The 119884-nt window shown below is 47.4% G+C and overlaps 29 protein-coding genes across 29 annotated transcripts; 14 read left to right on the top strand and 15 right to left on the bottom strand.

Annotated features, from left to right (window-relative positions):
* Positions 1-4312: 4312 nt before the first annotated feature.
* GGS25DRAFT_496813 (uncharacterized protein) lies at positions 4313-5411 on the bottom strand. The gene is made up of 2 exons (XM_049261553.1): positions 5085-5411; positions 4313-5026 (listed from the first exon to the last, which is right to left on the bottom strand). Exons 1-2 carry the CDS (start codon positions 5378-5380, stop codon positions 4858-4860), a joined length of 465 nt encoding a protein of 154 aa, XP_049116017.1. The 5' UTR covers positions 5381-5411; the 3' UTR covers positions 4313-4857.
* A 10900-nt stretch (positions 5412-16311) lies between these two features.
* Positions 16312-19116, bottom strand: GGS25DRAFT_523139 (uncharacterized protein; the record flags this gene model as incomplete). Its single annotated transcript, XM_049264371.1, has 7 exons — positions 16312-17012; positions 17105-17301; positions 17700-17845; positions 17997-18702; positions 18815-18849; positions 18901-18909; positions 18991-19116. 7 exons carry the CDS (start codon positions 19114-19116, stop codon positions 16312-16314), a joined length of 1920 nt encoding a protein of 639 aa, XP_049116016.1.
* A 3367-nt stretch (positions 19117-22483) lies between these two features.
* Positions 22484-23773, bottom strand: GGS25DRAFT_343147 (putative ubiquitin carboxyl-terminal hydrolase). Its single transcript, XM_049257982.1, has 3 exons — positions 23702-23773; positions 23337-23641; positions 22484-23264 (listed from the first exon to the last, which is right to left on the bottom strand). The coding sequence occupies exons 2-3, from the start codon at positions 23362-23364 to the stop codon at positions 22573-22575; spliced, it is 720 nt and encodes a 239-aa protein (XP_049116015.1). The 5' UTR covers positions 23365-23641; positions 23702-23773; the 3' UTR covers positions 22484-22572.
* Positions 23774-24596: 823 nt separating this feature from the next.
* On the top strand, positions 24597-26034 carry GGS25DRAFT_496785 (uncharacterized protein). The gene is made up of 2 exons (XM_049261552.1): positions 24597-25874; positions 25958-26034. Exon 1 carries the CDS (start codon positions 25153-25155, stop codon positions 25561-25563), a length of 411 nt encoding a protein of 136 aa, XP_049116014.1. The 5' UTR covers positions 24597-25152; the 3' UTR covers positions 25564-25874; positions 25958-26034.
* Positions 26035-26989: 955 nt separating this feature from the next.
* On the top strand, positions 26990-28688 carry GGS25DRAFT_342974 (glutathione S-transferase GstA). Its single transcript, XM_049257980.1, has 4 exons — positions 26990-27237; positions 27330-27564; positions 27617-27760; positions 27876-28688. Exons 1-4 carry the CDS (start codon positions 27134-27136, stop codon positions 28278-28280), a joined length of 888 nt encoding a protein of 295 aa, XP_049116013.1. The 5' UTR covers positions 26990-27133; the 3' UTR covers positions 28281-28688.
* A 1-nt stretch (position 28689) lies between these two features.
* Positions 28690-31213, bottom strand: GGS25DRAFT_343101 (general substrate transporter). The gene is made up of 3 exons (XM_049257981.1): positions 30849-31213; positions 29931-30790; positions 28690-29748 (listed from the first exon to the last, which is right to left on the bottom strand). The coding sequence occupies exons 1-3, from the start codon at positions 30973-30975 to the stop codon at positions 29071-29073; spliced, it is 1665 nt and encodes a 554-aa protein (XP_049116012.1). The 5' UTR covers positions 30976-31213; the 3' UTR covers positions 28690-29070.
* A 6242-nt stretch (positions 31214-37455) lies between these two features.
* GGS25DRAFT_342870 (kinesin-domain-containing protein) lies at positions 37456-40416 on the bottom strand. Its single transcript, XM_049257979.1, has 3 exons — positions 40200-40416; positions 37946-40095; positions 37456-37892 (listed from the first exon to the last, which is right to left on the bottom strand). The coding sequence occupies exons 1-3, from the start codon at positions 40314-40316 to the stop codon at positions 37655-37657; spliced, it is 2505 nt and encodes an 834-aa protein (XP_049116011.1). The 5' UTR covers positions 40317-40416; the 3' UTR covers positions 37456-37654.
* A 1112-nt stretch (positions 40417-41528) lies between these two features.
* Positions 41529-43058, bottom strand: GGS25DRAFT_496766 (ubiquitin-conjugating enzyme E2 2). The gene is made up of 4 exons (XM_049261551.1): positions 42672-43058; positions 42536-42600; positions 42243-42467; positions 41529-42178 (listed from the first exon to the last, which is right to left on the bottom strand). The coding sequence occupies exons 1-4, from the start codon at positions 42711-42713 to the stop codon at positions 42055-42057; spliced, it is 456 nt and encodes a 151-aa protein (XP_049116010.1). The 5' UTR covers positions 42714-43058; the 3' UTR covers positions 41529-42054.
* A 662-nt stretch (positions 43059-43720) lies between these two features.
* GGS25DRAFT_496763 (thiolase) lies at positions 43721-45669 on the top strand. Its single transcript, XM_049261550.1, has 3 exons — positions 43721-44122; positions 44199-45143; positions 45198-45669. The coding sequence occupies exons 1-3, from the start codon at positions 43958-43960 to the stop codon at positions 45396-45398; spliced, it is 1311 nt and encodes a 436-aa protein (XP_049116009.1). The 5' UTR covers positions 43721-43957; the 3' UTR covers positions 45399-45669.
* A 31-nt stretch (positions 45670-45700) lies between these two features.
* GGS25DRAFT_496760 (uncharacterized protein) lies at positions 45701-47908 on the top strand. The gene is made up of 3 exons (XM_049261549.1): positions 45701-46335; positions 46392-46701; positions 46761-47908. The coding sequence occupies exons 1-3, from the start codon at positions 46007-46009 to the stop codon at positions 47724-47726; spliced, it is 1605 nt and encodes a 534-aa protein (XP_049116008.1). The 5' UTR covers positions 45701-46006; the 3' UTR covers positions 47727-47908.
* A 1307-nt stretch (positions 47909-49215) lies between these two features.
* On the bottom strand, positions 49216-50770 carry GGS25DRAFT_523130 (uncharacterized protein; the record flags this gene model as incomplete). Its single annotated transcript, XM_049264370.1, has 2 exons — positions 49216-50316; positions 50375-50770. The coding sequence occupies 2 exons, from the start codon at positions 50768-50770 to the stop codon at positions 49216-49218; spliced, it is 1497 nt and encodes a 498-aa protein (XP_049116007.1).
* Positions 50771-54165: 3395 nt separating this feature from the next.
* On the top strand, positions 54166-55445 carry GGS25DRAFT_342765 (RmlC-like cupin domain-containing protein). Its single transcript, XM_049257978.1, has 2 exons — positions 54166-54426; positions 54510-55445. Exons 1-2 carry the CDS (start codon positions 54309-54311, stop codon positions 55169-55171), a joined length of 780 nt encoding a protein of 259 aa, XP_049116006.1. The 5' UTR covers positions 54166-54308; the 3' UTR covers positions 55172-55445.
* A 20-nt stretch (positions 55446-55465) lies between these two features.
* Positions 55466-58044, bottom strand: GGS25DRAFT_496747 (DUF300-domain-containing protein). Its single transcript, XM_049261548.1, has 6 exons — positions 57519-58044; positions 57444-57461; positions 57334-57387; positions 57199-57286; positions 56121-57128; positions 55466-56069 (listed from the first exon to the last, which is right to left on the bottom strand). The coding sequence occupies exons 1-6, from the start codon at positions 57605-57607 to the stop codon at positions 55569-55571; spliced, it is 1758 nt and encodes a 585-aa protein (XP_049116005.1). The 5' UTR covers positions 57608-58044; the 3' UTR covers positions 55466-55568.
* Positions 58045-58109: 65 nt separating this feature from the next.
* GGS25DRAFT_342723 (uncharacterized protein) lies at positions 58110-68519 on the top strand. The gene is made up of 3 exons (XM_049257977.1): positions 58110-58520; positions 58618-58653; positions 58731-68519. The coding sequence occupies exons 1-3, from the start codon at positions 58474-58476 to the stop codon at positions 68320-68322; spliced, it is 9675 nt and encodes a 3224-aa protein (XP_049116004.1). The 5' UTR covers positions 58110-58473; the 3' UTR covers positions 68323-68519.
* A 436-nt stretch (positions 68520-68955) lies between these two features.
* On the bottom strand, positions 68956-72701 carry GGS25DRAFT_496744 (P-loop containing nucleoside triphosphate hydrolase protein). Its single transcript, XM_049261547.1, has 4 exons — positions 72349-72701; positions 71324-72056; positions 69475-71250; positions 68956-69412 (listed from the first exon to the last, which is right to left on the bottom strand). The coding sequence occupies exons 1-4, from the start codon at positions 72354-72356 to the stop codon at positions 69395-69397; spliced, it is 2535 nt and encodes an 844-aa protein (XP_049116003.1). The 5' UTR covers positions 72357-72701; the 3' UTR covers positions 68956-69394.
* An 827-nt stretch (positions 72702-73528) lies between these two features.
* On the top strand, positions 73529-75231 carry GGS25DRAFT_342698 (NUDIX domain-containing protein). Its single transcript, XM_049257976.1, has 2 exons — positions 73529-73674; positions 73732-75231. Exons 1-2 carry the CDS (start codon positions 73628-73630, stop codon positions 74660-74662), a joined length of 978 nt encoding a protein of 325 aa, XP_049116002.1. The 5' UTR covers positions 73529-73627; the 3' UTR covers positions 74663-75231.
* A 343-nt stretch (positions 75232-75574) lies between these two features.
* On the bottom strand, positions 75575-77874 carry GGS25DRAFT_342539 (terpenoid synthase). Its single transcript, XM_049257975.1, has 9 exons — positions 77524-77874; positions 77316-77439; positions 77219-77237; positions 76952-77146; positions 76713-76872; positions 76548-76637; positions 76425-76458; positions 76131-76357; positions 75575-75975 (listed from the first exon to the last, which is right to left on the bottom strand). Exons 1-9 carry the CDS (start codon positions 77685-77687, stop codon positions 75885-75887), a joined length of 1104 nt encoding a protein of 367 aa, XP_049116001.1. The 5' UTR covers positions 77688-77874; the 3' UTR covers positions 75575-75884.
* Positions 77875-80907: 3033 nt separating this feature from the next.
* On the bottom strand, positions 80908-84493 carry GGS25DRAFT_342412 (ARM repeat-containing protein). Its single transcript, XM_049257974.1, has 5 exons — positions 84266-84493; positions 84089-84178; positions 83744-84025; positions 83547-83637; positions 80908-83492 (listed from the first exon to the last, which is right to left on the bottom strand). Exons 1-5 carry the CDS (start codon positions 84395-84397, stop codon positions 81160-81162), a joined length of 2928 nt encoding a protein of 975 aa, XP_049116000.1. The 5' UTR covers positions 84398-84493; the 3' UTR covers positions 80908-81159.
* A 500-nt stretch (positions 84494-84993) lies between these two features.
* On the top strand, positions 84994-85741 carry GGS25DRAFT_342379 (small nuclear ribonucleoprotein E). Its single transcript, XM_049257973.1, has 3 exons — positions 84994-85412; positions 85482-85575; positions 85633-85741. The coding sequence occupies exons 1-3, from the start codon at positions 85272-85274 to the stop codon at positions 85683-85685; spliced, it is 288 nt and encodes a 95-aa protein (XP_049115999.1). The 5' UTR covers positions 84994-85271; the 3' UTR covers positions 85686-85741.
* A 55-nt stretch (positions 85742-85796) lies between these two features.
* GGS25DRAFT_523121 (5-formyltetrahydrofolate cyclo-ligase) lies at positions 85797-86673 on the bottom strand (the record flags this gene model as incomplete). Its single annotated transcript, XM_049264369.1, has 2 exons — positions 85797-86464; positions 86577-86673. 2 exons carry the CDS (start codon positions 86671-86673, stop codon positions 85797-85799), a joined length of 765 nt encoding a protein of 254 aa, XP_049115998.1.
* A 1571-nt stretch (positions 86674-88244) lies between these two features.
* GGS25DRAFT_514845 (OPT-domain-containing protein) lies at positions 88245-91396 on the top strand (the record flags this gene model as incomplete). Its single annotated transcript, XM_049263029.1, has 2 exons — positions 88245-90439; positions 90493-91396. 2 exons carry the CDS (start codon positions 88245-88247, stop codon positions 91394-91396), a joined length of 3099 nt encoding a protein of 1032 aa, XP_049115997.1.
* A 423-nt stretch (positions 91397-91819) lies between these two features.
* On the bottom strand, positions 91820-93574 carry GGS25DRAFT_496729 (uncharacterized protein). Its single transcript, XM_049261546.1, has 3 exons — positions 92585-93574; positions 92172-92495; positions 91820-92122 (listed from the first exon to the last, which is right to left on the bottom strand). Exons 1-2 carry the CDS (start codon positions 93035-93037, stop codon positions 92184-92186), a joined length of 765 nt encoding a protein of 254 aa, XP_049115996.1. The 5' UTR covers positions 93038-93574; the 3' UTR covers positions 91820-92122; positions 92172-92183.
* Positions 93236-96014, top strand: GGS25DRAFT_514844 (dimethylguanosine tRNA methyltransferase; the record flags this gene model as incomplete). Its single annotated transcript, XM_049263028.1, has 2 exons — positions 93236-93292; positions 94002-96014. The coding sequence occupies 2 exons, from the start codon at positions 93236-93238 to the stop codon at positions 96012-96014; spliced, it is 2070 nt and encodes a 689-aa protein (XP_049115995.1).
* Positions 96015-96283: 269 nt separating this feature from the next.
* On the top strand, positions 96284-98504 carry GGS25DRAFT_342231 (ATP-NAD kinase-like domain-containing protein). The gene is made up of 2 exons (XM_049257972.1): positions 96284-98275; positions 98413-98504. The coding sequence occupies exon 1, from the start codon at positions 96552-96554 to the stop codon at positions 98139-98141; it is 1590 nt and encodes a 529-aa protein (XP_049115994.1). The 5' UTR covers positions 96284-96551; the 3' UTR covers positions 98142-98275; positions 98413-98504.
* A 1278-nt stretch (positions 98505-99782) lies between these two features.
* Positions 99783-102014, top strand: GGS25DRAFT_496712 (P-loop containing nucleoside triphosphate hydrolase protein). Its single transcript, XM_049261545.1, has 2 exons — positions 99783-99977; positions 100077-102014. The coding sequence occupies exons 1-2, from the start codon at positions 99919-99921 to the stop codon at positions 101644-101646; spliced, it is 1629 nt and encodes a 542-aa protein (XP_049115993.1). The 5' UTR covers positions 99783-99918; the 3' UTR covers positions 101647-102014.
* Positions 102015-102752: 738 nt separating this feature from the next.
* Positions 102753-105740, bottom strand: GGS25DRAFT_342152 (glycoside hydrolase family 92 protein). Its single transcript, XM_049257970.1, has 6 exons — positions 105710-105740; positions 105446-105650; positions 104868-105380; positions 104328-104804; positions 103894-104273; positions 102753-103826 (listed from the first exon to the last, which is right to left on the bottom strand). The coding sequence occupies exons 2-6, from the start codon at positions 105536-105538 to the stop codon at positions 102974-102976; spliced, it is 2316 nt and encodes a 771-aa protein (XP_049115992.1). The 5' UTR covers positions 105539-105650; positions 105710-105740; the 3' UTR covers positions 102753-102973.
* A 1134-nt stretch (positions 105741-106874) lies between these two features.
* On the top strand, positions 106875-109739 carry GGS25DRAFT_342121 (uncharacterized protein). Its single transcript, XM_049257969.1, has 2 exons — positions 106875-107718; positions 107788-109739. The coding sequence occupies exons 1-2, from the start codon at positions 107097-107099 to the stop codon at positions 109458-109460; spliced, it is 2295 nt and encodes a 764-aa protein (XP_049115991.1). The 5' UTR covers positions 106875-107096; the 3' UTR covers positions 109461-109739.
* An 833-nt stretch (positions 109740-110572) lies between these two features.
* GGS25DRAFT_496694 (exocyst complex component Sec5-domain-containing protein) lies at positions 110573-114576 on the bottom strand. Its single transcript, XM_049261544.1, has 3 exons — positions 113978-114576; positions 111824-113913; positions 110573-111772 (listed from the first exon to the last, which is right to left on the bottom strand). The coding sequence occupies exons 1-3, from the start codon at positions 114309-114311 to the stop codon at positions 111077-111079; spliced, it is 3120 nt and encodes a 1039-aa protein (XP_049115990.1). The 5' UTR covers positions 114312-114576; the 3' UTR covers positions 110573-111076.
* Positions 114577-115007: 431 nt separating this feature from the next.
* Positions 115008-116489, top strand: GGS25DRAFT_523112 (uncharacterized protein; the record flags this gene model as incomplete). The annotated part of the gene is made up of 5 exons (XM_049264368.1): positions 115008-115094; positions 115161-115217; positions 115370-115456; positions 115509-115631; positions 115698-116489. The coding sequence occupies 5 exons, from the start codon at positions 115008-115010 to the stop codon at positions 116487-116489; spliced, it is 1146 nt and encodes a 381-aa protein (XP_049115989.1).
* Positions 116490-119884: the final 3395 nt, after the last annotated feature.

The following is a 119884-nucleotide window of genomic DNA, read 5'->3' as shown; positions in this document are numbered from 1 at the left end:
TCTTCCTTATTTTTATTATTTATCCAAACCTTGAAGCTATTCACAAAGCCATTACCCATTTATTTAAGCTTCGTCGAAAAAAAAAGCGCCTGGCCCTATTTCTTTCAAATTTTGAAGCTATCACCAACCCCACGACATTATCTTTATGCACCTACCTACCTGGTACGTAACACTTACATATCAACCATCCAATAAATGATACCACCAAAAACATTTTTATTTTCAATTGAACTCCTGGTATACTGCTACATGCCATATTTACAGCTAGTACAGCTCGCATCAACATTTGATGCTGATCCTAAGACACACCGCATGTTACTCTCTGAGGCTTTTGGGGGTGTCAAAGCTGTGATGGGGAAAAGGGGCACGCACTTCTGCGTACAGATACACACCAATTCAATTCCCCTCTCCTAATATCAACACCACAACAATATTAAAACAGGTATAGTTGCAAGTATGCTATATAGCCAAGATTACTTGTTCGTCGGCCTAAGTTCGAAATGGGGCAAATGGGAGTGAAAATTGAACTTCTCCCACCAAGCGCCCAGCGATCGGATAGGATGGATGTCTAAACATGGAACAACTGATACTGAGTAGTAGTAGATGCCGGTGTAAAAGGCGCCTTCATGTATCTGCATCCGCTTATACCTACTTAACTTCGTATCCAGCCTTCGAAGCTGGCTGAGACCCTCACTGTCAGATATGTATCTTAGGTACCTACCTACCTAGGTACTCCCCACTCCTTTCTCACAATAAGCCTGCTTTGTAGGATTTGACTAGCGTTTGCGCTTTACCAATGGCTTAGACCTTGATCTGATGACAGGGAAATATAAATCTCAGCCGGAAACTTGCGAGGGATCGGCAACCTACCCTAGTGTTCAGTCGAAAAGGGGGGGGGGGGGGGGGTAGTCGCCTACATCACAATCTATTCGCTGGTTAGGGAGGCTACCTAGGTTTCCACGTAGAAGTCAGGCTAGATTTCTAGTCAAAGCCAGGTGATCTATTACCGTCCAGACCCGTGTCTTGATGTTGATCAGCTCGCCCTGTCACCTACCTCCTATCTCTCACCAGCAAGCAACAAGGGAGATGCTGTACCAGACCATCCTTCGACCCGATGGCTAAGGTAACATGATATTAACGTTGACTATGTGCAATGGCTCGTATTCGGGCGATCGATCGCAGAGGGTTTATCATAGGCACCTGATCTAGGTATTCAATTCCATAGGCCTGACTAGTACGTACTCGGGACTCGTGAACACCATCGCAAGCCACGTCTCGCGATCCAGGTAGTCAGTCACAAAGCTTCAGCGACTTGCAATCCCCGAGTATCCAGGCTCATGCCTAAGGTATCCCTTTCCATTGCAATGCATAGGCACCCAATATCCAGGTCATCCGGGGAAAGGGATCCCCGTTAGCTTTGGGAAAAGCTCGACAATACTGGCTGGTTGCTGGGTGACGATTCGCATCGATATTGTCCCCCTTGCTGTTGATGATGATGTGTACCCGTAATACATCGGCGCCGCTATACCTACGGCAACCCGCGGAAGCCGTTGCGAATTTTCGAGGGATCGGGTATTGTAGAGCAACGACATGTGTCGGTGCTGTGTCAACGCCCATCTGCCTTCTTCAGCCGAGTCCAATCGAGTCGATTGGCTAGTTCCGATTCGTCGTCTGCCTCTGCGCGTGCCCTGTTATGTGGTTAGACCACCGAAACCTAGTAGCTGTACCCCCAACAAGTAACATCAATAAATCGAGCAAGGTAACACGCTAGCTGGGTATTGTGAGGTGAAGTTGCGGTTTTGGTGGCGAGTACTTCCGCCCGTACATCCGTGTAAAGTTCCAACCAGCAGTGCCTTGTGCCAAAGGTCGTTATAACTCCGCTCCTAACTCTACCGCGGCCATGGCGGAGGGGTTTTTTTTTAATACGGTCCTAGCCAGACTATGCATGCCGCATCTTCCTTCCTGCCGCTTGATAATCGGTTGGGGGTTGTTGTTGGCTTGGTGAGTTGCTGATATCGGTTTCTTTTCGTAAGGAGAGTACCAGTTTACGCCATGTAGAATGTTGATCTTTAGGTACTTATGAATATTGTCTAGGGAAGCAACTTTCCTTGCTTGTGTGCCTGGTCTCGTGATTTATGTTCATTTCCATTTTTGTTGCCGTCGTCACGTCGGTGTGGCCTTTTTCGATGGCAAAGCATCACCTACCTAGATATCCCAGACAACAACTTTTTTTTTTTTCACGGCCACGGTTACTTTTGTACTCCGAACTCCCTTATCGAATATCGATATTAGTTTCCAATGCCAGTGATGCTACGCTGGCTTATGATGTTCCTGGATCGGCTGATACGTCGGTTTAGAATTTAACGTGAGGCCTCTCCATCGATGATCCCTTTCGAACCTAAATATATCTGGTCTTATATTTACAAAGCGTCGGTTACGTAATGAGTAGTGGTGCGGCAAGGAAACAAACTAAAGGGTTAGTGTTCGAGTCTTATTCTTTGCGATGTTTACATGTTCGAGAAACAGGCAGTGAAATATTTAGGACCGGGTGCTTCTTATATTGCTGAACTTCGTGTGGACCGAATCTTATTGTATCGTCGGCGTTGTATTTTCGGCGACCTCCCTCACCAAATACGTTGTCGTATAGTAGGTCAGGGGATTCTAGAATGTCGGGTATAGCGATCTCGCCATCTCGTTTGTATAGGTTTTCCCATGTCCTCGGTGTTCCGTTCTCAGTATAGGTAGTTAGACCTGATTATCGTCGATTCGACTTGGGTCTTCTTTCTATGAATGTATTCGTTACGTATTCCCATTCCACGAGAAGCTGGTTTGCAAAAACTGAGAAAGGCATCTGGAGAGATAATCAATAATTCAGTTACACCCTCTCACCCCCTGAGACAAAAAAGGGGGCAATTGAGATCCACTACTAGGTAGGTACATAATCAAGAAAAGATAAAAATAAAAAATTCAGGAGGCTAGGTGTCCATTTTGTCTGTGTGGTGCATGAAAATGCCAGCCAGCCAGCCGACTTGTCACAATGATTGCCTAACTACATATTTGTATGTACGAACGAGGTGGCTTTTCAGCTGATAAGTAGGCAACAATAGAATGTCTTTACTATAGGCATGTTTACATACCTTTCCTACCTACTTACCTAGGTTAGTGACCGTTAGTCGGCATCAACCAAGGTCTCTGCACTTATATTTCCACAGCAGGGAACAACCCGGAAGTAACTAAGCTGATACCAAGAAGATCCAAGAGGCCGGTCTACTTGCAACTCGGCACCTGGTTTTGTTTTGCACATCTTCGGTAGTTCTCGCCGAACAATTGGAGACACTAGGTAGGTATGCAAATGAGAAAGAATGTATCCGATACTTCGGGACGGGAACCCCCCCCCTGTTGTACATACATATGTAAGAGCCTTACAAAGATCTTGGGTCTGGATCCCAGCAGTGTCAACCGATCCATGTGCAGATGATAGTTAGGATGTAACTAGCGGCGTATTGAAATTCGCAATTGCGCGATATCTGCAAGACATTCGGTAGGTCGGAAGGCTGGCTGGGTAGATAGGTGTGTATGTACCCAGGTACGCAGCCTGTCATGCTGCTTACTCACATACCTACCTAGTACCTAATAACCCGGGTAACAAAAGATCTGTCGGGTTGTTTCTTCTTTTGCAGGCTTCTCCACGGAACATCGTGCCGGGCTTGAAATCGACTCCGTAAATGGCGAGTAAGCCCATTCGATACCAGAAGATGGTAAGGCTCCGTTTATCTACATAAGTACCTTACCTAGCTATGTATTTGTACATTTTGTCTCTGAGATGGGCATAATTAGGGGATCCTCATGTTAACAAAGCAGGTACACATCGTAAACAAGAAGGTAATGACCAAGAACTTTTCGGTGAGCCATCTGGTGACTTATTGGACTTCAGTATCGGAAGAGGGTGTTGGGGTGAGCACGATGTATCGTACATATATGTTGGAGGGTACTTCCCCCCCTGATATGTATGCAACGGAAAGGCAAAGCTCTTACATGTTTCGCGAATTCTCAAGCAGGTTAGTTGGCCTTGGTTTTCGTTAGTAGGCTATGCTAACAATAGATCCTTAGCAGTCAGTATATTCGAATCGATATCTCTTCCGACCTAGATAGGTAGGTTAGGCCATGACGTAGAATTGGTGTGTTTTTTGTACAAGAGAGCTATTCGTATTTATTATAATACACCGTAGACTCGACTGGGTAGATGTCGTAAGAATGTTGTGTATAAGTATAACCTGAGTTGGTCTTGGTAGGAATATAGGGATATGCAAGTGAGGAGTCAGTGCGGGCTCGATGCATATGTAGGAGTACATGTCTACATATATATATTCTCAAGTACTTTCGTACCTGATCCTCACTTGCCTTGGCTTAGATAACGACATCCATATCACGTACATACATCTATCAATAGTACATACACTAGATATTCGACATCAGCTTACGCACGGCCTTTCATAACCTGAATAGGGAAAGGACAAGTTCAATAAAATATTATATCCGGAAATGTATTATTCCGCCATGATTTCTTGGATCAATATTCAGTGGCTGGGGGGGAGGACAAGACGGCTTAGTATGTACCTATTCGTAGGTACCTCCTTTTTTTTTCTCTTCTAGCGTTATGGGACTCCCCATTCAGGGGTATGGGATGAGGCAATAGCGGCAAGCAACAACGTCCGTCCGCAGTCTAGAACTAATAGAACAAGAGAAGAAGAAGAAGACACATTTCGCCATCCTGTCTTGCGTGCTTACCCACATTTGTGGAAGGGACATGTGGTGATCCCCCTTTTCGGATTTGCTAGCATTAGGTAGGTAAGGTACCTATGGTAGCCTCTTCTCGGCACCTAGAGGAGGGAAGTATTCGCGAAAAGATGGGGGAGCCATTCCATATATGTGTTGATCCATCACGTAGATACCTACAATAATAGATAGAAGGAAAGGATATGAGGATAGGATACGGCAAAGCTGTTTATCTAGGTACCTATCTGACCTAAGTGTGCTGTTATTATACCTTACCTACCTAGTAGGCAATGGAACAGAAGACTTGCAGTGTCTTTATGCCGAGCCCATATCGTTCCTCGCTATTTCGTTCGTTTGTGCGACCGCTCTTCTCGATTTTCGGAGTGCAACGCCTTCGTGCGCGTGAGGTTGTACTGGGGCCCGTCCGTACCGACTCGCTACCAAAGCGCGACAGGAAAAGAGAGGTGAGGGAGAAACACAGACAGAGAAAGAGAGGAAAAGAGATAGAAGATTGCCATGGCGTTATGTAAGGACGGGACGGGATGGGACGTGTTAAGGGCTGGGATGTCATTAGCTCCCCCCAACTCTTTCGTAAGTATGGCATCGTGCGTGCGTGCGTGCGTGCGTGCGTGCGTATGTATCGGGGATCCAGTATCTTGACAGATGCGGTTCAAGGCCCATGGGGGGTAGGTAGGTGTCTTGGCCGGTAGCGTGCTTAGACCAAACATCATCGGCCTAGGCGTTGCGTAGGTAGGTACTATGTAGTTATGCTGTGAGGAGTATGGTTGCCGTTTAAGCTATGACCGATAGTGAATGATCGGTGTCAGGGAATCTTCCTCGACGTGCAGACAATATTGCTGACGTTCCCCGCATATTTCCCTTCTTGCCCAGAGATTTTCCTAAGAAACCAGAGGAACAAAAACCGACGCTAAGGTTAACTAGATGGAGGTCTTTCGGGCTGGGCGGTGATTTGGTACCTGTACCCGTTGTGTGTTACGGCTCTTCCTCTGCCCTCTCCGCTTGTTGGTTGGTTGGTTGGTAGCTTGAGCATCTAGATCCTTACCTTGCTGGCTTATCTTGCATTTTGCTGGTCTATGGACCGCTGACGACCATGATCAACCGTCCATCTCATGCAAGTCATACGCCATTCCCGGGAGTTCCTAAGATGCCTTGGCGACTCGTACGAGAGAGTCCTCTACTACCCCTGTTGCACCGAGCCGTGTCATGTGTAGTCGACTTTTGTTTGTCGATCTATCTGGTATCAATGGCCAATGCCATCGCACATCCCGACTAAGGTATCTCGGTAGGTTGGTAGGTAAGTGTGTTACCAATAATATATGTTCTGGGGAATTAGTTCCAGGAAGTATCGGCTTTTAGGGGGCATCTATCTAGTGTAGGTGTGGTGTAGTAGACCTAAGCGAAGGGTCCGGCCCCGTTATGTTTATAGCGGTTAGAGCGCTGCGAGCTCCACATCCCGTCTAGGCTACACTACTAACAACGGGAAGATGATAGCCTCATAGTCTAGCTACCTAGACTTGTGGAACCCAATACTAAGGTACCCTGTTAAAGCTGGGTCGTAACGCAAGGTCTCAGTCCGTGGCCTACCAGGCCGATATGGACCTTTTCTACCACACAGGTGTCTGTGCCACTGTTCCTCTTGGGTGGAAAGGGTGGGGAGCTATTATCTAGCAGATTTACATATGAACGTGCAGTTTACAAAGAAATAACTCGTCTCGTACGTTTCCAGTCCTTCTTTGAGCTTCCCCATGCGCTCCACGCCCGGAGCTTTACTGCCGAGCATGATAGTAGTGATAGTTGAGATAGAGAGAGAGCAATTGATCTTAGTACCTACTCGTCCTTCTCTCCATCCCCTACTTTTCTGAACCAAGATGGATCTGAACTTCTCGGACCTCCTCGCTAAGCTAGGACTTGGCTCTAGAGCAAGGGAATGGAGGGTGGAGGGGGATAAGGCTATGACAGGCATTTCGGCTATTTTAAATGTGGTTGGGTCATCAGCTGAGACTGATGGAAGGGATGGCTTACACGCTGCTGATATACCTGGCCGCAGCTAAAGCGGGCTGCTATATAAGAGACGCCTTATAGCCCACCTGCGAGATCTACCATCCCCATGTCTCAAGAGCCATTATTGGGTAACAGATGATGTACTTCACCGGCCAACCCGTTATCAGGGTTATATTTGTGCTCACGTATGCGCACGATCGCACGCCATCGACCCCTTCACCCCTTCCGGTCAATGACTTCGGTCGTGTGAACCAATCTGGACGACTACACTCCACCTTCTTTTCGATATTAGGTAGGCATCGTCTGCAGGAGTAGACGAGGGCTACGGTCGGCAATAAGTTGCCCTTCAGAAACAGCCCAGATGCTCAGAAGGTAGACGGAAACGGCATTCTGCGTCGTAGTCGTTGGCACTCCCATCTGTAATTTTCCTTGCTTACTCTACGCCTAGGTTGGCGTGCGTCTAGAGACAGACATGCTAGTGTTACTAGTGTCACGGGATACAGATCAGGACGACGATGAAACATATATACATATCAAGATTTGTGTTATATACCCTATAAGATCTGTGATATTGAGACCGTCACTAGCGAAGCAAGCCATAAGATGGGACTAACCTAGTCCTTTCCGAACTCCTCTGGGTAGAATTGTGGATGATGTATCCATAAGCTGCAATCCTGCAGAATGCCTTTATCCCGTTTTTCATGATACCTCTAAGGTCTTCTTCGTGTGAGCATCATCCAACTTCAATGAAAATCCCCCCATGACCCTTTACGCCGCGTGGCACTTCTTGCGAAGCTCGTGGTGACCCCGTTCCAATGAGCAGCCTGCCACTTATAGAATTTCTCGCCGAGCCCTCTTCGTCCGGGGACGTGTCTAGTCCTGCTATTCCTACGTTCCGGGTCTGTCCCCTCCTTCTAAGTTGGCTGCATTTGCTCTTGCTGGTCCCTTTGAAGGCTACCATGTTACGGTATGCGGCGTCAACGCTACCATGGAGGGATACACCGAAAGTTCTCATATCCATGTAACTGAGCGCGGCCCACCAAGATTTGTGGAATCTCCTCGGAATTAAGGTCGCCACCCTTTTCCTTAACACCGTGCCGTTGACTACTAAGTCGAGTCGAAAAAATAAAGATAGAAAAAGATAGGGTATCGAATGGCGAGGGACGAATGATTACGTATTATGATGCCCAGGATAACCACTGAGAACGTGCGTATCCGTCCCAAAAAAAAGGCCGTTGGCCAAGGCAAGTTGGGGACTGTGAGTATGGTTCGCCCCCCCAAGTTCAGCATCGTTAGAAAGATTTAACGAACGCTGCGTTAGAGTCGTCATCCACACAATGGGCATTGACCTGGCTGGACAATGTAGCGTTCATGCGGCCCCTTAGGACAGGCGTGTTTCCGGCTGCCGTCTAAGGATGTGCGGAAGAAGTGTGCGCCTGGATCTAGGCAGGACGTATAGATGTAGAAGTTCTTGGTGAAGTCACACATGTTTATGGTAGGTGTGGATGTATGATAAGCTATGCGGGTTTGTGTTGGCGTGACGAGGCCTGGGTGAAGCTTCACTCACTACCAGTTAGTGAGAAAGCTCGTATGAAGTTGAACAAGCTGTACATACCTCTCTAAGTACTTCTCTTTTATTCCAATGAGATGGCACGTTGTGAGGAAGGTTTTGAGAAGATGTATCGTCAAACTATAATGAACCCAAAGTTGGTAGCACTTAAGATTTGAGGCAGTAGAATTTGAGGACAGCCCCGGGACAAGATCGTGACAGCATGCCTAGCTTATGTACTTATAAATGGGGGTGGGGATGGATGTACAAGGCCGAGCTGGTGTCCAAGAGTATCAAGTCGCACGAGCTACCTTGTAGGCATGTCATGTTCAGAAATCAATACATACTATGTAGGTATATAACAGATGTTATTAAGGTGTGGTCAGCCTGGTCCCTGTGTGTGTGTGTATATGTGTGCGTGCACACGCGGTTGTGAGAGGGGATATTATGTATCTCATGTATATCATGTATACTACTACTAGGTAGGTAAGTATGTAGGTATACTATGTATACATAGCTACTAACTAACTACCTACATGTAGTTAGGTACGGTACGGTACGAGAGAAAAAGAAACACACAGAGAATGTGGGTGTGGGTGAATGTGGATGTGGATATAAGTGATAAATTAGTAGAACATACTGGTGAAGTAGATTCAACACCATGCTCAGCAGTGGGACGCCACAAGGACGAAGGTTAGTACTACCAAAATTGTACAGAAATGGCACATAAATCTGGAGCTAGGGAGGGCCACGCGAGAAGACAGCATGGATTAATAGAGACAAGAGACAGAAAGAGATTACCCATGCCTGAGAGCACTGACAATCGGCGCTTGCACCATACGTCTCAACACCCAGGTCTATTACTTGACGGTCAATGTGAGAATGTGAATGTACTTGAGAAGGTTCGTGTTGTTTGTGCGACGAACGGGGTCTAAAGAAATCTGGCTCCATCAGACGATCGATGAGGCATGGTCGGACACTGACCAGGGCCCAAGGAATCAAGGATAGAAAAAAGCTTGGAATGAGATGGGATCCCTGGAACGGAGGGAAAAGGGTGGTCCAAATCTTTGACGAGTCCTAAGACCTATGACCAAGGACCTACCCAGCTATCCAGGAGTGCCAGGACCCAGAAAGGGACAGTAGTGGAGCGGGGAATGGATAGAGACGTGGAGAATTTGGATTATACAACTATGTATGTAGTATGTAGGTCCGTCAATAGTAATGAGCCCGAGGTTTTGAACAATATTGAACAGTATCAATCTAATGTTTCTATAAGCCTGTTTTTTTCTTCAATGTTTCTTGTTGACGTGCGGCGTATTTATTAGTTTGACCTAGTGTTATACGGATATGTAGACGAGAAAGGGAAAGAAAGGAATGAAGATAAAACCAAAGCCACCTACATGTGTGCCTTTAACTTAAACTGCGTCCCTAGTATCTACTTACCTAGCCTACCTAGTAATAGACCAAGTGGTAGGTAAGTTACTAAGAAGAAGAAAAAGATCCACAAGGGTTTCCGATCGAGAAAGTGTTGATAGTCCGTATGGATCATGGAAGTTATGTACCGAGGTATATCATATCGTAAGTGGTGTAGTGCAGCACGAGCGCAGTGCTATGTATGTACTAGGTAACGCGGCGGGCGTGATGCAAGGTAAATCCCATCTCTGCAGCCTTCAATGTTTGGTATCCAGAACTTGATCGGCTTTTAGTGTTGCAGCGCTACTTAGTATACGAAGACGGGGTTCCAAGGTTGTTTTCTTTCATGGTAAGTGCTGAGTGCTAAAAAGGACTCTTTGCAAATCCCCGCTGTATACTAAAGTAGGTGTGTAAGTAGGCAGGTTAGTACTGCGATTAGTAGCCCGTTAGGTATGTCAAATTGCGTTGGTGAGACGACGTTAAAATGCGGACTTTGCGGCGGTTGTCTGTCAAAATCTAATAAGCGAAGTTAAACCTTGGAACTTCCAAGGTTGTATGCAAACTTTACCTATAGGGATTTGTATTGTACCTTCTTGGTAAAGGTCCCCTAGAGTTCGCAGGAAGGAACCTGCTAACCTAGTATGAATTTGTATATACATACATGTACATATGTAACTACTTACATGTAATGTCATGTATGGCCCCGCGCCTGATTGCACATGTGCATACATATGTATGTACCTACCATGTACTGGGTATGCATGTATGTATCCATAATGTGTGTACCTCGCAGCCCTGATAGTTGAGCTGTGACTTTCCAGGCTCCCCTGGCTTTTCGGTACGTATTGGGACCAGCTACTAATCGCTACCGGTAATTGCGGGAAGGAAAGCTAAAAATATCACAGGGGTTCCTAGTCCTATGTAAGGTTTGTACTGCTGAATTACGTACATGTACTTACATACTACCGTTGAGTGTGGTAACTGTGGTTGGCTTATGTGCATATGTAGTATACAACTCGACTTTGAACCTTTCCAATTGACCACTTGACTTCCATGTTTGTATAGAAGCATTCACAGGGTTCATACATAACTTCATATATGATATGCCTACCTACATGTACATGTATTAAAGATGTGATGTGATGAGATTTGGATGCACCTGTTACTTACATCTACTTCATGCGAGTAAGAATACTACCTCATACATGTCAATACCTAGTCCTATGTAGTATCAAATGTGATACGAACGAACATTGAAGGCCAAGAATTAGACTATATTAAACAGCATTCTGTTAGGTACTGTATATAATTTCATGCTGCAACGATTTGATACTACTTACCTACTACCTAATGAGCATTGAGCAGATATTACACATTACATACCAAGATGAATTGCCCATGTGATCAATTGATCAATCGATGCCTTCAATCAATGTTGTTAGTATACAGTCATATGCCTACCTAAGCTTTAAAGCCTCGGCAATTGAAGATGCGGACTGACCTAACTCAATGAGTGGATTTAAACCGAATAGGCATCGCTCGCGTTCTTCGTTCCTCATAAGAAGTAGCAAGAAGTTGCGCTTAAGTAGGTGCCTAAGTAGGTAAATATCTATGACGAGTTTGCAATTTCGTCATCTTAGATTCAACCCTTGACTTCATGCAAACCGGCGGTACTTATCTCGGTATCGTTGGGATTCTCGTGGTGATACAGGATGTGATATCCATTCCCCGGTCAAGATGAAGCATTTCGGACAAAGTTGGCAAGCGAGCTTCTTTTTCCGGTCACGCAATAATTATATAGGTCCACAATGGTTTGGAAAAGCGTCGACATATTACATATTATAGGTAGGTACATGACTGTCTATTTGATCATCTTGATGTTTACTTGGCAAATGCTTGGGTAGGTAAAAAAGTACGAAGAGCAAATACTACATATGTAAGGTTCCATCTTGCTAGTAACTACCTACATAGGTAGGTAGGTAGGTAGTGTATACCGGTATACAAGAGGGCATCACTGCACATAACAGGATCTTTAAGCCTCCGTGCTGCGGCTAAGTCCGAACCCCTAGACATGGGGCAAGCTATGGCTAAAATCCGAAAACTGGGGAATAGCTACTCGACGCCGCTACCTAGTCTCGTTTGAAGATGTTAGCGGCGGCCCGACGGTGTGGTGAGCTTGCATGAATTAATAAGGGTCTGCCCTGCTCCTTTTATATGGGGCTTCCGTGCTGCCAGGTTATACAGAAGATATCGTTGATGTACGTAACGTTAAACTGGTTGCTGGCTGAAGTGTAGGTGCCGAAAAAAACCATGTATTGATAACAGACGCAGAGTTGCTAGGTCATGGTATGGCGATTATATGCGCGCGCGCATATGTGTGTGACATCGTCGAACTTTTAGATCTTGAATTCGTGTGATTGGTCCATCAGCCAAGGACGTCACTCCTCAACCCCTGCTCTAGCGCTACATACCATGAAGATGCTTTGGAGCTTTTCCAGGCACAAAAGGTGACGACCCAAAATGCCTCAGAGCTATTATACTTTAGGTAGGTTAGAAACTACTTAATACTCTCAGTTAAGTAGCTTCGATGTTGTGTATAATTCCCTTTTCTTCGTTGGATGCATATGGATCTGACCCTAACTTGCCAGGTTCATATGTATACCACCCAAGATCCAAATTCAGATTATATAACTCAGCCCCCACGATTTATTCTCGGCAGACAGCGATTGGCGTAGAAACCTTGGAATGGTTAGGAAAGTTAGGTGGCTATACATAGCAGCGTTCCTTTGCAAGTAGCTACTAGCTAGGCAGGGAAAGAAAGGCAAGCTTGGCTGGTTAAACCCGACGACATAACTCAAGTTATTACCGGGCCTTTTTCTTTACTCCAGTCTCCGACGAGGTGGGCAGGCGGGTATGTGTTGTACAATACCGACATATGTAAATACCTGCATGTGGGTAGATACTAATAGACAGGCGGACAAGGAATCATATGCGCCTAGCTCTCGCCGTCCGTAGATCACGTTTCAAGTTGATAGAAACAGTGATCGACTATGATTAATTATGACTTGCAAGGCTGAATATGCAAGCCAGAGAAGGCGTTTTGGGTAGATGATGATAGGGACCCAGCTGAAAGGAAAAACAAAAACCTGTCGAAGAAGAAACAGGAATCCACCAGCTGAAGTCTGAACTGGAGGAAAGCTCGCATAAGTATCCGATATCTGAAGATGCCAAGACGCCTTGTTAGCTCAGATGGTCATTTAAAATGTAACATACACACGTTTGACTGGCATTGGAGGCACATTGAAGGTGGACATTAGGAGGACAGACGGGTACAACTGCAACAATACCAAGACAAAGGTGACATTGATATGATAGGGAAACCCGGTAGTTAGGGAGGTGGTGGGTAGATTCAAGACACATCCATCGGCTAGCCAAAGCCGAGGAGATCAAGGTAGGTTGGCACCAGGTAGCGGTGAATGAAAAAGTGAAATCGGTGAAAGAATTATGATGCTATCGTCAGAGTGACAACTTACAAGTGCATATGTAGATACCTAGCTTAGGCTCTTAGCATTTGAAGTTGGTTTGTGTCAGGGGGCCTGGCTACCTACATAAGCTATCATGTCGGTAGCTACCAGGTAGGTTGGTCGGTAGGTCGGTATACAAGCAATAAGCTAACAACTGCACAATGCACATGTGTGGGGAGGAATCTTCAAAAAATGTTTCAATGTTCTCGAAGCAATCCATCTGCCAAGAAATCTGAAGCAAGCCTTTCGGAATCGCACCACGATGTGCAAACGTACGTTTCCCGAATCTTTTTGGGCTTTTCTTCTTTCTGTTTCTTACATGTATGTTTGTGTTGATACATACATGTAGTAATAATGATGTAGTTACTGTGAAGAAAAGCGTCAACGGTACATAACAAAGGCCGAGAGAGATATCCGAAAGTAGTACAGAGCTCATCAAGTTGAAACAGCTAGGCGGGGCCTTATAAAAGCTACCCTAGCTTGTGCTACCTACACTACATACATAGCACTGATAGCAGTGATAGCACCTTCATACCTAGTATGTATTAGTGTATGCAGTATAAAGTGTAGGTACATACATATACTAATAGTAGTACCTATACATGTTTCATAAAGTTCATATACATTCCCTACATATGTATTCAGGGTATAAACCAATCGAGATCTAAAGTACATCTACCTACCCTAGGTAGTAGGTAGTCAATACCTTCAAATGTTCCTTTCACTTACATGTATCCAACTTACAGTACCATCCATCTCATTTTGATCGAATTCCTTATTTTCCTCCGACGCGCTTAGACCTTATCGATCTGGTTATGGGCACCCCGAAAAAGACCGAGTTTAAGCGTCAAAGCGCAAAAGTTGAGTTTCGTCCAGGTCAAAGCGTTCGTCTGATCCCCTGTTTTTCTTTCTATCTCTTTCTTTTTCTTCAAATCCATTGTGAATTGAATTCCCACTATAATCTTTCTGGCCCTATATCAAAGCTCAACCTTCGATGCGCACATGCTAACTTATTAGACACACGACGTTGGAACCCACATTATAGGTACCGCATCGCATACCCGAAGGTGCGTGCGATGCCCTTCAATAAAACCACCCTAATAAAATTCCGATAGCTGCTGTCTTCAATGCAGTGCAACCCTTCCCTATCCAGCACGGCTCTCTTACGGGTTTTAGTGTTCCTTCAAGGTCCCTCAAGGTAGCAGAGGCGGTCACGGCCAGGCCGATTAGTAAGACTTGACGAACTCCTATTCTTCCTCAACGCCAGTAACCATTCTCGCGTGTTGGCCATGATGATCCCTAGTGACCCCTGAAGCATTCGCGTTTATACGGAGAGAGAAGTTGCTATATTGCTTGCGTAGTACCTATCTACCTAACTAGTCAGGTAGCCAAGGCACCTTACGACTAGCAGTAGGTAGTCACTTCTAGGTTATGCAGTCCGTCGAGCCTACTAGCTTCACTAGAAACATATGTCAAAGAACCACGCGGCTTTTCACGCCGGCAGACGGGCAAAATAAACCGTTATCCACCAACACAGACACAACAGCACACGAAACTCAAAGATGAGACTTGAGATTGATGCTGTTGCCCACGTGGCCATCAACCTTCAATTTTAGGTTAGAATAAGGCAAACCCAGATCGCCAAAGGTTCAGGGTCCATCCGTGCCCGCCAGTAGGGCTGAAGCGGCTACGAAACCGCCAAACCTGGTATCATCAAGGCCGGGGTATAGCTTCAGGAAAGCCACTTTCGTAGCTTCGTTGGCAAGTACGTTGCTTGTTTGTTTGTTTGTTTGTTTGTTTGTTAGTGACGAAAAATGCCATCATCGTCGGGAGTATCGTTCAGCGAAGTTGAGGTGGATGAAAGAAGGTCTACTGGGTAGACTTCTATGTCGAAGCTACCTAGTGCTCGCAGTTAAGGGACAAATAGCCAAAATGTGTTCAATATAAGCCTCTAGGATCATGAGACTCTTTGAAATTCAAACTACCTATCCTAAAAAATCCCTGTGTAGATGTTACCGCTTATGTGAATTTTCTACCAACCGCCGCAAGTACATTAGTTTAAGGGACAAAGTCTTATCCTGCTAATACGATTAGACCTCAAAAACACACAAGACAATCGACAGTATAGGTATACTACAATCAATCTCCTATCGAACAGGATTTGGGGTCAATATGGACCCATGACACCCTCCTGATATCAGGCCGTTGACTGCTCCCATATACCTATAAACCTACGTCCCTGGTACTGTAATCACCCAACTAGAGTTTTCTGCAACTTCAACTCTGTTTACAGCCTGGAATAGGACCATAATCCCGATGTAGCATCTCCATTAACACAAACGAATCCCAACAAGGAGAAATAAGCAAGTCAAAAAAGGGGAATAAGAGGCACTAGTCAATTGAACACACATGCAGGAGGGAGGAGGATATAAGATAGATTGTCAGGGAGGGTAAATTTTGTTTGTCTATTGTAAATGCTTCGAAACCAGAACAGCCAATTGTTCCTTCGCCGGCAATGCAGATAAATCGAATTTCACAACCTCGTGGTTGGGAAAACAAAAACAAAGACAGAAACAACAGCAACAAGAGATTGGAGTATATCTCGCGAGAGAAAAGGAGAAGAAAAGGGAGAAAGGAAGGATGGAAGAATAATCCTAAAAGCTCCTAGCGCCAGTGCCTCCATGATATATGGTGGATATGAACGAAGATGATGATAATGATGATGACGATGATGATATATGTCAATGTGACTCCCTAACAGTAGGCCTCCCTAACCAACCAACCAACCAACCAACCAGCTAGCCAGCCAATCAAACCACCAACCAATCCCCCTTTTCATGAATAAAAAAAATACCTAGCTTGTTTCCAAACTGCATTCCTTGCCTATCCGCATGCCTCGCGGCATATAAATTCCAACCTAAAGAGAAAGAAAAAAGATTCCCACGATGGAAAAGACCGAGGATGAGAAAAGATAGAATTCTAGGTAGATAGATAGATAATATATAGATAGGTAGATTGATAATTAGGTCACGTGTCCTCTAGTGAATAGATGCCTTTCAGTATCTCCCAGCACCAGAGGGCCGTAGCGTCCGTGTCCTTGAGATCGCGTATCCAGTCGATGCAGAGCACGGCCGTCTCATTGGCGTCCTGGTCGAATTTACTCCCCATTATCGACGTGCGTATGCGCACTAGAATGGGCACTTGTTGCGTCAGGTGCAATATGAGGAGGATACCGAGCAGGTTCTGCGACCAAAAGAACAAGCACGGAATCAGCCTTTTGTGGAAGCAGGTGGGCGACATTGTAATGGGCCACTTCAGCATGGCCTTCAGACACTCCGCAATGCCCTCGGCGTCGTCTCGTGTCACGTGTTCCGGGTGGTGGAGGGCTTTGAAAATGAACGGCCGATAGATGATATATTTGACATAATAATACCGCGCCCGGAGGCTCGCGGCTTGTACATCTGCGCTGTATGGGTAACTCATTGGCGTATTATCCAGGTCTGCCGTGAACATGAAGTTGGTATGGAGATCCGGGATGGGGGGCGGATACATCGACTGGTCGTCATATAAATCTTCCGCTGAACCCGAGAACGCGCCCGGGTTCTCTTCCTCCCAGCGCAGATATACAGGTAGTAGTCCTCTCCACTGATCTAGCTGCGCGGCCATTTGTTTCACCGTGGCGGCTGGAGATACTGACGATTCGACTGGAAGATGTGTGGGGCCGAAGGCTTTGTATACCCAGTTAGTTTCTTCTTTTTTATTAAGGCTTGAGGGCAACGGGAAACAACGACAAGTCTGTAGGATGGGGAATACAGCTTACCATTGGTCAGCGTGGTATGAAACTCCACGGAAAGTCTCCGAAGCACGATCTGTGACGCAAAATGCTCTTGGAAATGGGACGCTTGATTCCCAATGTAATCCTCCTCGGAAAATGAGCCACTAAAGTCTGGTAATCCAACTAATACCTCGAGTTTATCGAGCCCAGTTTGAGGGAGATTTAATTCCATGTTTAGAAACCTGCAATAAGTTAGTCACAATCACTCAGAGAGTTATTAGCGGGCTGGTTAAGTACGTCTCCATTATAGAGCAATGCCAGAATGCTCTCCGGACTAAGTCGCCTCGATGACTTGTCAACTCTTCCGGGTTACTAGAGACCATGTTAAAATATAAGCCGAGTCTCAGCCCCCTTCAGTACAAATTACATACCTTGTTAGCAATGCTTGACATGCCAACGACGCCGACGTAGCCATGCGCCAAAATTCCTGCTTCAGTCAGTAACTGATATTTAAGTAAAACCTAAAATGGGGTTTGGTTACCAGATGATGGCAGCACGTTCCGTAGTATATACTACATATCGAATATGGTTAATGACGGTACGGTTTTTGGGCCGGACATACACATGGCATGGTACTCACGCTGCCAATGAAAACATCTGCACATTCTCCAGACTGCACTCGGTAAGATTGAATCCCATTCGTTTCCTGGCTTCGTTGAAAAACTGCAATCCTGGTGGCCTCTCCACGGTTCCTCCCCTGATACCACTGGGGCGGCCTTTGTATGTCTGTGGGCCATAGATTAGCAGCGTGCTAAAATCGTAGATAATTGAACGTGATAGTGATCCGTCCATGTTACAATCATGCGATGCACCCAGAGGACTGTGTGATGCGTGTAAATAAATCGTAAGGTGGTAAGATGTTCAAAACTCAACTTACCCCAATAGGAGCACCCTGAACAGCGGAAATGGCAACATCGCCGAGTGCAAATACCAAACACGCCAACGTCGAAGAGCTACTATCATCAAAACCGTGACTTGCGATAGATGGCAGGTCTTCTGTTTGAAAGACATGCCGGTCCATGATCGGATATAACAAATTGAATGTATCGAAGTACGCTTTGGCGAGTCGCTGCATCGAGTCCCAGCTCATATTGAGTCCACTACCCTGCATCCCGTCGACCTGACTTCTGGAAGATACTTGCAACGGGAGAGTCCCCCTTTCGCTACCAAGGTGGGATGGTTCGTATATATCGGTTGGTAGAGACATCCTCCGGCCTTGTAGGCCCAACAACATTGACGCCCCATCCTTTTCTAAACTTCCTAGGTCGAGATTCGGCACTTTATTCTCGAGAACTTGTTGCATTACAGGCCAGGATAGCATTTTATGAGTGGCGGAAACATATTGAACATCTCGAGGCGATGCTGGAGAGATTGCTGGGCTCTGAATGTGAAGATTTGAGGCAGGCCACGAACCGGGCCGGCTAGCACCTAGTGTCGCGGGAGGATTGGGCTGAATAGGGCCATATATAGATAGAGGAAGAGTACCTCGAACATTGAGGCTATCGACCTTCCCGTCAAGATTTCTTAGCCCTCCCTCAAGGCTTTTTAGTCGCTCTAATATTTCAACAAGGGTCTTGTCTTTCCTGCAACGCGTTAGTTAAATTTTAAACCCATCTATGCATCACCACTCGGCTCGAAAACTTGGTCGAATACATCCGAAAAAAGGCATGAAAATGCTTTCGAACGGATACGTACTTTGTCGGTTGAGGCTCTCGATATTTGCATTCCAGCTAATTTTGGTTAGTAGAAATCATGTATAGACAAGACAAACTCATCCTCACATTCATTCGCTATTTCACGTTGCAGAGTTAGTCATTGGGTTTCTTTGCGGGTTTTGCGGTTTCGACGTGTTATTAAGCATCATCAAGTACATAGACAAGAGGCTGTGAGACCTCTGGAGGCTTTTTCTTCTTATTACTCCCTGGGGTCAACTGCTCTCTAAACATGTTCGAAATAGATATAGAAGACTTCGAGTACTGACCTGGCAAGTAGCGCATTTTGGTCTCTCTTCGCTACATCTTTGCTTACGCGCTCTGCAAGACTCACAAGCCTAGGGGTTCTGTCAAAACTCGTCACGAGAAAGTTTTGGAAGACGATAATACCTGAGCCGCTATAGCACCCCGCTCCTTTCTGTTGTTTGTCGGTGTCGCTGGGCCAGCAGAGCTCGAGTTGTTCGAAGTACTCTCGGGATTCATTCTCTACAATCAATAAGCAAGCCGAAGAGTAGGCGAAAGTCGAAGGAATAGCCTCAAGTTTGAGGTTAGTCGAAAAAGATTTGTAACGACGGGGCACATGACAAACGACACGGAGTTGGTGTTACGGTTGTGCCTAGACACGACCATCCCTAAATAGAGGTACAAATAAATCTAAAAAGCCGAGCCGATGCGGATCAAGCGCGGTATACTTGCCGTCTAAGTGTTGAAAGACAGACGCCGGGCCCGGACCGCAACGCGTGAGACGGCAGGAGTATAAAGTCGATTATACAACAGAAACCCTATGTAGGTATACTGGGATAAGGGCAACTGGCCGGCCTATGTCAAGTATCCCGCTCTACCAACAGGCGGCATGCAGTAGGAGGGTCTTTAGAATGGCACGAGGGCAAAATGATTGAGATTTTGTAAATTTTTGGAGACTTTAGGATTAAGGCAAGCAAAAAGGAATGTTTTGATGACTGTGGAGGGCGGTTCTCACGGAGAAAATGCCCGGCTCCGCTGGCCGCCTCACTAAAGAAAGGGAATACAGGGCCTTTATTTTTATTTCGATTTTTTATTTTATTTTTTAACGGGCGCGCTCGTGGTAGAAAAGGGTTACTCTCTCTGTCCATCTATTTTTCTTATGTCAAGCTTGACACCAATCTATAACAGGACCAGTATAGCAGAGTTGGATTGCTCACACACCAGCGAATACCTATCTTGCCTCTTGAGAGGACTGCGATTTTCTTCGTGGTGGTTGATGCCACGATGCAATGCTGGCTGAGGAGGAGGGAAAAAATAATTAAATGTGGCTGCACTTGCAAAGAAAAAAAATCAAAAAAATCCATTTGAATGAATGGATATGCAAGATAAAGTGGACAGACTTCAGGGTCTGGAGGCTACATATGCTTCAAACGGTCCAGACATGCGAATAGGTAGGTACCTTACCTACCTCAATCCCCTTCTGTCTCGCCCGCCAACCTACCACGTGTGCATGCTAATATGGAAATAAATGTAGGAACCGCACTTTGCGCCGGGGACTTGCTGGGTTCTCCAGTAGCAATCCCACGCCGGCTCCGTGAAGTCTATGGATTCATAATGAGACCGGCCTGGGAAGACGAAAGGGTTTTTTGCGGTGGTGGTCTCCAGGCCCACAGTATTTTGTTGATTCGGACGTCGACACCCACTCAGAAGCCATCGTGAGGCATCGAAAAGGGTTAAGCGTTGATGATGGGACGACAGGCTTGGCTGCCGTAAAAAAGGGCTAAGCTCAACGTCATGCCGCCCCTTGCCGGATTTTATAAGATATCATATATAGAGCGGCATAAACGGAAAAGAACCGAGACCTGTTAATCCTGTGCTCAGGGACAGTCAGCCCCCAGGTAGCTTAGGCAGCTTAGCTGGGTAGATCTGTGACGGAAGCTCTGATTGGGGCCGCGCAAGAGGTCACAAGTTCGAAATAAAACTAATGGCATGCATAATAGAATAACTGTGAAGTGGCAGTATTGATGAAGTGGATACCAGAACTAGAATTAGAAATTATAACAATTGCAATAATAGCAATAGATTAAGATGGATTTGAGAGATAAAAGGAAAAAAAAGGAGGAAAAACAAAAGGGAAAGTCACTGCGAATATGGGAAAAGAATTAACTACTACTATGTAGGTAAGGTGGCAGGGTCGGCACTGGGCAGGATTGACGGGGTAGAACATTGAACCGTAGAAACGTAAAACAGAAAGAAACATTGATCATTGATGGATTGATGGATGATCATCCATAATTCAAAGTTTGTCCCAATTGGTGATGACACACCTGCAGGGCTCCTTTAATTGTACCCATAAACCTTCAGCAAATACCTAAATCAGCATAAGAGACCTGGGTAAAGCAATAAGTTAGCGGAAAGTGTTGGAATATGTAGTTAATTGGGGGTCATGCTTTTGCGCTAACGGCTCCAAGCGCACGTACCTGGTAAAGCATCCATGGGGCCAAGGATACCCGTCCCCAATCATAGGCCTGTGGGGGCAAGGGCAACTTTGGAAGCTTTTAGTTCTGGAGTCTTGCATCCATCAATAGGTACATGTACCTACTATGTACATAGTAGTACCTGTATCAATGGATGTCGGGTTATGGGATTACCATCGAATTGTAAGCAGCTCCTGTGACATCTGGAGTGCTTTACATGTACAAAGGTATCTAATCAGGTACCTTGCTAGGTACTGCTTAGCAAGAAGCTAACACGATGGATCGATCCATTTGTACATACATATCCCTGAACCTGCCAGGTCCTGCCTGGTATTGTTCTGTTGCTTCTTACCAAGAAATGAAAAGGTAAATCTGATTAAACCTTGGAATGCTTCAAAATGTCGACCTTTTCAATACAGAAACCCCCAGGAAATAAATCATCTTCTGCTGCTTAACACTGGCGTCATTTTATCTATCTCTGGAGGCTTACAATTTGAACCCGAAACTACTTAATGTCGCAAACGATGACATAGAAATTACGTAGTTCTGACGAACGCCTGCCAGATGGGTCTAGGCCTATCGAATTATCTATCATAAATATTTGATTATATCTTGCCGGCCTGGCCCGTCTCCAACCAAGCCTACCGCTGAGATCCCCTAGAAACTTCATTGGAGAACGCATATTTCGAGTAACAGAAGATCATCGCCTTTTTCAGTGGCCCTCGCTTGAGCCGCAGCGGAGTCCGGGCGACGACATTGCTACTGCACGTCTGTTCGAATGAAATGCCAGACAGTTCATCTCACGCTAGTTAGGGGGGAACGGTGTGACAATTATAGTTGTTCTTAAGCTATCCGCTTCTACTATTGTTCGGACTATCCTACGTTACAAATGTCCGAGAGACGATCATTGAGAAGAAGAAGAAGAAAAGGGGGGTTCTATCATCACCAATTGCTCATTCCCATTCAATTGGATGGCATTCTTACTGACAGCGATAAGTACCGTCAGTATCTTGTACGTAAATCGCCCACCGCCGAAACTCAGTCTCCTCCATCAGCAATCACGAAACCACTTCAGTTATCTATCAGCACAAGTGTCAGTAGCAACTGGACTATCAATATGTGACACGTTGGTACGTAAAACTAGTGCATAAGGCCGGTTGAGCAAAGCTCCTCTTAGTTGTAGGCAAATGCCGTGTCTATCTAGCACTGGAACATGCCAGCCCACCTACACTTGTGAAACACGCTGGTACCTGGTACTCGTGGGGAATATGAAGCCTCTGGCTTCTAGCTCCGGCGCAAATCATGCCTTGTGGGACAGAGCGATGCAGCTAAATCGTAGATCTTTGCCACCAGCCTCCTGTTCAAGTCGAATAACCCTCTTGAAGCCCAGATCAAGCGCTTTTGGGCTCAACACGTCCTCGTTGTCCTCCAGCGCACCCCGGTCCAACGGGCCTTTCCTTGACCCCTCCAGCTCCCAAAGCCGACCATTCACTTTGACGAATGCAACAAAATGCTGGCCCATATGGTCCTCGTTGCTTGGTGGGGTATCTCCCAATTGTTCGCATGATTTGTGAGCTTCCTCGAAAGGAACGCTGTTGTACAGCATATCAGCTCGCTCCTTCATCTTTAGAGGGATTGCGTCACGGCGAAGCTTGTCCAAATCTGAACCCGACTGAATGAATTGAGCGGTCGGCCCATTGATAGCACAATGTAGGAACCCGATGGACCCGCATGCATTACCGATTGTCTGCTGGAACCATATTATAGGCTCCTCGGGTCCGTAGCCTTCATACTCACCCTTTTCGGCGTCCTCTGTATTGCGGTCCTTTTCCCAAGCTGGGGTGCGAGGCAGGATGACGAGCAGGGCAAGGGCAGGACGAGGAATGTGGGCCAACAGCTCGGGTTCATCGAGAGACCAGACATCGTAGAAGGATAAGTCAGATGACAATCCTAACTTTGCCGCTAAACGATTCATCACTTCAGGGTTGTTCTCTGGCCACTGTTAGCAAACGGAGATATCTCCGATATGAACGGATAGGTAGCCAAGGAAATTTTGTATCTTACCTAGCACCATCCATGATTTTCGCTCCATGATGGCAAATTGGTTCTGAGTACTTCTATGTGGTACCTAAGCAGAGTATATTGGAAGGTTTGGCTTTCGCAGTGAGAAACATATACCTACTATGTAACGGAGATAATTGATATGATTGGGGGGAAGAGTCAAACATGGCAGGCAACCAAGACAACGTCATAAGGTGCCTTGCATACTAGTTGCTTATCCCCAACATTACATTACCACGTGCCTATTACGTGGGGGTCTTGTTTATGTCATTCGTTAATTGATGTCAACGTTGCAACTGGACATCAACCTTAAAAGTCAGATCTGATGAAATAGTAGTAGGTATACGCGACTAGGGTGAGTGTTGAACCTAAGCTGTTTGATATTCAAACTCTTGTAGAATCATATGTAGGTAGGTACCTAGGTAGATAACTCCAATGCTATACACATGAAGTTACTATATGTTTGTTCTCTCCTGCTTTGGTGTTCAATATTCCATGCAAAGTACTACATACCTTCATCTGTGTAGACATTTGACTGTGTATGTAAGTAGTCAGAATATTCATAACAGCCGTTACTATCGCCCACTTATGTACCTAGTACTAGGTAAGTGATACGCCGTAATAACATTGATAACATTGAACCTTGTAAGCTGGTTCAGCCCTACGGGACAGGCCGCCCCACCCTTAACGTGGGGGTCCAACGAGATTTCCGATAGTGCCGGCCGGGCCGCTAGCTCTCACGCAGGCAGCCCAGGGTATATACAAGTACCTACTTACATCTTACATCCTACATGCTTAGATGCTATAGCGACCTACATACTATAGTGCCTACCTACCTAATATGTATATCACACGGTCTCTCATTCGACCCGATTGTCCCAAACCTCTACTAAGAACCCAATCCACCGGGTCGATCCTGCATAAGGCGAGAACAAATGGAAGATGACGGGACTTATTAGGTATCTAGGGAATCTCGATTTAGCTGCCGTGTAACGTCAGCTTCCCGTTCCCATCAACGCTTCGTATGTAGGTACATGCCTAGGTTACTTGCTTAGTACATACATACTTGCCATAACCGTAGCATACGGCCTATGGCTGTCGATACCAGGTATTTATTGTACCAATGAGAAATATCACCCATAAATGACTGGTATGCACGTTGGCGGCGTTGGTGGCGTAAGTTACCTTTTATGTAAAATGGCATTCAGCTTTCAGTCGCTGAAGATCATGTATGGAAACTTTCAAAAAAAAAGAAGAAAAAAGGGGGAAGATCGATGGTGGGGGTGGTACCTAAATACAAAACTGAATGAAACAAAAAGTGGTGGCGCTTATTCATTCGAACCCTCACAGTCACTCAAACAATACTAAATCAATTTGTTAGTTGCCTTTACTAATTCTCTTGCGTTGGTCTTTCCTTTGACCGTCATTAGGTCGCTACGGCCAGCCAGAGGCCTTCAAGTTGGGGGATGTTTCAACTCGCGCCTATTCGATGGCGCTGCTCGATATGGTTGGGTGCTAACTCGGTTTCGACTTCAGTAGCCTGTTCCCAGACCCGGCCATACAAGAACCAAAATAACTTTAGGAAACACTTGGATATACACCTAGGTTACATAGGTAGGTTGAAACACGATTATATTTACTACAAAGAGCTGGTGGCCACCGTAGTATAAAATCCCAAATATGCCCTTGATGGCATGAGTTGCCTGCCTAGGTACTAAGTAGGCGGTCTTCCCACACACCTACGCAAATACATACAATAAAATGTATTCCATACAATCAAAGAACTACCCCTTCTACAAACGCATCGAACAACAACACAATGCGGCATTTAACCCTCATCCTCACCACCGTCCTCCTCTTCCTCATCACCACCACTCCCGCCGCCCCCCTTTCCCCAAACGACATATGCAACCCCCTCCGCAACGCCCTCCTCACCTTCCAGGGCGCAATCACCACAGGCACCTACAGCATCTGCGTGCCCGTCGACGCGCAAGTATACGCCTTGGGAGGCTCCGCGAGCATAGCTCAGATCGTCTCGTACGCCGCAGACGGCGTGTACTGTGCTGCAGCCGGTGTGGATCGCAGCTTCACGGTCGTTAACAGCCGCGAGAAGACCGCCGTGGTGAGGCCGCCGCAGCCGCAGGTTAGGGTAGCTTGTGTTGCGGACAATTCTACGCTGCCGCTGTCGATGCAGGACCGGTATAGGATGAGGCAATTCGTCCTCTCTTGAATGGAGGGGGCTGCGGGGGGGTCTTTGCTCGGGTTTATCTAAGAGAGGCGTTAGGATTGGGGGATACGGGTGCCGACATCGAAATATTGGACTACTTTTCTAGACACCTATGTAGGTACTAGGCCTTTAAGGGCCACGACACGCTGTCTGGGTAGTCGGGTATCTCGGGGACACCCGTACAAATATCTAGGGTGTGAATTATCCCATGATTACAAAATCTAGGCAACATTCAATATAAAGCCTCGAATTCACCTTATACTTGGTTGTAGATCTAGTAAGATCAAACAAAGTGACTTTAGGACAGCTATCTGGTATATATAACACTAGTCCTTCCCTTTAGGAGTATCGAAACTATAACGTTCAAAGATCATAGTAACAATCTGAGTGCCTTTAGTATCGGGATGTAACTGGCAATTGGTCTATCATGGCAATTTCTAGGTACAACTTATTAGCGACACCAGAGCACATAACCACTCGGACATTGACGATAATGATGTTATCCATCTATCACTTTTAATACCTAAATTACAAAACCAGCTTGAAATCTACCGCCCCTCTTTTGTCACGGACCCATACACGAGCAATATCTGGGAAGGTCACATGGCTTACAGAGCTGATGCGGTATATCAGCATTCGGGACATATCAAGAGCATATATCTGACAAAATAGTTATTTCAACCTGACGAGCTCAAATAATGCCGGGTTTGAAGAATTCAAAGTTGAAGTCGTGTAAGTTGTACCGGTTATGTGGAAGCATGTTAGTACGAATCGAAGGGTGTCATGTGACTCCATATCGAAACATCCCCTATATTAGGCAACAGTAGGTATATTTTATACATCTATTATGAATTTAGACACCCATTCAATTCCATTGCCTGATTCACCATATCCAACCACAGAAGCGAGCTATATCTCTTATGTCTTGCCACGAAAAGAAAATCAAAGAAAATTCTCACCAACGACGCCTTCATCTTCGAGCACTATAGGGTAGTGGTGCTAACATGGTTGGGGAGCCTCTTAACCATCCCCTTCCTCATATATGCGAGAGATCATCTGGCGAAGTCTTGTAGTGTATGCGATGCCTAGCCCAACTAGTTACATAGCTGTTAGCGAAGCGGAACGAAAGACGGCCCACTTGAGCGAGACCGGCTTCCGCGCATCCCGGCTCGCTCGGCACACCGCGGACATATGCAGGTTTCAGACACCGGAATGGACGGATGGCCAAGAGACTGGACTCAACCAATCAACATGGGTAACGTTACTGCATACTACTGATTTGTAAGCCTGGGTAGACAGCCCGTAAGGTCAGCGAACAGCTGCATGCTGTAGCCCTGAGTGATGTCCTTCCAACCTCTGAAAAGCACGTACCTACCTAGATAGGTAGGTAGGACTTTTGTAGATGCCTGTGCCGTTTGGGCTGGAAAGGCCTATTGCGTCAGCTCCTATAAAGGAGCCAGCCCTCCAACTTAGGCCCATTCTTTCAACTCCCAACTTGAGCGCACAGAATTAAGTGATTTGATTACCTAAGTAGTAACTACCCCGTTGCCCATTGCCCCGTCGCCCGGATAAAATGACCACATTCCCGCCCGAGAAAGCCCCCAAGCCGGGCCTGAACATCTACGGCTACCCGGCCGTAAACCCGTACAAGCTGACCATCGCGGCCGAAGAGCTGGGGTAAGTAACTTCCTCTCCCACCACAACTTACCTTACCTCCCCTATCGCCAGAAAGCTTATGGCTATCCTACTAATGCCCCGCCCCCTGCTAGCATCCCATACAACTACATCACCGTAAACATCAGAACCGAGCTCGAGTCCGAGTGGTACCTCTCCATCAACCCGAACGGCCGCGTGCCCGCCATCGTGCACGTCAAAGACGACGGGACCTCCGCGACCGTGTTCGAGAGCGGCGCCTGCCTGCTCTACATCGCCGCCGAGTTCGACAAGGAGCACAAGATCTCCCACCCCGTCGGCACGCCGGAGTACTGGGCCCAGCTGTCCTGGGTGAGTGCCTAAGTCGCGGGTCAATTTTGACGGCGTAGTAACAGGGAGCAAGCTCTCGTGGCAGATCTCCGGCCAGGGCCCGATGCTGGGCCAGGCTGCCCACTTCAACCGGTACGCCCCCGAGCCGGTGCCGTACGGCTCGTGGCGGTACACGGCGGAGGCAAGGCGGCTGCATACTGTGCTGGATAAGCAACTGGTAAGCCCCTGTCTCCCCCCCCCTCTCTCCTCCCTTCTACCCCTTTTCACTCGCCCCCTTTACTTTACCACCTACCTACCTACCTACCTACCTCCCCCCTAACCACCCCCGCCAGTCCAAAACCCCCTACCTAACCGGCCCCCACCCCACCATCGCCGACATCGCCACCTTCATCTACGCCCACTCCTCCGCCTGGATCGGCCTGCCTCCCCCCTCACCCTCGGAGTTCCCCCACATAGCCACCTGGCGCGACCGCCTCCTCGCCCGCCCCGGCTTCCGACGAGGGCTAGAGAGTCCCGTCCCGTACCCGTTCAGCGACGACCGAGTTACGCGGGAGGAGGGGGGGGAGGGGCAGGAGTTTTACGTAAATGTGAGGAGGTGGGGGAGCAGGGGGATCAGGAGCGCGACGGAGAGGTGGTGGCGGGAGGGGGGGGGACGGGTGCTGGGGGTTCCGTCTGATGGGGCGAATCTGGGGGGTGTGGAGGGGGGAGAGGGAGGGGAGGGGGAAGGGGGTAAGTGAGGTGTGCGTGTGTGCGTGTGCGTGTGCGTGTTGGATCGCGTTCCTGGTCTGGCGGTTAGACTTATGCGGTAGCCTAGTCTACCTTACCTAGGGGTATAGGTATGCACCTCGGAGTGCCCACGTGACTTTGCCCCCCCTGCCTACGGCTTCTAGTACTTAGGTATCCAGTCGTTACAGCTGCACTCATATAACCGAACTGATCGGAAAGGCTATTCTTGCTTTATTGTTCTTAAGCTCTCGAGTGATAAGTTATACATTTGTCTTGTACCTAATCAGATTTTGCGATCTTATCTCGAAATGTTAGCTTAAGGCACAGCGGGTCACGTGAATCCCGGTGAGACAAGGGGGTTCTGGCACAAGTCTTCTAACCTCCTAGGCTCCTACAATTTTTCCTCGACATTGGTTAGAAATTCAACAATTCAAGGGGTACCTAGTGATGTATATATTATAATGCAAGGATCATCTAAATCCAAGGTATCATATTGTAATTAGTATAGGTAGGTCACATACAAACGAGAACCTAGCAGACGCGATATACATATTGTCCAAAAAAGATTTATGTTAAAAAGATATTTTAACATGTTTTCTTTCATTTCTATAACCTAGTCTAGTCTAGTTTTTTATATTAAAAAAAAAGAGGCCTGACCAACAACAAACCCGCATCTGCATAGCAAACCGATGAAGCTTGCTTGCTAGCTAGGCTCTCACGTACATAGTATGCAGGTAGATTATAGATAGCAATAACTATGCGACGAGACCTGCGGGACTGGTACAGTACAGGGCCATCTTCTTAGACCTTCTCCTCGACCCGCTCGTTGACCAGGGCAGCCTCGTCGTCGACGTGGTGCATCTCGGCGGCGAAAGTGTGGCTGGGCTTCCACTTGGCGGAGTTGCGGGGGCTGACTTCTGCCATGCACATATCGGCCTGCTCGAGGGAGAGACCCTTGAGCTCGGGCACGAAGAAGTAGGCGAAGGTCAGGGAGAGGGTGCACAGGGAGCCCCACAGGAAGAAGACCTTGGAGCCGAGGTTGGCCTCATCGGCGCCGACGAGGTAGGGGGTGATGACGGCAATGATGGTGTTCCAGAACCAGTTGGAGGCGGTGGACATACCGACACCGCGGGATCGGATGGGCAGAGGGAAGATCTCGCCGACAACGACCCAGGCGACGGGGCCCCAGGTGGTGGCGAAGAAGGCGATGTTGATGCAGATGAAGGCAACCATGGCTTGGACGGCCGCGTTGTTGTGGGCCTCAACCTGTCCCTGAGTGACACCGACGGCACCGACGATGAATTGAGCGATGATCATACCGCTGGCACCGGTAAGTAGCAGAGCGCGACGGCCGAACTTCTCAATGGTGTAGAAAGCGATGGGGGTCGACAAGACGTTGACGAGGGTCGTGATGAGGGAGATAAGGAAGGGGTTGGAGATCGTTCCGAGTTGCTTCAAGAAGGGAGGTCCGAAATAGAACTATAGCCACGAGAATTAGTATCTGATAGACTCTTAGAGTAAAGAGACGAGGAGATCAAGCATGTCTCAGGAGTAGAGAACCCCTAAGCCAGCTCGTTTAGGAGAGCCGGCTCCCGAGACAGGGCTAGAAAGGGGAAGAATAGACGATAATCTGGTGCTACTTGCAGGAGGAGGTCACTTACGATGAAATTGATACCCGTCAACTGTTGGAACGCCTGAAGAGCAATGCCGAGAACGGTTCTTCGCAGACTGCTGTTACCAGTCATGATAGAGCCCTTGAAGCAGGCAGACCAAGATCCAAGGTACGACGTCTGGGGGAGGTGCAGCATCTCGAATTCGTTGTTGGCCACGATCTCGGCAAGTTCGTCCTTGACGTACTCGGATTCCAGGGGCTGGCCACGGACGTAGGCGAGAGCCTTGGCAGCGTCTTCGATTCTGCCCTTCTTCACAAAGTAACGGGGAGACTCGGGGAGGATGAAGAGACCGACACCGAGAACGAGAGCCCAGAGGAACTGAACACCAATGGGAATTCTGTACGAGCCTGAGTCGGGGCGGTTTTGGGTGCTGTAGACGACGCAGTTGGCAAGCAGGATACCAATGGTGATGCAGAACTGATATCCTGAGACCATAGCTCCGCGAACCTTCTTGGGTGCAATCTCGGACATGTACAGAATGACGACGGCGGAGATAAAACCGACACCTCCACCAGCAATCAAACGACCGAAGACGAATAGGACCTCCTGGTTGGAGCTGGCAATCTGCATGATGCAACCGGCGCTGAAGAGGAAGCATCCCATGATAATGGTAGGTCGACGGCCGATGAAGTCTGCAATATCACCACCTACAAGAGCGCCGAAGAAAGTACCGCAAGACAAGATAGATGTGAACAGAGATTGCGTCGCCGCAGGGAGCACGAATTCTTCCTTGGTAGCTCCGATGGGGCCACCAATTGTACCATCGCTATTAACGAGGTTGTAATCGTAGGGGATTCCGGTGTATAGAGAGATAAAGTAAGGCATGGCAAGAACGCCACCCATCCAACCTGTGGCGGTCAGCTACCGAAACGAGGTACGCCGCGGGCTTGAATTTTCAGAACTTACCGGTATCATATCCGAAGAAGATACCACCAAAGGCAGCGAAGGCACAGATCAAATAGGCCTTGACGGTGACGGGCGCTTCGACGCGGGACACGTCGGTGGTGCCCGTGATAACAACACCTCCAGCCATCTTGTGTATTCTTATTGTCACTCCTTAGAAGATGGTATTAGGTGAAGCTTTATGGCGGAAGATGGCGCATCTGAAGCGGAGGTAGCAAGAACAAGGGAAGACAGAAACGGTAGCATCAGGGAGATTTTGCCAGATATTATATAGCTGTACCGGTGGGTAGGGTATGCAGTACTATGCACGGGAAGCAACCCTCGAGCTGTAAGCTGTAAGCTAGGACAACATTACCAGGACAACCCCTTCAGGCAACTCGACGGTGGATACCTTAGCCTACTGGGGGGGAACGTGGTGACCCAGGCAGGCCAACGCAGGAGATTTCCAACATGCATGACGAGAGGCTGCTTTCATCGCTATAGTAAACTTGTGACACGCCACCACGATTCTTTGTTCTCCATGTCAGTAGGACACAAAGACTGGCGATGGATACCTAGTACTTTACAGCTGCAGGGGTGGAAGATTAGTCGGGGTCTCCTGCGCAGATGTCGGGTCTAGAATCAGATTATGGGGGCAGGGGGGTTAAAAGGGCCGTCTCGAGGTCGACTCTTGTTCGGGGTTTCGCCGACATGCATTTGGATCTGATCCACATAGATGCAGAGATCCCTAGCTCAAGAGGGATCCCCAAATCTCCAGTTTTGAGAAGATGGAGAGAAGGGAGAGGCGAGGATGGGGAAGATGGAGAAGACGATGTTAGTGTCAAATTAGCCTAGCTAACTTAAGCGACGCCTAAATAACAACAGGCCATAAGACGCCACTTATACATACATATAGTCCTAGGCTTCTAGGAGCTAGATAAGTTATACATATGTAGGTATGTAGTGTATGTGCCAAGTGTAGGTACCTATGTAGGCTGGCTCTTTTTGGACTACATGTGTAGATACAATGTAATATCATGTAGATCATCAATGTATGTACATCAATAATGGTAGAAAGATGATGTTGTGTATACACGTGCAGTGCCTAATACCTATTACATGTAGGTAGGTAAGTAAGTATAAGTATACATCAATGATGTATCTTACATATCATGTACCTATCATAACATTAGCCACTGGGCAACTGTTGAGAGATCATATGGAGATAGCTAATACTATACATACATATGTATGTAGTATCTACATAAGTGCCTAGGGTAGGCAGTAGGTATGCAAGCACGCAGACTCCATGTCGACCCTAGCACCTGGTGTGGGTAGCCGGGACCGCTGTGAGGAGGGAGGTCTTGTACGAGGGTCAGTCGAATGAACGATGCTGGATTTTCCCCACGTACGGCGCAGAAGCCATCAATCTCGTTCATATTGGTGTAATTAGATAGAAGGCGTAAAAACAGGGGCCAGCCGACCAATTACTTGATCGGTACCTTCGTATATCCTAGGACCAAATGGCTCCAGTGGACGCTCAAACGCGCTCGAATATATACCTACCTAATCAAAAAGCAAGCCGGCTGAGGGGGGAGGGTGTGGGACGGACGAAACACACGACACGTTGGAAGGAAACAGGATTAAACCACCTGCCTTCATCGTGTTCTCTATATCCCTCTCTCTCCCATTAATTTCATAAGCGCTTCCAATGGGAGATGGAGGAGCGGTCTGCTCGGCCATAATACATACAAGCGACGTTACATACTTTAACGAAAGTACGAAGTATAGATCAAATCAGTAGTTACTGTGTATGTACATACATACATACCTTGTTGTGCTGCTGGAGATCCAAATGTTATTCCAAGGTTCTAGTTTAGGCACCTATCATAAGGAGGGGAGACCTATACCTAGCGTACCTAGTATTTATTTAGTATAGGTAGATATATCTCTTGTATCATTACCTACCCTAGGTAAGGTAGAGGATTATAAAGTCACACATTGGTGACACATGCAGCGTCCATCCTTTGGCTCTTTAGGCAGGACGAAAGGCGAATGTCGCAGGTTTTACCGTTACCGCGCTAATAGACGGACAGTATTCCAAATCACTAAATCATCCATGCCGAATCGAAGCCAACACGGCTCGGATGACGAGATTGTAAGGATTTGGAGATGTGAAAAGTGAACAGGTACCAGGTGTAGGTACCTATGTAACAAGGCATTATCGCCAATCTTGAGAGATCGGATCACGGAAATAGTACAGATAAAGATCTTAGACACATGTGCAATTGGCAGTTTTTGCATTCAGATGATCTCAGTAGGTTAAAAAAAAGAAGAGAAGAATTCTAGAAAATCCAATAATGCTAAGTACCTGGAATAAAGAACCAAAGCGGGAGAAAGCACCGAAGTTACAAAGATTAGCTGCCCAGATCCTGCAAACTTACTACTACCAATCCGGTAAAGTCTAGTAACCCTAAAGCCCAAAAGCACTTTACCCTACTTTACCCCAACCACTAGAAGCTGGAGCCCCGCGCTGCTAAAATCACTTTAAAGAAAGAAAAAAAGAAATCGCTACTAGGAAGGACCCCGGAGTGAATTAGAAAAAAGCTTCAGTCTAACTGGTCGGCCCGAATACATACTACATAGTATACATCGTGTGCACCTACATACCTAGTAGACTACTAGTACTAGGTAGTTATGTATTTACTAGGGTACCTACCTACATACAAAGGAACAACTTCAACATTCAAACACTCTTTTTCTTCATTCAGCCTACTACATAATTACATACATACATGTAGGCATGTACTACAGCGTACAGGTATGTGTTCAGCATAGGAATTCCACAACATGACTCAATGTTTAACCTTATTAGAACCTAACATATCGGAAAAGGCTTCCAGCCCTACTCAACCCTAGCCGGCTATCTACCTACATTGATGTCTGTAAGGTCACGATGCCTAGTTTCCCTGGTTTCCCTTAGATGCCTAGCTAACCCGCCGTTGATACAAACATTCATCAGTCGTCCAAGCCTGACGGCATCTTTCCCCGGTCTCCAGTCAATAAGGGGGCTGTTTAGTTCAGGTGTTAGCGTCGAGTACACACCTTGGTAACTTGCCTAGTACACCTGTCATACATAGGAATATTGATCACGAGCATTAAACTATCATACATACATAGTATAGTACCTAGGCTTTGTAGCACGAATTCAACTTGTGGGAATAGATCCGGCCGAGCTACATACATCGGCCACGAGTTGATCGCCACCACCCCCAGATTTCCCCAATTTCGAGCTTGCTACATACCATATTTGATGGGGACCATCCCGTTACCGAATCTTTGGAACGAACCAAAAGTGGCACCTACATATTAGTACCTAGTCCTACCTACCTAACCTAGATCGTTCATCCATACTAACCAACCCCGAACCCCCCTTGCCTACTAGGTACGGCCAAAAAAAAAAAAAACAGCAACCCAGACCTCATAGGCTCATACTATGTATGTAGCTATATAATAGGTTAGCGTGTCATAAAGCTTCAGTTTGCTAACTGCTAGGCGCCGATTATTCGGTTTGCTTAAACCCGAATCAGTATCCTCTATATTATCCTACTATGTATGAAACTAGTCTCGACATGCCTTACTTACATATGTGCCTCGGTAGCTGAGGTTTTTATCTCGAACAAAGAAAAAAGAAGTATTGATTAATCATTAGATGGAAAAAGAAGTGAGAAAAAAAAAAGAAACCGTGAAAGCTTAACGAGCCACGGCGTTTGGCTTACGCCAAGCTGTTGTATCACCAAGCACTCACTCATGTGTCTCTTGACCCACGGCGGCTAACGTTTTTTCTTTCCCACGACCATGGAATCTCTAGATACGAGTGGCTCAAGGAAAGAAAACAAGCTTTTTCTTTTCTTTTTCCAAAGCCCCATACCAAAATCCTACAGAACGAAGCTGATATGCGGCCAAGCCAATGATACCCTATGATATCCTTTCCCTTCCCTCTTCCTTTCGTGCCCTACCAACGCGAGTACCTAATCTCGTCACGATGAAGTTGCCTACATACTACTACCTAGCCGATATAGCTTAGGAGCTGAGAGCGCTTCCTTGCTTGCTTGCTGCTACCTATCTCTTACCTACCTAGCTACCACGTGGATCCATCCATATCCGAAAGGAATACATACCTACAGTGCATGTAAATGGCACCACGCAAAGAAAGGAAAAGGGAGTTAGGGATAAATATATCCGACCCTCGGGAAGCATTAACCTGCGGATATTTTCTGGATTCGTGATTCCGCCAAGACGCGCCTAACCTAAGCTTTTGTTGCTCTCTCTCATTTCATTAATCTCCGTTCGCTTTGAGAAAAAGAAAATCCTGCCAATCACTTGACTTCCCTAACATCCCGTCTCCATGTCCATGTCCTACTGTACATAGCTCCCTCGCTCTTTCTCCCTCTCTATCTACTAACCTACATATGTACAAAGAGCTACATATTGCTACCCCGTATGTATGTAGCGTCGAGGCTCACCAGACACACCTTGGACGACCTTAGTTTCCGGACAATCGGGGGCTTGGCACGAGCAAACAATCTTGAAATAATTTTTATATACCTATGCTCATACATATCTGGCGCCGGCTCGCGCACATGACATAACAACAAAAAATAATAATATACGAGCTATCGTAAGCCGCGGTTTGCGTGCGTGCCTTACCTTACCTAAACATTGAATAGAGAGGCTTTAATTGGCGCTGCTGCTGGCGAAAATAGCGGCGGCGGCGGTGGCTTCGGATTATATACGACAGTCCGGAGAGAGAGAGAGAGCTAGACCCTATTTTGCAGCGCACATGACTTTCTGTCTTTCGTGTTCGTCTTTTTCAATGATGGCTTAGGACTTGCCTCCCAGGAAAGAACTCCTCTTCACTTCCACTGCTCATGGGACTATACGTACAAAGTTTTTTTTTTTTTTCATCTCACAATAGTTAATCCTCACATATTTTCCAGAGGGCCCTCTTTGGCCCCCCCAAGCGGACAGAGCCTGACTCACTCAGAGGCAAGCAGCACATCTATGTAACTATCTCCTTCGGACTCCCGTTCGCCCCGGAGATATACGGGCAACATCCACAACACCGGGAAACACACACAATCCATGATAGAGGGCAGTAAGCAGTATCGATCGATTGATGTATTTCCAACGCAACGCATCACCAGCCTCATTCATTCATTGGTACCTACCTAGTCATACGGACCCCGTATATAATGTGCTACCTATAGCTATCTTACAGCCTACATACCTACCCAGCACCCAGGCAAGGCGGCATGGCGTTGGACTGCTACACGAGTGAGTGAGCGAGCGAGTAAGCAAAGGAGGGTAGGTAGCTTAGGCTCTCATAAGCATAGTTGAGACACCCCAGATCGGCGACTATATCCATTAGCATTGTTATCACGACACAGACCCGAGCCGATTTCTCTTTCATATCGTCATCATACAACAGCAGCAGCAGCAGCGCACTCCCGAACTTCTATAATCCCCATCTCCCCAAAGCCCGGAAGTGAATACCTAACTAGTGAATTTCTTTTTTCCCTTTGGTGTATACTAGGTACGTACCTAGCTAGGTAGGTATCTGTACATAGTACAATACCTACACCCCCAACTCAAGCTCCCAACCCGTGAACTTTCAATGTTGTTGTTGAAGCCCGTGAAGAAAGTACATACGACGTATATACATACCTATGTACCTCCCCACCCAATCAGGATATCCATAGGTATTAATCTAGCTACCTAGGGAGGAAGACATTATATACACCTCTCGAACTCTCCAAGGAAAAAAAAAAAAAGGAGCTCATCACGTCCAACGCCTAGATAGAGAAATATCAGTCATTGAAAGAAAGCAAACTCCTTGCGAGAGTAAGTGAGTATCTAGGTGCCTAGGTAGGCAATTAAAACGTCATAAGCACCCAAATCGCGAAATCACATTTTCCGTTAAGTAGGTACCTTGCAAGTTATAGACAAAGTTGAGTGTCTTCATATTGTATGTATGTATGTAATATCTTGCTTACTTTGCCATCTAAGGTTCGTAACTAACTAGCTGGCTGGCTGGCTGGCTTGACTACCTACGAGGATGTACGCATCTAAAAATGACTTGACCATCAATACAGCTAAGTTGTGGAGGCACCTAGGTAGCTACGACCACAACAGCAACAGTAGCAACAACAACAACAACAACCACAGTGTATACTCAAAACTCCGCGCCATCCCGTTCCAAGGCAGGTAGATAGATAGACATATAGGTAGAAGGGCATCTAGGTATTATGCAGATAGGTAATTGGCTTTGCACAAGAACAATGACTAGTAGTAGCAGTAGAGGGGGAGGATCAGAGAAAAATAAAATAAAATAAATAGGGGCTGGGCATATCGCATCGTGTCCTGTTCTCATAAACCCGTGCAAAAAAACACAGTTTCGTCAACAACACCAAGTTCCCATCTCCTCTCTATGGACTTCACCTTGTATACAAGGATGATTTGCCTCCCCCTTGGCATCGGATCAGACACCTGGGAGGTTGGGTCCCACCCATACAAGCCCGTATAAAGAGGTTCAATATTTCATCCTCGAAAACTGTCCATCATAGCTCGAGCAGAGCTGGATAGCGTCGAAATGGAAGAAATTCGGGGACCGGTGCTGGGGTATAATCCTCTATCTGTGCCACAAAATGAAACCGGGCTCCTCGCGTGTCCTCTAGAGTATTGGGGGATATTCCTTTACATTCTAGTTTCATCCGTTTACCGGGTCGTAGTAGTGGTTATCTGTGGTCTTCTCATGCATATCCCTCCATCTACTTCTGGAAGAACCAGCTGCTTCTCTTACCAGCATTGCCTTCGTTTTGTAGGTTGGCGATAGTGGGAACTTGAGCGGGCGCATCACCGGCAGCACCTCCACCACGGAGCGGTTTCGCGATGCGGCTTCCGGCATTAGCGAAGCTGAAACCACCCGACGATGCATTTAGGCCACGAGTCGAGCCAGCCTTGGCTGCCTCAAGACGCTCCTTGACGGCAGTAAGTTGGGACTCGAATCTGTCACCTAGTTAGTAGAGGTTAATTAGATACGTGGGAAGCGCATGACGAACCGGTGATTCGCAGCTGTCAATTTCTCCTGGCTATCCTGCAACAAGCTCTCCAAGCTAGAGATACGCTCATTTCTTGCAATGAGTTTCCTCTCGGCGATAGCCACCTCCTTCTTCAGGCTACTGTTTTGTTCAACAAGTTGACGTTGCACTTGAGTTAACTGCTCAAGGTTGCGTTCAAGGAAAGCCATCTTCTTTTGCTGGGCGCGGTTATTGGACGACCGCAACACATTGTTGTACTGCTCGCGAGTCTCGTCGAGAGAGATCTCGAGTTCCACCACTCTTTCACACCTGTTCTGCAAATCTCGCATCAAACTCTTCTTCATAACGTCGAACTCGGCGATTTGTTGTTGCATTGTCTTGCCATTTGCTAGGCCGGGCACGCCGCTGTGCAAAGACAACTCCGCTTGTCGGACGATGCCTTGTGTCTCTACTAACTTGGCCTTGAGTTCCTGTAGATCATCTGGTGGGATGGGGTCGCCTGATGAGCATTGCTCGAATAGTGCTTCGACCTGCTGGATGGCATTGGCAATCGACTGCTCGTTGGCACTAAATACCTCTCCACCCAAGTCAAATCCTGCCATCATCTTAGCCATCTTCTCGGCCTTCTTCTTCTCCTTATCATCCAGAACGGCACTGGTCTCCTTGGCGCTCATCTTGATATCTAAGAGTTGTTGTTTAACTTCGTCAAGCTCTGTCGTAAGCTCGGAGTTCGCCTCTTTCAATGCATCCATGGTAATCTGGGCTTCCTTGCTTTCGAAGGTTAGGCGTTCGAGCTGCATCTTGGCCTCGTTGACCTCTGTTGTTAATCGTTCATTCTCTTTGCCCATCTTGCTATCGTGGTCCTTCAAGAAAGATAGCTCCTCCCTAGACTCTTGAAGGGACTTCTCAGCTGCAGCAACGGCCGACTCCTTCTCTGCTAACTGATCTTGCAGCTCATTCTCTCTTCGGAGGAATTCCTCTCTCTCATCCTTATCCAGAGGGAGACTTGGGGTCCCAGAACGATCCGTCAGTGCTGGCGTTTCAGCTCGACTTTCGGTCATGAGCCGCGACGGAGTCGAAGGCCGGTGAGACCTCGTATCTTGTCTTGTGCTGGACACGCTATCAGAAAGCATTGACTGAACCCATTTCTCTTTGGGGACAGTTTCGCCGCCACGCCACAGCTGGAGTTCCCCTTCCAAGTTTGAGATATAGCCTTCGAAGGTGGTGATGTTGGACTTGGCTTTAGCAAGCATAGCCTTGAGCTCTGAGGGACTGAGCTCGGCATTGACCTTGGCCTTGTTCTTAATCGATTTCGCTCTCATACCAAATCGTAGCGTGCTTAGCGTTTCAGCATCGTTATAACTACTTGGAGAGCAATTTATAATGAGTGTCGTCCTACTGTTTCCTCCGAGAGACTCTTGTAGAATCCTCGTCAACTTGGAATCTCGATAGGGGACGTGGGAGGATTTGCCGTCAGTGAGAGCGTTAATGACCATACCCAAGGCACTCAAACTCTTGTTGATCTTCTTCGCTTCCTCCAAAGTCTGGCCGCTAGCACCGGTCTTGCCAACTTTCTCACTTCCAGCCAGATCGACCAAGAATAATTGACCGCTCTTCATGGAACCCGTTTCAAGATTTTTCTGAGATATGGTGATGACGAAAATGGAGTGTGAACGTGATGACTCCTGATTCATGTTGGTGGCAGCGACAGCTCTTGCATTTCCACCCCTCTTCATTACTTCAAAAACTTCTTCCACGCTCGAGACGTAGATCTCCAAGAGACCCTTGACATACACACCCCGATTCTTCTCCTCGTGGACAGGCAGGTTATCATTCTGCGGCGCTAAGAGATCGCGGATACGTTCCATGTAGATTTCCATATAGCTGACCCGAACAGTATATTCGATAGTAGGTGGGCTGGACATGATACTGCTGAAGATTTGTTCGACAATACGAGGAGTGATACCTTTGCCTTCGTCGTCCTCTATACTCGTCCCCATCATGGTATAGGACTTTCCTGCACCAGTCTGGCCATATGCAAACACCGTTCCATTGTAACCGTTAAGGATATCGTCGACGGTGGGTTTGATAGAGTAATCGAATATTTCGTGTTGTCTACCTTGCATTCCAAACACACGATCAAAGGTGAAAGTGCCCGTAGCTTCTCCCGACTATTTGAAGATACAGTCTCAGTATCAACAACGGCAGATGCAATGGTGGAAAGAAGAGGGGAAAGAGAGGAAGGAAAAGGGGGAAGTGAAGGGGATAGACGTACGTTGAGGGCACAGGTGTCGAGGCCATCGAAAGTAACGATAGGCTCTCCGCCAGATGCCAACTCGACCTTATTCTGCGGCCGGAAACGGGCAACGACCTTGATACTATTTGCGGCCATGATGAGGTTGACAGGTGGAGACGGCTACGCGCAGGGGAATATGTACGAGGAGAAAAGGCCTATTTCATATTAAGAAAATAGGCCTTGTAGGTAACACAGACACAGCTCGGCCGACAAAACGGCGAACAGGTCAAAGAATAGTCAAATAGGTAACAATAAAAGTCGAATGTGTCTTGTAAAGTCCTTTAATAAGCTTAAATATGAGCTGTATAGTGTCGAGAAGGGTCGCGTCGAGTTGGGGGGGAGGAGTAAGGTGGTTTGTATTGGGAAGAAAAGGTTGCGTTGACGATTGTGTACTAGGTAACGGGATTCGGCTTGTGCCTGAAGTTTGGAGTTTGGAGTTTGGAAAATGCACCTAAAAAGCCAGGGGTGGGGGGGTTAGTAACTGCCAGCTGTGCGGAACCTGCAAGGAAGCGGCAGTCAATTCAGACATTTCAAGACTGACAAGAATTATCCAGCTGCGACTACCTACCTAACCTAGTACCTACCTGTCTAGACTCTAGGGTACTTGGTGGTAACAGTTATTTAGTACAGTTTATGCGAGGGGGTATTTAGAGTTCCAAGGTTTTATTGTTTAATGTTAGTTTTAACTTCTTGACAGCATCGAATTTATTAATGCTACTAGTATGTAGTACTATGTACATATCATGGATGTACATATCATGGATGTATGGATGTTATGTAACATTGAATAATGCACATGCAGCCCTGAGAATATATACTAGTGACCTCAATATATACACATGACTGGGAAGTATGCTATAATTCCTGTATCCTACACGCACGATTTCACCTCAATTGTCCTTTATCTAATACCTAACCTAGTAGCATTGCCTTGCAACTTGAATGCAAGTGTTGGATCAAACCACCCGGGCGATTCATCCCACTTTTCGGAAGGGAACGCGTCACAAGACCTGGTATGAGCGTAGCAATTATTATTTAAGTCCGCATCCATGGATCAATGATATCTACATACAGATCCTGGAGCTTCATGTGTGTGGTACGCCCCATCCGATATATATATAATCATTATGTAGTGTAGTAGGTATCATATTAAAAATAGCTCTGGACCCAAGGACCTGGAAATTGAACATGTCTATCGATTTAAATGATGTCTACTGTGACTTATAGTTATGTAGTTCATGCATCAAATCGAACACAACTTATGTAGTATCCCCTGAAACCCAAGAACGCGGGCTAGCCGCTGGTACAGTGATCGCCATCATTTTATTATCATTTTGTAACCATGGATTTCGTTGCGAATTCAGTAACTACCTAAGCACTAATGCTAACTGCCTAGGCCTACCTAGGCATGCAGCATTCCTAGCTTAGAAAGGGAAACGAAACGCCAGAGCCAATGCGAGGATATTCAGAAATCATCACCATAGAGTACTACGGTAGAGTAGTGGTTCGTAAAGTACTACTTGGAAGATACCTGGTCATCCAGGCATCAAGGAACATGATTCTCCTTAACACCATAACCTATGATACTTCCTCCTATTCGGCGCCTACCGAAACGCCGAGCCATTACTCCCCTTGCGGATGATTCTTGCCTAGAGCCGAAGCGGCGCCATGCTAATATGTTGCTAAAATGCTCGCGCAAAAGTCCTAAGCTCCCATCGTAAACTCTTCCATCTTGCTCTGGCTCTCATAGATCTCTATCGAGCTATGTTCCATACCTTTCGAGCCATAAGTCCGGGTTCGGGTTTATATCGGTTTAATAAAGGATGGAACGAGCTTAGTCCTCCCAGCTCTTCTCTACGGTCTCACGAACCCTCTTAGTGTACTCCTTACGATTGTCCTTGTAGAGATTAGAGGCTTCAACATTCGCGGGGGAGCCGGTATTGGGGTCATTGAGCAGACTAGGACAAAAGGGGTCAGTATCGGAGACATGTGCTAATGGATTCCAACCATTCTTTCTCTCACCTTTGAATGCTCGTCAGGACGGCGGCAACGTCGTATGTGGGGCTCCAGCGATTCTGGAGAATATCAAGGCACAACTCGCCCGTAGCATAGACATTGGGGTGAAACATCTGGCTGATGAATTTGACTGCCGGAGGCTTGTTCGGGTATTGCTCCTCGAAATGCATTACGAGTCGAAACGTGCCATCTTCAAAAGGTGTGTCAGCCGGTCCTATGATAACCGCATTCCTTTTTGCGTAGAAGGTTAGTTGTAAATACCGAAGCGATGAAGCGTGAGTAGCCCTTTGTGATCTTACCAAGTCATAACGTTGTCGGGGACCGGGGATGCAGACACTCCGGCGGGGGGGTCAGTCTGCATGCGCTACGTGGTTGAGTTCTAAAGTTAGCATGCTCCGGATCTGCGGATATGCTGAAGGCGAGGACCTATCTAACCTTGAAGTCTCGCATCAAGCGGCGGCGGGCGGCGGTCGACATGTTGAATTTGGTAAAAGACGGCGGTCTACGAAGTAATAATGGTTCCTGTGATATTCTTCGATACCTACTACCTAATGACTTAGGTAGAGATAAATTGTTTCGAAGAGGGTGATTGATTTGTCAATAATCGAGTCGAAAGTGGATTGGAAGTGATTCGCAAGGTTGTTGATTGTTGAAAGATGAAGATGTTGAAAAAGGATACAAATGAGGTAAGTCGGCGGCGATATAGACAAATGTGTAATGGGCGATAAGATGGTTCTTTCGGGCGGCGATTGTTCCCAACAGAGAAGAAAGTGCTGATGGGAAAGGAATTGACGTGATAGCAAACGGTACCTAGGTACTTCTTGACAGTTAGTTATCCAATTGAAGGTTTGAGCGACCGACTAGCCCTGCAACTGTACATGTACATAAGCAAAAGTGGACTCGACTGTGTTGTCTCACGTGATGAATCTCAACCCAGCAGCACCATTTATTAGAGGAATGTCACTGAAACGGTAGGAGCTAGTGTAGTTTACTGTAGTGTGTAGTTTATCGGCACATATGCATGGCACCCCGCCTGGTCACTACAGGCACGTAGGTTAAGTGGATTGTCGGAGCAATTAGCAGACACTACCTTGCTATATGTATATATATGTATGTAATAGGTATATACATATTCAAGTTAGAGAAAAATATGCAAATACCAATAGTTATACTACACAACAAGCAATGATACTCTCTACGATATCATTGCCCAGTGATGTACAATAGTAGTATATGTAGTGTAGGTTATGTATATATGTACATACCTAGGTTAGTATATTGTTCAAAATTCAAATATCAACTGTTTTCTAGAACTTGAAAGATACACAACTTGAAGGTACATATACTATGGATGTTATGTACGTACTTCCCCAGATTTGCCCAGGATGGGGTGCCTCGGTCTATTCATTTGTATTTATGTATGTACATAGCAGATGGAGGGGCAGAACATCGAATCCCTTTGAAGGGAATAGGAAGGAACTAAACAATAATAATGCATATATAAATGTTCCGCGGTAAGCCGAGGCGTTAGTCAATACAACATATCAAAAAGGAAAAGGTCGGGCCTGTGACCATTTACCTTTCACCCTTGACATTTACAACCTCCATGACGTTAATCTTGTCTTGGTTTCTTTTAATTCCTCTTGTCTTCACTTATTGCCCTATTTAAGTCATACTACCATACCAGTCTTATCATTGGTGATTTATTCAACAGCGTCAACATGGTACTTCGGCTAGGTACAGTTAGATCTGCTGCTAAGATCTCCCCCCTTCACGCGGGCCCTCGAGCTTTCGTGTCGTCTCGATACTTCTCTATACAGTCAGCTCAAAGACAAGAAGTTCGTGATGCATACATATTAAGTGCATCGAGGACCCCGACTGGAAAGGTGGGCAAATGCTTGGAATAAAACTACCCAAGTAGCATTATTGTTACAACGGCATGAGAGCTAATATGCTATTTAGTTTAATGGTGCTTTCTTGACGGTGTCTGCGCCACAGCTCGCCTCCGTTGCTATCAAGTCAGCCCTAGAAAAGTCCAAAGTCCCAGTTAAGAAAATAACCGATGTCTATTTGGGAAATGTTTTACAAGCCTCCGTTGGCCAAGCTCCTGCTAGACAGGCGGTCATTTTCGCCGGCCTTCCCAAGAGCGTCGAGGCCGTTACCATTAACAAGGTCTGTGCCTCGGGCTTAAAGGCTGTAATCTTTGCAGCCCAAAACATTCAGCTTGGCCTAAGTGAGGCACAAATAGCTGGTGGTATGGAGAACATGTCGCAAGTCCCATACTACGTTCGTCGTCCAAGTGCCTTCCCTCCATTCGGCCACGTTAAGATGGAAGATGGCATTCTCAAGGACGGGCTAACAGATGTATATGACCAATTTCATATGGGGATCTGCGCCGAAAAAACCGCCGAGAAGTACGGAATTACTCGGGAGGCACAAGACGAGTATGCTATTCAGTCGTACCAGCGAGCGCAAGCTGCGTGGGATATCAACGCGTTTGCCGATGAAATCGTGCCCGTGGCTGTAAAAGGTCGGCGAGGCGACACTATCGTTGACACTGACGAGGGATACTCAGACGTCAACTTTGAAAAAATTCCCACGCTAAAGCCAGCTTTCATTCGTGATGGCACTGGTACGGTCACAGCAGCGAGTTCCTCTACACTTAACGATGGTGCTAGTGCGCTGGTTCTGGGAAGTAAGGAGATCGCAGAGAATTTTGGAGGTGTTTCTAGGGTCCTCTCGAGGATATGCGGCTATGCCGACGCTGCTGTCGACCCAGTAGACTTTCCCATCGCTCCAGCCCAGGCAGTACCAATAGCATTGAAGCGCGCAGGCATCACAAAAGACCAAGTTGCGGTCTGGGAATTCAATGAGGCTTTTGCTGCAGTCATCAAAGCCAACGAACAGGTGAGCATTCACGAACTTGCATTGAGTATCAAAAATGCTAACAAGGGATGACAGATCCTTGGTCTCGAAGGGGCGAGAGTCAACCCTCTAGGTGGTGCGATTTCTTTAGGGCACGCACTAGGGAGCTCGGGATCCCGAATTCTCACAACATTGCTACATCAGCTCCAGCCAGGGGAGTATGGTGTTGCCGCTATCTGCAACGGGGGCGGTGCGGCTACCGCTATAGTCGTTCAACGAGTCAACTCTGTATCATAAGGATTCAACAATTTGAAAATAGCCATATTACGACCAATAATTCAACATATGATAATGTGACTTTGTGGTTTTCAAAATATGATGATATTTATCTAGTATCCATCTGGAGGATGTTATAGTGCATTTCACATGCAAAAACAACTTTATGTAACAATGAGGGTTATACTACTAGTAGTATTTATAGAATTGAGGGGGGGAATTTAAAATGGGGCCTCTCTTAAATAGATATATTATGAATAAAGTGCCAGGTACCATGCTACCTAGTAGCGAATCTTATCGATATCGCATTGATCAAGTAGGAAGTATACAGTACGTACTGTGGTAATCATTGAACACTTTAGCACATGTGCATTGAACATTTGAACCTCACAACTATTGAACTATACCTTGTGCATATACAGAGTATCACATCACTCATCATGGAGGATCCTCTACCACATATCATGTGATATATTCTGATTCACTCTCGTTTCAATGACCTCTGGAACACATCCAATCGCTATATATTTACTCCCCTAGCTCTATCGACTACATCTTCACAGGCATTGAACGCCATGATCTGAGGGAAACCCAACATCTCCCATCTCAACCCTCACCAATCTCTCACAATGGCCTTGGCAACTAAGTTCCTTTCGAGTATTCGCGGTATATTGAAATCTCTTGATGGAGAATCACTACGTGACTGGCTGAAGGTAGAGCCGCCTCTGCCAAAAGATTATTATGACCTTGCAGCTGAGCTCAAGAGTCGCTACCAAGAGGATGGCGCACTTGAGAAGCTCATGGAGTCATGTCTACCCGAGGAAGATGACGTCCCAGAGGGCCAAGGGACGACATGGCCCGGATTCCTCTCCTTCATGAAGGATTACTTCGAGTACTGGAGAGACGTCGATTTCGAGGACCTCCTAGGAGCCCATCAATTGCTTACTGCCTTGACAAAGTACACCAACCCTTCGCCTATCTCGATCCCACGTCGACCTCCGCTAACAAAGGTAGCTCATGTGCTACGGCGCTTAATAATCCCACATATGGAACCATCATGTTGCAGACGAGCATATCACTTTGCGCCTCACTATCCACCCTGTCCATGACGCTGAATAAACGACCTGATCTCACGATGAAGCTAGCAGCTTTGCACGCCGGCGACGAGGAACGAAAATCGGTAATCGAGGTCACGGCAGAAATTATGCAAAAGTTCTTCACCACATGTCTCACTGACCGGTCGAGCACACGTTTTGCAGAGCCCACGGGGAAGAAAGTGGGAATCTACATCTTCGCTAACAAAACCTTGAAGCTTTTGACTATGGTAATTTGAATCACATGACGACCTTTATCCGATTCCAGGCTGATATTCGCAATTTGTAGAATCACAAGTCTTACTTGGCAGCGCAGCTCTTGACCAATATCATGGCCAAGTCGCCGCCTCTTTCGTTCTATCCAGCTAGTCAAAGGGTGACGTTCTTGTACTTCCTCGGCCGCTTTCACTTCAACCATACGCACTACTGGCGGGCTGCGCAATGTTTCGAAGAAGCTTACTTGCAAACGCCCTCGCACTTCCAGAAGCACCGCCGGCTCATCCTCACATACCTGATCCCATGCAAGCTTGTCCTAGGCCGCCTGCCCTCTCAGGCCTTGCTCCAGCGACCAGAGGCGCAGTCCATGGCCCAGGTGTACTCCCAGATCGCCCAGTCGATCCGCACCGGCAACTACATTCTCTTTCAACATACCATCAAACAGCACGAAGATTGGCTACGCAGCAAAGGCCTGCGTTTACTCACCACGCTCCAATACCGCCTACGGCCACTGCTCTGGCGCTCGCTCTCACGACGCACGTTCGTCCTCACGTACATCCCGCCCGCGGAAGGTGACTCGCGCAAAGCCATCACCCTCGATCTCGCGCACTTCGAAACCGCCATGGCCTTCGTGCAGAAGCGACTCGAAGGCTATCTCCCGGCGCGCCCGACATCCAGGGGCCGGCAGTCTCAGGTCAACTCTATGTTTCTCAAGGCCGTCTCCAACAGCATCGGCCCCGGCAACGAGACCTCGACGCTCGCCCCCCCTCCCGGCGGGCCCAAGCAACTGTCGCCCGAGGAGGGCGTCCTGTACGGCAACCGGCCCGTCACGGCGCACCACGTCGAGTCCGTCGTCGCCTCGCTCATCGCGCAGGACCTGCTGCACGGATACATCGCGCACTCCATGGGTGTCTTCGCCATTATGGGCGCGAAGCAGAAGGGTAGCGCGGTCGCCGCCGGCTGGCCCAACGTCGGCGAGATCATCGACCAGCGCTCCATCGAGCTCGTGGTGCCGGGGTGGGTGAAAGAGGAGGAGTAGGTGAGACTGGACTGGATATAGACCGTTACGGAGCAGGATATGGAGAGTAAAGGATGGATAATTTGAGATAGAAAAGAAAAAGAAAAGAAAAAGTTCCCTAGTATAGTAACCTAGTAAGTATAGTGCAGTGCCTAGGTATATAACGAAATCACGAATGATACCCCTATATGCACTTAGGTACCGGTATGCATGTTTGGTACATAGTTATGTGCTATTAATTATGTAGTTACTGCCTGCTTCTTGGATCAAGAACCTATGACAATAGAACTCCGCTCGGTATTTAGGGTTAATCGAACCCCCTTTTCGATAGGTAAGATTCCGCAACAAATAACATCCATCTAACTAACTAGGTACATCTCAAGTGGTTTTTCTATTGTACCTACCTAATAACTACCTAGATATCAAAATGATCTCACATCTTTAGTTCCAATGTGGTGCGACAGTACATGCAAAGTCACCACACCTGATCAAAAATATCTACCGAGTCAAACTGAACTTATATTCAACACCAGCGAGTGCCCGAGACAATGCAATGTAGCCACCTACTCCTCCCCACAAATGTACCTAGGCACCCAGGTTGGCAGCAAGCAAGCAAATGCCATCTTGATTGTGGCAGAAGGTAAAAAATAGGTACATAGTATCTACAGGAAAGTAAAAAATGGGGCGGGCGGTCCAGATGTCTAGATCTCAACCACATTCGGGCTCCAGCTCCAGCTCCAGTTATTTCCTGCCCCTCCATATCGAAACAGAATAATATATGTATAGTTACATATGTATATATATCCAATATAATCGAAGATAATAGTTTTTCCTATAATCCAGAGAAAACCCTCCCTCCCAAGAAAGACCGCGGCGCCCCCGAGTTTTTCAGATATCTGTGTCCTGTGTCGTGTCGTTTGTTCGAAAAAAAAAAGTGTAAAAATTTCAGATTCGCGTCTCGTCTTGGTCGTGTATCTCTCAGCTAAAGCTTTCAAACCCTCGTTTTTTTTTCTCTTGAAGCAACCTCAGGGCTCAAAGAGAAAAAGTTCCCTCCCTCCGTGTGCTGATATTTTGATTCTGCTTTCCTGACGCAGAGTTCGCGATACCACGAAGAATATAAATTAGCTCCAAACCACCCAGGCGCGGGCCCTCTCCAAAAAGGGGGTATACATAGAATAGAAATGGAGAAAAAATGTGCAGGAGCAAAAATATCCAAAAAAGGTACTCCATAACTGCGGAGGATATATGAGCGGTTATGTATGATGAATGGAAACAATAAACACTATTCAATAGATAATTCGTTATATGCGACTAGCTCGTGATGGAGACATTCAAGGTCTCCCTGAGACTATGAGATATATGGAAATAGGAACCGTGCGTTGCCGTACCAAGATGGCAATATACATATCGACAAGGTCGCCAGAGATTATTCCAAACGTGGCGAATAAAATCATTATCCCCATGGGGATAACATGTCAGAATCCCTGACACGATTCATTATTTGCCTGCTCTATAGCAAATAGCCAGCGGCCACGAAAGCGACTATGAGGCCTGCGATAGCAGCGCCGCCTTGTGGTTGAGCCGCTCCTTCATTCGCGGCTGTGTCACTGGAAGCGGACTCGGCTCCGGATTCGGCTCCAGTGTTGGAAACGGAGACGGAGCCAGGTGTCGCCGACGGCCCGCCCTGAGAAAAGCTGGTACTAGATGTTACATTTTCCTGGAAAATTCCGCCCAAGCTTACTACCAAGCCTTGACTACTGCTTGAAGATGGCGAATTACTAGTGGCAGCAGTGCTGCTCGTCGATGAGCTGGTAGTAGACTCCTCGGAAGAAGTAGACGAAATAGATGATGCCGATGCCGATGTAGATGTAGATACAACGCTGGAGGACGTTGACGTCGACGACGGCGCGGAACTTGTTGTAGTGGCATCAGGTGTAGGAGAGGCCTCGGCGGAAGAAGTAGGCTCGGGCTCGGACCGAGAATACCCTGGCGCACCCGCTGGCACACCCCCTACGGGGCCACCCACGGCCTCCACGACAATGTTGGCTTTGGAACCTTTGGGAACCGTGACAACACAGAAGTCCGATCCACCAGCACCGTTCGCTTTGGTATTGCTCGTGACACCATTACCATCCATTTTGCAAGGTATGCCTTGGCAGTCCCCCCCTGGGCATTCGATTCTTAACCCGAAGCTTGGTTTGTTGTTGAATAATGGCGAAGATTGCCATACCGGATTTAATCCAAGCTTGACGAACGTTCGGCCCTCCGCATCCGTATTTGCTCCAGCGACGTAAGGGGACCAGTTACCTATCGGTTCGTTCTCATTTCCCCAATGGCATCCTCGGTCGCCATTAACACCTGGCGCATTGATGTAATAGTGAGCTGCGGTTGAGTCCCAATAAGACGTATCCGGAACAGCTAGAGTTACACTATCAATGACATCGGTAGGAATAATCATATCTTCGTAGCCCGGCAAGCAAGTCTGGCAGAATGAAACAATATTGCCGGCTTTATTTACTGCCTTCACAGAGCCTGTGCCATCCACACACCAAGGCTTGTTTTTGAAAGGCACATCGATCTCACCATTGTCGTTGCAATAAACGCCACCGTACTGTACTCAAGTTAGTTCTCTATCGCAAAAAGTCCTAGGGATATCGATGATGACTGACGGTCGATTCGGGAAATCGGTAATGAGTATCCGGCTTCCATTGTGTACTGACTTTGCCTGAGGGGCAGGCAATAGGACACCAGGTCCCGGATACACACTCTTGATCAGGGGCCATAGCCCATCCACCATTCATGCCAGTCGGAGTCACGGCCTGTAGGCCTTTATCCAGTGGGAAGGCGCATTTCTTCTTGCCGTCTCGCGACACTAGCGCCGAGGTGTTTCGCGCCATATAGTTAGGATTGTAGCTATCCTGAATCTGACTGTGGACATGACTGTGGGCATGCTTCTTCTCCAGGTGAAGATGGTGATGTCGGTGCTGGGCAGTAGCGGCGCAAGGCTGAGCATTCCAGAGGAGGAGTGCCGACCCGAGGGCGGCTTGTATCGTTGTAATCTTCATAGTTTCGTTTCAAACGAGTGTCTGGATCAAATATGTCAAGCTAAAGGCATATGCCCCTCTGTTAGGGTGTCGAGTGATCAACAACAAGATCAACAACGGAGATGACGATCTATCAATGTTCGAGGTTTAGTCGCAAGATGAGCAAGAAATCAGGTTTATTTTAGCAACTGACGATCTTGAAGAACCTTTGAGAGCGAGAGTGATATTTGATATTTGCTTTAAATGAGTGACTGGAAGATAAATCTTCACGATAATGAGCGAGTGACAGCAGATAAACTGCAAAAGAACGAGGGTGGAAAAAGCAAAAAAGAAGGAGGGATTTTGACCACGATGCCCAAGATGAAAAGGATGGAGAGATAACTCGAACAAAAAAGGGTTAAGGAGGACCAGAGGAGGAGGAGGAGTAGGAGGAGTAGGAGTATGCAGGTACACACTACATACTACATTCTACATACATAGTAACATCCATAGTTGGTACTACTACATAATAGTAGGTACATATGTAGCAGTTACTAAGTAAACGGCGGGGACTGGGGGGAGGCAACTAGCCCTGCCAACTTTGCCTTAGAGTGGAAAAGTGGAAGAGCGGAAGCATTGTATGTACAACACAATACAACTTATTAGGGAAGTGGCTCCAGGAATGGCGCATTAGGCTCCTTCTATTCCCCCGTTGCTCTTCCTACATGAATCTCTTCCAGGGGGCATCTGGAGACGAGGTATACCTATCTGGTGGTTAGCGTAATCGATTAACGACATCATTGGCTGTTTATCCTGAAGCTTATTGAAATTTGTTAAGAACGCTGACCAATGGCCAAGGCGGCTGGAAATGAATTAAAAGCAGGTACCAGCCCATTTGCTAAGATTGGTCAAGTTTACAGGGATTACTAAGTGTATGCTACATAATACCACACAATACCACACAATACTACATACATAAGTAGGCGTGCTTATGATGCCAGACCGCATGCTGCAACTACCGGGACGCCCATTTTTCCATTTTTTTTTTAAACAATTTTACAATTTTCTAATTTCCCAATTTCCCTTTATCGCAATTCCTCCCTACGATCACTTGTCAACACCGGACCGGTCTCAACACTAATGCAAGGAACCGACGCCCACAGACGAAAGCTTCGACACCGCAACCCACGCGGCGATACGATCATGACACACGTCGAAACGTGCCCGATGTGCGGTCCTGATATATCGACATATCATAGTGGTTCCAAAGATCAAAGATGTTAAGGCGGTTTAAGGCGTAAAGATGAAGGACGTCCTTACTTCTTTTCCCCCTTCTTCAACAGATCGATCGCCCACGATAATGTCAACAGGGCAACTGGGGTAAACGTGTTTATTGAAATGCATGTCCACGTTAACTACACGTACATACAACTGTAGACTGCACATCATTGAAGTGTGTGATGACAGATGACAGCACATTCATTGCATACCTCCATCAGTACATGTACCTGACATTAATGTTTATGCAATTTCGACGCGAAAAACGCGATTTGAAGAGAACCTTACATGTGGGTTAGGCACTGAACGAAAAACCGGAATATCTAAGCTATCAAAGCGGGAGAATGTCACCCTTTAACTTATGTATTGTAACGCTGCAAAGTGCTGCAAGGCACATTGGACCATTCTCCAAATTGACTTTGAAGTCACTTACAAGTTACCAGTCTTACCTAAGCTAGGGTTAGGCAAGTACAGCAGGTAACACAACATAAATCTCCAGCTACAGCATGGTCGGCGTCACGCGGATAAATGTGATATCAATCTAACCTTTAGTAGGTATCCAATTAGATGGCCTGGATATCAATATTCATCGAAATCGTCCCGAGGTCTTTTCAAGGTTATCCCTAGTTACAAACAAACACATGTAGTAGAGAAATACCCGACCGTGAATAGTTATCCCTTATTTTTTTTTATTTTTTTTGCCCTTCTACATAACTACATACCTAGGGATAGAATGCCCAAAGCAAAGTTTTATCATGGAAAGCATGAAGTTGAATACATTTGCAATATTCGAACTTTCTAAGTCGGTACAAAATTAGGTAGGGCAAGTGGGACAGCTGATATAAAGGTAGATCTCGAGGCGTTTTGGTCAACTACGGGTAACCAACGAAAAGGATTCCCGAAGTTCTTTGCTTCTGTAAAGAATTTGAGCTGGCCCATGCCTACCAATCACAATGACCAGCTTTTAATAGCAACTCTCTGCTGTCACGAGATCCAACTAATGGCAACTATCATTTCCATGTACCATGGTATCTACATATTTCACTTTAGCATCTACTACGCCGTAACATAGGCATTACGAGATAACTTCAAATCGTGTAAGAATGAACTCACCCAACAAATATAGGTCTACTCCATATAAATAAATTAGCGGTGTATAATTTAACAAAATCATTTAAATATCAGATCAATGTAAGTGCTTGTCATGGCCTGAATACCTGGTGCTAACCCACTTAACCATCAAGGTAGGGTATTGATATATCTTCTCATGCGGCTTCAGACCGCAGACACTACCTAATGTACTCCTTACATAGTAGTCGTTGACTTAAGTCGGTCAGAACATTCCCCAAGTTCCAAGAGTGATGAAGGGCTATTATGGACTATGTGGCGCGGTGTCTATAACGATATCCATCTTATCATAATGAAATCGATTGATAATATGCGCTGTACGTTCTAGCGTTTGTTTAGCTCATCCTCTTGCACGGGAACTTCTACCGCCGAAATCCTGAGGCCAGAAGAGATCCCCGTACTTCAACATTTTTAAAATTCCGACAAAATACTGTTGGTTATGTTGGACGTGATTCGGTATCGAGTTTTGAAAATCCCATGTGAGGGAGAATGATACTATGGACTTAACTTCGTGGCACTGCCAGAATGACGGGACTAAAGAATCTTAGCTGAGCGCCCAACTTTGGCCATCTGACCCTTACCATTGGCTGGGTCGAATCGGTACCCTGGCATGCTCTAGAGTCTAGAGATATGTCATGGTTTATTTTTGGATCTTCTCTTCAACGATCTTTGATCTTGTTCAGCTAGCGAGATCTCATTGTTTGCTCACGATTTTGCGTGCCTCCCCAAAATTGCCTAGGGTCGGGCCCGGATCTAGATATCCCCTCATGCTCAGCCTGGCGGAAACAACAAGTTCCATGAGATGGATGACTGGGTCAATCATCAGCAGGATGCAGAAGATGGCTAGATGCGTTGGCCCCCTTACGTCGGTATCGTCGTCCTCATGAGAGGTTCGTCGCTGAAGAAGATATAAAGACTCGAGTGAATCTTGTAATAAGAGTCTCTTCCCTCCAGTATCACCATCTCATCAACTAAGAAAACATATCAAGTTTTCTTGTTTCCTATCTTCTCTGATTCCTTTTCTGGGTTTCCTTGTTTCCTTCAAGTCTCCTAGTTTTTCCTACTGCCATCATAGTAGTTATTTCCTTGGAACGATTCCGATCTTCAAACTCCTTCTCATCTTAGTCATCTAATACCCAGGTACCTACTTACCTACCTACAAACCACCATCACCATGTTTAAAACCGAGATCCTCGCGGCTGTCCTAGCCATCTGCTCTGTCTCCCTAGCAGCCCCTGCCCCTGCTCCTACGGACGCGATGCCGCCAGCCAGCGTCACCGAGACCGCCGCCGGTACGAGTTTCCCCAGCTATGAACTGACTACCCCCCCCCTAAAATATGTATTTCTCCCCACTAACATATAGACAAAACCTCAGCTACCGCCACCCCTCCCGCCACCCCAACCGGCCTGAGCAAAGTCCAGCAGATCCTGCTCTCGGACACCCGCGCAGACGCCATCAACAACGTGCTAAAAGACGACAAAGACTTCCTCTTCGACTTCAACACCGCGCGGAAGTTCGGCCCCGGCGCCGGCGGCGAGATCGTGCAAGCGACGCGCAAGGCCTTCCCGGCGCTGACCGGGACCGGGATCGGCATGGCGGTCGGGTTCCTGGGCCCCTGCGGCTTCAACACGCCGCACGTGCACAACCGGGCCACCGAGCTGCTCATCGTGACGAAAGGCACCGTGGTGTCCGAGATGGTGGTCGAGAACGGCGTGGAGAACGAGGCGAAGCAGCCGCGCAACGTGATGAACACCCTCACGGAGCTGCAGGCCACGCCGTACTACATGGGCGCGCTGCACACCCAGTTCAACCCCACCTGCGACAACGTCACCTTCGTCGCGCCCCTCTCCAGCGACGACTTCGGCGCCAACACCATCGCCCAGGCCTACTTCGCCCTCGAGGACGACACCATCCGCGCCGCCGCCGGCAACCATGTCAGCGGTGCCGACGTCGATAAGTTCCGCCAGTTCATCAGCACCAATGTTGCGCTTGGTGTTGAGAAGTGCCTTATGGATTGCAAGATTCCTAAGAACTAGGTAGTGTGGCGAGAGAGCGAGGGCATAATTCGAGTTTGAAGGGAAAAAGGGGGGGTAAGGGAGGATTTGGGAGGGTGATTATAGAAAGGGTGAAAGGTCATTCCTTATAAATGTTTGTACTCGGGTACGATCAACGATTATATATGCTTGGACGATGATGAGTTAAGAAGCATGAGCATTTTTCCGGAGTTTTGGGATGTCTTTGGTTATTAGTCGTCATTCAATTTTAATTATCACAATCATTAGGCAGATATAATTTAGTCACTTCATCGCAGTCGTCGTCGAAACTTGGTGCAAGCTTAAAACACGCCACTACGCATTATTTTTGAATGTGGACTAGCCGTATGCGAAACCCAGGGTATCTAATAACGTCACCAAAGACTACAATAATTCCAAATTATAAGCCGTCACCACCCCATACATTCCGGAACTCTTCTTCGTTGTCGGGACTGAAAAGTGGACTCGTTTCACTCTGTCCCACCTCATTGTTATCCCAGGTTCCATCTCCCTGCTGTCCTGGAGTTACCGCGTCCGGCGTCATCTCCCCCACTTGGAATGTCGGGTCTTCCTCTTCGGCTTCTTCCTCTAAGATCTGGGGATCGGATGTCGAGAGAACAGGGGCGCCGAGTGGGCCTTGAGACTGTGATTCTTTACCAGCGACAACTGTGGGTTCAGGGACAGGGCCAGGGACAGGCTTGCTCTGCTTTTGCTTGCCCTTCTTCCGCTTGCTGGTCACGACCTCGGCACTAGGGGTTGTCACAGATGCCGGCCTGTTGCTGATACTTTTAGATGAGTTAGACCGGCTCGCATGCCAAGCCCCCGTATTGGCTTGATATACAGTTGGTTGTCTAGATCTCCAGTGCTCCCTTGAGGGAACATTTGCTGTGATAACGGGATACTAAGAAATCATCAGCGAGAAAGCATTAGTAGAAGGGCCAGTTAACCTCACATTCCAGTCTCCAAACTCTAGATCTCGGGCCTTGACATAAAACCTCTCATCATCGGGGTCTAGTGGGGTCTCATCAGTAGAGCCTTCACTATACTTTGGTGTGTTTCCGCTAGGGCCCCCGTCGGGATTTAGGAGCGGCGTATTAGCGCTCATTTCTCCCCTAACCTCGCCCGGTTTGGGAATCCAATATTTCGCCTCGCCGCCTCGTTTGTATCTCATCCCATCCTTCAATCTAGCAAATCGGGAACTCGAGTCTTCGTGTGCCATAACTTTCCCGCTTGAATCGAATATCCTGTAACTGTATTGGTCGCCCCGGAAGGTCTGCTTGGAATCCTCGATAAGGTCAAGGACGCCGAAGGCATCCCTTACGGCGTACTTGACGGGCAACCTAGCAGACGAAACGGTGTTGTCGGCGTAATCATGCCAAGAGAATGCATACCAATGAGCCACGGCAAATGCTGGCATCTCGCAACAGATAAGGGCATCTTGAATGGCAGCTGCAAGATTGTCCGGAGTATACCCTTGAACATCATCTGGGATAGCCCCAAGCCAAACCAGAATCGAGAGGAAGAAGCCCTGCCAGTAGGAAGCGAAGATGACGAGTTTTATGCACAAGAACTTTGGTACCGGGCGATAGGGTAACAGGTCATTGTGCATACAGACCCAGAATAGACCAAGCGAGTATAAACTGAGCGTAACGCTGATGTTATATATGATGCCACTCCATAGGTAGCCTGACGTAACCCCGATATAACCCTCCTGATAAATACCTGTCGCTTTCATAATAGTTGCCGCGATGGCTAGGATGGGCTTGAGCCAGGCGTACTGAAGTATACCACGTTTTATAGCCAGGAACGTATATGGATCGGAGATATCGACTTTCGGTAGGGCATGATTTAACGGCCACAAATGGTGTACCGGGGCACGGCCGTGGGTCATGATTATGAGGGCTCGTTCGCCATCGAGATAGTTGATTAGAAGTTGGAAGAAAGTGTAGATGGTAAAGGCCTTTTTGCCAAGAGATGTCAGTTAATACGGCGGGAGTTTTTGAACATGAATATCAGGATCGTCGCTGTACCTCGTAGATATCTCGTATAGGATCAAGAAATGCTGCGGCCACGGAAGACACCATGCTGACCCATGAACTGATGGAATAAATTGGAACCCTAGAAGAGTTAGAGGATAGGCAAGACAGGTCTCGGGGTATTCGCACATTAACAATATTCGTACGACATATCGCTGTAAGAGGGGCTTCCGATAATTCTTTCTGTATACATGTTTAACTCGTTGCACGACAGGGCTCGAAGATTTGGGTGGACACACAGTTGAAGCCATATTGAACTATTCCAGTAGGATATCAGTATTGAGCCATGGAATAGATAGAGGGTTGTGTCTTACACAATAGACAATAGGGTGGCTGCCAACGAACCAACACCGGCAACGATGGTTGTGGCCGTAGTAAACTTCTGACCTGTTCCTCCAGCCATATTTTCGGATCTGAAGCTGCAAAGCAACCAGAGCTTAGAAAGGGGGAGGGAGGGGTGCACTTGGGTGTCTGTTCAATCGACGGAAGGATCAAGAAGGCACATGATTGAAAGATGGTGCGGTGCCGCAGCGAAATATATGGAATATGAAGAGAGCGACAGGCAGAGGTGGATGTATGGTATGAGCCTATGAGGTTGTGTGAGGTATGTATCTACCTAATAGTATAGTAGATAGTTTGGTATGTAGATGTAAGTGTGAGTGTAAGTGTAACTACCTACCTAAGCTGCTAAGCATATGTAAGTGTAAGTGGTAGGTATCAAATTATATTGTGGAGTTATATAGGTAGATATATGTAAGCGTTCATGTTAGGAATAAAAAGCGTGGAACCACTAGTGAAAATGCTACTGATAGGTACTGCAACGCTACCCTCGGCTAACTAAATCCCGACATTGTACCCTGGTTCTTCACGCGTCATGCAGCGATCTAGCCTTATTACCTAGTATACCTACATACTATGCAGAATACATACATACTATGTAGTAGCACTTGTATCTTCAATTATTGAACGTTAAACTTTAAACTTAAATATGTACATAGTAGTTGATGCATATCCACTCTCTCAACTCTCCAACCAATCCGATCCTATTCGCAACTCTGTAACTTGTAAGCGTCGTCGAGCTACGAGTACCATTCGACATCTATCCCATCGCGAATTTATTCTCCAATTAGGAGGCACCAACACCTGTCTTGAAGAAATCGCAACACGAGGATCAAATGCCTTGCGTAAATGCAATTCTGAATAGGTCTTAGGAGGAACCACGATCCGTCGGTAGGGGGAGCTTGGGGGGAGGGGAGGCTCAGAGGTGCCATGGCTAGCAACGGCGGCGGCGTGCCGAACTGGCAAAACTTCAACACGTAAGTTGATATCTATATCCGCCAGAAATAAATAATATGCAAAAAAATAAAAATAAAAAAATATCCCGGCGCTCGCTAACAAGTTCGTTCATCAAAGTCACTTCCTAGCTTATATCATAGTCTGTGGTGTCCTGTAAGCTATCTACCTATTATACATCCTATAGTTATATACCATGGCTATCATACATGCCTAACACACTATGCCTACAGTGCCGTTCTATTTCTGTTGTACTTCAATAGAGCATTCGCCTCCATCGTCTCGTATATTATCCGCGCCTACACTTGGCACGCGTATCGGGTCTACATCGATATTCAAGCCTTGCAATGGTCCTTTCTCGGTGGTCGTATCTTCTTCACCGGTCTTCGATATCACGGGAATAACGAAACGATTCTTATACAGAATGGGCACATCACATGGTCATATTGGCTGCGCAGAGTACGAAATGTTGGACTAAGCGTGGGAAATAAGAATGAGAAGTCCGGAGACGCTGGGATCGCATCGGATGCCGGTAAACAATCAGACCTCCCCTGCCGTATAAATATTGTCATTTCTGGACTTGAGTGGTTTGTTTATAACCGTGGCGCTGCATACGACTCCATACTCGATGCCATGACCCAGGTTCCCCAGCAGGAGATTCGCGATCCGCCAGGTGGAACGGAAGGCTTGGCGAATAGCCCGGTCAAATCACGGCAACGACTTCAAAAGTCCTCCGAGAAAAGTGCGGATTCTAAAGGCGAAGACACCCACATAGGTTTCGACGAGAAGGGTGCTCCCCGAGGACAGCAGCAGAGAACCTTCAGCTCAGCCTCCGTGTCTGATGGCGGTATTGAAAAGCCAGACAAGAACGATCTCCCTCCAATGCTGCAGTTATTTCCAATAAATTTCAAGTGTGACAAAGCGGCTGTGGTCATGGGAAATGATAACACAAAAGCCATCCTTATTGTAAAGACTAAATATTTGTCTGGGGAAATCGACGCAACAAATTGTCAGACTCCTGATCCATACCGGCAGGTCATCAAGATTCATTTTGATAATCCGGTTGTTGAGATGAGGGAAAATGCTGGCTATAAAGAAGACCAGCTTGCTAAAGCGGTCAGGGACAGACAGGCCGCAAAGGGTTCTACTCCCGTTCAACACCGGTCATTTTTCCGGAGGCATCGCCGGCAGGTGCTCGGCCAGTTGCGGAACCTGGTCCCTTATTGGAGAACATCCGTGGAGTCCTTCTCGGTGAATTCACAAGATAGCGGGGAGGAAACTTCAGAAGACCGCATACCAGGCTCCAACCAATGGCAGGGACTTTCCCGATATCTCAACGATGATGACGAGGATGACAAACTTAGATGGTCCTCGGTCGAATATGCTAGCGTGAATACAGTTGCTGACTGTCCCGAGGCTACATTTACAATACTATGGGATGTGCCTGGAAAGGTTTTACCAGGTGGCCTATCACATTCGTCAAGGGTGTTCGAAAGCTCCCCTGATGATGTTAATGGAACTATAGCACCAGCATGGGCTATCAGCCTGGCTTTGAAGGGCGGCACCATCAACTACGGTCCATGGGCGGACAGACAGCGAGCTGAACTGCAAAGGGTATTCTTCCCCGGCCTGTGCAAGGATGCCACGCCTGCACAGAAACTACCTCCCGGTGCAGACCGGGTTCCTACACGGTTCAACTTTTACATCGAATTCGATCAAGAAGTTATTCTTCGGGTACCGACACGCGAGGACTCGAAGAATTGGAAATGGAAAAAGGAGGCGCTTACAATAAAACAGCATGGCAAGCAAGGGAATCAGCGAGAACGGGGTTCTAACCAAAAGTCTCCTGCGGCTACAGGGGCAGAGCAGCGTCCTTACGGGTGGCTCGACATAAAAATCTCACCGAATGCTACTATTTCGTATACCATGGATATGTTGGCAAAATCTACTGGTTTTACCAACACGCTGAAAATCGATTTGCCTGCGACAGAGGTCTCGACTAGTGTCAATCATGGACTTCTGTGGAAATCTGGACACCTACGGGTCTCATGTGATTTGTCTGCCCCTCTCAAGTGGAATGCCCTACGGACCTGGCGTTTTGATATCGATGGAGACGCACTCGAGCTGTTCATTCTACGAGATCACATCTTCTTGATTGTTGATATTATCGACGATTGGGGGAACGGGCCGCCTCCCGATTACCTGCTTTTCACCCCTTTCAAATATCTGCTCAACCTACAGTTTCGAAACCTCAAGATGTATCTCAATGTCAACGATGTGAACATCGTCAATGATCCCATCAACTGGGAGGAAAACACATTCCTAATATTTTCTAGCCCTTGCCTTCTAGCGGAAACTTGCATATCGTTAGACAAGTTCTGTCCGCCTAGTAACGCGGTGGCCTTTCGCATTACCATTGACCCCTTGCGCCTTGGCTTACACGTACCGCCATGGAATACCCAGGCGACGTTTCTAGCTTCAAAAGAGATAGGACAACTTGAAAATGTAACCATCGACGGAAAATACCATTATAATGCAACGACCTCGCCTGCAAACACTGACACGCTCGTTCTTAACGTTTCCGCCCAGTCTCCCACAATATATCTTTATGGATTCCTTCTCCGGTACTTTTTACAGCTGAAGGACAATTATTTAGGAGACACTGTACATTTTAAGACTTTGGATGAGTATCAAGAGGCACTTCGTATTCAGGAGGCCGATCCAAACGCCGAACCTACAGATCGTCCTCCACTCAAGAAATCTAACGATTTCGATGTAATCCTAAGCATACATGTCGACGACCCCAAGATTTTTCTTCCCGCCAACATGTATTCTGCAAGACGTAATATTCCAATCGAAGCCGCTACCTTGGCTATCGATCTCCGTTTTACGAACTATTATATGGATCTCGAATTTTGCTTGAGTCCCTTGAGCCTTTCCCTCGGAGACGAAGATGGAGGTGCTACTAGCCCAATGAGCGCTGTGTCGAGTACACAACTATTTATAGATGGTGTCACTATATATGGACATCGTTTGTTCGGCCTACCACCAACCGAGCCTACGTACCTTTGTAATTGGGATATGAAAATCGGGTCTATCACTGGAGATTGCTCAACTGATTTTCTCACCACCCTTTCAAGAGCAGGAAAAGCCTTTGGCTTCTCTCTCGACGATGACGAGAACGCATTGATTCCATTTTCATCTGTCGTGGTGTATGACGTGACGTTTCTACGAGCTTTCGTCGAATCAGTCAAGATTTGGGTGCACGTGGATGAATCTGCCTTTTTATTCTCTACGGGAACGATTGACGTTATTTTTAATGACTGGGCTAGAACGCATTACTCCAGGCGGGCGGATATCAGCGTACCTGATCTTGAGATTGCTTGCGTAAACTCAGAATCTGCTACGCGGCGTAGATCACAGCTTTACTCTCGTGTTGACACTGATGTATTTCTTAAAACTAGTATACATTTCGCCCTCATTGGACGGAAGTATGACTTTGCGCAAGAGAGGCGACTACAGCAGGAGCTTATACGCCGCCATGATCAACGGACGCATCGGGCTGAATTTTTGTTACTTCCAGGTCTCTTGGAGGATATTACACCTGATCCTGTTGATAATCCTGCGCAGAGTTTCCCAACCGTCCCTCGGCCAACTTTGTCCAAGGCTGTAGCTGATAAATCGTCGATATCATCTTTGGTTGCTGCACACCGCCCTCAAGGACTTCGCCACAAGAACTCGTTCCTTTCGTTAGCTAACTCGAGCAGCGATGGCATTGTACGATCAAGCTCAGTGAGAACTACCCAGCGCTCCAAAACTCCTGGCTATGCTACCTCAAGCCCGATCGTAGTCAAGGGCAACGACACTAAGCGAGCGACCCAGTCTCGTACACAACATGCTTCCACCAAGCGTGATTCGACACCATTCACTGCCTATCCCGATTCAGCGGACAGAAAAGACTTAGTCCACAGCAGTATATCTTTTTCAAGCCAATACTGTCCTCCTTCTTTTCCCCTGCATAATGTTCGTCCTGATACGCAAGAGGCTGTCTTGCATGGCATTGAGGAGGACGAAGATGGTAGTCCGCGAAGCTCTTCAGATTTCAATTTAGATGACATCGACCCCAACCACTTAAACCAGGACTCTGCTCACCAGAGTCTCCTATTCGAGCTCCCATCTGGCATCACAGCGTTCCTCAATGCTTCTTCTCTTCAGTGCATAGCATCCTTAATACGATCGTTGCCCCCTTCCAGCCCCGAAGACATCCTTGATACTCTCCAAATTGAAGCAGTGACGAATATCTTCGACACACAAAAGCAGACAGAAGTACACGGGACGGTCACAGACTTTGTCGTGCGGCTACCCCAGGCAAATCTACGCTTCGTGAATTGTTCCAGTTTGGATCCCACCGAACCATCACAGGAGCCGCAAGACCAGTATGATATGTCGCTCAAATCGCTGGTACTTGCTACTCGGTCTGGACTACGAGTCGACCCGGCTGATGGTGTTTCTATTACTGGTGAGTCCCGGCTATCATTTCACTTCCGACTCGCCTCTATGCAGGTATCTGCCGCCGAGAGGCTCGCGAATTTGGACGAGACTCAAGCTGCCGTATTAGCTAGAATAGAGAGAGTGATGGTTTCTTTGGGCTCAAAAGAAGTTGATTATGTTGATGCGGATATTGGTGCTATTCGCGTCTCTTCGTCTTCGGGGAAAGTCGAGTATCTAGCTTCACTGATCCACAGAACAAACATACTGGCATCGGAGACTGGGAAACTTTTCTCGAATACATTTTCAGTTGCGGATGAGCGTTTAAAACAATTCACACACCGTGTTATAACCGAAGGGCATCAGGCAAACGATGCGTCTTTTGTTGTCCGTCCTTCAGCTGTCCTACGAACGGCATCGCACCATCTCAGAACATATGATTCGTGGAAGCTTGTTACGAGATTGCGCCAAATGTGGTCCTCTCTAAATCCCGAGTCCAAGGAAAACTTGAGACGAGATTGTATGTTTGGGTTTGCGCACCAACCTAGCGATATGAGGCGACAGGTTACTGCAGCTTTTGAGCGATGGCGGAGCTGGGACCTAGACGATCCTTCCCATGCAGTGCTCTTAAACAACATATTTGGGAAAGCACCTGGGCCTATTCAGAAAACGTCCCACCGAATTCCTATGTTAGCCGTGGTCAGAGTACAATATATGCAACTGGTGCTCGATCCTGGCCCGAAGCAGAACGAGATCGTTCTGATAGATCTAACCGCAAGAATGCAGGACAGAAGAAGCAGTAGTGAAACCGAGAACCCTACTGATACCGGAGATTCCTTGATGCTCGTCAATGTGTATTGCAACGAGGCTGGGATAAGGACCAACTGGGAACTCTGTGAACTTGCGGATGACATACTCCGGCTTTACAAGAAGGCGGAGTCTTCTTCGGTATCTGAGGAACCGCGTCCGAAACAGCAGGATACGGTCGACAGCATGCCATCTCGTCCGATTCATATGATATTCGTGTTAGGGGAGGGTGCTATCTCAATTGAAACCATCAATCTAAGCAGCAAACTCCAAAGCACCAATCTCAAGTTGTCTATGCTTACGACTAATGGACCGAAAGGTACCACCAACGCAAATCTCATTTTAGGCTGTGATTCGGCCTCGGCGAGGATCAAGAGTCACTCGCAGGTGCTCGCTATCTCACGACTACAATACCCAAGCGTTATTGTGGCACATGAGGTTCAAATTGACAAGCAATGCTCTACACATATTTTCAGGTCAGCCGCTAGCAGCCAAGACCTTGAGTTTGTCGTGAAGCAAGATCCAATCGTCTTAGCCGAAGTCCTAGACCTACTCGTAAAGGATGAGGTCGCGCAACTCTACGCGTTAGGACAGAGATTGCCCTCGAATCCCTCCCCTGAACCTCATAAGCATAGAGGAGTGGAACGACTATCTACGGTCCAAGTCAATCTAGCAATGTTCTTAGACTCATATAAAATCACGATACCGTTACTTCGTTCTCTCACATATTCTATATCTGGGATGGTTGCGCGGGCAAACATGGCAGCCAACTTTGGAAAAGAAGTGATCCTTGATTTTGATATAAAGGAGAACGCCCACGACATGCAAATCGAAGTCAACAACAAGCCTCGCAGCCTTTCCCTGTTGCAGATCCCCCCTATAAATGGCCGTATAACTAGCCACACAACCCCAGGGGAGCATTCAGTCACGGTGTTGACCTCCATAGAGCTCATTCAGCTCGACGCCTCGGCCGTTTATAGCCTGCTGACGGCGCTGAACCGGCCTGAGATCTCTAACTCAATCAATGACCTTCAAGAACAGTGGAAAATCATTAAAGAGCATGTTGACGAAGTTTTCGTTTCCGTTGAGGACGAGTCGGCAAAACCAGCGTCACCAAAGCCTACAAAGTCCAGTGACTCTAAGCTGACCTATGCTGTTCATGGTAGTCTTGCTGGACTCGAGATCTGGGGTAACGCGCCTATCAAATCGGCTGAAGAACCCTTTGCGCGTTTGTCATTCCGTTTGGATACGGTGCAAATACAACTTGCAAACAAGATGGATGGGGGGGCTATACTGGAAAACCCAGAGATACATATCAATCTTCGCCAGATCCTGTTCAACATTGAGAAAGGCTCAGTTGAAGAGATGAGATCTTGCGGTAATCTCGCGTTTGGTGTTTTAGTTACTGCCACAACTCGTGAATCAGAGGACGGGAACGAGCTACGGTCGTTCGACTTTAGATCTGATGGATTTGAGGTGAACCTCTCGCCAGATACTGTGTCAACGTTAGTAGACGTTCTTGGTTATATGGGAGACAAGTTCAAGGACCTCGACACATCACGCGAACTAGAATATCTACGAAAACTGAGGCAATCGAAACCCCGGATTGCTATAAATGATAAAGAGGAAGAAGGAGAAAGCGATATCCTAGATTCGTTCCTGTCTTCAGTTATGTATTCTTTTGAGATACGGAACATTCAACTCTGTTGGCTTGTTTCTACACTCAACCAGCCGACGATAGGCCAAGAGGATCTAGTCCTATCATTCCAACGAATCGAGTTTGCAACCCGGAAAAAGAACTCGGCAAAATTAACAATCGAGGATTTTCAACTTCAAATGGTCCCACCGGGCCAAGACAAGTCTCGTCGTTCAGCAAACTCGGCCCTTTTACCAGAAGTGATCTTCAATATTGCCTTCGTTTCGACGGCAGATGCCCGTCGGCTAGCCTTCCAGGCAGTGGGCAAGTCATTAGACTTACGATTAACTTCTGCTTTCATCGTTCCAGCAGCACATCTCAAAGATTCGATCAGCTTGTCAGCACAGAACGCCCAGCAAGCTTCAGAGCATTGGGCGCCAATTATAATGCCAGAGAAATCAGTCCCAGAGCCAGCCAAAGAGACAACGGAGACTAGGCGTTCATTATTTGGAAGTAGAAGACTGGAGTCGTTATTGATCGACGCTGACTTTGCCGGAGCCGTGGTATACCTCTCCGGGAAAAGGTCGGCCGATGGATCCGCTACCTTGGCCGGGTCGAAACAGAATCGACCTACGTTAGCTGGCAAATACGGTCAGTTCAGCGCAGATGAAGCTGGCAACAGTATGGTACTACGTACACCTGGCTTAGCTTGGAAGACGGAGTATAAAGATGACGGTAAAGAGGACCCAACTCTATACGGAGAAATCAAGGTCGACCCATCACGCAACGTTGTGTATCCAACCATTGTTCCTCTGATCCTAGATATTACATCCAGCATTAAAGAGGTTGTCGGCGACGATACACCCGAAACGCCGCTCACTCCTACGGTGCCCAATCAAGACATAAATAAGCCGAAGCATATTGATGAAGAGAATATTCTGACTGCCGATCCGAGCGCGGTCTTGGGACGTGTAAAGCTGAACATGGGCCTACGTATTTGCAAGCAGGAATTCATTCTTAGTTGCCAGCCTATTGGTAGAGTTGCGGCTACGGCCCGATTCGAAGATATCTACATCACGATGAACACAGTTCACGGAGCAGATCACGGCAACTTCTTTGCAATCTCGGGTACATTTAGCGGGTTTTATACCTCGGTGCAACACGTATACTCTCGAGAATCTACGGGAAGTTTTGGAGTAGACTCGATCGTGCTCTCGATGATGAATAGCAAGCACGTTAGCGGTACGAGTGGCGTATCTGCCATCCTCAAAGTCAGTCCAATGGAAGTCATGATCAATGCCAAACAACTACAGGACTTCTTGCTCTTCCGGGAAATCTGGATCCCCGGGGAAATCAGACAGGGTGCAGCGGCGCCTGTTGCACCGACCACGGCAGACTCGATAGCACAAGGCCATCTGGTGCAAAGGTACCAACAAGTTGCCGCTACGGCAGCATTCCCCTGGACTGCAACTATCTCTATTGCGGCCCTAGATGTCGTCGTTGACCTTGGGCAGTCCCTTGGCAAATCCAAGTTCGCTATAAACGAATTCTGGGTCTCCTCCAAGAAAACATCGGACTGGGAGCAAAACCTCTGCTTGGGATTCGAAAAAATTGGCGTGGATTGTACCGGTCGACTCAGCGGATTCGTGGCTCTTCAAAGCTTCAAACTGCGCACCTCGATTGAATGGCCAGAACGTGAACAGGCACTAAACGAAACGCCGAGGATACAAGCATCCCTTAGTTTCAGCCAGTTTAGATTAAAAGCGGCCTTTGACTATCAAGCGTTTCTCGTCGCCGATATCACAAAGATGGAGTTCCTCATGTACAACGTACGTCATGAGAGACAGGCGTCTGGCGATAGGCTCGTAGCTATCCTCGACGGAGAAGCGGTCCAAATTTTTGGCACTACTACATCAGCGGCCCAGACCGTTGCACTGTGGCAAGCTATCCAGAAGCTCATACAAGAAAGGAAGACGAGCTATGAGACGTCTTTGCAAGATATAGAAAAGTACATGAAGCGGAAGTCTTTGACAAGCCAGCCATCTATGCAGCACATTAGCTCTCGAAAGCCACAGACTGACGAATCTACGACGCGGTCTCCTATATCCCTACATACGGATGTGGTGGTGACACTCAAGGCCCTCAATCTCGGCATCTTCCCCAACACCTTTTCAGATCACCAGGTCTTCAAATTAGAGGCCTTGAACGCACAAGCAAGATTTGCCGCCAGCATGGAAGAAAAACGTATCCATAGCAACCTAGGCATGACGCTCGGTCAGCTGCGGATAGGACTCGCGGGAGTACGCAGGATCGAGGCGCCCAAGGCAGCTAGCGAGATCGCAGTAGAAGACGTGGTAGCCAGCGCGACAGGGTCAAGAGGTGGCACGATCCTGAAGGTGCCCAAGCTCGAGGCCACAATGAAGACCTGGCAGACTCCGGAAGCGCGCGACATCGAGTACATCTTCAAGAGCTCGTTCGAGGGCAAGGTGGAGGTCGGCTGGAACTACTCGCGCATCAGCTTCATCCGCGGCATGTGGGCCAATCACTCCAAGGCCCTCGCCCAGACCTGGGGCCGCGAGATCCCCGCCATGTCCGCCATCAAGGTCACGGGCGTGCCGGAGCCCGAGCAGGAGCGCAAGGAAGGCGAGGAGCGCCAGAAGATCACCGCCGAGGTCAACGTGCCCCAGTCCAAGTACGAGTACATCGCCCTCGAACCCCCCATCATCGAGACCCCCCAGCTCAAGGATATGGGCGAGGCCACCCCCCCGCTCGAGTGGATTGGCCTCCACCGCGACCGCCTCCCCAACCTCACCCACCAGATCGTCATCGTCTCTCTGCTCGAGCTCGCTGGAGAGGTCGAGGATGCTTATGCTAAGATCTTGGGCTCTTCGTAAACCGAACTGGGCGGCAGAAGTATAGGCAGCAAAAAGGTAGAGAAGTAAGGAAGCAAGGAAGAAGGGAAAGGGAAGGAGGAATAATAATAAATATACTAATTTTCATCATCAGGCAAACCCCCCCCTTTTTTTCGATAGGGAGGAGAGGACTCTTGTTCTTGTTCTGTTTCTTTTTCCCTTTTTTTTTTAGCAGCATAGCCAGGGCGCAGGTAGGCAGGTATCCATCCATACATATATATTTACTATTTACATACGTACTTTTTATTTTAATGAGATTATTTTTGGGCACCTCTACATAGGTAGAATTAGAATTGGATTAGGATATTTATAGAAGGAAACACACACATACAGACACGCACTTACTCTCACTAATATATATTCACACGTACATAATATGCGGAGAAAAGATGAAGGGGGGGGGGGGGAGAAGATATATGAGAAAGAGGAGGAAAAGGGATACATGTATGGTATGATGGCTTTGGGCGACTGGCTAGCTGGCTACCTACATATCATGATTCGAGTATCTAATATTGGGCAATATCAAATGGATCCTTTAGTGCCAATACAACTTTTACTTGCATCCCATTTATACCTACCTAGTGCCTCAGGTAATTGTCCGCATCTCGTCTGGTAGCCAATTCAAATAGATTTATTCTCTCTCACATTGTATATAGATGTAGCTTCACGATCATCTACTCTCAGAAGCAAGGGGAAATACTATGCAGGTAGGTAGTAGGAAGTAGTTGAACTCAAACACATACATGCCATCAAGTCATACGCAAACATGTAAACAAGCAACAGTCACATCTAACATCATATAATAATTGTCTTAAAAATCGTTAATTGCATCGAGAGTACAAGCAAACCAGATGTACGATAGCTATTGAAAGTTTCCTGCGCAGTGCATTTTCATAGCTTTTCTGTATCCACGGCCGCAGTTTATTTCTTTCTGACCTTCTAAAAGATCGTATTATCCATCCGACAAACTCAGGGGAAAAGTACCGAGTCGCCACATGATATTCGCCAATAATTGGCACTAGGTCGTAGTCTATAAAGTATCGAGAGAAACTTTTTATAGCTTGTCGTAGTACTATAATTCATTGTTAGCATCAGATTCATCACGGTCGCGAGATTGGTTGGTAATAAACTTACGTTGTTGAAATCGGGTACCTCGACCTTGAGGCCCTTGCGCTTGCGCATCGTCTCGACGATTTGTCCGACCTTGGAGGTCTTCTCGAGCGGCGAGCCACCGGGCAGGATCTGCCAGTGGTCGAAGACCAAGGTAGGGAAAGCCTGGCCGGAGGTGGCTTGTCGGAGGTCACCGTTGAAGCCGAAAGACTCCATGACGGGTAGATAAGCCTTGATGGTGAATAGAGGAGTACCAGGACGTTGCTCCTCGTTGAAGACGTGACCTCTCCTTCGGGTTAGGACACCGTACACGCCACCCATGGCCTGCTCAGGCACCTGGATCTCAACCAAGAAGACGGGCTCCATGAGCGCCGGGTTGGCAAGTAGCGCAGCAGCGTACAGCACACGTCGGGCAGTGGGGATGATCTGACCACCACCTCTGTGGATGGCATCAGCGTGTAGAGTAACATCAAGAATGTTAAATCGGACAGCACGCATGGGCTCCTCAGCAACAGGTCCTTCACGCGACGCCCATTGGAAACCAGAGACAACGGAGTCCTTGATTTCGTTCAGGTACTGCACAGCCTTGGTCTGGTCAACCAACAAGTTAGCGCCAACGGTGTCGGGACCGAAGCACCAGATCTTTCGGGCATCGGTGACATCCCAGCCGAAGTCATCAGCTAGAGTACGGGCACGGGCCTTGAAATCATCACGGGGTCCAATCTTGCCCTCCTCGATCGTCTTGGCAAGCTCCTCGTCGATAGGCTCAGCAACCATGTAGATACGGTTGTGCTTGTTGGGCGACTTGGAAAGAGCAGTCATGCTTGACTTGCCAGCGACGGTCTCACGGTACTGGACAACGGGGTCGGAGATGATCAGAGGAACACCGGCATGGTCGTCCTCAAGATCCTTCAAGCAAATCTCAAGATGCAGCTCACCAGCGCCAGCAACGACGTGCTCACCAGACGGCGAGGTCGACGTCAAGACACAAGGATCGGATTTGGACAGACGCTTAAGACCTTCGACTAGCTTGGGTAGATCCTGAGCGTTCTTGACCTGGACGGATCGCTGGACGACAGGGGACACGGAGAACTTCATGACCTTAAGGTTGTGTGCGGTGTCAATGGTAGACAGGGTACCAGACTTGAGAAGGAACTGGTCGATACCAACCAGACCGACAATGTTACCAGCGGGCATGTCGTCAATAGGCTCGACCTTGCCACCCATCATCAGGACGGTACGCTGGATGGCCTTGATGAAAAGGTCCTCCTTCTTTCCGGGAGTGTAGTTGGGGCCCTGGATGCGGACCTTAAGACCGGACTTGACGGTACCGGAGAAGACACGACCGAAAGCGTAGAAACGACCCTTATCAGAGGTCGGCACCATCTTGGACACGTAAAGCATGAGGGGACCCTTGGGGTCACAGTCACGAATACCAATAGCGGCCTCATCATCAGGGGGACCCTCGTACAGAGTCTCAACACGATACCTCTGAGCCGTAACAGGAGAAGGCAGGTGGAGAATCATCATCTCCAAAAGAGAATCAGCAGCGGGAAGGAAAGTTCGCATGACAGCCTTCAATAGCTGCTTGCCTTCCTTATCCTTGTCCTCGGTGGGTAGCTTGAGCTCAAGCTTGGTGAGGAGAGTGGCGATCTCATCCTGCTTGAAGTTCATGACAGCCGAGAAGATCTTGAAAATGGGGTCCAGGATAAATTGGTTGAAAGCACGCTCAAGCTGCTTGCCTTCGTGGGTACCCTTGTTGGTCCACTTCTTGGTTGCGGTGTTGAAGTAGTTGTCACCCTAGTGCAATGGTTAGTAGGCTGTACACCAAACGATAAACATGTGAAGCAAATCGCTTCAGAATCCAACTCACCCATAGACGCTCCATCATCTTGTTACGGTCAACACCGAACTTCTTGGCATATCGCATGGCAAATTGACGAATGGTGAAGGCCCAGCCGTGGAGACCAGAACCGAAAGCAACAGTTCCCTTTTCAGGGTAAACCTGGAGGTCACCTAGGGATTTGTCGAGATATGTGGAGATGACGACGTTCACGGACTCAATGGTTCGCGAAAAGGACTGGTACAAGTCTTCCTTGGAGACCTGAAGCTCGAGAAGAGCACGATCGACCTTGTTGATGACGACAACAGGCTTGATGCGCTCAGAAAGAGCCTGTCGCAAGACAGTCTCGGTCTGGACACAGACACCCTCAATGGTGTCGACAACGACAAGGGCACCGTCAGTGACACGGAGAGCAGCAGTAACTTCAGATGAGAAATCAACGTGACCAGGGGAGTCGATCAGGTTGATCAAGAAATCTCTGCCGTCGGTCTTCTGGCCGACAATGTCCTTGATGTCATCATCACTGGGTAGGTTGCCATATAGGGAGATGGCAGTGGACTTGATAGTGATACCACGTTCCTGCTCATCAGCTCTTGTATCTGTAGCTCGGGCATCACCAGCTTTTGCGGTGGAGATGATACCGGCTTTAGCCAAGAGAGAGTCGGTCAGGGTAGATTTGCCGTGGTCGACGTGGGCAATAACGGACATATTACGGACATTGGTAGGCTTGTCCATAAGGGTCCTAATCTCGTCGATCGTGAAGCTATTTGGAAACACATGTTAGCCGTTGTGGTGATATGTGTACCCAAGACTAGACTGGATAGAGTAGATGGATTGAGAGATGAAGCATTGGTATTGTTGTCCATGATGATATGGATGTAACGGAGCTTATCTCCGAGTGGGGTTGCATGTTTTCGGTATCTCATGGGGTGCTGAGGTTGAAAAATGGAAATTTCTCTCAAGTGTGCGCAAAGGACATGACAATGAAACGAGGAAGAGACAAGGTAATGTAATGATGGAGGGAAGAAGAGGAAGATATGGCTGTGATAACTTACTTGACCATCTTGGCGGTATTGTCGTAGAAATACTGCTATGTGTTTTTTTTATTTTTGAACAACTGGCGAAGTTGATCAAGTTCAAGGCGGGGTGACGAATTTGTGTCGATGAAGAAGTGACCTAGATTGCACTTCGTTGTCGCACAATTCACCCTAATGGTTCTCTTCTAGAGAAGACCTATTGTTGTGAAAGTGGAAAAGTAGAAAAATGCAAAGAGTCGCAAAACAACCACCGACGACTAGCTGGTTGGTTGTTTTGTAGGTCAAAGAGAAGGAAAATTTGTCGAGGGCAGAGTGTGGCAGAGTGGGAGGAGGGGTACCAAGAATTTGGAAGCAAGAGGGGAGAAATTTCATAGGCGGCAAAGTGGGTACCTATGGTGGGCTAAAGCGGGGCTAGTACTGTATTTATGCTTTGGTGGGGCTACCGTTTTTTTTTCTCGTTTTTTTTTTCAACTGGTTACAATGGCTGTGGTGTTTGGATTTTTCACTGTTACCTACATTTTTCTAAACGGCAAATTTGCGGCAAAATACCAATTCAACACAGTTCAACACAGATGGGATAAATAAAAAATGGTCACCAGGGTTCTAGCCCTGTTATACGGTACAGTATTAGCACTGGGGTTCTTGCGATTAGTAGCTCACATCCATCCAGCTGTCCCTCACTTCCCCTCCAATGAAATACTATACTAATACTTATTCAATGTTGTCTCTTGAATATCATAGTGGGTTCGCTTTGGACATACTACGGCGTACACTCACCCTTCATTCGGTATGACTCTTTTCTCCATAATGCAAAGCATCAATTGATGGACAAATTATGCATATGCGATCTCTTTATACTATTACTATTACTATTCGTACATACCTTAAGGTTAATAGGTGTTATATATACCTAGGTACCTAATATATGCAAACATTACAAATCTGATTGTTAGATTCTCAGACGGACTCAGACCCCAACTCTTGCAACTGCCAAGTCACGTTGAGATGCTTAAAAAATAGTCGAGTCACAATTAGCGTCTAGCTTTTCCAGTCGTAGCATCGAACTACCAAATGAAAAGCCTTCAAGGTTCCTCTGCGCCATTTTCCTCAAGCCTTATCGTGGTGAGCATATCTATCTTAAGGCATCTGAGATTCTGACTTAATAAAAATCCCCAAGAGTCTTACCCCTTAGGTACCTAGTTATACCCTGGGTGAATTGGATTAACTTACATTTCCCTCTAAAGGAATGAGAAGTGTTTTCAAGTAGACGTGTGCGAACTAGAATCAGGAAAAAAAAATGCCGCCGCTAACTACCTATCTTGACTTGGTCAAAACCACTGATAAGTGCGCTACATTGACCCAGACGACTTTGTCCACATCCAGGCGCTTACACTGACATAGCTTCCCATACATCGACCTCCTCAATGCTTCATATGGAGAGCCACCGGACTACGTATTCTATCAGCTCTTGTTACCGGATGACCCTCGCCCACATGGCTTCATTAGCCCCTCCGTTGTTGCCAAGATGCCTTGGACCTCGGCCTTCGAGGTAAGTCAACCGGACGCACGGCCTCGCACCGTAAGAGTCCTCGATATCTCAAATGGAAAGGACACGGTCAGCGCCTGCAATGCTGCATTTGCAGAAGTTTTAAAGAAAGCTCAAGATGCCGGGACATTTGTAACGCTGAACCACCGGCGGGCCGACGAGGATTTCCGGGTTATTGGCGCCAAGTATCCGGTGGTTCGGCTCCGACGGGCAGCAGCGGGGCTGTTTGGTATAGCTTGCAGGGGTGCACATATGACGGTGTACACGCGAACTCCCGAGGGCAACATCAAGATATGGGTGCCTCGACGGAGTTCCCACCTCAACACATACCCAGGCAAGCTCGACTCAAGCGTAGCGGGGGGTGTTAAGGCGGAAGAGTCCCCTTTTGAATGCATTGTTCACGAATCGGATGAGGAAGCATCCTTACCCGGATCTCTGGTACAGGAACGCGCAAAGCCATGTGGCACCATTACGTACTTGTGCATGAGCCATGCAGGCTCAGGTATGGAGGACGGGGTTGTGAGTACGAGTATTCTCTACCTATACGACATGGAAGTAGACCATACCGTCGTGCCCAAACCGCATGACGACGAGGTCCAGGAGTTTAATCTTTGGGATGTACAGCAGGTCAAGGAAGCTCTGCTTCGTGGCGAGTTTAAGACCAACTGCGCTTCTGTCATGATCGACTTCTTCATTCGGCATGGGATCATCAACGACGATAATGAGCCAGATTACCTGGAGATTATTACGAGGTTGCATCGTCCTCTTCCCGTGCCGACAAGATGAACCGAACCCTCGCAAACCTAGGCACTTCTACGTTACCGGCCCCTAACTTCCCGTTTAGGAGTTTTATCTCCTGCCAAGTATTCTCATTAGTTTTCGTCATTACGCCGTAGATCATGCCCGGAGATTTCTCGAACTCTATTGTTGCTTACACATTTGACTTATGTCTTTCAATGTTGTTATTACTACGTTAGTAGTACGTAATATCAACAACCTACTATCTATTCAAGGTTCAAACCGAATAGATGTCTATCTTCATTACATACCTACCTAGGCAGTAGGTACTCATTCCATTAGCCTCCAAATAGCATAGACATAGAATAGAGATGTGTACATTTACTGGCATGGATTAAGCACGTGGCTTTCATACGAAGTCCTTGTCGGTGTTCTTCTTGGTACATACCTATAATGTATCATGAAATGTTGATGATAGCTTCACTTAAAAGAAAGGCAAAGTACAGGGATATATTTTACCTACATGTCTAAGTAGTACTAAACAAATAAGCTACTAGCCTAGCATACATGGGACCACACCGTACGACAGACCTAAATTAAGCACCCACATATCTACAAGGTTATCTACTAGGTAGGATCAACTTGAAGACTAGCACGCCTAGTTTAAAATGACGGATCGTTGAAATTAACTTATCCGACTACCTAAAAATACTGGCACACTAAAATACACGTGTAGCACCCTAGGACCTAGGTAATAGATGTAGTTATATGTATGTTCACTTATAGATATCGTTTACCCCTAATATCCGATAATCCCGACGATATTAACCAATCAATAATTACATATTGAAGTCAATGACAATGATTTCTAATATTTTGTGATATGTAAGTATTAGTAAGTACCTAGTGTTCAATACACATTAACTATACGAAGTACGAGCCAAAGAGTGTATAACTACATGCTAGGTAATATCTTCAACATACAGTAGTCTAACATAAAATGGACTATCCTAGGAAAGCAGTAACTAAGTGTCTACATACATGTAAGTATGTGCTTACACACTATTTACTGGGTATTAGGTGAACACCCTGGGGGGGGTTAACTAGATCGTGATAGGAACGAAACCCCGTACCAGAAAAAATACCTACCCCTAACTACCCAAGCTACCCATCACCCAAAACCCAAGAGCTCGGAATATTGCTTTTTTGCTCTAAGCCTTGGCAACAGTACCGTACCATCATTCCAACCCAGCTTAGTTCATCTACTTAACTACTTCCGCACGTCCTCATCCCCTAACCTCACATACACACTGTCCAGGTCCATGCCCGGCTGCCACGGAAGGTACCGTTTGATGTGGTAACTAACAACGTGTACATGGGTTAGTCATGCTCTTTGTTTTTCTTTTTCTTTTTTTTGGCCCTCGTGTTTTACCAAGTATAATCAATGGATTGCTACCTTAGTAAGGTGGTAAGGTGGTAATGGAATGGAACGTAGGTAGGGTAGATGAGAACTCACTGCCAGTGGAGAATGCCCGAACACGTTGTTTTGCAGTCCTTGATATAGCTCTGCATCTCGTCGACCGCACCGCGGTCCTCGCCAAGCTGGAGGAGCTGTGGCAGCAGGTCCTGGAAGTCAAGGTACATCTGGTGAAACATCCTGGCTGACTCGTCCACGGCCTCTTGGGGCGTGATCCCCTTGTGGTAGACGAGGAGCGGTATGAGGTTATCGATATGTTTGCATTGCTGTTTTTTCTCGTCAGCCATACTATACTCTATGTAACAGACGTTTCAAATATAGTTATAAGCTTACGAGTTCGTTGCGTGCTGACATGATATCGTTGGCCCTACATCCTTCGCTGTCAGTCATTGCTTCTACTCCCCCTAGCATCCTATATGACGCAACATATCAAACGAACGGACGGGGGTTCCATACAGCCAGATAATATTGCAGCTCAGCTCCGCGGCCTTGCGGACTAGCTTGTGGTCAAAGAACCAGTCGGGAAACGCGACTTTGTCCGCGTACCTGGGAATTAAAAGGTGTTAGCGCGGTGGATAAGCTATAGGGGATGTATATGTGAAAAGAAACGTCGCAATTTACAATACTAGCGCCAAAGTAGGCAACGAGGCCGAGGAGTCGTGGCGGATGGCCCAAAACGTCTCGAGATCCAGTATCTTGCCGCTGTCGAAGATGTGCTGGATACGCGCAATAGCTGTGCAGCTCTCTGCGAAGACCTTGAACGTCCAGTCTTTTAACGAATCTGTTGTAGTACAGATTAGCAACTCCGTCAGTCACCTAGTAGGTAATCTGTTGAAGCTCTGGCTGGCAGGTATGCTTACCCGATACGCAATTCTCCCCTACCACCGCTCCCCATTCATGGACAGACTGTGCTGTAAGATAGCCTGGAGCGATCGTCGCCGGATCGATGCTGCTCGGCGACTTGTTGTACAGGCTCTGATAGAACAGCTCTATGGTCTGCTTGCGGTGAATGACGTTATCCCTGGTCCTGCCGTCGAAGTCGCCATAATCGTAAGCTGTTCAACACATGGTAGATGAGCACATGCTAGTAGTATAGTTGTTAAGTTCGAGGTCATGGTATAACCTACCGTCGTCCCAGTAATATATCTATCCCATATGGTCAGTCCTGTCTGTCTGCACTATAAACTCAACGGAGAGAGAAAACATTATGATCTCTGGACTCACCCAAGCAACCCATTTGGCTACAGTGATCATATCATCGAGCTCAACATCCGGAGCAGCTGCCCGTGCAAACAGGCAAGGGTCGACCACGCGGTTGCGCTTCAAGTCCGTAGGGTCGGTGATCCATCTTTTTTTTGGTTTCACACATGTTAGAAACCAAACAAGGAAGAACGTCGATGTTGGATAATAAAAAAGGGGGAGAGAATCTTACCTGGATCGCCAGAGCTCTACTTCCTTCTCTAGCTTCTCACTCCTGGGAGCCACTTTCACCTCAAACGGGCAGAGGGCAAAGAGGTTTGGTATCTTGACCTCCTGGCCAAGAACCTTTTCAAGAAGCAACTCGGCTTCCGGTTGCTGGTTGCTTTTAACCACCATCTTCACGAAGAATTTTCAGTGAAGAACAAAAGGGTGTAGGTAGGTAGAGTGAAATTTACTCGTTTTGGGAAGCGTATATGGCGCAACGACGACGAGTAGTAACAGGATATAAAGTAAGACAAAAAACAGTAGCTCTAGATTTTTCTTTTCCCCCCCCCCCCTCTTTCCAGGAATCCGGGAGAGTCGTGATCTTCTTTATAGCCCAAGCCTGTGACCCTTACCTTTCCCAAAATCCTCAGCTTATACCTAACCCACCCTCCTATCTAGATACTACCTACCCTAAACTATCCACCTACTAGGTTAACCTATAAACCCAGCAGCCCAGATGAGCCCCATGTCGAAATATTGCCTCTCCAAACCCGGGGTTTAAACTTATGGAGAAAAAGGAGAAGAAAAAAAAGAACCCAAACCAAACCAAACCTAAACCGAACTCGAAGAAACCCGGTAAAAAAAAAACCAAGCCGCCTTGGGTTCCAAACCAAAAAAAAAAAATCCCAAAAACCCCCTTTTATTATTTGTACATAAGTACCTATCCGTACGCTTTGCTTTAACTAGATTAAGGCGAGTTGTCCGGGGGGGGGGGGGGGGGGGGACACTTTATCATATGCTAATTACACTATCACGTGACTACCCCTTACGGCAACGGCCGTCATTCATCATAAGCACAGTAGGTAGGTGTTAATATACCCTGGCCTCCCGAGAAAACAGATTGGCCTGCCTATCCCAAGTCTTTCGGCCCGCTTTCCTGTATGGCTTTCTTAGGGATATGCCGTCATACCTACAAACAGCCAGGGGGTGGTTCCTTTCTCTCTCTCTCTCTCTCTCTCTTCTCTCTCTCACTCCCCAAAGAAATAAAGTATGTAACCTGACAATGACAAGAGACATGATAATGACTAGCTAGCCCCCCGGAGCCTCAACCCAAAAGGGTGGTTCCGAGCGTTTCTTGCTCGGAACTTGTTGAAGAAGAATAGTTAGTTAGTTAATAGTTATTATTTTCCAAAACAAAAAGAAAGCAAGAAAGGAAAATAAAAAAAATGGGCGGTTCATAGTGTACCCGACCATCAGGTCCTGCCTACAGGCCCTACACGTTCTGTTACGTCTGAGCGTTCCAGGGGGGTGGGTATGTAGGGAAAAGGGTTCGTTGCAATACACACTACTGTATGTACGTACACTAACTAGTCAACTGCTACATAACTACATACCAACATTGAACAGGCATGGCCATGGCCATGCGTATTCGCGGAGAACAGGGATCATCGTACGGGGGCCTGCAAGCTGCTGCACAAGCTACATACATACATACATACAATACACACAGCGAAGCAAGCAGCAGCAATCGGACAATATCATTTATTAATGTATTAACAAACAAAAGTTCCCCAAGATTTTTTGGGAGGGTTGTAAGCCCCAGTTTATGTATGTATGTATGTATGTATGTCCCTACATAGTACATACCGTTGGAACGGGGGTTACGTACATATATATGTGCATGTAATATGTAGGGAAGCACAGCTGAAGAGATGGATATGGACTTTTGGGTCGTTAGTGTGAAAAGCTGCCTCGATCAATTAATAGATAGCTCGAAAACGACACAAGACAGACGTGATAGCCTATCTACAATCTACACGCTATGTATTAGTGAAGCGCATGTAATGTATGTAAGAATGCTGTTATGCATGCGTCATAATCACAGATGATGCAAGCCAAAAATGCTAGTCTAGTTGTAAGCTGCCTAGGGTAGGGTGAGGTAGTGTAGGCATTCTAAGAGAAACAGATTCCGTACATAGCTACCTAGAACCTAGCTTCCTAGCTAGGTACGTTACCGTATGCATATAATAAACGTGTCTGTCTGTCTGTCTGTCTGCCTGTCTGTCTATATCAAGCTCGCAATATAGGCATGCCAGCTGGGTTCGCTTTCTCTTTATCTATTGCTACTACGTAAAGTATCCAGCCTACCGGCCCTACCCTACCCTACCCTCCCCCGGTTTCCGGTTCCGGTCCCGGTCCCCAAGTCCCTGTAGATATAGTACCACGCAACTCTGGCTCTCGGGGTTCGAACCCTTGCAAACACACTACATAATGGGAACTACATATGTAAAGCCGTCCAGGACTCTTCATGAACCTCGATGGTGGTAAGGTTGGTGCAGGAAGAACGGGCTTGGCCGTGCAAACCCTTCATTGATCCCAGATGGTTTTCTGGCAGCCCAACCAACACATGTCAATCCATATCTCTACTAGGAAGTGGGAATGAAAATAATCGTTATAATCTACTATTACACACATCCTATACCATACCATACCATCCGGCCCGAGAACACAGAAGCAGAGCAACAACGCAACGCACATCGTGGTCTATAGCTACTGGTCGGTCTGATGATTATTCTCCTGTTTGTTCAGGGGTAAAGGGGTATGTGTTACCTAGTTAGTAGGTACCACACCGAGCACAAGGTTGGAAATCCAGAAGCAATAGATACCTAGTCGAGCTTTGCCCGTAAAAGGTTATTGATTCTTATGCAGTTATATATCATATATTACTGTACATAGACGAGCTACTAGGTATCCATGGAACCTCCTCCATCCTACATCCCAACCTGCGATGGCGACCGTAAAATGAGGCCATTCAGAGAGTCCGTCACCCCGCTTGGAAGCTAAGCCCCGGGGGGGAGAGGGAGAGGGGGGAGAGGCTCTGCAGGTGATACACGCACATCCGGATGACCCGGTAACGCCACCAGGCCATCCTCTTGTCAATAAAATCTCCATCCGGCAAAGGCTCGTGGACGAAAGTCCTCGCCATTCCTCGAACAGTCGCTAGTTGATCACCGGGTACTGACAGATTCGGGATGACAATTCCTATTCTAGGACCCCTTGCCAAACGGCCACCTCCGACACCGTGCGTCTTCAAAGGGCTATGTACCCGAATATCTGGACACCAGATAGAGGCACACGGAGAGAACCAAATCGATTGCATCTCTAGCGTAAATTTGCATATGTCGTGCTCGGAAGGCGTCGTATACGTTATTATTGGACTCGTGAGAATAGGTAGGTAGCTGCCCAAATCCTTGCTGACTATTTTACAGCTACCTATATCCGTAGACTGATCGGCTCTCCTCGTAAAATACCACCTTTTATTTCGAGACTCAACTCCGCATGTTCACTAACGACGGTTTAACATGTTTATGTACAATCTTCAAGACATTCAATCATCTGCTATTGCAGCCACTGCTAGGTATCGTTTTGCCCTCCATCCCCTTATCAACCTACGCCGAGTCTACCCCACGCCTGACGAGCTGCGATAGCACTTATTCATATTCCCAGGGGTCGCGGGCAGTTCCTATTCGTTTTCCACGGAATAACCCAATACAAAGAGCTGTATGCAACCAAGTAAAAGCGTTGAGAGGCTTCGGGCATTACGAGCACGACATTGTCGCCCCTCTCTCCCGCATTCACCTTAAAAGATGTGTCAGTCTGTTGATTAACCGGCAAATCGGAACCGAGATCCTTCTAGGGCCCCTAAGCCATCGCGAGGCGCGACATATCTTCTGCGATAAGTATTGGTGAAGTCCTGAAGGATAGAGCGTATTTGTCGGACGTCGCCAGTGTCATTTGTGCTGAGCTTTTCCTTGATCTTTATCATGAGACGATCCACCTCTATTAAGGTGACGGTACCGTCAGGTAATAGACGAAGGGTTTGGTCCACCCATGTTGCTGTCTGATCTGGGAATATTTCAAATAATGTCAAAAGGGCGCCGCTAGCATCGGCAAAGCAGTCCTTGGGAAAGGTAATCATCATGCCAGCAAGTAAGCGCTTAACCAAAGTTTCTCCCTGAGTTAGTAGTAGTTGTTTCACGACAACTCTTAGTTGCTCTGTGACCGCAGCAGTTAGGTGCTCGTATGATGACGGAGAGTAGGGGGTGCCCCATCCGAGAACGTCGCGGATGTAGTGGAGCGTAGCACTAAGAGGCTCACGTTGCTCCAGGACGAGGACGGAGAGGGCTGCTTCAAATACAGGTGAAAATATGGGCGACGGGATGAACTTTTGAGGATAGTACAAGAGTCCATCTACCACTAAGCGAAAGAAGTCCTCGGTAACGTCAGGAAGATCTTGGGGCGATAACTCGCTCAGGAAGCGAAGCACGTTAGTAACTTGGGCTTCGAAGAACATGTAAATGTGTTCCGTCAAAGCCTGTTCGACATGTTCTCGGTCGTCAGAGAACTCCCGCAGGATGGCGCCAGTGACCCACAAGAAACAACCTTGCCTCGATGAGGCAAATCCACTTGCTAGCTGATTTGCCATATCGGGAAGAACGGGTGCCATTGCTCCCCTGTGAGAGATTACCATGAATCTCCAACATCGACAAACTCTTTCACAGATGGGAGGGAAATCAAGGAAGCTGTCTAAGACCTTGGTTAGAATCGGGAATACCTCTTGCCAATATTTCACAGCGGGGTCTTCTTGGCCACGCTCGACGGGTGGGAGGACTACTACGCCCTGAGAGAATAGTGTGATTAGTTGTAAATGATCTGCGACAGCTAGCTTTTTTTCTGGGTCTGTAGCATTGTTTGCTTTGGCCATCAGTCTCTGGATTAGAGGGTCGCAGAAAAGCTTGAGAAGTCGGTAGATATCTTCCTTGGGTTGCACCGAGACAACGGTGGCAACGCCTTCGGTAATCTCTTCTTGGCTGACCTCGGGAAGCTTGTCCAAGATTTGGTCGTAGAATTGTTGCAACTGAAGAACCTGTTCGCTCAGGAGATGTTTGCAATCTGTGCAGAAGTACTTGATCGCCATGGCCGCAGCCCGCACAATCTCCTTTGAGTCTGTGTCGAATGAAGAGACAATGTAGCTGAATTGAGCACTAAGGAAGTCTGGGTGGGCAGCAGTCCACTCCGTGTATCTACCCAATACCATAATCGTCGCGAAACGTAGCTTCTCGTGGGCTGGCATTTGGACTAGAAGAGGCATAAGTTGTGGCAGAACGGTACTTTCCTCCTTAGTCACCATGCGGCCCATAGCTCGCATAGAGAATAGGGGTGCTTCCAATTGCTGCCAATGAGGGACTGAAGTGCCATTTGCCATGCTCGCATACTTCTGCATCCAAATCTTGATCGCATCCAGTACCTTTGCGAGACAATCGGACACCCCCATAATTTCGCAGCAATCTTTGAGGGTGTCACCCATGAGATGTCGGAATTCACGGAACTTTTCTTCTGCTTCCCTGTCTCCATCAAATAGGTCTCTCTCATCGCCAATTTCTGATTGGGGATACTCGAGGTGTAGAAGTAAGATATCAACAAGCTTGGCGTAAACGTCCAGAAGTTCCATGCGCGCTTGAATGTACTTCTCGAGGACGAGGTACTGCTTGAGTTCATACCAAAAGTCGAAGGTGAATTCGATAACCTCCCTATCCTTATCTCTCGCGGCGCACTCGAGGATGGCGTCGACCAATGGTCGGAAATGGCTGGGCTCGCGAGCGATGGCAACGGCCCAAAAAGCCCCAACCTCACCGAATAGCTTCGTAATTGACCTGTAGGAATCGAGGTCCTCTTCTGCTACTAGTTTCTGGATCTTGGGTTGCAAAGCAATAATTCTAGGTAGGAGTATTTGAATAGTCTCGATGTTCTCGTCTATCTCCCTCGTTTCTCTAACCATCGTCGAGATGCACTCAGCAGCGGCCTGGAAAGAAGAGTCACTCTCCAGTGCGCTAAAGACGATGTTTAATAGAGGAGATTTGACGATTTCATTGATAGGAACCTCACGCAACCAAGATGTAATGCATTCAAAAAGCTGCGGGTTTGTCGCAGCAGCAGCTATATACCTATACATTAGTTTCTGTCATGTTTAGAGAGCAAGGACAATCTTACGCGACGAATGGGCATAGTTGATGAGAAGTTGCACCACCTGCGGAGCATTCTGTTCTAGTAACTCAGTGGTTCTATGACTGAGTTCTTCATCCTAAAACGCCCGTTAGTTAGTTTGCGATCCCATCCGAGTCGTACCGTCACGAAGCGTAATCGAAAGGCACACGGGAAAAGCGGTATTAGTTTTTGGATCCACGTACTGTCAGGGTGATTTTGCGTCCTTCTGTAACCTCCTCTGGTAGGACTCTAAGGAAGTCTAAGATGCACCCATGGCTTTCGATTTCGTTGCCCAGGGAAGACACCACGACAGGCAGTACATCTTTCCATTCTTGCATTTGTATTGCTAGGATGGCTAGGCATACGCAAAGCTGTACCCTGATCGGCTTCGGTCCCGGCGCAAAGGTTTTGAGAAGCACTAGAAGTTGAGATCGCACGGCTGGGATCTCAGCCGCAGGGACTTGGGTCGAGAGATCGTAGGTTATCTAGTTGGAAGTCGTTCAGTAAGCGTCGCCGAATGTTACGATGAACAGCCTTATACAACTTACCTTCCCTCTAAGTGTCGTCGCTGCGAATAGCTTGACGTCGGCTTCGGCATTCGATTGTAGTATTGTGACTGTAGTAGTCCATGCTGTTGTCTAGGTACAGGTCATAATCATATTAGCAATCAACGATCGATCTATAGAGAAGAATATGATTGGGCCCGGACCGGACCGTGTACTTACCGATTTCTGGAACAGTTCGAGATATTCATGAGCCTTCTTTTTTTTCTCCGAGTCCCCACCCCGCATAGTCAACATGGCTTGGAGCACCTCGTCGGGCCCGAAAGCAGGCTGCGCTCCTCCATTTGTAGCCATGATGCGCAACTCGAATCGCAACTCGTACACAGTAGATATATGTATTTGATCAAGGCAGGAAGTCGTGGGGTGGGCACGTGGGTTGAGAGCAGCGATGGCTGCTGATAATGCGAGTTGGTCGCAAGATGAGGAAGTTTGAGAAGATCAGTTTGAGATTAGGTGCCTAGTAAGATGGATGAGTGGGCGCTAAATAAAAGTTATTTGATACGATGATGGACCGACGCCAGGACATGCACAGTATAGTTAGTGCTAGGCAAATTTGAAGGTAACGTCACAAGAAAAAGATACCTGTAGAAAGAAAAAGATTGTGTGGTTTCAATGTTCGTTTGGAAATTGTCAAAGGCGACTTTTTTTATTATACGTGTTGGCGTAAGAAGAAAGAGGGGCCTAACTAGTAAAATATCAATCAAATCATTGCTCTGCGGTTGCCATGTGAGCCTGACAATAGTTAGAGCTTTGTGACCTGGAGTGCCCGGTGATTTCATTTAGTGTGGCTTGAAATTTGGCGGGGTTGGCAGATCCGGCTTATCGTAAAGTATCTAGTACTTGATTAGGTGCCCACCCTAGCCCACCCATGTAGCTTTAAACTGCAGTGCCTCAAATGTTTCTTTCCACTGGTACATAATTAGTTAACTACTAGTAATTACATTAGAGTTCTCCTTAGCTTTTTTTTTATTAAAAAACCACTTCAGCCTTCTTTCTGCCTCGTCGAATCCCGTCGCGAGGATCATAAACCCAAGCTTATTAAGTTCTTACAAAGTTCACACGCGCCATTACCGCGATACACGAATCTGCCTACACTCAACCTTTCAGTCACCGATATATCGATATACCGATAAATATTTAACACGGTCCAACCCTCCGGCAAAGCAAGATGACTGGTCGTGGCGGTGGTGGTGGTCGCAAGATCCTGCTCCCCCCTATCAACTTTATCTTCAAGCTACTTCAAACGCACGCGACGGTGAAGATCTGGCTATTCGAGCAATTGTCAATTAGAATTGAGGGGAAGATTCGAGTGAGTGGCAGTGTTTCCTATATTTGTCACTCTTGCCTGCTTTTCTGTTGCTAACTGATATCTATCAAGGGATTCGACGAATTCATGAATCTCGTTGTCGACGACGCCGTTGAGGTGAAGCAGATTACGAAGACGAATCCGGAGGAGAAGCGAAGACCCCTAGGTACGAAATCATATCATATGAACATGAGCGATGACTCGCATGGCTAATAATACGTAGGACAAATCTTACTTAAGGGCGATAATGTGTCCCTAATCCAAGAAGCAGTATGAGGCGGTGGAAAGGCATTGGACGCGATTAGGAGGTCGAATCACGAAGACTTACACTTTTATGCATCATCGGAGAAAATACCATTGCGGGTGAAAATAGACGCTCATCGAAGATCAAGATAATTCATTGTGGTTTTCGCCGCTTTTCGCGGACTCCTCTATTTGGCCATTCCCGAGAATGAGGCCGTCAATTGGTTGATCGTGAGGTTCAACCGGGACAGATTCCCCATCTTCGGAGCAGAGGAGTTGCTTCTCAAAAGCTAGGGCATATAGTAATACAGCTGGTCGGCCATTTGTTGTCCTTTCCTCTGGTGAAGCAGCCAACGCGTATCGATGAAGAAAATAGTCGTAGAAGCCTCCACCGTGACCGAGTCTTCGAATTGTCTTAGGTGTAGGCTGAATGTCAAATGCCACTCCAGGCATGAGGATCAAATCTAGCGAGACATCCTCAGATTGTTTCCCAACAAGCTCGCCCACGCTGCGTTTTCTCTCATCTACCGTAGCTGGATCGATACTTGGAATGCCCCACTTATCCCTCTGCAGAGATTCGTAATCTTCGATGTTTTTCAAACTCACCATGTCCATCAGTCTAGCTGGACCATCGCCCCGTCGCAGGCCTGACTTATGAAGGTAAGGCACGAACACCTGCTTGCCCGATGTCAAAGCATGTCTAACAATGGAGTCTGTTTGGATCTCCCCACTGGGCATAGACAAGTAGACCGCCACTCTTTTTGCATCCACGTATGGTTTGAATTTAGATATTGTGTCGAATACTTTTGCACCTACATTTGCGGTCAACTAAGTATTATATTGAAATGGATATATTGGATATATTGGATATAGTGTACATATATGTATATATAATTCTAGGGATAGGGGGGGGAGACAACTCACTCTGAGACTCGACGTAATGTTGTGGGAGATCGGCAAGTCGCTGTTTCATTACTGAGCGAACCTGCAGTTTGATAGCACTAAGCGTAGAGGGATTCATGGCTGTTTCTTGTGGCATCATTGATGGTACTCCAGGATGCTAAAAGCCGTACAGATTCCCCGCTAAGTGTCATAAGATGGTACCCTTTATCGGGTTGGCCCGCGTTCCCGTTCGGTTTGAATTCCGTACTCTGACAGGCTTGGAACAAGGTCCGCAATTCGGAACGAGCGGTGACCGAACTTAAGCAATCGGAGGACGGCGATACATACAAATGTATGTAGTAGTATAATTTATGTAATTAAGTGATTCGGCTAGATATGAGTAGGTCTGCAGTTTAGCATTATGTGTCATACGTGCTTCAGAGTAGATAACAATTCAAGATCCATATCAGATTATTGCTACAGTAAGTGTCGAAGTCTTATCCACTTAAGTAGCTGCTACTTAAGTTGATTAACCTAGCATCAACTGCCTAACCTACCTAGTTAAAGGTTAGTTAACAGATCCGGTGAGGGATTTGCCATGTTAAGACTTGAAGAAGTATTACAATATGTAGTATGTGCATTCCCCCTGTTTAAGATCATGGCAATTACACCACTATGTACATATGTATGTAGGTGGTATTATCTGTTAATCTAATCCATCATAATCTTATCAATCAATCTTGGTCGTACGAGTTGGAAACCGCCTTGGTACATAAGAACAAACGAGGCCCGTTTAAATGGATGATGATGAGTGGACGATCAGGTCTGCTGCCTGTGCCTCATCCTCTTCACATGACAGGTTGGGCGAGCTGCAGCATGCTAAAAGCTACCTACACTAGCTTCCTCCAACATCGAAGCAGGGGACTGGTCAAGTTTCGAGGTTTCTTTTTCATTAATGATTTCAGCAGATGCCCTTTTCCTTCATTATGTAGTACCAGATTAGGAATTACTATGTTAGTTGCTGTACTAGGTAGTGTGACAGCAGCTACATGCCTAAGTAGTAAGTACCTAGTAACCCCTAATGTTCTTCAAGCCTGTATCAAAGAATCGTTTTTAAAACAACATTGAATGAAGCTTTTCAATTTTGGTCCAATCCGAATTTGGGATAAATTCCTGTAAGGTACGACACCAGCCCAGCAGCAGGCAAAGTTGTAGATTACGGTTTGATGCGTCTTTGCATGGACGTGCATACAGCAGCAGCAGCAGCAGCTCTTTCCGTCCCGGATCCAACCTTGAATGGTGGAGTCCACATAACTACATTTTAGACTCAAGAAGTACACATTCGCTTCTACTACAATGAGTAAATACTTATTACCCTAACCTTAGGTATGTACTGCAACATATCAAACCTACATGTAAGTACACTCATAGTTGACTTACTACTAGGTACTAGAGGAAGACACTACTCATGCACTAGAACAGTGACAACATTTAACGTCGTGCAAAGAAAAGAAAAAAAACAATTAACCCCCAACCAGGTTTGGTCCTTCCTATATGGAATGATATGACCTTTTGCAGTTACAAGCTCCGTAACGTTAGACCAGAACCAATGCCCGCGGTTTCCCTCAAAAGGAGCTTTAAGAGCAGGGATAATAAGATCGCTTATGTCTTTAGACCCTTTAGACCCTTTTCCATAGTACAACCCCCATCATGTCCAGTGATCATTCGCAATCTTTTCCATTACGACCCATAACATCTTCCTCTGCTACCACCTCTGCTACCACCTCTGCTACCACCTCTGCTACCACATCCACTGTCACACCCAATACCACTTCCAGCTCCGCCTTACCCGCTCATCCAGTCGACCTATCAGACCCCACGTCGCCAACCACCAGCCATACAAATATTGCTGCCTCCTCCTCAGGCTCGACCGAATCCTTTAGTAGATTATCACGCTCTCCATCGAGCACGAGCCATGACTCTCGCCAGGTCAAACTTGACTCCGAGGCAAATCGCAACCTTGCCGTCGACGGCCGAGGATTAAGGATTATGTCGCAAGCTCCTCTTTTGATTCGCTCTTCGCCCGGCTTTGGCGCTGGATCATATGGAGCTGCCCCTGTTCATCCTGAGACCAAGGACCCTGATAGCGACGACGATGTTCAAGAGCCCTTGAGTAGAAGAGCTAGCGCGGAAACCCCCTACTCCAGGCGGCGCCATTCTAGCGATGCTGGTCGTGATACAACCTTTAGAACAAGCACATCTTCTCTAACCCGGAGAAAGCAGAGTCTATCTGACGAGGTTGGAGTGAATGCAGTAGCGGGGGGTCCTGAAGGTCGCTTTAGCGTAAGCGAAAGCGCTTTCACGAATGACTTGGCTTCGGATCCATTGTTGGATAGCCCGGTGCCTGACGATGAAGACGGCTCTGACGATGCGAACGAAGGGAGCGACCAGGACCCCCCGGATAATTCCCCTTATCCCCTGGTTCGAGCGTCTGTCTCACCAACTGACAACACGTCTCTATCTATAAACACGCCTCGAATGTGGATGTTATCTACTTTGTTTTCTATACTTGGTTCTTCTACAAATCTCTTCTTTTCTTTGAGATACCCTAGCGTTTCAATTACACCCGTTATAGCCTTGCTTCTAGTTCATCCTCTCGGCCTTTTGTGGGACTACCTTCTCAAACGACCAGATGACCCCCCCGAACAGTTTTTGGATGGTGTACGAATAAATGACCTAAATGATAATAGTCAAGCTCAAGCTCTGAAGCAGAGGAGTCGCGCAGGGCGTCTTCGCCTCTGGCTAGCTCAGGGTAGCTGGAATGAAAAAGAGCACAGCTGCGTGTATGTTAGCAGCAACGTTTCTTTCGGCTTCGCGTTCGCAACGGATATCATTGTTGAGCAAACCCAATTTTACAAGCAAGATGTCGGTATTGCCTATCAGCTTCTGCTTACGCTCTCGACCCAAATTTTGGGTTATACGTTTGCCGGGTTGACAAGGCGCTTTTTAGTACGCCCAGCCGGCATGATCTGGCCTGGTACTTTGATGTCCGCCGCTATGTTCACGACTCTGCATAAAGAGGAGAACAAACCAGCCAACGGGTGGAGGGTAAGCAGATGGAGGTTCTTCTTCATCGTCTGGATATCGGGCTTTATCTTCTACTTCCTCCCCGGCTTGTTAATGCCAGCGCTCAGTTACTTCAATGTAATAACCTGGTTTGCGCCGGATAATGTCGTTGTGGCAAACTTATTTGGAGTTGCTTCCGGCTTGGGTCTTTTCCCGCTCACGTTTGACTGGGCCCAGATCGCGTACATTGGCTCGCCTTTGTTAACACCTTTCTGGGCTGCAATGAATGTTATTGGCGGTCTGGTGATAGTCATGTGGATCATTGCGCCCATTGCGTATTATAGCAACCTGTTCTACTCATCTTACATGCCAATTCTCTCCGCGTCAGTCTATGACAATACGGGCAAGATATATGATGTCAGCAAGATTCTAACGCCCGAGTTTCTCTTTGACCGAGAGGCGTATTCAAATTATAGTCGGGTATTCCTCCCGATTACCTACGTCCTCAGCTATGGTCTACAGTTTGCAGGGCTCGCATCACTCCTAACCCATACTACTTGTTGGCATGGCAAGGACATCTACGTCCAGTGGAAACGTTCCTTGCAAGAAGCAGATGGTGAGAATAAAACATCATATCAGCCACTCGAAAGTGAAAGCAACGGGAGGGCTTCCCGTCCAGATGGCCCAGGTATCACGAGGTCTAGTTCCACATTCGACAATATTTTAAGCCATGAAGATGTGCATAACCGCCTTATGAAAAGATACAAAGATGCGCCAATCACCTGGTATTTGTTGACGTTCATTTCTATGACTGCCATAGGTATTTTTGTCGTCGAATAGTGAGTTTACTACCCCCTTTAACCCCATAATCACTCTATTTACCTACAAGCAGTTACCCAATTCATCTTCCGTGGTATGGCCTACTACTCGCCCTCGGGATATGCGCTGTGCTTTTTATACCTATCGGTATTGTCATGGCAGTGACAAATCAACATAGCAGCATCTACTTAATTTGCCAGCTTATATGTGGCGTCGTATTTCCTGGAAGACCCGTGGCTAACATGGTTTTTGTGACCTATGGCTACATCTCGTCTGCCCAGGGAATCAAATTTGCAGCAGACCTAAAATTGGGGCATTACATGAAGATCCCACCGAGGCTTCTATTCTCCGTCCAGATGGTCGCAACAACTGTCTCGTCTGTCACGCAGATCATCGTGCTTAATTGGATGTTCCGTAACGTCCCGGGAATTTGCACCACCTCAGCTATCAACGGCTTCACCTGCCCGATTGCTAGAGTTCATTTTAACGGGTCCATCCTATGGGGCGTCGTTGGCCCGACCGAGTTCTTTGGACCGAACGCGACCTATCGTCCTTTGGTGTGGTGCTTTCTGATCGGAGCCGTCGCCCCGATCCCCCTGTGGCTATATGGCCGCAAAAGGAGAGGAAGTATTGTTCGAAAAATCAACCTCCCGGTCCTCTTCGGCTCGCTGAGCTGGATCCCGCCCGCCACCGGCTTGAACTTCTCAGTCTGGGCCGTGGTCTGCTACTTATTCAACTACCTGATCAAGAACCGCGCGTCGGCCTGGTGGGCTAAGTACACGATGACCCTCAGCGCAGCTCTCGACTCAGGTCTAGCCTTCGGCATCGTCGTCGTGTTCTTCGGCTTCATATACCCCGGCTGGATGGAGGGCTTCAGCTGGTGGGGCACGGAGGTCTATAAAAGTGGCTGCGACTGGCAGGCTTGCTCGTACAATACGGTGCCTAATGGTAGTCGGTTTGGGCCGGATAGATGGTAGACTGCCTACCTACATATGCATACATAATTCATAGATTTTGAAGTTTTGTTGGGCGTATATAGGCATATGAGTACATAGGCGCTAGGTACATAGGTAGACAGGCACACACAAGTACATGAATGTGATGAAGTTTTACGAGGCGTGGTTTTGATGTGTTGGGAATATGGCATCTACATACACATACACATATACACATGCGCATACCAGGTACCTACTAGGCAGGTGTCTACCTGCCTAAGCACCAATCTTAATAAATACACGAATGGGAAGACAAAGTAGGTACCTACATATGACATTGTTCCCAGGGTGGTGAACTCGTAGGTATTCCAATCACAAGCCCACGTCATCTACATCCATCCACTTTTACGAAGCACAGAATTATAAAATGCCGATGGCTTTAAGAGTCATATACAAAGGTAATACTTTTTTCTTCGTCAAAAATCTCTATTTCCCCTAGGTATCCTCTAAGAGTACATGATGATAAAAACTCTTGCTACGCACAGTACAGTGTATGAGCGAGCTGTATGCTCTAAGGAATCTAGCAAGATGCTTCGCGACTACCTAGCTCAATAACAGACTTAACTAACCTACTAGTAATGTTACCACCATTAATTAACTCGAGCCTGACATTGATCCCTCGAGGCTCACTGGTCTAATATGTTATGCTAATAGAAGACCCCTTTGAGGTTGCTCCTAGATTTCTCCTTCCAATGATAGTAGTATATTCTGGGGAAGGTGAGTTTAGTTTAACTGCCATATGCTGTAGGCATCTTACAATGAGCTAATTTCACTTCTTCAGGTCGGCCGTCCCCGAAACTCTGGCTGGCGGTGGCTTGTTGCTGGCCGGGGCAGGGGTGTACGAAGCTGGAATGTTGTTCTGGACCGTTTGCCTGGCGTCCCGGAACATATCGAAACAAATAGCAATGACTTCGTTGATATTTTGGTCCGCGGGCACGAGGGCGGTGTCAACGATAGTCTTGAGGTGTTCCTCGAGTTTATAGAACTCGTTTCTGTCCGAGCGGTACCTATCTGGTAGGCCGCTGTTGTGCAGCAGGGCAAGGATTCCGCCGATACAAGTATTCACCGCAGCGATAGATGTCTAGCATCCAAGGGGTCGAAAGTCAGTCTCCTGGGATACCCATCTCACCATGGGCTGAGAGACGGGTCGTCTGTACGAGATGAACTCACGATAGTAACTCCATTCTTGGATGTCGATGATACAGATCCCAGAGCAGTCAAGACAGCACTCAAGGCAATCTGAACAAGCATCAAGACCCAGTGTAGGGTGCTCACGAGGTGGAACCAGTAGGTGAATTTGGCCTTCTCGAAAAGGACATCTTTATATAAGCCGTCCCGAAACCCCTTGGGTGGCCACCATCGACTAGTCGGGCGGACGACCACCTCGCTCTCGTCGTCTTTCAGCACTCCGATGCCTCGACAGAACTGAACCCATTCGGGATGGGAGAGAAGACGGTAATTATTAGGGTCTCCAGGCTTGGGAGGAGGGGTACCGCCGCCGCTGTTTGGCTTCGGAGAAGGTGGAGGCGGAGTTTGAGAAGCCATGGCTGCGTCAAAGTTGAGTCGTGGGATAGAAGAACGATGAGAGCTGGATTTGTGAGAGGGGTAGATTGTAGCCGCCATCTTGAGAATCCAGACAAGGCGAAGTTGGATTCAAGGGTAATGGGAAAAGGGAGAATCTAGGAGACATGCGAGAGCTGGAGGCTCGAGTAGTGAAAGGGGCTGTCATTTCCAATTTGTAACTTGTCACTTCTTACCTGGAAGGCATAGACAACTTCCGTCTAGAACACTCGGAGGAAGCAACTCTTAAAGTTGTCCATCATGACTCTATCGCATGACCTATCTCAACGAGAAGTAAAAGGGGCTAAGTACTACGAAGTAGGTGCTAGCGACCTGAGAGAGATATATGCCTTGACTACTTAGTCAAGGAGCGCTTTCTCCAATCCAGCCTTAAGGTGGTGATAGGGGGAAGGGTTGAATGGATTCTTTTAACGTCAACATCGAATAACGTTGAGTATACGAAAAAGAAGGAATTGTAGATATTTACATTAAGTACTAGGTACTAGGTTAGGTACTATGTCCACTGTCCAGTAATACTTCCCCATGTCTAACAGAGTTTATACTAATTATACACTTGCACCTTCTCTGATTTTATAGCTCTGTCGTTGTTTCTACCATAAATATTAGATTAAGGTAGGTGGGTACATAAGGTGCTACCTAGAATCCCATGTAGATGCACGTACATAGGTAGGCATTTAGAGTTAGAGTTAGCGATAAGACGCCGATAAGATAGAGGATAGCTCCACTCAGCTACTGGGGACAAGAAAAAAAATTAAAGTGAAGCTATAGATTTCTACTTTCCATTCAGAATCTCTTCAATTTAACCTGCGCAGCCAATCTTTCTCTAACTCCTACCGACCTTACTACCTGGAGACTTCCTAATGTCATAGCCTTGCGCCTTACTTGCATGCTCTGTACCCATTTATTGGCACCCTCGAAACCAGTGCTAAGGCATGTGAACCGATTATTTGCTACTTCTTGCCTTCTTCGAGCTGCGCATACCTTTACCATGGTTTCGGGAACCAAGAACGGTACCAAGAACGGTACCTCGTCTACGACGACCGACATTCAAATCTTCACACGCGATGGCCAAGAATTCACCGAAGTCAAGGAAGGTCTAGGTCGCATCCTAGTTCCTTTCTCAGCTAAAGATGGCAAAGACAAAAAACTGAGCGACGTCGAAGAACAACAAAAAGTCTTTTACAACCCTATCCAGCAGTTCAACCGCGACCTGACCGTTCTTGCCATCAAAGCATATGGCCAAGAAGCTCTAGCTAAGAGACGATCAGCCAACGCGGATAAGGTTGCCAAGAGGAAACGCGACAAGCTGGACACGGGCAGTGGCAGACCGAATAAGCAAGAGAAAGTGACTGAGATGGAGAGCACTGCCTCTGTGACACAACCAAGTGAAGGCAACGCAGCTCCCTTGGATGCTACGAACGACCAACCAACAGCTCCTGAAGAACAAACTCGGAAAGAAAACACCGACTTGCCCTCTCGCGACTTACCTAGTACCGATCAACCCCCGAAATCCTCGCAACCTACCGAAGGGCCAGAGGCAACGTCTCAGGAAACGGGACAAGGCGACCCACTCTCTGGCCCTAGATTTACCATTCTCGATGCTCTATCCGCTACCGGACTTCGAGCTCTACGATATGCCCAAGAGCTACCGTTTGTCACCTCAGTCACCGCTAATGATCTCAGCCCATCTGCTGTAGATGCCATCAAGAAAAATGCCGAGCACAATGGTGTTGACGGCAAAGTGAACGCAACATTAGGAGATGCTCGTGCGCACATGTATTCGTTGCAAACCCACGATATCAGTGATGAGCAGACCAAGAACAACAAACAACATAATAAGAAGAACATACCCAAACCGAACAAAAAATACGACGTAATTGACCTCGATCCTTATGGAACTGCGGCTCCCTTTTTTGACGCAGCACTGAATGCTGTAAGGGACGACGGTGGCCTGCTGTGTGTCACCTGCACGGACTCTGGGATTTGGGCTTCCAATGGATATCCCGAGAAAACATTTGCTCTCTATGGCGGCGTCCCCGTAAAAGGCTTTTACTCTCACGAGGCTGGATTACGTATCATACTCCATGGTCTTGGATCGGCGGCAGCGAGATATGGATTAGCTATTGAACCTCTTCTAAGCCTATCGATCGACTACTACGTCCGAATCTTTGTCAAGGTCCGAAAATCTCCTGCTCAGGTCAAATTTCTGGCCGGGAAGACCATGGTCACCTTTAACTGTGACCAAGGATGCGGAGCCTGGGAAACTCAATTCTTGGTTCGCAACAAGAAGGCTTATAACAAGTCTGGAAAGGGCATGTTTTACAAGCATGGACTAGCTATGGCACCCACCGCAGACCGATCTTGCCAGGAGTGTGGCTCCAAGATGCATCTCGCTGGCCCAATGTATGGCGGACCGTTACATTCCCCTGACTTCATCAACAAGATATTGGCCGACCTTCCTAACGAGCCTGATGATATCTACGGTACGAAACCGCGAATAGAAGGTATGCTGACGACCGCTCTTGAGGAGCTCATCCCACCTCCTGAAGATGATCTGCAAAGTGCCAAGGATGATGAGCTTGCAGCGATTGACCCGTATCCGTTCTTTTTTCATCCGGCAGCTCTCTCTGGTGTGGTACATTGCATATGTCCCGACGAAGATAGCTTCAGGGGTGCTCTGCGCCATCTAGGCTATCAAGTCGTCCGCAGCCATTGCAAGCCTGGTAGTCTCAAGACCAACGCGCCGTGGTCTGTCATTTGGCATATCATGCGAGAGTGGGTTCGCCAGAAGAGTCCAGTGAATGTTGAAAAGATTACGGAAATGAGCCCAGCATATACCCTACTCAGACTAGGCAAGAGGGATGAGAGTTCGGAGGAGGCTAGTAAGGACAAGGTCGAGTTAAAAGAAGTCGTTTTCGACAAGAAACTTGGGCGAGATCTTTCCAAGAAAGGTCTCGTCAGATATCAGACGAATCCTAGAGAAAATTGGGGTCCTGTGACTAGGGCGAAAGGAAATTGATTATGTGTGGCAATAACCTTTGCCAGATCGAATACTACTGGGAGTTCTGAAAAAGGTGAATTCCAGGGCTGGATATAGGATGGTCAAATGATACCCCTTTACTTTCGACTGATGCCCAGCTCGTATCTATCCCAGGCTCTATGGTGAAGGTGAAAGAGTATTAGAAGCCTACCTACCTACTACTAGGTCAAGTACTGATCAGAGTCGGAACCCCAACGCCACAGAGGCACCTTTCCGTAATCGTATACTCCCTGCTATCCGTATGGGACCCGCTCTTGATTATTAAGCAGGGTCTTGCAGAATCAAGCTATTTACCTGGGCAGCTGCTAAGTTAGTAACCTACTAACCTAGGCCGGTTTCTCTATCTTACCCCGATATACATATTACCTACCTATGTGTTACTTGCAGTTAAATTACAGGCAATAGCTTTGTCGAGCCCGGTGAATGCTTGGATATGATATAATCGAGACAGGTTTACAGTCGAGCGACCTACCAATGTAACTCACCTACAGCTATTACTGTAGTAGGTACGGAGCAATGTCCGTGAATAATAATAATAGCTCCGGCGGTATCTCCGCCGACACCGGACAAGAAGACATCAGCTCCATCAAGCCAGAAGAGGTGATATTCATCTCCAAACAACCACAACCACAACGAGCAACTGCCAATAATGAATCCAATGTTGTCTACGAAGTTTTTAGTCTCCGGGAACACACCACCACCACCACCAACAGCAATGGGGAGCAAGGGCCCCCGTCAACATCATTCCAGCTCTCACGCACCCAACTGACAAATGTCCCACAACCCCTCCTCGACGAATTCGAGGTCGGGGTAGCAGCAATAGTGCCGGAGCACCTGCAAAACGGTCCCACGCGCCGTGTCCACGTAGTAGCGTCGACGGCCTCCGGCACCGGTCTCGCGGCGGACTTCTACGACGCCGTGCTCCGCCCCCTGTTGGAAAGTCGGGGTATCACCCCTGCTGCGGCAAGCGATGGCGATGAGGCGAAACCGGGTATCTACCGCCTTGTAAAGACACACGGCGCTGATAGTATCCGTGATTTCGCCCGGGATCTTAGCCGCGATGGGGGGGATAAGGTCCGGCATACCGTGGTCCTTCTCAGCGGCGACGGCGGCATCGTGGAGCTGCTGAACGGCATAACACCTACTTCAACCGTAGCGAATTCCGACGCGCTGCCGTTGCTTGCGATACTCCCGCTCGGCACGGGGAACGCACTGTTCAACTCCCTCCATAAATCCGTCGTCCCAACCGTCCCAACCGCAACAGCCACCGCCTCCGCCTTGGGTGGCCTACCAACAGCAGGAACAGCAGCGCTGCCGCCATCGACGCTTGTGCAGAGCCTGCGGACGCTGTTCCGGGGTGTCGCCGCGCCGCTGCCGAGTTTCCGTGCCGAGTTTTCGGAGGGGGCAAGGATGATTACTTATAACGAAAACGATGATGATGCAGAGGCGGTAGCAGTAAAAACCCTCTACGGCGCCGTCGTAGCCAGCTACGGGTTCCACAGCCAGCTAGTCTGGGAGAGCGACACGCCCGCGTACCGGAAGCACGGCGCCAAACGGTTCGGGATGGTGGCGCAGGAGCTGCTGAAGACGAGCCACGCGTACCGCGCCGTTGTCGAGGTGTCCCCCCCATCCCCATCCCATTCCCCTTCCCTTCCCTCCTCCTCCTCTCCCCCTTCCCTCTCATCATCGCAAACTCTCCCCCGCACCCACCACGCCTACATCCTCGCGACGATGCTCTCGAACCTCGAAAAGACCTTCACCATCTCCCCGGCGAGCAAGCCGCTCGACGGGAAGCTGAGGCTCGTGCATTTTGGTGCGGTGGACGGGGAGACGACGATGCGGGTTATGATAGCGGCGTATGATGGGGGGAGGCATGTTGGGATGAGGTGGGGGAAGAAAGGAGAAGAAGGGGAGAAAGAAGAAGGGGTGGGATATGAAGAGGCCGAGGTAGTCAAGGTGACGACGCGGGAGGAGGACGCGAGGTGGAGGAAGGTGTGTGTCGATGGTGCGATTGTGGAATTACCCCGGGATGGCACCATGACGGTTGCGAAGGAGAAGGAGGCGCGGCTGTTGGTTTTGGTTGATCGCTCGGTGTTGGGGGGATAGGTGCTTGATTTTTACGGGTTTGATTGCTACTTGGCTTATTGTTCTTCATCTAGTCACATACATAACTACCTAGGTTAGGTAGGTAATGACGATTTTCAGCGCCATCGGTTATATATCTCATTACTTACATCGAGGCAAGTAACCTAACCTAACCTAACCTACCTATGCATGCACCTATGTATGAAAGGCGCGTCTCCAAGCTACTCATTTTGATATATATCTACCTGTAACCTATCCACAGATGAATAACGTCCCTGCTAATACTATATAGGTACTATGTATCTACATGTGTACCTAGCACCTACATATCACGAGCTTCAATGTTAAACACAAAGCCGCCGGTACCTAGTCTTTCCCCAAACGGACCAATCACAAGCGTTGTACGCACAAATGAACCAGAATGAATCATCCGCGCTACGACGGCAGCTAACGATGTTTTTTCTGACGCCGTCTCGTGCTTAGATCTATATACATGCATGCGTGCTACACACCCACATATCGCTGAAGAGCGATCTATATGATATGTAGTCCGATTAAGAATCTAGACATCTATAATAAGAAAGAACCTCGGTCGATACAGTTCTATATAGGTAACAGATCGATTACAGAGAGCATTGAGAGTCGAGCTGTGAATAAAACTCATATATCTACCTCTTACATCCGGCTCTGACTAGGTATACATACATATCTCTACGGTCAATATACCAGTAAACTTTTCTTGAATACTTATAATACCTTCATGATTCTTAACATTAATTAATAAATAAATCATCCCTTTCATTGTAGGTGTCTCAGCATATAGGTAGGTACTCGAATATATAGTTGCATTCCAGTCAGGCACCGTCAACATGACGTCCATGGAAGCAGAGAGTGCTACCACCATCCTCTGCACATCCAAGCAGACCCGTTTCAATATCGGGACTCCCAACTATCGCGAGGTATACCTACTCATTGCATACATACTATCACGACCATCATCTATTCGCATACACCTTATAGCTATACGTTCCTAACCGATTTTTCCAAAAACACAGCTAGACATCGAAGGCCTCAACATCACCATAACCTCCCCCGGACCCCAAACCAGCAGCACCAAAGGCAAGGGAAAAACCAAGAGCGCCGGCATCGAGATCCTCAGCAACGCCAAGCTGCGGTTGAAAGCCGGCCAGCGGTATGCGTTGATCGGGCGGAACGGCACTGGGAAGTCGAGTGAGTTCACCTTTCCTTTCCCTTTCCCTTTCTTTTCCTCCTCTCCTTTCGCGGTTCCTTTTTCATCATCCCCCCTCCCAAACGACCGTAGTCAAAAAGGAAACATAGCTCACCAAGACATTATATTGACATATCCACAGCGCTGCTGAAAGCAATAGCCGAGAAGCTGATCCCAGGGATACCGGAAGAAACGCGTGTCGTGATCCTCCAGCAGACGGACATAGTAGGGGACGCCAATACTACCGACGAAGGCTCAATTTCGTCTTCCACCCCGAGTAGTAAAAGTGAAAGCAGCAGCAGGCCAGTGTTGGAAGAAGTCATCGAGCGAGCTACCGCTAAGCAGGAGCTGCAGCGGGAGATAGAAGGTCAGCCAACCCCCCTCCCCCTTTCCAAAAATTGAAAGACCAGTAGTTAATCAAGCCACAAACATACAGTCTTATCCCGGGGCATCGAGAGCAGCGACCCCTTAGACGCGCCGAGGGCGCTGAGAAATGTACACCACGAGCGTCTGCAAAAAGAGCTGTTTCTCAAGGACAAGGATGCGAGACTTCGTAGCGGTGCTCGGGGAATGCAGGCGAGGAAAGCGTTGAAAGCGATGGAGAAGAGAGTGGCTGAGTTCCAGGAGCAGTAAGATCATTATTGCCTACCTTTTCATTTTATTTCCCCTTTTTTTTCATATTCTAGGTAGATGGTCAAATACCTAAGTAGCCCTAACATAAGCTGTAGGCACGAGCATATAAACGAGGATACATCACCTGAGACACTAGCAAAAGAGACAAACGATGCAGCAGACTTACTCGCGGACCTCCAGCTCCACGTCGAGCCATCCAAGCTAGCAGAAACGGAGTCCAAGGCAAAGAAAATACTCACAGGTCTCGGCTTCACAGAATCTCGCATGGCGCAATCCGTATCGAGCTTATCAGGGGGCTGGAAGATGCGAACAGCGCTAGCGACAGCGCTGCTGCAGGAGACAGACATCCTGATCCTCGACGAGCCGACCAACTTCCTCGATCTTCTTGGCATCATCTGGCTGCAGCGGTACCTCACCGCCACGGTGGCCGGGTCTGCTGACGCGCCGACGCTCATCCTCGTGTCGCACGACCGCGACTTCATCTCCCTTTGCACGGACCTGCTCATCCTCAAGGACAAGGGCCTCGAGTACTTCCACGGGGACCTGCGGACGTACTCGTCGTCGCGCGCGGAGAAGAAGGCGTACCTGACCAAGATGCAGGAGGCGCAGGACAAGCAGCGCGCGCACATGCAGCAGACGATCCAGCGCAGCCTGCGCGAGGGCAAGGCGCGGGATGACCAGAACCGCGTGCGGCAGGCCAAGTCGCGGCAGAAGAAGCTCGACGACCGCATGGGCCTGCAGGTCAGCGCCCGCGGCGGCCGCTTCAAGCTCAACCGCGACCTCGTCGGCTATCACCTTTCCAGCCGCGCTGGGATCGACGTGCCGCAGGACGACGGTGACCTAAAGCCTGTCAGCTTCGCGCTGCCCGAGCCGTCTGATTTGCGGTTCCCGGGGGCTCTGATATCGCTGGAGAAGGTCACGTTTCGGTACGGGAGGGGAGTTAAGACGCCGCCGGTGCTCCGGGATGTAACCTTGTCACTTAGTATGGGCGATAGAATCGGGATCCTGGGTCTAAACGGGAGTGGCAAGTCTACCCTGATCAAGCTGCTCGTCGAAGAGACTATGCCGACGTCCGGCACCATGACGAAGCACCCCCGCCTCAAACTCGGATACTATTCGCAGCATGCTGTCGAGGCGTTACAACAGATAGGCGTCGCAGACCCTGAACTTGCAGCTCTAGGGCTCCTAACACGAGAAGTAGGCTCACAGCTAGACGAGGGCGAGATTCGCGGAATGCTGGCTATGCTGGGGCTTCCAGGGCGCATCGCATCCGATGTCCCCGTTCGCAAGTTATCCGGCGGACAGCTCGTAAGGTTGGAACTGGCACGGATATTATGGCAGAGGCCGCACTGCCTTGTTCTTGATGAGGCGACTACACATCTCGATTACGAGACTGTAGCCGCACTGCGACAAGCACTGCGAGATTGGGAGGGCACGGTTGTAATAGTGAGCCACGATCGATGGTTTATGCGTGGTGTTGTGGAAGGGTTAGACGACGATGATGATAGTGAAGATGAGGATGAGGGCGAAGGTGACGCGACAGATTTGCAGAAGAGGAGATTAGTGTATCGGCTTCGGGCGGGTCAAATGGCATTACTTCAAGGTGGTGTGCAGGAGTTTGAAGATGGAGTAGAAAGGAAGGTGAGGAAGATGATGGACCTGTAGCCTGTACATAGTACTGTGTAGCCTGCAGTCTGTGGCTCACTATTGTTGGCTGTGTGGCTTGAAAGGCGGGTCTAGCAGAGGCGGAGGGTTCAACTCAGGCTTGTGCAAAATGCCACATTTTTCGGATCATTTTTCAGCGCATATCTCGACAACCAGGCATCGGATTGAATTAGAAAAAACGGGAGAATAAATAGAAGACTGTAATTACCAGAAATATAATTGAACGTAGATAATTATTGAAGTTGAATGTAGTGTAAAACGAAATAAAAGTGCAAAAAAATTGTTTGCTTCTCTTTGATTGAGCGTGTCATCCTTAGTGCAGGGGCCATGCTAATCTTCTCTGTATCGTTTCAAATTGACCAAATGCCCGAAGGCGAAGGTTTGAATGCAATTATAATATATAACCCTACCTCCGGCCCAAAAACTTAGGAATACCCGAAGTAGGCCCGCACCTACTGAAAAGCCCACCAATCAAGTTAGATACAGTCATGTGATATTTACATAGTGGCCTTACATAAACCACATGCATTAATTGATTTAATGCACAATTGTACTTCGACTACTTCAAACCAGTGCACAGTGAGGCATCGCGATAATTATGCCCCGAAATAACAACAACAGCGAGCGCAAAAAGGAAGCTATTCACATAAGCACGTAGAGCAAAACACATGCCTCGATAATGCCGTAAATATGCCTGCGCAATGCAATGCAAAATATCGTCACTTTGCTACTAGGTATTCTCACCATCATCATCCCAGGACCACAATCCGGGGCCGCGAAAGATGTAACGCTCCAGCCTACTTGTGCAGCTCCACGAATTCTGGTATCTTCAAACACATACACATCACTAAGGATCCAGCCGTAAATACTATGTACAAGTATCATGAACTATCACAGTAAGTAGTTTATGGCCTAGAGCTCAGAACTTCAGTTCATTTAAAAGGAAGGGGGGTTTTGCTTCACATCATACATACGCGTATGTAAACCAACACTTCCAGTTTCAAGGCTTGTGTTTAGACACTTCATAAACCATAATCCCCCCCCTCTCGAAACCAACGCTTTCATACGAGTTTCATCATGTCCAAGTTTTAGGTACAAAACATTATATTTCTTTCAGATATATACTGGGCATATATATCCCGTACTATCATATACACCGAATCCCAATCCAAGTAAGATACATGAATCAAAACCTCCTTCGTATCTGCATTCAAATCTTTCTATTCAAGTACCTATTATTTTCTTTTCAGGGAGGTAGGTAGGCCGATAGACATATATATCCATACCATCCGCCTTACCTACCAACCGGTCAACGTATATACCCAACTTACGATCCCTCAGTCGCAGGACTCGGCGGCGCAGCTCCAGTAGCCCAGTCCGCAGGTTCGGGGCCTAGCACAAAGTCTAGCTTGCCCCCGTTGGCAAACACATCCTCCCAGGTGACCCACGCCTTGTCCCAGACTTGCCCGTTGAGCCTGAGCGACTGGACATAGTACGAGTCGCTGCCGCCGCCCGTGGTGGTGATGACGAGCTTCTTGGTGCCGCCGAGGTTGACGACCAGGTTCGTGAACCAGGGCGAGCCGATCAGGAACGTGGTCTGGCCCGTCATGGGGTACAGACCAATCATAGACCACAGCAGCCACGACTCCATGGCGCCGGCGTCCGAGTTTCCGGGGAGCCCGCGAGGGGTCGGGGCGTAGAAGCTGTTGGCCACGTAACGGCTGTGCTTGACGGTCAAGTCCTGGCGGCCGACGTAATTGAATAGGTACGGAGATGTGAAGCTGGGCTCGTTGCCCGGATTGAAGAGGGTGTGGTTGAATTGGGAGTTCCCGTCACTTACGCCACCCTCAAAAAGCTTCTCGAGACGTGCAACGAACTTGTCCGTGCCACCAGAGAGCTCGATTAGCTTATCGATATCGTGGTGCGCATTGAACGAGTACTCGAACGGGAGGCCCTCGTAGTAGTCGTCTTTCCAGTAGCAACCGCCACAGTCGAGCGGGTCTTGGTCTATGAATTTGCCGTCCTCGTCAATAGGGCCGAGGAAACCCGTAAAGCCCAACGCCTCCATCTCCGGGTTCCACTGGTTGCGCCAGTTACGTGACCGGTTGAGGTATTTTTGTGCCTCCTCATCTTTTCCAAGCCCCTTGGCTACTTGGTAGAGACCAAAGTCGTTTCCGGCACTATAGTTTGTTAGCCCCCAATAATTCCCAGCTATTTGCCAATCCCGAGGGTGGAAAAGCTGCTTACTATTCGATGGCACGGCTTACGGACCGGCCATACTTTGTCGTAATATAGCCGTGGTCGATCCAGTCTGGCAACGCACCTCGTCCTTCCTTCGTCGAGGAAGTGGTATCTCTCGGGTCTTCATTGTTCGGCGGTGTCACCTCGGCATCGGTAACCATAGCTGAAAATCCATCTTCCCAGTTAACAGCACCACGAACGCCCTTTACATAAGCATCGGCCAACACAGTATCCGCATTGGAGCCTCCCTGTGTCGCGCCGTTAAAAAACGAAGATCGTGCATCGGGGAGGTAGCCGTCGTGTCTCCAAATATCGATGAGGGAGCGAATAAATTCTTCGTAAGCCACAGGTTGCAGAATATGCATCAGAGACGTGCTACAGCGGAACTATATCGAATTAGGTCGTCGTTATATAAACGAAGTAAGATATTTGTAACTAACCAAATCCCAGAACGTAAAGATGTCATCGTAATAAGGCTCGCTTGATGACCAAAGGGGGTTTTCGCCCGTCTTATTAGTTGGGATGATCGACATGTGGTACAATGACGAATAGAGGAGCTGCAGTCTTGTTGCGTTGGAGGTATCTGTCGTGGTGATCTTGGATAGCACCTGGCCGTTCCAGGCTGTCTTCGCATCATTCTCCAAGGTCTCGAGGGAGGTCCCTGCCGGTATCTCTTTATCGACATTTCCGCAGGCCTGATCGGCTGATATGAACGACACTCCCACTCTGGAGGTGACTTCGGTGCTATCGAACGTAAAGACAGCTCCCAGCCGTGCCTCGGAGGCTTGTGTGGTTGCTTCGCTGTAGTCTGCTAGATCTTCGCCTGATGAGTTTTGGCCGAGGAAGGTTTTGAATGTTGCTGGCTGGTCGAAGTATCCACAGAAATGGACAGTCCACTTTGGTGCGCGATTCCAGCCCTAAGTAACTGGAGTTAATAATGATCGAAGATGGAAACCCTGATGGGTGCCGAGCAAACATACATTGTCATAAGAACCAGACCCTTGATAACGAACGCCTCCGTCTGTTGTCGTCACGGAGATGTTGCCGCCAAGATAATTCTGGCCCCAACCCAAACCCCTGAAAGAAGGAAGAACGTGAGAGACGTCGACGATGACATTTGGAGTGCTCTCGTGTTCGGCGAACTGATACTTGAACAGGCCAGCCTTGCCAGTTGCACCTAACTCGACGGTGATGCCGTTGGACAAGCTTGACTTGTAGTAGCCGAGACTCGCTTCATCATCTTGGCTTCGGCCGACGCTGTGGTTCGTTAATGGGTTGTCGATTGTACCGGGGACTGGTAGCTGTGCAACAACTCCATATTTGGGGGCACCACCCGTGCCGCTCTCGTGCAACAGACTAAAGCCGGCAAAGCTCCCGGTCGATTGGTAACCCGAGTAACTATCGGATCCGGTATATAAGTCGGGCCCCAACTTTACCATTCCGAAGGGCAAAGTGACGCCGGGGAATGTATTACCTCCATTGACAGAGCCAGTCTGTTAATTAACAATTAGAAATTAGTTACACAGTTCAAAGCGAGTACTGATTTTAGTTCACGTACGAATGGTAAAACAAATTGGCTCAGATCTGGTTCTTGGAGTTCTTTTGCTTTAGCAAGCGCCACACCCAACGCCATGCCAGCGCCAAGACGCATCTTGACGAAGTTCCGAAGTTGAATTTGATGGAAGGCACCAAGTATGTCGACGTCGACAAATTAATTGATATCAATACCGGAACATGGAGAAAATAAGGACATTAAGCTGCCACTTTTTTACAGGTAAATCAGTTCATAGGTATACTTGAACAAAGAGTGACTGACACTGACAGTAGATACACTCGGTACCTTAGTCACGGTGAAGCACCCGACGAGCAGGCAACAAGATTAGCGAACGGATACTTTAATGGAGTGTAGCGTATAAAACATTGCTGTTTGTAAGATGTTTTGGGTCCCTGACGACATTAAATCAGGTAGCCCATGTATGTTCAATGTGATCCATGCTCATTGCCCATAATGGGCTGCATAGGGCCCCAGATACTCCATGGATCCCCGAAAATACCTAAATTTGGACCTATAAAAAGGAGTTGCCAAGCCAGCATTCCTGTTACCCTGGCGCATTCTCGGGAGCGAAGAGGAACGAAAGGAAGCGGCTTGCAACTGTAAGTAGTAGCGAGATTGCAAGAAATCCTGCATATGATTAAGGAGTTGCATAGTATGGAATCGTGAAAGGGCTTAGGTCACGGAGTCGTCGAGGAGTGGTGGCGATCATAACCTTGAAGAAGGAGGCTTGATGATATAAGCTTAGCAACTAAGTAGATACGAAGCAAAGATACTAACGTACTGTGAATTTCGTCAAGTAGTTCCAGTGGCAGTGTTGGCAGTCTTTCCTCTGCATTCAATGCTCTCTCTTCCTTTTCCATCTCAACTCTTGCTAACCTTAAAAGGTCGATCGCAAAAGCAATGGACACCTACAGTACAGTACCTTACCTACCTAACCTAGTTACCTAGTAGGGCAGGTAGCGGCTAGTGGGTGCCGAACTTGCTTGCTGCCTTATGGCTCTTCAGGGGAAGTAGTGAAGCTATCACAGCTTAGATGAATCATTGATTTTTCAACATTGAAAATAATTCCCAGTCATTTAGGTATATCAATGGTGAGTTATGTATCGTCACTTCAGTCATGATTGTGAATTGGACTATTATGTATATACTAGTAGGTATGTATGTAAATAGGAAGGTACATACATGATGGATGTGATCAAAATTCATCAAATCGCTAAAGACAACCAACCCCTGTCGATAATGCAACTTTTAAGGTGCAGTACCTGCGTGTACATAGTATCCACATAATAACTAACTACATGTAGCTCCATAAAACTTTAACTTCAAGTTTATCTAAGCAACCAGATTTATCGATAGGACGTATCTAGGCACCTACAGTTCCAAACCTTGAATAAACCCCACCAGATGGGAAAATCGAACAAAGTGGGGTTGGGGTTCATAACTTTTAAGTTAGTCGCTTTTTTCACAATTCTTTTTTTATCAAATTGATCGCGCTCGGGCCGATAGTTTTTGTTTTGTTAATGGATGTTAGTAATTTAAATTGTCCACACCGGTCAAACTTCCATTCTAACTCACCGCATTCAAAATTCTGCCAGCTTTATCACCCGCTTTCATATTCAGTGACGTCGCCATCGTTAATTCTCAATTCGACAACATGGGCCGAAAGCCCAATCCTCTCATCCTCGAGTTCTTCGAGCGAGGTGCTAAATTGAATGATAATAGTAACAGGTATCATCATCGTTGCAAGGCCTGTGGTGAGGACTTTCCTAAAGGTCGTATCGACAGCCTCACCACCCACCTGACTAAGAAATGTCCTGCTATTTCTGAAGCCGACAGACTTGATGCTTGTCTCGCTCTACATGGTATCAACGGTAGATCCAATCGCCATCGATATGATAGTCTCTTACATAGCAGTCCCAATCCCGGCCCTGTCCACGGTCCTCCCCATGGTCCCTCCCATGGTTCCTCAAGTCTTCTAGGTCCTACAGGTCTTCATGCCTCTGCTGCTTCTTCTGGCCCTTCAATCGAGCAGAATAAGAATGCAATCTGGACTCCTCTAGAGACACTTGCGGAGGTCTCTCGCCAAATTGAGGCGAACGAGAAGCACGATGATCATGTACCGACCACACAAGGCCCCGCCAATGAAGTCATTCAAACCACCTTAGCTACTGCTACTCGAGACACGGCCGGCTCAAATCCTTTTGAGCTTCACGAGCAGTTTACTTTGGAGAATCCACCCCTAAGCTTCGACAATCGCCAGCAGCGAGATAGCAAAGGTATAGTGAAACGATATGTTAAGCTACAGATTTGAGAATGCACACTAACCAGCAATGCGAATGAAATAGACGCATCGCAGAGGCCCCATGATGCTTCTACCGAACTCAGCGCTGAAGAGAAAATCCGAAAGTTCCTACACCTTGCCGGTGGATCGCCTTCCCAATCTGCGCTCTCCGTTGCAGCAGCCGCGACTGCACGAATCAATCCTTCTCTTCTCGATCCTCAGCTCCTCACCGAAGAGGCGATTCCCGAGGCGGCCCCCCAGCCCCAGTCTACCGAGATGATGATTGAGTATCCTCCGTCGCCCGAGAAGCAGCGAGTACCAACACCGGCACCTGCACCGGCACCGGCAACGGCACTACCGCCAGCGCCAACTCCAGCGCCAATGCATGTCACCAATGAATCTGCCACCCCTTGGGAGGGAATGACGTACATTCCTGAAGACATTCATGCCCCTGCAACGGTCAATGATCATGGCCACCACTTGGCTGCAACACTGAACAGGGGCGGATTTCGTATGGATACCTCCAATGTTCTCAATGGTGCCCGTCAACGTCATAGTCGCGCGCGATTTGATTCCGGTAGACGAAAGGAAGTGCAGGAAGTTCGTCGTATAGGCGCATGCATCCGATGTCGCATTCTGAGAAAGACATGCTCCAGTGGCACCCCTTGTAATACCTGTAAGAAGGTTTTGTCTCCTCGAGTCTGGCGTACCGGATGCGTTCGAACCAAGCTTTCCGAATATATCGATCTCTACTCAGCTGGTGTGCAAGTGGTCATGGCTCAGAAACAGATCAACCGTTACAAGACAACTCATCAACTTGAGAACATTGGTGTCGAGGTTGAGGTTTCTCACTTTCCCGAAACAGGTCACAAGGCCGTCTTCCAAGTCTTGCAGGGAACTCCCAATGAAGGCGATGATGGTGTTCCTGGTAATCATGTCCCTGGCTCAGTGGTCTTGCTCGATAACAACAATGAAGATATCCCGGGCAAGGTGGAGAACTACATGCGCCAAGCTCTTCCTGAGCTTATCCGCCGTGAACCATCTCATTACGTCCGTGTCACCTTGGAGGTGGCTGTAATGGTTGCGAATGAAACCAACGACGAGCTCCTCAAGAGGTCTCTAGAACTTTGGGGCATCGTTGAGATGATGGATCGAGAGCGTCAATGGACCATGCTAGCAAAGTCGCCTAAAGATGATGTTGAGGACCACTGGATCAACGATGAAACGGACAGTGAGGCTTATACCAACATTTGCATGCAGCTTACTGCGGCCGCAGAGCGCAAGGCATCCACTGCTAGCAAGAACCTGTTGAACGGTATTCAACGTAACCTACAAGATGGCAAGATGAAGCTCGGCTTCCCCATGTTCCTTACCGTCATGCTCTTCCTCAATTGTATGGAGAAGACTACTTGGGCCTTCAAGGCATGGGATGAGGAGAATCTTCGACCAAACTGGCCACTGGAAAAGCCACCGAGCAGCTTTACGAACCAGGGACAGGAACTTACTGAACTCCTGAAGATGCTACTCGTCATACGACACATACTCCCCCAAACCATTAGCCAAGATCCGGATGTTTCCATCATAGCCAACGAGAATGACCCTACCATCCAAGGCTATTTCCAGCATCTTGGTGTTACCCCTAATTATTTGCGCATGCGCCTCGAACACAACAATTTTCAACCGACGGATTCCCGATCTCTTGAATTTCTATTCTGTGCCCCCCTCCTACTCAACTAGAGGCATTTTCTTCTGGTCTTGCACTCAATGACAGTTGTAGGACGCAATACATTTTGAAGGATTATTATACGACTCATTTGCCTTTTACGGGCATTTTCTTTTTACCTGCAGCATTCTACGGGTTCTTCGGTATAAAGATAGAGAACGGCAACAGCCACGACTCACGACTATGGAAACTCATACGGTATATATATGTATGACTATGATTACGACCACGACTAATTTTATTACTTACAAACACCACACCACACTACACCACACAGATACAAAGGTTCCCCAGGACTGAATTTGCCGAAAACGGAATCGGATAGAGAAAAGCAATAGTTGCAAACTATATGTAATCAGGGTTCACTTTTTTCATCGAACAGAGCATGAATGTCTCGCGACACAACTCAATACCAAACAAAATACAACACATACACACACAGAAAACTTGAATGGATAATTGGACGGGCGGTGGGAATATACTATGCTATACCTCATCGCACCCTCCTTGTTCTCTTCTGTAAATAGCCCCTCTCCCCTTCATAAGCAAGGAACGATGTGACGACGTAGATCATGGGATTGGCGTTGGTGGCTCATCTGCCCTACATATTTTTCTGTTTCTTCTATCATCTTCTTCTTCTTCTAATTCTAAACCGTGGCATGTTTTTTTTTCTTTCATGTACTTACCTCCGGTATTATTCATGGATGATGGCTTGCCTGGTGATAATGGAATCTAGATAGATAGATACATGGATGGATTTTTGGGGCGTCTGCTCTAAGCCTAGTAACTATGTATGTAGCTAACCTAGCTTACTGTTACCTACCAACAACCTGGGGCTACTTATTAGGTAAGTACCTAGGTTAGGTGGCTGTAACTAATGGCAGTAGGAACTTGGAAGCAGCTTTTGTTACCTAATAATGAGAATCGGAGAACAAGAATAAGAACAAGAATAAGAAAGGTGCTCGAGATAGGATGTTGATTTCAGATTTGTGATTTGCAGCTGCTACCTAAGAGTAATAATTAGGTACCTACCTACCTATCCTTGGAAGGTATGTAACAAACATAACAGTACTAGGTAATAAATAACTTAATGGGCAATCGAGTATGAGTAGGTATTAAGTGTAAAGTCCATGTTTTGGCATGCATAGGTAGGTAGTAGGTACAGTAGGTATTAGCAAGAGGTTTGGTATAGTGACTATTCATATTCCTATTCCTATTCAACACCGCAATTGCGCCTTGAGTGTCTGCCTATTCGCCATGCTCGCACTACATACATCTCGGATACCTTAGGTACAGTACGTAGCTTTTAACTTTGTTTTTAGCCTAGGTACCTATGCTACGTAGGATAGGATAGGTAACATCAACTCCATATACATCTGTGCCTAACTCCCCTCCTTTTCTTGCTGTCTTTGTTATTTACCTAGGTACCTACCTACTTAAGTTGGGTACCCAGATAACCCCCTTACAAGTGATCGCCAAGCCTCCATGCCCTAAGTTTGAACTCGAGGACATACGCCTCGCTGTCCATCAACACAGAGAGTTGGATCGGGGGCTTGGAAGCGGTGAACCGCTCTGCGGACAGCACGCCCGCGACCCTCTGGTTGCCGTTATGGGTAGGACGCACGAACGCCTAGCCCGTTGACGTCCTCTCGAGGGTCTGTATGGGCCCCGAGCCCTGTCGACGCGGTCTCTTGAAACACGCGAACTCGCTCCTAGATTGCTCCCTAAGCTTCTTGAGCACCTCGCGCATCCCGGGTAGCTCATCTTGTAGTCGCGCCCGCGCCTGGTTGTCCGTTTTAGAGTCGAGCATGGAGTAGACCTCCCCCTGGATTCCTGACGCTCGCTCTGTCGTGTACTGGCTTAGTGTCTGCGCGAAGAACTCGACATCTAGCGTTGCCTGCATTAACGCCCCTAGGTCAAACTTAGGTCGTGCCTTTAGGGATTCCAGGAGCTCGCGGCTGATCTGCTCCAACAAGTACGAGAGGACTTGGTGTGTCATGCTCGGTGCTGTGGTCGAGACTTGCGTGTGGACGAGTACAAGGGTCAGTAGAGCCTCGTAGACATATGGTTTGACTTCTGTCGGTTTTGGAGGAGCCCATTTAGGATCAGCAAGTCCAGCACGGATAATCTTGCGTAGACTCTCCAGCGAGGGCTTGGTATATGTTTGAAATAGCCTGGCATCGATCTGACCAAGAACATCTCTGATAGTCTTGGATTCGTCGGTGAGTTTCACGGAGAAGGCGTTTTCAAATTGGCTATTTAGATTGGGCACTACTTTGGTGCGCAATGCATGAAGATTGCCCAGTGTCAAGAGCATACGAACGTTCTATGAAACATGTCAGCTTAGGGGGTAAGGAATGGTCGAAGGAAAACTCACCCTGTCGCCGGGGTTGACGGTATCTGAGCCAACACTCAAGGAGGTTCTATCGCTTCCTGATCTCAAAGACATATCCATATCGGTGGTCCATTCGTCGTCTGCTTTCTTTACCGCGCGCTCCGCATTTTCAACCATTCCGCTAAGCGCTTTATAGAGCGTCGTAACATACTGATTTCTCACCATTTGTAAAAGCTTCGATGGAGGGGCAGGGATGATATCCCCAGCTCCCGTCTTAGCCATCGCCTCCGGGACGTACAGAATTTTCTGCATTCCAGATAGCAACGCGCCTTCGAAGGCAGCAAAGCTCGCGGGCATACGGGTAACATCCCCCATTTCCTTGGTGCGTTTCCAATCCTCGACATACTTAATGTTCTCGGCATCTTTATTCCACGCAGCACATAATGCATTGACACACCTATCTCTCGCAGCACCAACTAGAACCTTAAGTAATTCTACTTGCTTCCCGTCGCCTTGTTTGACGGGACCTACACTTGCCATTTCTGACGCCCCGGAGCCCACCAATGTAAGCATCTTGGATAAGTAATGAACACCGCTCACTGAGTTGGAGGTGGGTGGCCAAAAAGCAAATTTTTCCCAGGCCTCACCTCTTTTGGGAGATGGAGGTGGGAGGTTGTTGGCGTCAAAATTGAAACGAGGGTCTCTCACGTTCTGAGGTGTCAATGCTGAGATGGGTGTACCGGGCGACGGGGGCAAGGGAGAAAATAAAAGTGAGATATCTTCCGGGGGACCGCCTGCGAAGAACTCGAGGACATGTGTGCGAATCATATCGACAAGCTCAATCGTACCTTTCTGCAAATCTACAGTTCCTTGTACGGACAGACGATGATGATCTCGGGACTCGTTGTTATAACCCGTAGGTAACGATTTCTGTGCATTCCCATCAATGAACCCCTCGACGGTTTGCCAGAATTCCAAAACCTCGCCTAAAACCCCTTGGGCGGATAAGAGGCCTGACAAGAATGTGAGCATTTTCTCCCACAATTCGATAACGTCGGATGAATCTAGTCCATTGGGTTTTCCTTCAACCGATTGTCGGTTGAGGTTTCGCAAATATGAAGCCATTACCACAGGTAGTGGCTTTTCGGCATTCGCTAGACGGCGTCTGAGCACTTCGATCTCGACCTTTGCTCGCTCACCCGCCGTGGAGATTTTGCCCTTGAGATAGTCATAGCGACTCAAGAGCCAGACCCAGATGGGATTGTCTTCTACACCAATTTCTAGTAATAGGCTAATCAGTTCCATGTGCTGGTCTTGTTGTTGGCCAACCATTGTTTCTGCTTTAGATATATTATGAAGTGATGTGAGCCTTCTCCAGACATCACGTTTGAAGAGCTGGATTTGTTCCTCAACGTCGTACCACATGCGAGCCGCAAGGAGAATCTGGTACGTTTCCATCTCGCTCGGTGGCGTGGAACCCAAATCCTCCACAAGTTTGCGCGCTTCGTCTGCAAATCTCCGGGCGCGGCCGTACTCTTCGACTAATGCCTCGTAGTCTTTCCGCTTGATGCTATCAGCGATATTGGAGCTTGCCTCAATGTATTCCTTGTACCGATCGAGCGAAGATGACACAGTCTTGAGATTCTCCTCCTTCTCGCGGCCTCCAAGAGCAGGGCCCCATACATCTTCAGCTTTGGCTGCAACGTCTAACAGAGGCGTCTTGATACCCAGAACTCCATAGTCGCTCTCTTTAACAAGGGCATTCTTTTTCCTGGTATCGACTACAGGAGTTGATACTAATAGGTTCGTTGCAAGGGAAGTTCCACCAACCGTGCTGTTCCTGAAACTACTTTTACTAGCATGTCGGCCATGCCCACGAGCTCGAGGTGGAGAAGGGGGGTCAGCACCTCGGTATTTCATTTCTTTGTAGACATTATCGATGGTTGCCTTAGCTCGTACAAACCTCTCGAAGTTAGATTCGACTAGGACTTTAAGGGAGGCAGACTTTTGATCGATAGATTGGGATAAGACATCGAGGCCGTTTAGTAGCGTTTCGGTATCAGCAGTCGCATGCATCTGAGATAGGAACAAGGCAGGCGAGAAGCTGGTGGAAGACAGGAGGAAGCGATTTCCTATAAGCACACTAGTCAGACACAAATAACTCTAGGATATATAGATTAAAAACCCAAAACATACGTAACCGAATATCATCTTGAACTGGCACTCCTAGTTGTTTTAACGTTCTAACAACGCTCTCAGAGGAGCCCAAAGGATCTGGCTCATCTTTCTGAACCAAGTTGCTCACTCCATTTGCCGACTTCTCTGAACCTTGGACGATGCTGGCCCTGTTGCTAACTGCTCGTTCGAGTGCCTGGTATCTCGACTTCCTACGGTTTATCTTCGCCTGCAGCCTCTGTTCTTCTTCGCTGCCCGATTCATCACTCTTGTTGTCCTTCTCCGTCGGCCATTGGTTGGGAAACGGCGTAGAAATCTGGTAGAACTCTAGCACATTTCTATCGAAGTCGGCCATAACTGCTTCTAATGCCTCCTGGCAACGATTAATAGCATACTATAAGCTATGCGCCGATTCCTAGGACTTTTCCATATGTCGTCGGGGTAGATTAAGTGTTGTAGTTCTCCAGTGTTTTCCACCACTTCTATTATTAGTTTTTAGTTCACTCTTAGATTTGGGACATGGTAAGCTTTTGTGAAGTGGGCATTGATTTGTTCGATTGACGACAGGTAAATTGAATTTGAATTGATATGTTGAAGAGTTCAGGTGTCGCAAGTGAAAGCCAACATTGAAGTTACCAATCTTCAAGTTAGGGATCTACTACGTAGTACGTACTCGGGAGTGCTAAGCCCGTGTATCACGCTAATAGGAAAAGGGGATAGTACAGCTGAAATGTGGCTGAGGCACTAAATTACCTAGTAGCTAGGTACACAGGTACATCACCGTCCAGCTACATATCGGCTAATCTTTGGCGAAACATGGGAATTCGGCTCAAGCTTGCAGGCTTGATTGTTATCAGATCTTGCAGATGCAACAGCCGCCTGTCCGATACCACCCGAGCCTCAGTACAACTTGGAACTTAATTCATCAATTTAGATCTTTTTTTTTATCGCAAAACACAACCCCTACGATACCGCCTCTTTCCTACGCCAGCATTTTCATTCCTTTAGGGGCCAAAGAACAACAGATTCTCGCTCCCATAAATTCTATATAATGCTGTCCATTCGAACGGTTGCCGCCCCTCTGCGGCGCCAATGTTTGGCAACAACCCCTCGAGCCGTCGCATCTCTATCCTTCCAGGTTGGTGCTGAGAGTTGCAGGTTAAAACTTGATTGGCACAATCGCTAACTATACAATCACAACCAGAACCAAAGATATTACTCCGACAAAGTTGCCAAGTTCACCGGTACCAAGGCAGCCAATGTATGTATTGCGATCCGTCTTTGCGACTTGTGCTATAAGAAATCTTGGGAAATCATGTGAAACCCCACTAGAGAAAATCACTCAAATACAATGCCAACCAACGCGAAGAACATTAAAGGGGAGATATATTAATTTTTGGAATCGCATAATAGGGTCGCTATCCCGTCAGCATTATTGAGGGTGACGGTATCGGACCCGAAATTTCACAAGCCGTCAAGGACATCTTCGAGGCTGCCAAGGTTCGTGTGATGGCTTCGCTCAAAGCTCAACCCCAGCGCTAAACTTTCTTAGACACCTATTAGCTGGGAGCCCGTTGACGTCACCCCCAAACTAGTAGATGGAAAGACAACAATTCCTTCCGAGACGATCGAGAGCATCCAAAGAAACAAGGTCGCCCTCAAGGGTCCTCTTGCTGTAAGTTTGCCAACCAGGTCAACCTATATATCTTAAGCGTCACCAGCCACTAACTGGCTCTACAAGACCCCGGTTGGCAAGGGCCATGTCTCTCTTAACCTAACTCTTCGACGAACCTTCAACCTCTTTGCGAACTTGCGACCCTGCCGATCTATCGCTGGCTACAAGACACCGTACGACAATGTCGATACTGTCCTAATCCGAGAGAACACCGAGGGCGAATACTCGGGTATTGAGCACGTTGTGGTCGATGGTGTAGTCCAGAGCATCAAGCTTATTACCCGCGAGGCCAGTGAGCGTGTCCTACGATTCGCCTTCCAGCACGCCGAGGAGATTGGCCGCAAGAAGGTTCGCGTAGTTCACAAGGCTACCATCATGAAGATGTCCGACGGTCTCTTCCTCAAGACTGCCCGTGATGTTTCCAAGGACTTCCCTGGCATTGAATTTGATGCTGAACTTCTGGACAACACCTGCTTGAAGATGGTCACTGATCCTCTACCATACAATGACAAGGTCCTAGTCATGCCTAACCTCTACGGTGACATTCTTTCCGATATGTGCGCTGGTCTTATCGGTGGTTTGGGTCTCACCCCCTCCGGCAACATCGGTGACGAGTGCTCCATCTTCGAAGCCGTGCACGGATCTGCCCCTGATATCGCTGGCAAGAGCCTGGCCAACCCTACTGCCCTACTTCTTAGCTCGATGATGATGCTAAGGCACATGGGATTAACCGATTACGCTAATAGAATCGAGAAGGCTACATTTGATACCCTGGCAGAAGGAAAGTCGCTAACGGGCGACTTGGGTGGAAAGGCGAAGACTCACGAGTACGCGGCTGCTATCATTTCCAAATTGTAGATACCTCATCGTCCATCTCGATCCATAATGGCGTCCATTAGAAGGCTAGGCAGTTCCGCCGTTTCAGTGTACAATAACAATAGGAACAAGTATTCATGACTAAAGTTGAATTAGGATCTATACAACATTGAAGGCTGAAGGAAGGAATGAGCAATGTGATGAATAGAACCACGAGGACATCAATAGGAAAGCAACCTATCCGAGTTGCGTTGTTTCTAAAGCCTCCCCTCTCCCCAAACCCGTGATATCATAGCGCCCAGTCTCAGCTATGCGACAAGAGACATCTGCTCACTATCCTGGCGCCAGCCATCTTCGTGGATAGAAGCTGGTTTTTTACTAACGCAAATGCTCAGTGTTGCCACTCAAGCACTTTGCTAGGAGCCATCTCATTCCTTCTAGTGGCGGTACATAAGGTTCGAACAGAGGTTTCGCAAGTAAGTTGAGCTCGTGCGAATTTCGAATTATATCAGGATTTGGATCATATGTCAGACGAGAACTTACAGCTATCTACCTAGCATAATGACGATCTCATCCTTGATGATGCTTCAACAATTAATTTAAGGCCATTATTACTATGTATGTAAGAAAGGTCTCGGACTATGCAGGTCTTGTTGCCACGCTTGGTATTTGCGGCATTTTTTCCTTGCTTCAGACTTGAGTGGAGTGGACCAAGGGAAACTCGAGAATAGGGACAGGCGCTATAGTCGGGTGCATACCTCGTATGCGTGGGGGGAAAGAGATAAGAGGCCTGAAAGTAAAACCAGGCACGGATCTACTATGTACTACTTAGGTAGGTATAGAAGGGATACATTAGTGAGATAGAAGAGAGTTTGTGATGGTCAATATGCTTAGGTAGATAGTTTTTGCTTTTGCCACAAATACGAAGGGAGGAATTGAGTATATTCATTAGTTGGTTACATCGCATTCACAGTAAGCGCCAAGAAGAAGATGTCTAAGGTCTATGTAGGCTACAAGATTTATAGAGGCAGCAACTGTGAGGAGTATATTCCGTGCCCGACCATAGTTCAGTATCGAAGTTGTGGAATCGCACACGATAGTACGGTGGCCCAATAAGACAGCTGTGCCAAAATGAAAATAATGATTGAGCTAGTCTGAATTTAGTATGCAGTCCCACTTTTTAAGAAAGAAAGGCATGTATATCGGTACTTAAGCTAGTTATACTGGATAATTGAATAATATTTTCTTGATGATATTACTGTTAGGGGAATTGTGACGCAGTCATGTGACGTGGCTGTATAAGCTTATATCACATTTCACATGGATAATTTTCTGAAATAAATAGCTATAATCATATAACCTTGTTCATTCGAAAGCGTATTTAATTTTGGATTAATTAGTATGGGTTGCAATATGGTGCAATATCTAGATGCAAAGTTATTTAGGTAGATCTATCGTATAATACATATTGGTAGCTCTAAGGGGTATCACGTGACATTTATTAGCGTAGAACCTTATGCTGGCTCTAAGAGCCCTTAGGGCCCTTAAAGCCAAACCCTATCCAGCGCTCATCTTACCCAAATAACTCTTTGAAACACCTAGCCACACACATGCAACCGTTATCAATCAAAAGCTCATTCAATTACGAATTGAATAATGTAGGTTGCATACTGATGCGATATCTGGTTCAAAGGCTATTCAGGTAAATATATCGTGTGTCATCACGTGATACCCCTTAGCGTGACCTCCAGGCGGCTGGCTCCAAGAGGCCAAGGGCTCTTACAGTAGTATGGCTCCAGGGGTGATCACGTGCCGTCCGGCCTGCCACCTATTTAGTTGATTAATTTTGCAACCACGTATCGCCTCAATTCGAGACCTATATCAATCAATTTGTAATTGAATGCACTTTCAATTGAATTTGGTTGCATATATGTAGCTATATGTTTCAGAAAGTTATTCAACATAAGAGGCTAGACCTTAGATTAATACGAAATGTGGTAGATGTGGCTAAGGAATAACTATGTGGCTAGCTCAGTGCCTTTTACGCTTATTAATAATAGTCACGTTTAAATCATAAATGCATCGTACATGCAAGCTATTAGGTATGTAGTAAAAAGGGATATTGCCAGTACTTAGCCTACCATACAAAATAGTATGGTAGCTCATGTACTTTTTATTTAGGCTACATATGTATATAGAAATATCTACTTATCCATAGAATTTTCTAAGTACGATCCACTCTTTTCACGTACTCATAGCACTGTTCTTAATTTCTAAATTTGGAATAGTTAATCTTAATTTTTGATTTTGGCACAGATGTCTTATTGGGCTACCATAATAGGATACCTAATCGAGTGCAATATATTTCAGCACCCCCTTGCATCCAGGGGCTGACGTGAGCACATTGCTGAAGATCTGGAGGTCGCAAATAGAGTAATCGGAGACAAAAACAAGTAGGCATCGTACTCTAGAAGTTATCGCAACCCACCTCGACGTCGTCCTTTCAACTCTAGGCCCACGCCTCACTCTCAAGTCCGCGCCTCGCGCATGATATAACCTACTTTCCATTATTTAACAATGCGCTGTGAATTCCTTCGGGCGGCTAGTAATGTCGCCACCAGTCCCAGCTTGGCCGATATGCATAGGTGCCTACCTACTCCATACCTTCCTTACGTTGCGATATCTTCTATGCATCGATCTCGTACCTAGCTCTCCCACGTGCCCGGGCGAGTTTCATGAATGGACGAGAATGGGAACTTCTTATCTTCGAATGGAACGGTTTGCTGGTAGGTACATGTAAATAAAAGGGTAGCAACCAAACTTTCACCACTAGGTTTGCAGGTCTTTGGAATGTGATCGGATTGCTGGGTATTGGGAAATGCCTCACGAAGATGCCATGGCGAATAGCGAACGAGCCCCCTCAACGAATAGGATGATTTTAAAACTCAAATAAATAAATAAGGAAGGCCTCGAGCCAAAGGCTAGATAGAACTTGCCCAAGGGAAGTATGTACATAGCAACAAGTTTCAGCTCGTGCATAGCTTGCTTAGATGGTTTGGATAGTATGTAGGTAGCATATCCGTAGGTAATCTACAGTGTTGCTGCCCATATGCATCTGATTCCATCCAGTTTGAAGATACTGACTGTACTTACGTTGTCGAGCAGATCATGGGGTAAGTCCATAAGATGCTGGCATAGAATTAAGCCTCAAAATGCTGAGTAGAGCATCATAAATCAAGTAATAGGTGAACTATCACCAAGCTGGGTAACAAGTCACAAGAAGCCTCACCGAGAGTATAACTGCATATAACTATCCCTTTTGTATGTTCAGTGTTGTGTTTATACACCATGTTATACAGTAGTACACAAAAACCAGTTGTATTCTCCGCCAGTCCGTCGAGAAATAGCGCGGTAATATGACGGGAATGAACCTCGGT

Source organism: Hypoxylon fragiforme, assembly GCF_022984875.1.
Source record: "Hypoxylon fragiforme strain CBS 206.31 chromosome Unknown GGS25scaffold_6, whole genome shotgun sequence".
NCBI classification, from domain to species: Eukaryota; Fungi; Ascomycota; class Sordariomycetes; order Xylariales; family Hypoxylaceae; genus Hypoxylon; species Hypoxylon fragiforme.
The sequence above is the reverse complement of the archived record's forward strand: the minus strand, read 5'-3'. Positions and strand labels throughout refer to the sequence as shown.

Bases quoted from the DNA above. Each gene is read 5' to 3' on its own strand.
- GGS25DRAFT_496744 (XM_049261547.1), bottom strand. The intron at 71,251-71,323 runs GTGAGTTGGATT...CCATTGCACTAG, and splicing joins AGATGATGGAGCGTCTATGG to GGTGACAACTACTTCAACAC.
- GGS25DRAFT_496785 (XM_049261552.1), top strand. From the start codon at position 25,153: ATGCGGCATTTAACCCTCATCCTCACCACCGTCCTCCTCTTCCTCATC.
- GGS25DRAFT_496747 (XM_049261548.1), bottom strand. From the start codon at position 57,607: ATGGCTGGAGGAACAGGTCAGAAGTTTACTACGGCCACAACCATCGTT. The intron at 57,287-57,333 runs GTGCGAATACCC...TAACTCTTCTAG, and splicing joins GTCGTACGAATATTGTTAAT to GGTTCCAATTTATTCCATCA. The intron at 57,129-57,198 runs GTACAGCGACGA...CTTGGCAAAAAG, and splicing joins CTATACGAGATATCTACGAG to GCCTTTACCATCTACACTTT.
- GGS25DRAFT_496694 (XM_049261544.1), bottom strand. From the start codon at position 114,311: ATGGCCGACTTCGATAGAAATGTGCTAGAGTTCTACCAGATTTCTACG. The intron at 113,914-113,977 runs GTATGTTTTGGG...GTGTGCTTATAG, and splicing joins TCAAGATGATATTCGGTTAC to GAAATCGCTTCCTCCTGTCT. The intron at 111,773-111,823 runs GTGAGTTTTCCT...CATGTTTCATAG, and splicing joins CCGTCAACCCCGGCGACAGG to AACGTTCGTATGCTCTTGAC.
- GGS25DRAFT_496729 (XM_049261546.1), bottom strand. From the start codon at position 93,037: ATGGCGGCTACAATCTACCCCTCTCACAAATCCAGCTCTCATCGTTCT. The intron at 92,496-92,584 runs GTGAGTTCATCT...CTTGGATGCTAG, and splicing joins CCAAGAATGGAGTTACTATC to ACATCTATCGCTGCGGTGAA.
- GGS25DRAFT_496766 (XM_049261551.1), bottom strand. From the start codon at position 42,713: ATGTCGACCGCCGCCCGCCGCCGCTTGATGCGAGACTTCAAG. The intron at 42,601-42,671 runs GTTAGATAGGTC...TCAACCACGTAG, and splicing joins GCTTGATGCGAGACTTCAAG to CGCATGCAGACTGACCCCCC. The intron at 42,179-42,242 runs GTGAGAGAAAGA...CTTTTGTCCTAG, and splicing joins GTCCTGACGAGCATTCAAAG to TCTGCTCAATGACCCCAATA.
- GGS25DRAFT_343101 (XM_049257981.1), bottom strand. From the start codon at position 30,975: ATGGCTGGAGGTGTTGTTATCACGGGCACCACCGACGTGTCCCGCGTC. The intron at 30,791-30,848 runs GTAAGTTCTGAA...TGACCGCCACAG, and splicing joins CTTCTTCGGATATGATACCG to GTTGGATGGGTGGCGTTCTT. The intron at 29,749-29,930 runs GTAAGTGACCTC...TCGTGGCTATAG, and splicing joins TGACGGGTATCAATTTCATC to TTCTATTTCGGACCTCCCTT.
- GGS25DRAFT_342974 (XM_049257980.1), top strand. From the start codon at position 27,134: ATGACCACATTCCCGCCCGAGAAAGCCCCCAAGCCGGGCCTGAACATC. The intron at 27,565-27,616 runs GTGAGTGCCTAA...ACAGGGAGCAAG, and splicing joins ACTGGGCCCAGCTGTCCTGG to CTCTCGTGGCAGATCTCCGG. The intron at 27,761-27,875 runs GTAAGCCCCTGT...CACCCCCGCCAG, and splicing joins CTGTGCTGGATAAGCAACTG to TCCAAAACCCCCTACCTAAC.
- GGS25DRAFT_342121 (XM_049257969.1), top strand. From the start codon at position 107,097: ATGGGCCGAAAGCCCAATCCTCTCATCCTCGAGTTCTTCGAGCGAGGT. The intron at 107,719-107,787 runs GTATAGTGAAAC...CGAATGAAATAG, and splicing joins CCAGCAGCGAGATAGCAAAG to ACGCATCGCAGAGGCCCCAT.
- GGS25DRAFT_496763 (XM_049261550.1), top strand. From the start codon at position 43,958: ATGGTACTTCGGCTAGGTACAGTTAGATCTGCTGCTAAGATCTCCCCC. The intron at 44,123-44,198 runs GTGGGCAAATGC...TATGCTATTTAG, and splicing joins CGAGGACCCCGACTGGAAAG to TTTAATGGTGCTTTCTTGAC. The intron at 45,144-45,197 runs GTGAGCATTCAC...AAGGGATGACAG, and splicing joins TCATCAAAGCCAACGAACAG to ATCCTTGGTCTCGAAGGGGC.
- GGS25DRAFT_342698 (XM_049257976.1), top strand. From the start codon at position 73,628: ATGCCGCCGCTAACTACCTATCTTGACTTGGTCAAAACCACTGATAA. The intron at 73,675-73,731 runs GTGCGCTACATT...ACACTGACATAG, and splicing joins TTGGTCAAAACCACTGATAA to CTTCCCATACATCGACCTCC.
- GGS25DRAFT_496712 (XM_049261545.1), top strand. From the start codon at position 99,919: ATGCAGGCGAGGAAAGCGTTGAAAGCGATGGAGAAGAGAGTGGCTGAG. The intron at 99,978-100,076 runs GTAAGATCATTA...CATAAGCTGTAG, and splicing joins GTGGCTGAGTTCCAGGAGCA to GCACGAGCATATAAACGAGG.
- GGS25DRAFT_496813 (XM_049261553.1), bottom strand. From the start codon at position 5,380: ATGCCATACTTACGAAAGAGTTGGGGGGAGCTAATGACATCCCAGCCC. The intron at 5,027-5,084 runs GCAAGTCTTCTG...CAGCACACTTAG, and splicing joins GGGCTCGGCATAAAGACACT to GTCAGATAGGTACCTAGATA.
- GGS25DRAFT_496760 (XM_049261549.1), top strand. From the start codon at position 46,007: ATGGCCTTGGCAACTAAGTTCCTTTCGAGTATTCGCGGTATATTGAAA. The intron at 46,336-46,391 runs GTACACCAACCC...TAACAAAGGTAG, and splicing joins TTGCTTACTGCCTTGACAAA to CTCATGTGCTACGGCGCTTA. The intron at 46,702-46,760 runs GTAATTTGAATC...CGCAATTTGTAG, and splicing joins CCTTGAAGCTTTTGACTATG to AATCACAAGTCTTACTTGGC.
- GGS25DRAFT_342765 (XM_049257978.1), top strand. From the start codon at position 54,309: ATGTTTAAAACCGAGATCCTCGCGGCTGTCCTAGCCATCTGCTCTGTC. The intron at 54,427-54,509 runs GTACGAGTTTCC...ACAAAACCTCAG, and splicing joins CGTCACCGAGACCGCCGCCG to CTACCGCCACCCCTCCCGCC.
- GGS25DRAFT_342231 (XM_049257972.1), top strand. From the start codon at position 96,552: ATGTCCGTGAATAATAATAATAGCTCCGGCGGTATCTCCGCCGACACC.
- GGS25DRAFT_342379 (XM_049257973.1), top strand. From the start codon at position 85,272: ATGACTGGTCGTGGCGGTGGTGGTGGTCGCAAGATCCTGCTCCCCCCT. The intron at 85,413-85,481 runs GTGAGTGGCAGT...ATATCTATCAAG, and splicing joins GAATTGAGGGGAAGATTCGA to GGATTCGACGAATTCATGAA. The intron at 85,576-85,632 runs GTACGAAATCAT...AATAATACGTAG, and splicing joins GGAGAAGCGAAGACCCCTAG to GACAAATCTTACTTAAGGGC.
- GGS25DRAFT_342723 (XM_049257977.1), top strand. From the start codon at position 58,474: ATGGCTAGCAACGGCGGCGGCGTGCCGAACTGGCAAAACTTCAACAC. The intron at 58,521-58,617 runs GTAAGTTGATAT...CGTTCATCAAAG, and splicing joins AACTGGCAAAACTTCAACAC to TCACTTCCTAGCTTATATCA. The intron at 58,654-58,730 runs GTAAGCTATCTA...CTATGCCTACAG, and splicing joins ATCATAGTCTGTGGTGTCCT to TGCCGTTCTATTTCTGTTGT.
- GGS25DRAFT_342412 (XM_049257974.1), bottom strand. From the start codon at position 84,397: ATGGCTACAAATGGAGGAGCGCAGCCTGCTTTCGGGCCCGACGAGGTG. The intron at 83,638-83,743 runs GTACGTGGATCC...CGGGCGTTTTAG, and splicing joins GACGCAAAATCACCCTGACA to GATGAAGAACTCAGTCATAG. The intron at 83,493-83,546 runs GTAAGATTGTCC...ATAGGTATATAG, and splicing joins CAACTATGCCCATTCGTCGC to CTGCTGCTGCGACAAACCCG.
- GGS25DRAFT_342870 (XM_049257979.1), bottom strand. From the start codon at position 40,316: ATGGCCGCAAATAGTATCAAGGTCGTTGCCCGTTTCCGGCCGCAGAAT. The intron at 40,096-40,199 runs GTACGTCTATCC...ATCTTCAAATAG, and splicing joins TCGACACCTGTGCCCTCAAC to TCGGGAGAAGCTACGGGCAC. The intron at 37,893-37,945 runs GTTCGTCATGCG...ACTAGGTGACAG, and splicing joins TTGACAGCTGCGAATCACCG to ATTCGAGTCCCAACTTACTG.
- GGS25DRAFT_342539 (XM_049257975.1), bottom strand. From the start codon at position 77,687: ATGGTGGTTAAAAGCAACCAGCAACCGGAAGCCGAGTTGCTTCTTGAA. The intron at 77,440-77,523 runs GTAAGATTCTCT...ACCAAAAAAAAG, and splicing joins GTAGAGCTCTGGCGATCCAG to ATGGATCACCGACCCTACGG. The intron at 76,873-76,951 runs GTAAGCATACCT...GTACTACAACAG, and splicing joins AGGGGAGAATTGCGTATCGG to ATTCGTTAAAAGACTGGACG.
- GGS25DRAFT_343147 (XM_049257982.1), bottom strand. From the start codon at position 23,364: ATGGAGCGAAAATCATGGATGGTGCTAG. The intron at 23,265-23,336 runs GTAAGATACAAA...AACAGTGGCCAG, and splicing joins AAAATCATGGATGGTGCTAG to AGAACAACCCTGAAGTGATG.
- GGS25DRAFT_342152 (XM_049257970.1), bottom strand. From the start codon at position 105,538: ATGCGTCTTGGCGCTGGCATGGCGTTGGGTGTGGCGCTTGCTAAAGCA. The intron at 105,381-105,445 runs GTACGTGAACTA...GTTAATTAACAG, and splicing joins GCCAATTTGTTTTACCATTC to ACTGGCTCTGTCAATGGAGG. The intron at 104,805-104,867 runs GTATGTTTGCTC...CCAGTTACTTAG, and splicing joins GGTCTGGTTCTTATGACAAT to GGCTGGAATCGCGCACCAAA.